General features: G+C 40.1%; 1 protein-coding gene across 1 annotated transcript; it reads right to left on the bottom strand.

Annotated features, from left to right (window-relative positions):
• Nucleotides 1–39,365: 39,365 nt before the first annotated feature.
• DCHS2 (dachsous cadherin-related 2) lies at nucleotides 39,366–143,262 on the bottom strand (the record flags this gene model as incomplete). Its single annotated transcript, XM_082281631.1, has 20 exons — nucleotides 39,366–41,992; nucleotides 43,382–43,520; nucleotides 45,484–45,770; nucleotides 47,246–47,376; nucleotides 50,221–50,372; nucleotides 51,846–52,057; nucleotides 54,846–54,953; nucleotides 59,674–60,531; nucleotides 61,767–61,976; nucleotides 62,221–62,355; nucleotides 66,326–66,565; nucleotides 67,475–68,312; nucleotides 69,470–69,627; nucleotides 75,090–75,189; nucleotides 75,634–75,809; nucleotides 77,185–78,204; nucleotides 79,532–79,768; nucleotides 93,819–94,050; nucleotides 100,239–100,430; nucleotides 141,442–143,262. The coding sequence occupies 20 exons, from the start codon at nucleotides 143,260–143,262 to the stop codon at nucleotides 39,366–39,368; spliced, it is 9,873 nt and encodes a 3,290-aa protein (XP_082137757.1).
• Nucleotides 143,263–144,179: the final 917 nt, after the last annotated feature.

Raw genomic sequence — 144,179 nt, 5'->3', positions numbered from 1 at the left:
CTGAAAAGACTTGTTGACTAGACTGGATCACTATATAGACATATTGGATGTGACTTTGGTTTTCAAAGCTTTTTCAAAAAACCCAACCACTAGGCAATTACTGATATACTTATGATTAAAATAAAAAACAAACCAGCATTGCTCAATTTTTTGATGAGAAATGGAGTTCAACTTGCAGTTTCTTTTTGTTTTCTGTACTTACACCACTAAAAATGGAGTACTGTAAAACAGCCACTGGAAGCTATTGGATCAATACATAGGTGGATTTGCCTAACAGTTACTGCACTCTTGCCACAAGGCTAACATCAAGCTATGTTAGACATAAACCAAGGGAGGTAAGATGACTTTGTTAACTTACTCTGTGTGTTTTGTTATTGTACAACTCCTCTGTTGTGGGGAACATTTTTAATCTCAGCTTCTATCAGCTGTTCCAGCTTAAAGGCAGAAGAAGAAATATATGGGACTTCCTGAGGACTCCTTTGAGCTAGGAAAATAAATCAGGGTATGTTTATTTTTTAAGAATTAATTTTGTTTCTTGTCTGCCCTCAGCATTGCCACAAGAACATTGTGATTTCTTCATATTGTTGCTTTGTCCTTCACATTTATCACAGTCCTTTATAGGCCTGCTTCTATTCTATACAGGTTGTTAACCATTGACAGCATTTGATAGCTGGTATCCAAAATTCAGCCTGTGCTCACCAATTGACTCCATCCTTTTAATCATGTAGTGTAAATAACTCCACACTTCAAACTAGGGGACAGAGGAAGTAAGCTGTTCCTCCAAACAAGATGATAACTTCCAGTAATAACCTTCACAAGCCGAAGAGTGAGGCAGCATGGGCTGGAGCACCATCTGCTGGCATCCTCTCTGCTGGCTGCTTTTGCTTTTGGTTGCTCCCAGACCTTCCTGAACAGCACAGCTTATTGCACCCAGAGGACACGATGGCACCCCATGGGGGATGCAGAAAAGGGCAGGAGAGTGGGTTTTCTCCTCACTGAAGAGTGGCAGGAGCCCAGAGGGCTGTGATAATGGGGTCCAGCCTTGCTGGCCACACCTGCTGGGACAGCCCTGGGAGCATGGTCGGGGTCCCCCATGTTCCCACTTCCTTACAGCTGAGCATGGGGGAATTTCACTGCCACTGCTGGAGAGGCAAACACCTCTGCAAAAACAGCTGCAAACTACAGTGTGATCAACTCTCAAACACATAATTTTTGTCTTTCTGGGTACCTCTGACCTTGCCTGAGGCCTTCCCTGAGCAGAGTGGAATAGATTTTTGCAAGGGTGATTGACTACCAGGAGAATTAAATATGGTTTTTTTGCCTTTTTTTGTCCCCCCCAGTACATCACCATAACTTTTCCCTGTAAAACATCCTTTCAGTGTCTGGTTTTGTAACTGTCAGAGAACATTCACAGATTTTCCCTTTCCCCACATTAGCTGCTGCAAGCTCCGTTCATGCATGGATTTCTTGCCACAGGCATTCCATAGAGGACTGAAGGGCCCAGGCAGCTGTGGAGAAATGCTGGCTCATGGGGAGGTCTCCACAACCTGGAGCATCCACAGGTGCCAAAAGAAACTTTTTACATGGCCACATTTTCTATTTAATTGTCACTGAATAAAATACACACACACAAGAAAAGCTGCAAAGGAGAGATCAGCAAGAATGATCTCAAAAAGTGACCTAGGAGGTCACTCAGAGCACCTTTAAGATACAAAAACCAAGAAAGGGGAAAGTAACTATCCTGTCATGCAGCAAGGAGAAACAACACATTGTTCTCTGTGTCTCTGGGAACAGAACAAAGTGTAGAGAGTCAGCTTGCCCAGAAAAAGTTCAGACTGGACATTTTGAAGACCTTCCAATAGGACAGATACTACTGCACAACAACAAGCTGCATGTGGGGTCTCTATGGCCAGGACCAAGTGAGGCTTTTCTCAAGAATGAGGGAAGTGTAAGTGACCTTGTCCCAGTGCACAGGGGTGGATCTTGAAATCCTCTTCCAGATGTGTAAGCCTCATTGTCCTGAGAGCAAACTCATGCATCCCTGGTGCAGACTTCTCAGAAGGAAACACATTTGTCCTCTTAGAGGCACAGCTTGGGTGTCTGGAGAATAGAAGGGAAGATACAGATGAGGCTAGGAAGCAGATGAAAAGTGGATTTTCAGAGTCACATGTTTAAATTTAGACAGAAATTGGGATCAAATTCTACTGTGGCATCTTAAACATTTTTTCTCCCACTTTGGAACTTTTGGGAACCTAGAATGCAGAGAAATACTCTCTGCATTCTTGGTTCCCACAGGAACTGAAGTTTGGTCCTCTCTACCGCAGTCTCATGAGTAATATTTATGAAGACTAGGCCAATGTCTAAGTATGCTCAATGTCCTAACATTTTAGGGCCCAGTTGTATTATTATGCATTATTATTCCTCTAGACATTCTCAACCTTATAAGCAAAGTGTGGCTCAAAAAAATCAGGTGCCATTTTAGACTCCAACAGGCAGACAGAAAATTTGCCATGTTAGAATGGACAATAAGGACCCTTGTCTGCATAATACTGAGAATTCCCATGATGAACAACTAGATGTGGGAGGAGGGAGAAAACAAGGAAATTTTTAAGGAAAGATAGTAGACTGAATTAAAGACTAAGTTTCTAATGTTTCCAAGCCCCTGTCACTAGCATCAGTGCACTTAATAGAAATCATGCTAATATGTGAATGTTTTCAATTCAGCGATTATCTTTTCATATTTTATTTGTTTCTTTAGTCATGGTGTTAACAGTAAAAATATCTTTTCAGCACAGGGCCTTTGGGGATATTAAAGAAAGTTCCTTTATTATTTCAGGCGGATCCTGAGAATAGCATATATGTTTTATGTAGATGTGGCAGATCAGCGAAAGCATTTCCTCACAAGACACACAAATCCAACATTTTGTATTTTGTTCTCATACAAAGGAATAGCAGAAAAAAAGAGTTATGAAAGACACGGAACAGCAAGCTAGGAAAAATCCTGTAGTCCAGCAGCACAAAGAGCCAAATACTCAAGCCTCTTTAAATCAAGTCTTCCTAACTTGCCTTCTAGATCCCAGTATGTAACTGACACCATCTCACACTCTCACCTGTTTGGGTATAAGTCTGGAAGAGAAATGCATACTTCATCTTTGGATTTTACCCTGCATGCAGAACCACATGTGCACCTCAAATGTGTCCCCGGTTGAGGATTAAATTTTAATCTGCATTTTAGAGCACATGTGGTGGTGATTGAAAAAAATTGGGAAGAAACATTTCTGTAACCACAAGCTTTTTAAAATGTTGATTCTTTGAAACTGTCCTGAATACTACAGAGCTGGATTAACCCAGCTGGTGAGGTAGATTAATGTTGCATGTGGCTGATGTGCTCTTACACCTGGTGCAATTCCACACATATATACACAGTACACAATGCTAGTGACATATTTAAGAAAAAGAAATGGTAGGAATTTTCTCCAAAGTACAAAAGCTTCTCCAAATTTCTCTATTATGTGCAGATGTATACAAGCAAAATGACTTTGAACTCAGTGATTGTCAAGATGGCAGCATGAGAAAGCTTCTTTGTTGTGACGGTGCATAACTCAGGGTCATGTTTTTCTGAATAAGGAAAGTCTCTGGTGATTAATAATTTCTTGAAAGCATACCAGGCTGCTAGCTACACATTTCAATACTGTGAAAGAAGACAAACTTGTGTAAAACAATCACCCTGTATCATCTGTATCCTGCCCATATACAGGCTACACAGCTGACCCCTGAGTATGAAAAAGCACTGAGTGTAAAATTTGTTACATAAGCCTATGCCTTGAGATAGAGCTAGTTTCCTGTTTCTCTGGACTGCATCAACACTGTAATGAAAACAAGCCAAAGCCTAAGGAGGCCACAAATGCCACATTCTGTCTGCTGTGCTGATGAAACTTTTAATTACAAAAAGGAGTGAAGCTAGTTAAACTCCATAAAACTATTGATTGAGTTGGCCTAACAAAATTACAGTTCTTGCAGAAACATACCTTTCTCTAGCTCTTTCTCCTTTCTCTTAGGCATATTGCTCAAAAAACATAGAAGCATAGAATTTTTGAACTCCACAAAACACGATTTGCATCACTGGATTTGTGATGCTGTTGTTAATGGCCAAGATCAATAAACTATTTAAGTGTGTCAGTATGCTTTGCTGGCTGCCCATAGGTATGAAATAAACCCAGTTTCTACTGTAGCTTTGTGAACTGGAGAAACTGAGTGTGTTGGAATAAATCCATCTATGCTGAATGGAGAAGTGTGGAGTTAATCTCTGAAAGCACACTTTCAAATTTGCTATCTGTTGAATGAGAGCAGCGCATAAAATGGATAGCATTAATTTTTGGTGATACTATGTCATCCTCAAAAATGGGTTGAGCTCTACATGTCTCAAATTCCTGATCATATACTTGGTCCTGTAAGTTTTCTGCATGATTTTGTAATAGCAGTGTCCATCAGTGAACTCAGCTTCAAGTATGCTAAAATTGTGAGCCTTAAATTCATAATTCATGAAAATAGAACACTGCAGGAGCTTGAAATAAATACGAGTGAATAAAAATATTCCCTAACAGGAGCTGCATGGATTTTAAGGAAGTTACAATGAGCACATTTCTGGCCAATTATTTTGTGCTAAGCTATTAGATGCTAAGGAAAGTAACTCATTAAAAACTTCTACGTGAGTTCTCACATGAATATCTGTTATATTTCTTTGCTGCACAGTTGAATAAAGAGGGATATCGTAGTATACTGGAGCACGTTAGCAAAGCGAGGCATTGGCTGCAGGAGGCATGGGGAAAGCAAAGCCACTATTAATTTCGAGTCAGCTAAATATGTTTTGATGTTGCTCAAACCAGATAGTAAGGCAGATCCTGAGAAAGCCAGGCACCTGATAAAAAATGATGACTAGACTATAATCCAACAAAAATGGCCAAATTTCTGCAGGGATAACAAACCAGGCTCCCACAGGTTACATCTACAGCAGTAAATCAAGCAGTGTCAGGGAACATACTGTTGTAACAGTCCCTACCTGCTGTCTCAAACAGCTCCTGGGCATGGGGGGAGAGAGGTGTCTATCTCCACATTGCCTTGGTGCACCCACACTTAGCAGTGAGCATCTTCCCAAGGTGTGCTTCTTGCTCTAACTGCTCCCATAAGGACTTTCTCTGCAAATTGCATTGATTGGTTGCATTGATTGATACATTGCAGGAAATTGGTTGATGAAAAAGATGAAAAAGAACCTGAGATCAGAAGAAGAGGATCTTTTTAGGGGTTCCTCCCATGTTTGCTGTGGTTTCATCTCATGGATACTCTTGGAGAAGTGAACTTCTCTGAAACAGAGGGCAGAGAGCTGGCTTTTGTCAATGCACCCAGCGCTCCTATCCTTTTGCCCCACTGTGCTTGTCAGCTTCCTTCAACGGGTTTTATAGGTGCTGAGGAGTGACAGCTCCATGTTTCAGTGCAAAAGGAGCATTATGCACTGAGGTTGTGTCCACTTCCCCCGAAGCACCTGGTGGCCTTGTATGAGGTGCTGAGAGTAGGCAGAAATGCTGCAGTGATGAGTGGATGGTGCCTATTTCCATTGCCCTGTGTTTCTGGGATGGGTTGACAAGCTGTATGACACCTGAGGATTGCACTCCCCTCAGAGCTCCCAGGCAGGGGTAGTGCTGGTGTCACCCCCACCAGGCACTTGGAGGATACCTAAGGGAGGCACAGCTGCTACCATCAGTGCAAGGCCAAGGACTGCAGGGACGTGATGAAACCACCTCTGACTGCTGTGTCTGGTTCCCCACTTGCTCGCATAAACACTGAGCCACAAATCATTCCAAGATAGCACCATAAACAGAATCAAGAATCAGATGATGAATCAGAGCATGGAGATCTCTAAAAGCCTTAGTATTTTGAGCAGCTCACAAGAGAGTTTCTTTCCATTCCAGCCTTGTTCCTTCAGGTTCTTTTGTTTTGCTCCACCATATGTGTAGGTGTTGAGTGGCTTTTTATTGCCCTTAAAAACAATCAGCACAAATTGAAGGCATCTCAGGTGCTTGTCGAAGTACAAACAGCCATTTAAATTACATGTGGAGGGCCTAGCTACCTCCACACCCCAGCTGTTCAGTTCTGACACACTTGCAAGTGCAGAAACACCAGGCAGAGCTGAAATGCTGAAAACCAGCTAAACCCACTTTGTCTTGGGAACACAGATAATTATTTTCAAGGTCTGTCTTTCTGTGTCATCTGAAATCCATAACTGTCTTCATATCTAATATACCATTTGAATCTGCAGTTTATTTCTACTAAATATCAGTTTGCCACAGCTGAAGGCCCTGTTAGATCGTGGCTTACCTGAATTCTGTTTTTCCAATGGTACTACACAGAAAAGAAATATGTATGGCAAAGTACACACTGCAGCTGGCAGCTAAATGAGGCTTGCTACAGTATTTGGTGGTGAATCTTGGGGCCAGCCCATCATCATGTAAATCCACACTCCTTTGTTGGTGTGGTTTTGTAGGAACCTGGTACCATTAATGTCTCCCCAAGTCAACAAAACAGTTCATCAGTGGGGAACCCACCAGTCCTGCTTTGCAAGTGAAAGGCTCATCATGAAGTCTTTCAATATCAGCAGGCTATTTAAAAATGGAATTTGTGGCAGTCTGCAAGAGACTTCTGTAATTTCAATTAGGCTTTCTTTGGAATGGGTTATCTGAGAAAAGTATGGTTTTGGAAAATAAAGGCTTTATCTACCTATTAGCAAGTCAATAAAAGCCATGAAGACTCCAAACTTCTGCTTTGGCTTTGTGTGCCTTAACAGACCAAACAACCTAGCTTCATTTGAAACTGGTTTCAAATTACTTGCAGATGGCTGGATGCAGATGAAAGACTGCATAAAGGTGTTCCTTATTCTATTCTCTACTCCCTAGACTATTGGGCTATGTGCTGACACTTGGATGCTTGTTTTACAATATCATTTGACATGTGGGATTTATGTGTCAAAATTTCATTTAAAGCCAAGAAAATGTCAACTAGCAACTACAGAGAAGCAGCAAAAGACTGTGCTTTTCAAGACAGAAGTCAGTGAGTTGGACACTGCCAAGTCTTAACCCTGTACCAAGCACACACAGACAAAAAATTCGACCCAACTGCCAGCAAACTAAGATTCCTTTGGTGTGTTCTGCTGAGATTCCATTACTGCCTTTATCATTAAGAAAATAATGTAATAAAATGAGACCTTTTCCCTGAATGCATTAATAAAGATAACTTGTTGGTCAAGCTCCAAAACCACTGGAGCCACATTTAATTTACTGCCTTTATGGATTTAGGATTTGGTTTGCTGCTATGTTCAGCCCACTGCAACAATATAATGGGAAATTGTAATGGCATGTTTAAAAGAAAGGGTTTCTAATTTATCACTGAAGCTTTAAAATGTCTTGTGAAGGCATCCACAATTAAATGCTACCAAAAATGGGCTTTTCACATCGTTTCACCACAGCTCACCAAAGGGGAAAGTGGGGAAGAGCCAAATAATTATCAATGTAATTTTTAATGCCAGTTACCTTAAACCAGTTTGGTGCAAAGAACGATTAAAATAGCTTTTAAGGGCTTTGCAACCCCATTTTGCTATTTCTTATGTCAAGGGTGACTGTGTATTAGTTCATAAAATATAAGATGCCATACTACTTTATTCCAAATCGATAATAATAATAATGAGTTATGTAAAGGTCCTTCTGATATCTTATGTGTAGCTGCTCAGAAAGGCACTAGTACTTTGTCCATGCCTACTTTAGACAGTGGAGACTTTGCCATCACCTACACATGAAGCACTGAGAAAACCAGAGCACCTGTGAGATGGAGTACCATGGGCATCACATCATGACAGAGATAAAGGTGGCATAAAAGACCTGTCTCCCAAAAATATCTGCACAGGAAGAGCATTGCTTGTTAAGGGTCTGACTCTGCAGCCTCCCACACTGAGCAGAAAGTGCTCCAACAGCTGCATTCTCATGGGTTTGCTGCTGCCTTGTGATACAGGAAAAAGGGGAAATTAGTTTGAAATGTCCCTTACCTCTAAAGGAAAACATTCTTCAGAGTGACATTTTAAGGTGAAATGCCAGCCATGCCAGACATAAACTGGCATGGCTTCAGCTCACGGGCAAAAGATGGGCTCGAGGTCCTTTCCAAAAGCTATGTGCATTCCTCTCCTCCTCCTGGGACAGCAGGATCCTCCTCTTTCTCCTGCTCAGGCTTTAGGAGATGACAGCAGGAGCTCAGTCTTATGTGGCTGAGCAGTCTCTCATGACATCATGACATGATCCAACCCCTGGCTGAGAACAAATAAAAGCCCCTGACAGAGGGTGATCACCAAACCCACAGAGTTAATTTGGATTAATTTTAAGATTGCAGAATATGGTAAAGAATATCTGAAAAATTCTTTCAGATTGCCCTAGAAAATGCACCCAGCTCTTTGCTTTTGGGCAAGGTAGAAGGAATTTGCCATTTTAAATTTACCATCAGGACTGGTTAAATGCTTGGTAGGTTGTGTTGAATAAGGCATTCTTCAACTCAGGTGACAAAAAAAGCCTTACTTAGAAAATGCAGCTTGTCCAGAGACTTGCTCTAACTGCAGAATTAAACAAACACATTTTTTATTTGTGTTTAAGAGTTTCCATTTCTGCAGCTTTTGCCAGAAGACTGAAGAGGTCTGTGATGTGTAATTTACTGTTCAGTGATTTTAAAGATGAATATTTGGATTCTCATTGATACTTGGTTTTTATTAGCTCATTTTGTTACCAGGGAGGTTTCCACATGCAGCTTTATATAAACTCAATCTATTTTCTTGTTCTGTCCTCGGGATACAGTGTGTCTTGCTTCAGGAAGAATTTGGAAACAAATGCTCTGGGGTTTTTTGGTTTCCTTTGCTTTTCTTCCTCTCCACAGCTCATGCTTATACTTTCTATTAATTCCTTGCTGAAGGTAAATTATTTATTGCTGGGATTTCTGACAGTGGTTTTGGGATTCCTCCTCCTCCTTGTAGACCTGGTGAGCCAGGCTCCCCAGAGCAATGGGGGGCACTGCCTACATACTCACTTTTGCACATCCCAAAACCTACCTGAAGCCTACGGGCTTGTGTCTCCAATAGGGGCCCACCATGGCTAGTGAGAAATAGTTGAGGCCCTGAACAGCCAGATCACACCAGAGCTCCTTTGACCAGCTCAGCTTTACCATCATACAGGTGCTATAAAATCCACCATGCCAAAGCAGCTTTTAGGAACCTCTAAGAAGTGAAAGTCCACAAAAAGTCCTGAGAGCCATAAAATCAAGCTCAGATCAAGTTTAGAAGTTTAAATCCAAAATATGAATCCTGACAGCCCATGCTCAGCAGGCAGCTGACCCTTCTGGGAGCACCAGGACCTGGGTGGCCCCTTGATAAGGGCTGAGCATGGTCCTCCTGCCCACACCAGGTGCTGCCCAAGCCTTGGCAGCTTGTCAAGCATAAACCAAGTCAAGGCCCACAGACAAGACCCACCTTGATGGTCACTCCAGTGGATGGCCAAGGACACGCCTCATAGGAGTTTTCAGAAGAGGACTGTTCATAAAATACAGCAGCAATGCTATAGAAAGGTGGACAGAGGGAGGTGATACGCCTTTACACAACAGCCGAATGAACAGCTGGAATGCTCTGCCAAGGAGCAAGCAAATCCACTTCATTTCCTCCTCCCTGTGGAAGGCTTACAGCTCACCAGGTTCCCCGATTGTGTTTCACCTGGGCACCTAATCAAACAAACTGTTCATGAAGTAAGAGCTGACTGAGCAATATTTCAAACCCTGCAACTCTATGTACAATAGAAGTTGTTTTAAAATTACTTGCCAAATTAGCTCAAGCGAGCCAGAAGCACGAACTCCTAGCCAAAGCCCTTGGTGCAAGTCTGAAAGTTGAAATAAAACTTTTAGGGCTCTTGAAAGAACAGGAGATGAGGGAAATGGCATTCACATTTATTACAAAAATGTAATTCATAATCCCAGTGGTGGGAAGGTTAATGCCTTATGATTAATGACTGATTTCTTTGTGAAAGCAAAAAGATCTCTGGATCTGAGGACACTACAAAGAGCAAATATAACGCCCTGTAATAATGGCAATGATTCAGAAAAATAGATAGGTATGTGCCCTACCTTAAGTACCTGCTTAAGTGCTTTGATGCCTAGGGCTGTGCTTAATCAACGTGGTTTTTTCCTGTACTAACGTTTGTCTTGCCTTTTTCTTAGTAAAAGTTTCTGCTTAATTTAATTTTTAAGAAAAATTGATCTCCAGAAATGGCTAAAAATATTTCAAATATTTATTCACTAATGTTTCTTATCTGCTATTAATAATGCATACAAGAACTGACTCTACAAATTAGCACTGACTTCAGCATGTCTACCATCCCAAAGAGAAAGCATGTGTATTCCAACAAAATACCTCTGAACTCCTCTCTTGACATCAGATATTTTCACCCAATAATTAACTCACCTCTAATTAATTTCTCATCCCCTTTTTCCTCACATTTTCCTGTAGTATAGAAAGGCTGTGGCAGGCAGAACAAGATAGGTACTATCTTATTCTGTGGGTATTCCACCATGGCGTATGAACCACCTCCTATCTGTTGCTCTGTTCATAGAAAGTGAGGTTAATAAACTGTCACAAACACACACAAAATTAACACTGTGGGAAGAAAAGACACCCAGCAAAGACTGAATTACAATGCAACTGCATTGCATCCTTCATAGATACCCCTCAGGAGTACCCAATGCAGCACACATGGTCTTTTAGGACATCATCCAGCAAAACATTTAAGTGCTTCTCTAATTTTAAGCATGTGATCAGTCCCATTGATGTCTATGACAAATATGTTTCCTCACACTCTCTCTGCATGGACAGAGGACAGGAGACATCAGATTTTACCACATCCCTGTATATTTGGAATAATAGATAGAATAGTACCTTATGTCCACATGTTGTGCAGTCCTTGGATTCTTATAAACAGGTAACTTGGCACTGAGCATATCCCTGTCTGAGAACCAGATGCTCTCTAGGCCTGAGGTTCTAAACCTATGCCATCTTTCAGTCAATCTTGTACAAGAAATACAGTGATTTTTATTTGAATGGGAAAACTACTAGGTGGATTTTCCACAAAATTTCAAATGTGAGAAGTATGTGTTATTGCTCATTTGGCGAGAAGGACTTCTAAACACCTGCAACTAAAGTCTTCAAATGAAAGTGCAATGCAGAAATATAAGCAGAGTGATGTCAGTGTCATCTCTGGGACATCAGCAGTGAAGCAAACTGAGACAATTCAGGTAACTAAAAGGTTTGCATTAACGTGCATTCCTGTAAATTTCCCCTATGAATAAGAATGCTTTCAGATTAAGAACTGGTAATTTATTTCTCTTTGCTGTTCCACTGTGGTTACTTCAGCTACACTCCCACCCTCGGAATCACAACAGGGGGTGACTGCTGGCAACTGACAGGCCCCCCCACCCCCCAAAATAAAGGTTTTTATTTACAGCAGGGAGTGGGCAGAGAAGAGAGGAAGGAATATAATTGTTAAAACATAGGCTGTACTCAGAAACTGGACTTTTTTTTCCCCAAGTAATATACATTGGAATCTCAAGTAAATGGAGTGTGTAATTCTTTGTGAAATGGACACAGAGTTGACACAGAGACAAATACTCTGAAACACAAACCAGCACATGCACAGAAACGCACATATGTCTGTGTTGTACTCGGACACACGCAGAAACTCTGATTCCTTTTATCTGGTTAACTGTATGTTTTCCTCTAACATCTTACCTACTATACTTTCAAATGCTTATTTTTTAATTAAGAACATTTTAAATTTTTTTTTTTTTTTTTTTTTTTTTTTTTTTTTTAATTAGTGACAAAGCCGCAGCAGACTTGTGGTAGGCTTCTGGAGTGCAATTATCCAATTCCACAGCACCAGTCCCTTTTCTTTTTGGATGGCAGTCACAGATTCCAGATGCCAATGTACTGAGGCTAATTTTTTCCATCAGCAACATCTAGCTATTTGGCAGGCAGCTCTAGAATTTTTGCTGGCTGCCTCAGAGCAGTTAAATGGCAGCACTCTCCATATATTGCCTGGGAAACTGATTTACCTGGGTGGTATTTTAACCAATGTTTTGCCTTCCCCGTACATTTTATGCAATGGTTTCCTACCAACAAACATGCCTGTGAATTATCTTCACATTAAATTTCCACAAAGATGTATTTTTATTTGTAGTCGGAGTCCTGTGCTTAAGTGTTCTTTCACGATTTGCAGGCTCCTGTGGTCACAACTCCATGGTACCAGGATTCCTGAGCTCCTGTGTTGAGGGACAGTGGAAGCCATGCAATTAATCTCCTCAATTTGCCAGCCAACCTGAGAGAGACAAAAGAGAAATGGTTTCAGCCCCTGATCCCAATTTCAAATTGCATTTGTTTGCAAAATATTTCCCTTCTCAGTGTTACTTCCGTGGACTAAAACATTCTACATTATTAAAAACTCCTAGAACACACTAACTTCCAAGTGAAAAGCTATCAAAAATCCATTTATTTTTTAAATTTGCTTAATAAATGTTGAAAAAGGTGCTCTTTTTTTGTTTGTTTTTCTGGGTTTTTTTTCTGATCAAAAGCATCCATGAATTCACAAAAAAAATTATATGCCTGGTATCTTAATTTCTTTTCCATAACACGTCATGACCTTAATATTATACCATACAGATCATATACAAATAAACATTGGTGCTAAGTTCACATACATTTCCAAAAGCACATAAATATATAAATATGTATCTATATATATAAACATAATGCCTGCTATCAGGCATTGAAAATACAGTTTACTTGAAAATATACAATGTCTAAGCTGAGTAACTGGACCACAGTAAAGGCGAGTAGAGGGTACAGTTCCAGTTGGCAGAAGGGCAAGACTGGAAGGAGGACCAAGGCTCTTGGTGCCCATGTGGTACTGGATCACTGGGACAGACCTGCACCTGAGGATGCTCAGGCTAAGCCCCAAGAAGAAAATTCTTAAGACACAGCTAGTCAAATGTCATCCAGACTTGTCTGTGGAGGATGGAGATACTCAAGGTCAGACCCAGGAAGAGCCTGTTGGAAAAGGTTTGGGTTTAGCTAATGTTCCAATATGAAAGGGAAGAGCATCTGGGTGGTCTGTGAGCCCACGCCTCCACCACAGCTCTGTGAGCCCGTGCTTGCAGGCTTGCTCTCCTGACTGTCCTCACCTCTTTCTTTCCCCAGAATTTGGCTCCCTTGCAAATGAGAGATGGCAGACATTGCTCACATCCCCTGCAATCAAACCATCAGGCACTTTCCAGGGAATGATGAACGGTAGTCTCTCCTCAAAGGAAGCCAACAATCTGCTGCTGTTCAGCTGAATGCTGGACGTCTTTCCATGACCTGAGTCACAATGATTAGGCCTTCTGCTGGTTTGTCTATTAAACCTTCACATTTTAATTAGGGGTCTGGGAGGAGGGCTGTTTTCTTTGGAAGGGGAAGGATGTCATTTTCATTTTTTCCCTCTGGTGTTCCTTCCTCTTGGGAAAGTTCCCCTGTGGAGCTTAAGTGTGGATAATTTGCTTTCTGCATCAGGAAAAGCACCATGTGCGGAGCGCATATGCCAGTGGACAGAGCGTCCTTTGGCTGCAGGACACATGCCTCAGAGCAGGCAGGTATCCAGGGAGTGGTGGGCAGCTCTCCCCACTGCCCAGGATGGGAAGTGCTTCCCCTTTTAACTGCTTGTGCCCTGCTCCAAGCAAAAAGGAGGTCTCCTACTTGTCCCTATAGAAACAGGTACCTTTGTGCATCTGTGCTGTGTGGTTGCAGAAAATGTCACATTACAGCACCAGTGACCTGATGTTCACGTGCACTCAGAACCCTCCACAACCTTCTGTCACTGCAGGGTTGGCTTTACAGTTTGTGATGGGCTTTCTCCACGTGAGAAGCAGGTTCTTCATCACAGGACTGTTTCTTCTGTGCATCTCTTTCTGCAATCCCAGCTGGTTTCAGTGCTGTCAGAGCCGTCACAAGAGCTGTGCCTGCCTCCACTGGAGCTGATGACAAGCCACGTGAATGACCACAAGAACATTTTGTCTCATTCCTCTGCCTGGAGCCTTTCTCCTCTCCACCCCAAACCACAGACTTACCCAGAGCTGGGGAACAGAGCTGAAGAATTAAACCACATTTTGCTCTGTGTCTGAAAAAACATAGCAAGCAGTCACATTTTGTAGAAAGTAGTAAACAATCAATTTTTTGTAGGACTGAATGCATCAGAATGATCAGAAATACCTCTTGAGCTTTCTCTGAAGTTAGATTTCATTTCCATTACTGACATGGTAGTGTACTATGTCCGTCTTTTCACCAACATACCATACTAGGAAATAAGATGATGACTGGAACTGTAATTTCTACTTTAAATTTATGGAGGTCAGGTCCTCTTTAGGATGAATTGAAAAATCTTCCTCTTGCCTTCACCAGTGATTCAGTTTTAGTGTGCTGGACTGTGCCCAAGGGCTGGCAAACCACCTGCAGGTTGATGTCTCCTTGCTGCAGCTGGAGCCCCTGGGAAGAGCTGGCAGTGGAAATCCAGAACAGCTGCTCCATCCATTTATCAGTTTCACAAGGAGCCTGCCACTAGCTCCTACATGCTCCTGCAAAGCTGGCTCCACTATCAAATATGACTTCTCCTTATGGGGTGAAAAATGCATGATTTTCTTCCTTAACAACAGAATTTAAGAATCCTGATCCCCACACCAAATGTGATATTGCAAATTCTGAGGAACTATATAAAACTTGCATCCTGACCTCCTGAGCTACTTTGCAATCTCAATTTCCATGTCAGTCAGCTGGGTCACCTCATTCTCCAGTGTCCTTGGCTAGGTTATATTGTCTTACGAAAGATAAATTTACAGATGGAGACCCAAGGGTTAAATTGCGTAGGGTATAAGATAAAGATAAACCTATGGATGCCTAAAGAAGTTGTGGTTAGATGTCAGCTGTTACCTCGTGCTGGCATTCTTGGGTTATGCAGAAACTAAGTTCCACACACATGCTTTGTTGACACTGCTGTTTGTCCCATGAAGTGTTTCTTCTTGGGCACTGAGAAGTTGGATCCTGGGACATAAATCCCACTGCTGTTTTATCACTGACTGCTGCCACGTGGAAGATAAAACCTGTTACTCCCGCTGCCTTGCTGTCAGCCCTTTCTCCCCCAGCAGCTTGTCAAATGCTGTTTGCAGATGACACAGCTTTCATCTACCCGCTGGAGGACGCCTGCCTGCCGTGATTCCACATGCTCACAACTGCAGGGCATGGGAAAACTCAGCGCCATTCACCCCCTGATGCAGCTGATGACTGTCCCATTGTGAAGCCCATTGCTGGGCCACTGGGAATAGGAGTATCCAGTGTTGACGGTGAGCAGCAACATTGGCATTGCAATGTTGTTGAGCAATTTTCAAACTTGAGACTCCAGCTTCTCATGTCCTTAGCCAGGAGCAATTTCACAGCTGCCTTTGTACCAGCTGGGCTCCAACTCTGCAAGGCTCCACCCTTCCAAGAGCAGCAGCAATGGAAAGGAAATAGGAAGAAATCAAAGAGAACGGTGTGAGAGGTGGAGGGCTGTGTTCAAGTGTGGCAGTGCCTCATCCTTCATTTTTACTGCATCATCTCTTAGAGATGTCTGTAGCCTGTGGCTTCCCAGTCTCCCGTAAGATCAGGCTCTGAACAGGAGAGACCAGATGAAGGTCTTTGGCTGACAAAGAGAAATCAATTACCATGACAGATGGATTGTAGCAGTTGGAGGTGAATAAAAGAAAAACAGCCATGAGCTCTCCTACAGCACACAGCGAGAGTCCACGTAAAGCTGCTGTAGTTCCCATTCAGGAGGTGTTTCCAGCCACATGAAACAGCCATGGCCAGCAAAGTAAATGCCCACCACCAGCCAAGTGTGCTACCAGGAGCAGCTCCTGTCTGACTCAGAAACTTCTGAAAATACAGCCTTGAAGAGATCCTACTGGTGTTTGTGTACTTGCATGGCTTGGTGCTTAGACAGTAGTCATCCTTCAGCAAGAAAAAGCAGTGGTGAACAAAAGATTTGGTTTTTTCCCTGCTAAATCCATTGATTTACAGAATGTTTTTTTCTTTTTTTTTTTTTTTTTAATATATATGGGTAAAATTCAAAAAATAATGGCACTGAGTGCATCACATCTCAAGTGTTCACATGAGAGGCTCTGACAATGTCAGGTCTTCAGAAGGCATCAAGAACTATCCTTCTGAAAATGAATCCTTTCTAAAGTTATTTTGCATAGGTACCCAAGAAATATGACCCCTAAAATAACAGTTGCCTTTAAAAACTGTTTCCATAAACCAGAAATCATTTCACTATAATTAATTAATAATTATTAATCAAATTCTACTGGGATATTTGTACATATAGTCGTATATGAGATCATTGTTTTATTATTATGCTAATATTAATAGCCAATTGATTGCATAGAAAAAATTTAGTTACTATTTTAGGCATAGAATGGCTTGGTTTTATACTAAATCCCCAGCTTATCTCCTGTACTTTCTGCCCAACAGAAGATCTGAAACACATCACTTTTTTAATATCAAGAAAAATACTGTATCTGAGGTGCTTTTTCAATGATGCTTTTCCAATGAGAAAAGCAGGCCTTGCCAGATATGAATAGTAGCCATGTGTTAGACAATGGAGCTTCAATGTGCTTGTTTAATTTGCAATCATACACAAACTGAGCAGTAAACAACCTCAGCAAATAATGAGCAATTGATGGAGAGCATTTTTTACTAGGGACAACAAACATGAAAGTCAAGATTAATCCATTGCTTCAATTTCACTGACAATGTGAATTAGAAACAGGCTGCATACATTCTGTTTTAACTTAGACAATAAAAGGTTCTCATTGTCTAAAAAAACTAGATCAATTTTCAATAAAATTCAAAACTTATTTTACTTCCTCCTAGTGGTTTTTCCAAAAATTTCATAAGTAGGCATGGCTGTAGTAAATATGGCAAATTAATTTTGTTACTTAGATAGATGTGAGACAGCAAACACCTTTCTTGCTATTAATTGATAGCTACAGAAAAGGTGCAATGGATCACCCCAGACAGCTGTGATAAATCTTTTTCTGTTTAACATCTGTTTTGAAAACACAATTTTGCAAGTGATTGATGTGAAGAAAATTGGCTACAGTCTCCTTCTGCCATATTAGCTAGAAATGTCTATATTTAACACCTAACACACTGATGTTTGGTGGCTTCCTCAAGCAGGTCTCTCCTATGTAACAGCCCCATCTCTGAAGGCGCCTTCAGGATGTTACAGTGAGAGTTCGTGGTATTTTCATGGTGAGAAAGCAGTAGGTGGAAGCCCCGTTTCCATTCCTGCTGTCACATTTGGCAGTTGAGTAGCTTCAAGCCACTGCTTCTTGTGTCCCTGCCCTTCCCTGTCCTGCAGGAGAGAGCAAGGAGCAGCACTGCCCTCTGTGCTCGATGGCTGCCCAGTGCCAGCCCAAGGAGCCTCTCTCGGTCCCTCTGCCCTGCACCAAATTACACCAACAGACTGCAAGAGAATGCAAAACAGAGATGTGAAATCCACTGAGATGAGCTGAATCAGCTCAATCATGCGGAGTAACAACTACATTCATAGAGTAAGGAAGAAAAGGCTGCAGCAGAAGTACCCCCACAGATATAAAATGTGCATGAGCAAGAACACCACTGCTCAGCAAATCATGGGGAGAAGAGCCCACTGGGAAGAGCACAGAAGCAGCAAGAATGGGATGCCCCAAAATATAAACAAGCAGGAGGATAGTAAGCAAGCCCCAGAAAAAGTGAAAGGAGACAAAGAACAGATGGCAGTGAATAAATAAAGCCAGAAGCATAGCAATGATTATAAAGAATTTTTATAGTAGAGGAAAAAGCCCTTAAGAATGATAAAATATTATTTATTAACTCCCAGTCTCTGCACTTTATGGTGCCCCCCTGATTGGCAGGTGTATGAGCTCAGTTCCCACAAAGAAAACTCACTTTTCAGGTGCATTGCTGTATCTGAAGGGAGGTGTTCTGTATTTGTTTTGATGTGGATTTTTGCCTGTCCACAGGCTATCATTTTGCTGAGAATACCCCCAAATGCTGCAGAGAAAAAACCTGCCACAGGCAGTTCAATTTGCAGCTAAGGACCAGGGAACTCTCTGCCATGCCTCTCTAAAAAATGATGCTTTCTCAGTTCCTCAGAGAGGATGACTGTAGATGTCACACATGGGACATTCAAGTTGGAAGACTGAATTGCATGGAGAAAACAAACATTTGGGGAAAGTTTGAGCTCCCTGAAACTGGAGAATATTCTTGGTCTGGATAAAAAGAGGGGAAACAGTCTATATTTGGTATGCCATGTATTTGTACAACAGAGAAGATGAGCTAATAACTACCTCACCTGATAGCTATTTATGAAACTGCAAAAATGTGTTATTTTTACCAAAGCAACAACAGTGAGACACATGGAAGGACAATACACTGTGGTGACTCCATACAAGGACATTGAGAAAGACACCCACCCTGCAGTTCTGTGTTCTGTGTTAGGTCCTGACTTTTCTGTATGGATTAGATGTGGATGGATGGATGGATGGATGGATGGATGGATGGATGGATGGATGGATGGATGGATGTGCAGTTCTCTTCAGGAGCCATTATATTATTTACTAACATTTTTCTGTGTGCAGTGGATTGAGCACAGAATAGGCTAGTAGTTACCTATCCAAAACTGCACCTTGTGACAGACTGACTAGGATCATGCCTCCTGCCTGAAAAGTGACAAGTAAAGGATTGTAAGAGCACAATGAAACCCCAAAGGCTAGGTATAAAATGGATAATATTTAATGATAAAAGACAAGTTGTTGAGTCATGTCTGACTAAAATAGATGCAGACTATTTCTGTTTAGCAATATTCCCCTCTAGCAGGGGGGCTATAGCAGTGGATTGACAATACCTATTTAAAATGAGAACAAAGTTTTTGCAGTAAATGTAAACTGAGAGAAACTTCATTCACCTCTGCCCCCTCTGAGGGGGCAGGGATTTTTGTTGGCCATCAGTATTAACTCTTTCATTTGCCAGGGTTCGTATCCTTGGCATGTGTGATCAGCTTTATTGGTTTCTCTGTCCTTTTAAGGAAAGAATGAAATGTCTTTCTTTGATTTTACGCTTTCGAATATGGCCCAGACTTACGATTTTGAATATGCTTCCCTCCATGCCCATCAAGAATCCTAAGGAAATCCAAGTGGGCTAGTGGGAGGTGTAGTCCCAGCTGGCCTATCAGCCTCAGCAACTTTCTAAAGCATCTCAACCCCAAGGCATGACTGCCCACCACAGCCTCTACTCTCTCAGAGCCTGGATACTTTTGCAAGCTTTCTTACATTCAGATGATGTGTACAATTTCTAGTTATTTTTCTCAAATGTTGTAGAAAATCCATCTGCAGATACCAAAAATCTTCCAGGCCTGTATTCAGTTTCTAGACATCTGTGTGTTTGTCACCTGGAGGTGACTGGAAGGCATTGTAAAGGTCCCTTTTGGCAATGTCAGGATGTTATTTGTGCCAGTTAACACGGGCTTCCCACAAATAAAGACACTAAACCTTTAGCTCCAGAGCCACAGCTGTCTGCTTTCTTTAAAAGTTTTTTACTACAGAACACTCTAAAGCGTTTGTTGGTGTCTGCAGTGCATAATCTACTGATCTAATGCTTTAAGTTTTAAATAAGTTGATGCTCGCATCGGTCTTAATAATTCATTTGCGGTCACAGAGAAATATTCCCGAACATACACATCACCCAAAACAACTCATTTTGGATGCCATGAAGATAAAGGAAGGCCTTTTCCCACACAGTGCATGATGATATGGTGAAACACATTGTCCTTACCATATGAAAAGCAAAAGTTTAAAGGAGCTAAAGAAGAGATTAGGGCAGCTGACAGGAAACAGGGGAGTGCAGTGGTTCTTGAAGACAGTTTTGCCCCTACACCTTGTTGCTTACCTCGTGTCATGGTGGATGCCCAGCCCCCAGTGAACAATACTGTTCTGGTTTTGGTACTTTTTGTTAGTCTTCTCCCAGACATCTCTTGTTGCCTGTGGCTGGGGCAGGGCATGGGATGGTTCCTATGATCTTCGCTGCCTTCCCTTAGGAGCTGTGGATACAGCAAGCCTTCCCACAGCTGCCTCTGGAGCAAAGTTATGACACTCTGAGAAGAGGTCACCAAGGCATTTGAGCTGTGTCCTTGGCAAGAGATGCCCTTTGCTCTTTCTTCTCATAGTACACACTCCACCTCCAGAAACATCACGGGGTATGACTGGGCTAAATATGCACATGGGTGTAAAGAAAGGAGAGGTTTTGCAAAGCCAGATACTACCACAGTCCTTCCACTCTGGGACTATGATGAATGTTTATGCTCACAGCACTGACTGTTCATTAGCAGAAGCTGTCATATTTTCATCTGAGATCATTTAGCTGGAGTGTTTTGGCAGTAAATTTCTGGCCCCTCTCTTTGTGAGGAATGCCAGACAGCAAACTGCTCACCAGCTGCTACATCTACATTTTTAAATAATTGACAGTTCCATTTTGTTAATTTTTACAGACATTGATGTAAGTGACAGTTCCTTAAAAAATACCTCTGTGCTCAAACTGAAGGCACATCTGAAGAATGGAAATGCAATACTTCTTTTTCTTTTTCCTCCTTAATGTAAATACCTTCAGCTTGAAATGTCAAATATTGGACTCTGCCATATTCTTTATCTCCCTATGTATTATCAAAAGGAAATGTATTTCCAAAGATGACATTTTTATAGTGAAATAACCTGTTGCTTTTTAAAATGCTGTTTTAATTGTGGTTGTCAGGAGGTTTGGAGACAAGTTTTATGAATGGCAGCTCTGAAGGCAGGAAAGAGGGAGGTTTCACTGTATCTCCTCACACGAGCCACTCTATGCTCACCTGATCTCTTCCAGGCTCTTGTGACTGAGACATCACACGGCATAGTTGGGCATGCTGATCTGCAATGCTGCAGCTCTGCTGGTGACACACAAACTGGAATTCAACCTTCTAATGTAGCTAGGACTTGACTGATCAGGATGGTGGAAGACGGGCCCACGCCCTAAGCCAGAATCCAGAGCTAAGAGACAGCTGAAAGGCTGGAGCACAGGCCCAGCCTCCTCTCCACATGGAGAAGGCAAGCAGCCACATACTGTAATCACAAACATCCTGTCCAATGGTCACACATCTAAATATTCTACTAGACTCCATGGCAACAAACAAAACTAGAACAAAAACGTAGAAATCTTGCGGATCAGTAGATCTGCTCTGAGCTCTTGGAAACTAGACGACTTGGATTAAACTGCCTAGCTTCATAATTGTTTGGCAGGGAGGGAAGGGAACTTTGACCTTAGACTCTTCAGTTTATCATCATATCTAACCTCTTGCTCTCATTTTTGGTCAGATGGAGCAGATATACTCAAAGGGAGTATCATTCTCTGATGGGGTCTTTACATAGTTTTGCGTAACAGATTTATGATTTTACATGGCTTGTTTATAGTGCTCTGTTGACTAGAGAGGGTGACTTTTTTTTGAAGAAATGCTTTTCTCTAAAAAATGTTTGTTTAAATCAATCAAAATTCTTTGTGATTTGACTGATATTTTTCTGCCAAAAATAATTGGACCTTCAAACAATTCAGAAGTTCAAATGTTTTGATTTATCGTTAACTTGAACTGTTTTGCCTCCTGCTTTACTAAGGACTTTAAAAAATATAAATGCTTTTATTAAGCTTTCAACTAAATCCATTTTTGGTGGTGGTCCTGATATTTTACAAGGACATAATTCATTGAACCTTCTTCACTACTTCCTGCAGTTTTGGGGGTTGTCTACCAAACCCAAAAGCTTATTGTCTTAGCACCTCTCCCATGCAGGCAGCCAGGGATAACCATTTGTTCTGCTTACTGAAATTTAGAAATGCCTTCCTAGTGAGACTTGCTGCTGGATAGCATTAACACTCCCTAATCCATCTGATCCATAAGGAGAGAGTTCATAGGCAAACCAGCAATGCTCAAAATGCTCAAGGGAGCTTATGATCACTGCATGGGCAGTGTGCTCCAAACCTTGGTGCACAATCACAGTTTCCCTAAAGTTGGGTCTATTTTTACCTACATGAGACTGTTTTGTCCAGAGATTCTTTTATTTCATTAAATATATCACACAGGAAGTTATTCCTCTTAAAGCCCTCTTGGCTCTCCTTTCCATGCCAGTAGAGGCAGCCTCTCCCTTGTGAAAAGTGCTCGTGCTACTGCCTCCTCCTAAAGCTTCAGTGTTTTACAAGCAGCAGTTTCCTGGAAGGTAAAGGCACTAATCAGCAGTTTAGAGGCCTTTCTCACTTGACTGGATCTGGATTTATTTGGTGCTCAGCAGGACAAGTTCAGCAGAGGGAAATTGAGTGTCACTTATCAATGCTGTTATCACTGTCATGGCTTAACTCTAAACCCAACCTATATTCAACATATTCTTGAATAAGAAGTGCTAGAAAAGGACGGTGTTTGCACAGCAGTCACTCTGCAAAGCACAAACGTGAGAAAGTCTCCACACCATGTATGATCTCCTCGGTCACAGATGCAAGGCTGAAGGCTCAGCTCACATTTTCTTAGACAAAGAATTGTACAGGCAGCCTGAGTTAACCCATTAGCCACCATGATTCCCAGCTCTCTCCTTGGACTGCAGAGTACTATGACAAATGTGGCCAACATCGCGCCAGGACAGAGTGCCATAGCAAAGTATCTGATTGACCCCTTTTTGCCATAGCACATCCTTTGGCTGCTCTTCATTTACTGGTCTCTTGGTTAACTGCAATTTACTCTTCAGGCCATTGATAAAAGGTAAGAAACTGCACAGATCCAAGATCTGATCCTGTTCATTTCACTGACTAGAGATCATAGGGATTTTGCACTCCTATTATGTCAAAACTAAAACAGCCATGTAAAACAAGTAAAATACCAGACATCTTGTATCACTACAGCAATCATTAGCAAGTAAATTCACAACCTCATCACAGGTTTTGATGAGGTTCTGAATTTACTTCATCATATTATATTGTAAATTATACAATATATGCAAGAGCACTAATTTTCTACTGAATTATATTGCAAATTATCTTTTCCCTTACCTCAAGTCTCATCTTTGTGAACTGGTATTAGGTATTTTATTGCTGTTTAATTCCCTCTTGAGTCACACTTCAGCCTTTCCAACATTTTTTTTCAGCCAGGCTGACAAGTCCACAGTAGTGACTCCAGTCGTCTCCATTTCAACATTGACAACATTTACGAGTTTCCCATGCTGTGGGGGACTGCCACATTTAAAAACCAGCCCCTTCTCATGTAGCTCTTTACAAACTCTTACAAACTAATGATTGAGACCTGTGGGTTAACCTATTTGTCTGTGTCAGTGGAAAGCATTGCACAATCAGCCAGCATAAAAGCATCACTTGCTTGCCTCTTCTATCTGTCACCTCCGGTATTTCCCTGACGGGAACTTCAGTGCTAAGTCTTTCTGCTTAGCTTCATCCACTGTGGCTGACCCAGCTGCATTAACAGCTTGAATCACTTAACAGCAAATCCAGCTGCAAACCCAAGAAAGAACTCCCAGCTCCTCGTCTTCACAAAGCCACAAGAAGGCAAGACCTTTCTCCAGCCATCCTGTGCAGGAGCTCACTGAGAACAGACTCGGCGTGTCTGTCTAACTCCAAAGTGGGGTGCTAAAAGCTCTCAGGATATTTACAATGACAGCAGCCACAGCAGGAGGGCAAAGCCTGGAGTTCTTTCCGTGGAAATTAGGACAAAGCAGTAAACATTAAATCTTCTCACAGGAAGCTTCTCTTCACGCTGCTGTTGTTTTGTTCACCCAAGTTTGAGCAAACTGGATCAAAGGTCCATCTAACCCAGAAAATCTAGTTTTTTCAGAATATGTTCCTAAGTTCCAGCCACTTGTGGCTGGACGATTTCCTGAGCCAGAACAATGTCTTTCTATAAAGATCTCTGGGCAGGGTTTTCTTCCACAAGTTTTTGCAGGACATTTTTAAACTTTACATACGAACACAGGCATATATATGTGGCACATTTTTGTTGCTATAGATACATTAGTTCCGAAGAGACTATGTATCATTGATAAGCAAAATTATTGTTAGAATAGCTTCTTAGTAGGGACCAAACAGTTACATAAGCAAAATGAATCCAATTAAAAGTCCATTTTTCTCACAACCACAGTCTTCTGAATCACTCATTGTTCAAGCCGAAGTTTTCCATGCCTAAAGAGAGCGGTTTTCTTATCCTCTTACAAGTCAAAGCAAAATCCCTGCAACCATTTTTAGGTTATGGGAGAGTGATTCTAACCAAATTTTTTCCAGGAGAACTGCAATAAAAACAGATGAAATTTGAAACTTGGCCATGACTGAGTAATCAATGAAAATTAGTGCTCTTGCATGCTTTGAAAGTAATTTGCTTTAATTTAGCAAAGTTGCGGCTTTTCACAAACAGCATGCTGTGTACTCATGGCTGAGATGTTGTCTACAGCTGGACATAGTGCAGGGGTCAATGAGCACATGCACTGATTCCAGAAAGATCTCTGTGTTGCTGCAGAGCCTGCCATTCACTGAAGTCACCCTGTGGAAGAAATAATTCTCTTTTATGGGTATGGAGATCTGAGTTAACCCAGCTCGTGAATTTCTTCCAGGTGTGATTTCTTCCATGAGGTGTGAGGGGCCTGTGCTCAGAATGCAAAAATAGGATAAGCACAGGTGAAAGGGAAGAATCAATAAACCAACCATCTTTTCTAAGAGCTCTACTGAGTTTGAAAAAATCTGCTTCTTACTCTTTCCCCATTGGAAGAAAATCCTTGCAGCAGCTCAGCTTTGGAGAAGGGAAAGTCCTCCCTCAGAAAAACCAGTGGTCCCCAGGTGGTGAGGGATGCCCCTGAGATAAAAACGTTGGTGATTAGGACTCCTTAACATAGGTCTTACCTCATAACTCTTAGTTCTTGGATGAGTGCTTCTGCTCCTTCGCAGCCAGGGAATAGTAGGAGCTCTGGGTGAACAGAGGCAATTGGAGATTGGTGCTATATTCTGTGCATTCCCTGGGACACTGATGGTGGCCAGGGCATCTTCTGAGTATGACTCTTTAGGGAGTCAACAAAGTTAACAGCTCACTTCCAGAGGCAACTGTTGCCTCAGTAAGGAGTTCACTGACTGAGTAAATAATTCAGGCTAGGCAAGAACCTTGGCAAGGCCAAATGCTTAAAAAATCGATAAGCCAGTGACTAGGCTACTTGGCCTCCCACCATGCTTTTGGAGGGAATATTTCTTTTAATGGTGGCCACATCTGATTGTTTTGAAGCCTTCATTGTGCTTGAAACATTATAAGAAATCACATAAGACAACAACCAGCAAAGGAACAAACAAAAATCAGCCTCAGCTTCACCCAGTGGCATTTTCTGAGAGTTCTTCTGAAATATCTCGATATCCCTACACACCACTCATCTGTGCACCTTTGTTTACATGAATAAATGGCTCCCACAGTGGCTGAAAGGTTTCAATTCTGGCATTGATCTTCAAAGAAATTCTTATTAAGCAATTTTCTCTATGTCAATTTTTAGCTCTTTAAAATAAGATTCCTCCTCTGGGAATCATTTCCTTGGACAACTAATTCCAAGGGAAGCTCTTTCTTGACAGAATTTATAAATGCAAGCATAAAGAAAATAACACCATTCTGATTAATCTGAAAATCACTGTTGTGTCTTTTACCTATTTTTAAAGTCTTTAAAGTGTTTGGATGATACATGACAGATTAATACCTTGAATTTATGCACCAGAGGGAAATGCCATTATCCACCAGGCAATACTGAAACACAGGACTCTAGAAGTTAGTTATATGATTTACACCTTTTGTACATTCTCTTTTTTTTTTTTTTTTAATCAAGAGCTCATCAGTTTAATATATTTATCTATCTTGTCCTTCATCAAAGCACACAATGCCAAGTTCTGAGCCCTTTGAGAAAATGAAGTGAACATACAAGGTTGGCCAGGTAAAATCACATAGAAAATTATGCAGAAACATGATGCTAGAATCACTTTTAATATTGAAAATACTATCATGTATGACCAGGGAAGCGCTAGATATGAAGAAAAAAATTTCTTCAATTCTCTAAGGTTTTATGAGTTTCAATCCACTTGCAAAGTTGCAGCTATAACCGAATAAAACCTGCTACATAAAACCAAAGAGAAATAATCCATGACAATTCCTATTTCTTTGAAAACGCGGAATTCTTTTCAGTACTAATTTTAGCAGTACTCAAGGTTGAAGTGTAAAAGGTATCTAATACAACATAAGCTACTTATATGTTCTTTCCTAAATATCAAAGATATTTTACTGCTGGGTTAATCAACCTCTAATCACCAGTGAAGGAAGGACTGGAATACTCTGAAGCATCTCAGCACAGGCAAGCAAGAACCAAGTCAGACCCAAGAAAAGAGTTGGTTTTTAAATTCTTTGGCAACAATAAAGTTGTTTCTGTTAGAAACCCTAAATTACCTTTTCTTTTATAGGCTCTCAATCCCAATACTTGATTTTCAAATTTTTGTCACTTGCCATGGAAAGACTTTGATCGTGTGGTAAATGGTTTTACAGTAAGTGGGCAGGACTGCAAGTAGCAAGATGCAGAACAAGGAACTTATTCTCAAGAGTTTCATTTTGATGGGTTGCCTTTGATCCCACAAAGACCGGATTACAACTTTAAAGTCCATCCTAGCAGTGGGTGGATCACCTCCGGAACCGACCAGAGAACAAAGCACATTCCAAAGACAGAAATTGCAGGACCTGGCTTAAAACTCTTGAGCTGCAATTCAGGGACTTCACCAAAAACAGAAACTTGATACTTGTGCCAAGCCATCTAACAACCACAGAATTTGGGAGAGCGTTCAGTTCACTTCTTTTTTTATCTGTCAGGTCTCCAGCTTTTCCCTTTAAGATCACCAGGTTTGTTCTTCAGCAGCCACTGTCAAATAAAGAGTTTTTTCTTGAATATCGTATTGACTTGTATTCTCTTTTGCCTATACCTTGTGCAAATGACAGGAATTGTTTAACATTTATGGGAATGCAACAGAGAAAAGAATTTGAAATGCTTCAAAACTGAGGAATTAGAAGACAAAAAAAAGTAAGAAAAGCATTCAGAATGTCTACAATAAAAGAAAGAGAAGGGAATAAAAGAAGTCAAAGATTTGTTTTTCCTTTGGTGAAGGCCAGCCAGGAATTCTTGAAATTCTTCAAGCTACACTGAGCTACATCTTCTAGATCGAAACGTGAAGCTGCACAGGATTTAAGCACATGCTTCCATAGATTTTTCAACCACTGGCAATTTCTGCTCTGACAGAAAGACTATCTCTTATCTTATTGGGTCTCTACATCTTTTACAGCATATTCATTAAAGTTGTTTCTGACTCTTAAATTTGGTTTCTGAGTAGTGAGTTTTGTGAAAGGCATAAAGTGTTAGATTTAATGCAGACGAAGGCATAAAATTTTTCATGCTGTGAGCACTCTTCCACATATCTAAGAGATCTGTCCTGGGTGAGAATTCCCCCTGAAGCCCTGGGGGAGAACTATATTCAAATGAATCATTCCCAAATGGCTAAGTTACAGTCTTATACTTACAGGTACTGAAAAGAGGGAAACCTTGTGGCTGATGTCAAGAAGAGAAAAAGACATTAGAGAGAAGAAAAGGAGTGGGACTTCTCTCTTCGGTGTCCCCTGACAGAAACAGGCTCCTGGCTTGAAGTCCATTTGAGGAAGGACATTGTTTGTACTGTGTTTGAATTGTTGTTTGAATTGACCAGGAGGAACATCCATAGGAAAAAAGAATTAATTAGACCACCAGCAATGCATTTGAAACAACAACAAAGCCTTTTGGAAAGTTCCTGGGGAGGAGGTACTACTGATGAACTTGGGGTATTTCCTCCAAGATTTCCACAGAAAATGATACAATTTTAGGCTGTAATACATAAAACCCAGTGATTGATTCAGCCTTTGAGCTGCAGATGACGCTTTGCAGAGTATCAGCAGATAGGATCTTGGGATCCAGCTGTGGTAGTTTCATATGCACAGAGGACTCAGACCCCAGTCCTTTGAGAAGGGTGATGCTTTCCCCAAGTTGACTCCTTTCCCCCCCAAAATAAACTATGACTCTCACCCATGGAATTAGCCCGCTCAGAGTAAAACCTACTGATAAGCCTAATGACCCTCCTAGGCTGCAGACAAAATATTAATATTTAGTTTAGTTAAAAAAACCAGGAAGCTCTTTCTACCTAAGTGTCTATGGTGAAAAAAAAAAAATCAATGTCTGTCACTGATCATGAGATATTCTGCTTTAAAAAGTGCCAAAAGTTCTGAAGATCATTTTTAGAGGCTTCTAAATGCATTATTTATAAGTTCCCTTACTCTCACAGAATTCTTTATAGCTGGAATTGTAGTAGTAATGGAGCTTGGCTTTACAGGCAGAGACAGAAATAGAAACAATAAAACTTTAAAACTTACTAAAATATTTTACGAATAGGCTGCTGTAAAATATCAGGCATCTACAGAGCATGCTGTGGTGCAAAATGCTCTGAAGGCCTTATTGTGGCTTCTTGGAGATGACCTATATAACTCACAGCATCTTCTCTCAGAAATACTGAATCTTTCCAAATGTGCACCGTGAAACTTTCTCAGACCACATTCCAAAAATGTTATAATATCTATCCCAAACACATATCTTCTGTACTTTCACATCTCTAAAATGGAGTGAGACAGTTCAGTAATGCAACATTTAATAGCAAAATATGCTTTCAGCAGTCTGACTACAGCTCTCCGGTTTGAGTTCAATTCCCAAAATAATTTTTGGCAGGAAGAAGTATTGGGGGGTGGGGAGAAAGAGAGGCAAGAAAACAGAAAAAGAAGAAAAAGAAGTAGATTTGTGAAACCGGAAGGTTAGGTAAAATGTTCCTGCCTTTGAATTTTCATGCATTATTTATTAAATGTGAACACCTCCATTATATTTCGAAATGCCTTGATGAGAATTCAAACAAAATATTTTAAAATATTTGAATCCCTGGGCAAATTTTGAAGAAACTCAGTTGGTCCCAAACTCTCATCAAGAAATAGCAGTTCTAGATAGCCTAATGGATAAAACAGAGCTCTCTGAGTTATGGTACCTTGAAGAGTACTGAAGCCCATGCCAATACACATGCTCCTGGACGCCACCATCACATTCTCTTTTGTACTTGCATTCATGTTTTAGACAACCTTTTCAAATGACAGTATTTTCTTTCTCAGCGCAAATAAAGGTAAATTCTTTCTTCAGATACCAGTGTGTGTGAAGCACTGTTAACTCAGAAGTGTTCAATACTTCTTTCTGGTTTGTTCTTCTGAAGATACAGGAAGAAGCTCCAACATTCTTTATGGATAATAAGCATTGTCCAGTCCATTATTAAGTGAAGAAATGGTGATGTTACAAAGGTCAGAGAACACATAACGGGATGAATATGGCTGAGTCAAAAGCTGGGGTACTTTGCATACAACAATCAAATAAAAATGGGCTACAAATACTTCAGGTCTACAAATGTTAAGCTGCAATTATTTTTGGTATTTAAGAATACTGGAATAACAACTGAGTGAAATGTATTTCAAGGCGCTGAACATGTAGATTCTGATGACAACCACAAAAATGCTCAAGGACTAGAGAAAATGATGTATGGTGTGACAGTAGAAAAGGTTAAAGAGATTAAAATAGATAGGGTTACAATGAGCAATCATATCAGGTGCTCCTTAACCTAAAGCAGAAAAAGGTATTATAAGATCCAATAGTTGGTGGATAAAGTTTGGACAATTCACATATGAAATTAATCCAAATTCCCTTTTTTAAACTGACCAAGCTCTGTTTCAATCAGGCTTGTTTCTGTCACTTGCTCTATTGGAAAATATTAAGTAGTCCAGAAAAATCTGTCTGTCTCTACCAATGACCTCGCTCCAACTCTATTTTTCCCTGCCAATATACTCTGCAATAAATGTATCATGTTACAGTTCTAGAATTAACTCTTACTTGGCACTGCGTCAAATGCCTTTCTGAAATACAAATACATGAATTCCACTGAATTTACGCATTGAGCTGTCTTCTCAAAGACTGCAGTGTTTGGCCACATGACCTATCCTGAAACTCATGCACAATACTATTGCATCTGTGTGTCCTGATTTTTCGCCAAAGCTGATTCCGTTCCAGTGGAGGGAACTGTTGGAGGGCTGGGTGAATCCTTTTATTTTCCCCTTCTTTGCTAGAGGGGCTCCATCACGACTTCCGGTTGCATACTTCTATCCTTTCCTTCATTAAAAGCCACACTGTTTCATGCCATACCATACCATGCTGTTGGGCAGGCTAAATCCACACCCACGTACTCTTTCTCAGTCTTAGGACATGGACTATTATTTCCCCTCTATTTGAGCACATCGTCTTCACCTTAGGCATGGTCTCTTTTCCTTCCCTGCCCTTACTATTACCTTTGTCCTGTCATTAATCCCATGATCATCATTATCAGCAGCTTTACTGCAAATTAAGGTTAAAAATGCCTTCACTTTAGCTAGAAGAGACTATTTTTAGCCTCTACCTCAATTTTCAGGGTTCCTACTTCTTTTCTTTCTTCTTATGAGCAAAGAGCCTTTGGCAGTTTGCAGTAATGTTCTAAAGTCTATTCACTGACTTTTTTCAATCATCACACTATGTCCCCTTTTAAACATAAGCACTTCTTACTGGACAGTCCATACCCCATGGGGTTCTTTTCCCCTGAATAATCTTTGCTATCCAGACAGTTCCAGCTAATGTTCACATCTTTGACTTAATACAATTCTAAACCTCTCTGGCATTCAGACTGCTGTGTCCCAATGCCTTCACCTTGCTATTTATGAAAGTTTGTTCTTTGAAGTCAGTAATCCTAGAATTTAGATTATACGACACAGTAGGGAATAAGATCAAAGCTTTCTTGGGTAGTGTAGCTATGTCAGTGTGATGTTCCACTTGAGCTAGTAAACTTTGAGTCCATTAGCTGGAGCAAAGAATGGCAGTACAGCTTCAAATCAGCTCATTCAGAAGTAGTTTGGTTCTCTTTGCTGGGTAGATAACGTCATGTAGACATAATTCTTAGTTACAGACCTATTTCTTTCTTTCTTTGGAACAGGCTTTTTATTTTTTAATTAATTTAATTAATTTAACTTTTGGGTACCGATGCGAGCTTGTTTTCTCCAGCAAAATTTTCTATAGCATGCTAATTTTTTATGAAAATAAAAATTAATATAGACCACATTTTGTCAATAACTTCGTGAGTTAGCCCTGTATGTCCTAGCATGATTAGCAGTATCTGTTTACCAGCTATATATATATATTATTACAGAAAACACCCCAGCAGTACAGTTACAGAAAATCCTATGTGTACATATATACCTGTGCCTAACCCAGATATATATATATGTCTAATCAATGTATCTATACCTTAGAGGCTACAGCAAGCTCTCTAACCAGCCAAAACCTGCTCTCCCTGAACAGCACATATTTTTTTGTATTGAAATAATTACAATTGGAACTCATCTCACCTCCTCACCTGATTTTTCTCTTCCACGTAACTCAACCAGGCTTGAGAAATCATGTGTGTCCTCCTTGACCTTCTCCACACTGTCTTCCCCTATTCTTTCCCTCCTCTTGGCTGACCAGCAGAACTCTGCTGAAGGTATTGTCATTGTTTAGGAATGGTATTCTCCAATTTAGTGCTCCCATGCTGCCACTTGCTCCCCCTCTCCACCCTCACTCGTGTGGTGTGTTGGAGAGGAGAACTGGAGGAACTAAAGGCGAAAATCACAGGTTGAGATAAGAACAATTTACTGGAATGACCAATAAGACAAGAAAATGAACAGTAATAGTAACAATACTAATGACAGAAGGTATAAGAAAAGAAATGATTCACACGGAAAAAAACCACCTGACAATAGACAATACTGGATGGCTCCCCTTGACTGGAAGGAACCCCTTTTCCCCAGAAGAGAGTCCCCTTTCCCTGCCCCCAGGAATGATATCAGGTGGTATAGAATAACCTCCATACCCCAGCTGTGGCCTCTCCTGGCTACTGCCAAAGTTAACCTTGTCCTGGCTGGAACCAGGACAATCATCTAGACTGCAAGGTCCTGAAGCCTCAGTTTTCATCACCATCCTTGACAGACTCCAGCAGATAGTTTCTTTTGTCATGAGACTGCAGATGAGCAAAGAAGTTGTTCCTCAGAGATTATTTCTCAGTGTTGGGTCTTTAACATGTAATTCTATCCCTGGCAGGCAGCACAACATTATTTTCTGAAACAGCTGAGCTGTCAAGTACTCAGCTCTTTTTAACAGGGAGTCCTCACTAACAGAGATCTGCTCTATGTCTGTTATATATCTTTGCTCTTCCATTCAGCTCCAGTTTATCCCATCTTCTCTATCATAAACCTTCATCTCTCCATTGCTGAGACTCACAACATCTCTGCTTAGGAGAGTCACCCAATAAACAAATGTACACACATTTCAGAAGAATGTAATCAGCAGTCACTTATAAGATTTTTCTCAGATTCAAAATTAATTTCTCTCTTAGGAAGAATACCCCCAAATTTGTCTTTTTATTATTTATTTTAGGCAGGTTTTTTGTAAATTAAGAATCTCAGTGGGTTTAATGGTGTATTTTTCAGTCCCCACTATTGCCATAAGGCATCACTAACTCTGCCATGGGATACAATAACAGGCACTGTTGTTCATACATGTGAGAATTATCATTGCTACAAAACAAAAGGGCTGTAACAAAGGACTGGCAGGCCTGCACTCCCCAGAGTATTCCCTCACAGTATTGACTGACACAAGATCTTCCCAAGGAGTCAATGTCTCAAGCATGTGGGCGAACTGGATGCACCTTTTACTCAGTCTCATGTTTTAAAATTCAGTTATCAAGATGTCCTCCTTGCTTCATCATTTCACCTTTGCACTAGTTGCAGTAATCAAATTTCCTTGTTGCTTTCTGTCTTTGTGCTATAAACATCACTACTTAACTCTCTGTAAATCACAGAAGACCTCATTAAACCCCCACACAAAAACTACTGGTAAGAGGAGGCTCGTGTTACTAAACCCTCACTTACCTCTGTTATAGTGATAGAACACACCACATTCTTTTAATAGGAAATATTCACAGCTTGGCTTCACACCTTAAGTGTGTAGGGATCAGAATGCCCAATTTTCAGTTATTAAAACTAAGTTAAAAGAAGTATATGAGGGATGAAAATGGTGAACACTGAAACATATTAGCTACATATGGAAAAAATCTGAAGGAAAAATGAGGAGTTCAAACATATCAGTGATCAAGCCTAGAGTTTACGACATTCAGCAACAAAATTAAATATAGTTTACTGCAATTCTATTGCCAGAGAAAAGAGCAGGCTGCTAAAACTTATCCATCTCTACCCAGTGAATATGTGATCAGCCAATGGCACAAGATGCTCCATTAGTGTGACAGAAGACAGAATTCAAAGTTCAAAAGCTATATGACTGTGGATTTCAGCCTAAAACTGAAAACCATGTGCATCTCTCAAAAAAAAAAAAAAAAACCCCAACCAAAAAACCAGCACCACTAAATCTCCCAAAGCCCAAATAAACCCCAAATCCCAACAACCACTCAACAACTCCCAAATCCTTTCTGGTTACCTTAACAGTTACTAGGATAATTTTCAAACTAATTCTACCCTTGACCCTCAGTTAGAGAAGTAGAGAAGACAAGTAGAGAAATCCTTGTCTGAAGGTATAAATATTCTCTGCATTCAGTAAAAGCAGCAGCAAATAAGGCAGCCAACTGTAGTTTACATAAAAGAAGAATAATGAAAACAGTAAGAGACCTTTCCCTTACAGACCTTCCCAGACTTCTCTGAAAGTCACTCCAAATAAGCATATAAAGCAAGGTTTGCATCAATCACCTGGAAGCATAGAGGAACTTCCACTCCAAATCCCAGCCCCCTGCCCCATGCTGGTTCTACTCTTCTCTAGGCTCTCGATTTCTCTTCTCCTAATGCTCCCTCCTGCTGGTTTACAGCCCTGTACACTGGGGAGCCAGCTCTCCACTGCCACTGACTCTTGCGGGAGCATCAGCAACACATATGTTGCCCGTTTCTTCCAGGTGCATTTTTTATTCAAGCCCCACTGAAATCAGTGGAAGAAGTCTTGGGATGTTGGATCAGAACTCAGAATTTTAAAAAACTCTGACATTAAATGAACCCTACAGCTTGTTAAAAGGGAGATGCTGGAAATGAGTTTGCTCCCAGCAAGATGGGGTTTGAGACAGAGCTGTTGGAAGTCAACACAAACAAGTTTGACTTGCTACTTATTTCTCTCTGTTATGGCACCAGTAACACCATTTTAGAAACTCTTTTGAATTTCCCATTTGAAAGTTTCCAGCAAAATGGTGGATGCATAATACAGGCAACAGCAAGGTAATCCCCCAGGCTGAGCTAGTGAGTAGGCACCATCTAGCCACAACCATTCTGAAATGTCACTTCTATTCAACAGCCACTGGTAGCCGAACAGCTCTCACAATCAACAGCTTAACTTCCATTTTCTGACTTTTCTAAGTGCTTTTCATAGGCAATTAACATGCAGTTGTAGGGAAGGTGACCAGTCTTATGTAAATAGTAACTTTCAAAAAAAGTTTCAAACATAAGGCTGTTTTCAAAAGGGTAAGGTTACGCAGATATGACTGACAGTTTTCAGTGTAGTTTGCAGGGCAGAAATACCTTGTTTTAAACATGATAGTCAAGAAAACTGAGTTTTCTAATTGTAATGATATTTTCATTTGAAGTTTTGAAAACCATGATAGATTCCTTTAGTCCTTTTGTGTGACATCTGCATTTTCAGGCATATGGTTTGGCTCCTAATGCTTCATCCAGTACAGGACTTATTTCGGTCAGTCATTTATATATATATATATATATATATATATATATATATATATATATATACACTCATATAGCAACAAGGCAGCAATTGTGATTTTTGTGACTATCATCAGCTAAAGGATTTGGTATTTTCTTCGTTGCTCAAGCAACTCATAGGTGTCAAGAAACAGAATCATTTTGCAATTCTAGCCTACCCTGCTGCCTCTTGGTATTCCTTACAGATGCTCTTCCATTACTTTCTACACATTTTAGAAGAAAAGTATCTGATGTTTTATGAGGAATAGCCCTAGAAGCAATGTAAAGTGCAAGTCTTAACCAGAAAGTTTTAGGTCTTTTCCCTTCTATAAGGCCCCTTCTCTTTTGCTTAGACAGCCACATTTTTCCCAATGTTTTTTAAATGTTGTATATATTTATGGAGGAATTTTCAAAGCCACCAAGAGGATTTTGATGTCAGACTACAGCTTTTTGAATGAGTTCTGAACATACAAATCCATGCACAGACTGAATATACATTAGGCTTTCCATATGTGCTAGCAAACAGCTAACAGAGCTAGCAACTATGAGGCACCCAAAACTATACTCAATTTGATTCTGCAACACTTTAGTTATTGCAACCAGATCATCTACGGGCAGCTAAGCCGCATATTGCCATGGTGAGTTTGTTCTGTTGTGAGAGACATTAAGAGCAAGAGGCTGCAAAGCCATTTGACTTGCCAAGCAAACCAAATCCTAAATATAAACCTCCCACCACAGTATATTCAATTACAAAGTCGCAACTGCCTCCTATTCCAATTAGTGTTTTTACAGGATTTTAGGGAACACCCCCTTCCATCTGCAGCCAACCAGTGCAATTCCTTTCCTGCAAATGATTCAATTCCTCTGTGTTCTTCATCCCCAGAGGGCTGGTTTTCAAGGAGAAATGTAGGCAGCACCATTGAGAGGAGGTCTAATCCCAATGGCCTCACACATGCCTATGGTGGCCAACTGGATTGCCAATTGGTCTTTGAGCTGGAGAATTATAAAGCCATATGGGCACAATTGTCAGCCTAGCTGATGTTCTAGTAACATTGGTTTTTTTTGTCAGGGCAGCATGTTTGCAGTTTATAGGTCTCCCAAAAAGAACAGTTAAATAGAGTTTTCAGGAAGCTACATGTCAGTTATAGAGAACAAGTGACATACAGCACAGAGGATGGATGGCAACCAAATGTAAATGATATTGTCAATGCAATAGACTTAGCAACAAGGGTTCATTTTTATCACAACTATTTTTACCTGAAACTGCTTTAGGAATAATATTTATCTTCAGCTGAAGATAAAACACAAACTAAATATAGACTTGTGTAGGTAACTAGTGGTCTTAGTATCATTTTAGAAAACATGCATATGATTTTATAATCTGTAATGATGGGTTCCCCGAAAATATGAAGGTTTTTTCCTTTTGTGCAGAAATCTGCTTGAACGTCAATATAACAATTACTACCGGTAGATGGAATTTTTATATCCATTTGGTAGTGATTTACACCAGTGTTTTCAAGGCTGCCAACAAGCAAATCCAGAAGGCAGGCAGCCAAAATTCCAGAAGAGACAACTGTCTTTTATTTTATAGCTTATGCTTTTTGAGCTTAATATGATTTTCCACTAACAAGTTCTGTACCTTCTCCAAAGTGCTAAAACTGGTGTGCAGAATTGCAAAGTAACACAGCCTCTTCAAGGCAAGATAATATTAAAGTCATGGTAAGTTATAAAAGTTATACTGTTTACTTAGGGGAAAAACCAGTAAGGTTAAAAGAACTGTACATGATTTATTTTTAGACACTTGTTTCAATGGTTACGTTTTTGAGCTTGACTATAAATGACACAACGATAAATCAGCTAAGTGTTGATTCCCATTTGATTAAAAAAAAAATCAATAAATACATAAGAGACATGGGAAAGATTGCTATAACACTTAATAGGAGCACAAAGTATGCATTGGTTATATCATGTGCTTGATAAATAGGATGCAAATCACATCTAATCTTCTTAGAAAGGCATTGAAAACAAGCTGAATTTGAAGGAGCAAAAAATGCACAAACAGAAACAGTTTTCTTGTTTTCCAAGAACTCTAGGAGGTGGGTACCCATTAGCACGGTGAGGTCCAAATATTGTCCTAAATATGATTACTGATGCTTTTGAATGATTTCTAATGCTAATAGCATTAGAACATTTGCAAGAGCCATATTAGCAAAGAAAAAACTACTCATCCATTAGCCTAGACTCTATACACAAAATGAAGGCCTAGTTACCTGCTTCGTATCTATCAATGTGAGGGATGAAAGAGTCTGTGTAAAGTATTCATTCTTCCACTGATCCCATGTTGGAAAGGTGACCCGTCTAAGCATAGCACGTGCTCACTGCTCACCAGAGCAATAGCTGCCACTTGTCCGTGACCATCTGAAGCTAAAATCAAATTAGCAAAGTGGACTTCGTAGAGAAGGTTAGCCTGGGTGCCTCCTGATAACTGCACAGAAGTGAACACCCAAAGAACACCTTTCACTGTATCAGAAATTACTTTATAACTAAGGATATATAAGTCAAAACCAAAAAGGCTATATATAACATAATGCTAACAGGCAGAGAACAACATTCTTTCTGAAATAATGTCCTTACACTGAATCTCTGTGTTCAGATATGAACTGTGAACGACTCCTCTTTTTTGCTTTCTTCTCCCTGGCACAGTTTTTTCTCTGACTACAAAACTTAACATCCCATCTTCTTTCTTAGTAAAATTTGTCTGTCCCAATGAATTCCTAAGCTACGTCTCATTTCCGACTCCATGGCAGTAAAAAGAACAAATGCCAGCTTTAAAAGAAGCACTCTTGCATAGCAGTATGGATCCTGTTGCATGTGCAGGGTGTACAGTGTTGGTGTAGCCTCAGAAACAAGATCTTACTCAAAGACAGGTTACGACCCCACAGCCTGCAAACCTTGACATGCATGACTGGGGAAAAGCAGCCACTGCACACGTGATACTGATCCCACAAAATCACTCAGCCTAACCACACTGTGTGCCTTCCCCCCACCTGTTATGACCTGTACAATACATACCTCCGTACACATCCAACTTGTAGCAGATTCCCATGCACCAAATAGACACTTCCCTACAGCCCAGTTTTAATACATGTGATGCAAAGGACTTTTAAACATACTTTGAAGAAGAAACAGAGTTACTCTAGATGTATCTTCTGTGTATTTTATTGATCAATATACAATATACAAGCATATACAGCACGTGTATGTGTCTGGATATACACACATACACAAAAGCCATGTGTATGATACATACAACAAACAAGGCCAGATATCTGGTCTTGCAGAGACCTTTGGTCCAGCACAGAACCAACGACCAGGGTGGAGGCATACAAGACCTTCAGAACTGTAACACTGTCTGTTCTTAGAGCTGCCTGGGCACCAGGGCAACCTCTGTAATAGGACAGAAAGACAATAGATATCTACTTGAGATCCAGTAACAGAGAAGATGGTTGCTTTTATCTTACCGCTGGTTATTGTTTTCCAAAGGTGATCCATTATTCAGATTATTGTGACCTGCTGCCTTTAAACCAGAAGATAAACAAAAGGTGCACAGAAACTGCTGAGTGGGTTCCACAGCACTAAGAGTAGCTAAGAAAGCCCACTGCAGAGCCATTGCAGATGATGAATCCACACCAGGCCCAACAGATTGTTGGGATCCAGAGGCTGAGATGTGGGAAAGCTGGGTAAACACTAGAGAAAGAGCTCGGAAGGAATCCTTGTTTTATCCTTCACCCACCCCCAGACCTGCTGTACTAACTCCAGTACCCTCCACTAATGCCACCACAGAATCAGTCAGAACCCACCAGAATGCTAAAGAATTTTTTCCACAATAAAGAATTACTTCAATTTTATTTGTTATTAATGTATTTTATAAGAAAAATGGTAAAATTGGTCGAATTGGTTATCAGGCACTTGGCTGTATGTTTTACATAGGAAACCACAGTTGTGAGCTGGAAGAGAAGCCTCATGCTCTCACAGTGGTTTCTGGGAAGAAGAGGTATAGTTACCAAGTTTGTGGCTATTTTATATTTTAACTTTTTAGGCTCATGAGAACAGAAGAATACTGGTGATACAGCTCTGAGAGGCATATTTTGCTGTTAATAAATGGCAAAACACATTTTAATCCATATTTTTTACCATAAAATACTGTCAGTTAATAACCTAGACCTGAATTTCTTCCTCTGTTGCAAGTTCATAGCTTGGATCAATAAGACATGTTCCTATCATTTTCCCATCAGACACTACTGGAGAAGCAGAAGGTGTCTGCATAGTAAGTAAAGAGAGAGTAGGAGAAAATCTGGGGGTCATGGTTGGTGGAGGGTATCCATGATTATGGATAAGGGGAGGATAAGGGCATTTATTAAAAGCTTGCCCTGATGCTATATTTGGCATTCTTGGTGGCACTGTCCTTATGCCAGGCTGTGCTACTGATGTTATCAAGGGAGGAGGGAAAACAAGAGATTTCTTATCCTTAGAGAAGTTGTGAATGTGAAAATTTTCATCTTTCAGTTCTGCAATATCATTAAACACTGAGGCAAGAGGTTGAAATCTGGGTTCGCAGCTGAGCACACAATCCCAGTTATAACTACCTCCAAGATCCTCATCAGAGGTGTCAACAGTTGCAAGCAAATCATACCCAGAGTCTTGCCTATCTGACATCAGGACATATTCTCTTGTGAGGTCTGTCATTATGCCTTTCTCTTTTATTCCAATTTTTGCAACTGTTTGAGACAAAATTTTGTGTGCATAGGCTGTGTCACAGGCTTCTTCTCTGCTTTCTCCTTTAATGGTCTGCATGTTCTCCATGCTTTGCATGGTAGCCGTGACATCCGTTTCTCCAGACTGACAGGAGAACTGATCAGGCTCTCCTGGGATCCCCGAATCTGGCATCTGTGAGCCATGCTCGCTCAGTGCTGAGCTAATGCTTTTTCTGCAAGGATACTCATAGATCCTTTTGATTTCCTCGTCCTCTGCAGTCTCTCCTTCAGCAGAACCGTGGCCACTGGAGTCTGAATGCCTGCAGGAGACATCGTCATCCTTCCCCTCTCCGATTCCTGCTAGGCTCAGCCATTTTGCTATAGTGCCCATGGGAAGCATACTGCTCTCAGTACTTTGGATTTTCTGGCAGTCCTCATCTTCTCTTACTGAATTCACATCAGTAGCTGAGGAGGATACTGCTTCTTTTTTCACACAAGCATTCATCAAATTTTTCTGTTTAAGTCTCAGGGTAAGTGTGATAAGACTGACAGCAAGCAGCAGGAACACCGTCAGTGAGGTAGAAACACTCACCGTCAGGCTGTGTGCTGACAGTGTGGGATCACTCTCAGGAGAACTGGAAACATTTACAAAAACAGTGCATACTGTGAACCTTGACTCAATTTTGGGGCTATGAGCTCTTACCAACAATTCCAGAATATCATAATTCCTTTTGATGCCATTTTTCTTTCTGTGAACAGTCTGAGTCAAATAAATATTACCACTGGTTTGATTCACAGAAAAGAATGGAGAAGGTTTTAGAAGGGAGTAATGAACAACTCCATCCAGTCCACCATCACTGTCAGATGCTGTTACTCTGCCAATCAACTGGCCTGCTTCGTTCTTCTCAGGGAGATTAAATAAATAATGTTCTTGTGTAAACACTGGGTCAAATTCATCTCTCCCCTCAATATCTACCTGAACTGTAGTGGTAGCCAGTGAATCACCTTTGTCTTTTGCTTGGATTATTAGACAGTACCTATTTTGACTTTCATAATCAAACATTTGCTTTGTATGAATATCTCCTGTTAAAGGATCAATAAAGAACATGTCATGGTCTCTAGGAGCTTCATGATGAGCCAAACATGAAGAGTGAATGGAGTAGGTAAGGCGTCCATAGGAGCCTTTGTCAAAATCCAGTGCACAAACAGCACACACAAAAGAAAAGGTAGGCAGATTTTCACTGACAATGCAGCTCAGACTGGGAAACAAAAAAAGTGGGGCATAATCATTGTCATCTAGGATGCTAACAAGAACAACAGCAAAAGCCATATTTTTTATATAATTTCCTCCATCTGTGGCTTGGATAATCAAAGTGAATTTCATGGTATCCTCATAATCCAGTGTTTTCGTCAAATTCACAGATCCTGTTCTACCATCCAAGCAAAAATGCCCTCTGTCATTTCCAGAGATGATAACATAAGTGATCTCTGCGTTAGTGCCGGCATCACAGTCTTTTGCTGAAACTTCAGTGATGTGACTGCCTATAGAGATGCTTTCTTTGACATGAACATGGTACTCTGGGCTGCTAAATACTGGAGGATTATCATTAACATCCAGCACAGTTATTAGTACTGTAGCAGTTGAATTCAAGGAGGGTGTTCCATGATCAGAGGCAAGGAGGACCAACTGGTGAGAAGAAGCTCTTTCCCTGTCAAGAGCACTGCTCAAAACAAGACTGCCGACAAGTTTGTAGGATGTTTCCAACCCCATGACACTTGTTTCTACGGAGAATAAATTCTCAGCATTGCCAGCAATAATAGAGTATTCGACATAGGTGTTTTCACGTGTCCAGTCACAGTCGATGGCTGAGAACAGGAGGATACTTTCTCCAACTGAGGCATCCTCGCTCACACTGAGATTGTACAGAACCTTTGTGAAGCGAGGGGCACAGTCATTTACATCTTCTACATGCACCTCCATGGAGGTAACTGCACTCAGAGGGGGACTGCCACCATCTGTGGCTTCTATCAGGAGATGAAAAATGGAAATATTTTTCAGCTGTGTAACTGGTTCCGTGGTGAACACTGTACCTGAAAATAAAACAGAATTAACAAAAGCCCACACTTCCCAGGCAAGTAAATGTGATTCCAAGAGCTGATTCTAAAGAGTCATATTTGAAAATGACTCAGCTGTACGCAACAAAATAACTCTCTCACATCTGGAGAGTAGTGGGTCAATGTCTGCATAGACATCAGTGACAAGTGGCGACCCTCGGGGTCTATACTGGGACCAGTACTGTTTAATACCTTCATCAGTGACATAGTGGGATAGAGTGCAAGTTTGCAGATGACAACAAGCTCAGTGCTGCAGGTGACATGCCTGAGGGATGGGATGCCATCCAGGAGGACCTGTACAAGCTCAAGAAGTGGGCCCATGGAAACCTCATGAAGTTTAACAAAGCTGAGTACAAGGTCCTGGCACAGGAGTCAGGGCAACCTTTGATACCAATATAGGCTGGGGGAGGAAGGGATTGAGAGCAGCCCTGTGTAGAAGGACTTGGGGGTACCAGCAGATGAAAAACCGGACATGACCCTTCAATGTGCGCTTACAGCCCAGAAAGCCAGTTGTATCCTGGGCTGCACCAAAAACAGTGTGGGCAGCAGGGAGAGGGATGTGATTCACTCCCTCTGCTCTTAGAGCCCACCTGGAGTGCTGCATCCAGCTCTGGAGTTCTCAGCAAAGAAAACACATGAACCTGTTGGAGCAAATCCAGAGGAGGGCCATAAAAACAATCAGAGGGCTGGAGCTCCTCTCCTATGAGAAAAGGCTGAGATAATTCAGCCCAGAAAAGGCTCCAGGGAGACCTTACTGTGGCCCTAAAGGGGGTTTATAAGGATGGGGACAGACATTTTAGTAAGGCTTTCAATTGAAAAGGGGTAAGGGATTTCAATTGAAAGAGGGTAAATTCAGAGCAGATATGAGTATTTTTTTTTCAGTGAGGGTGGTGAAACACTGGAACACATTGCCCAGAAAGCTGGTGGATGCCCCATCCCCAGAAACATTCAAGGTCAGGTTGGACAGGACACTGAACAACCTGACCTATTTGAAGATGTACCTGCTCATTGCAGGGGTTTGGACTAGATGACCATTAAAGATCACGTCCAAACTATTCCATGATTCTAAGAGGTCATAGCTGATGCTGTGAAGGCAAGACCTCCCCTCAGTGGTGCAGTGTCAAATACACATACTGCACTTAGACCAGAAAAAATATGCACATTTCAGGGACAAACTGAGAACTCCAGTCTTTGATACAATCAGTTCCCCACTGATAACGGCAGATTTAGCAAAAACACATGATGGAATTTGGCCACCACAGATTTCCAGAACTCAAGTAATCACTGGCAACACATGAGAAAGCAACAGGACTCTTCGATTTATACTTAAATAGCTGAAATAATAAACCATGCTTACAGACTCACCATTCTTATGATCAATGGAAAATCCCTCAGAGGAAGAGAGGATTTGGTAGGAAATCATTCCATTACGTTCAGAATCCCTGTCCATGGCAGAGAGTGTCAGAACAGTGGCATCCATAGAAATGAACTCTGGCAAGTTCACCTGACATACAAAGCAAAAATAGAGCTTTATAAAAGATTTTAGACATTAAAAAATACATTTGCCTTTATTTGATCTTATTAGAAAAACCCACACAGTTCCCAGCTTTGGAAAAAGTTTTACCCACCCATTTTCTTCTGGGACAAAACCAGAGAGAGTTGAGATATTGAAAACTATGCCTTCAATATGGCCAGAATTCATAGTAAGTTTTAAACAGTAGTAAAATCCATCTAGTTCATTATGACAGCAGCTTCAGAGAATAAATGAATCACTTTTTTCAAGAGTCACTTATGGACTGCAACTAAAGGCTTTTCCCCTTGCTTTCAAAAACCCCTTCATTTCCATACATGGAATACAGTCTGCAGTCTCTGCGGTGTAAGACTGACCACTAAAAAAGCCAACATATACACCCTGAAAATTCCAACACTAGGGCACTTAATCACCACTGGACTATTCCTAGAATTTAGCTTTTCAAAATACTCCTTTTTTTTTCTTCTAGGAAACCAAGAAAGTCCATTCCCTTTTTAAGAATTTTCATTGTTTCAAGTCCAGATACAGCACTTTAGTGACGAAAATTTCCTTCCACCTTATAAATCCAACTTCAAGTGAACAGTATGATACAGCAGCCACCTCTATCATAACTTGAAGTGTTAGTTGAAATAATTTAAACAGAGAGATTATATGTATATAATAATCACATACATATATTAAACTACATATCAGGAACATAAATATGAAAACACTTGAATGGACAATAAAAGCGTAAAAATACAGGATGATGAATAGGGAATTATACATATCATCAACCAAAAAGCAGCAGTGTATCTTACTTGCCAAGCAACACATCAACACATCAGGATTGTGGAAGGAGAAGCTCAGCTGTTTACATTAAAATAGCAAATAAGGCTATGCTGTTTTGCATCAATTAATAATGCTCCCTATAATGTCTACTCCAATCTACAAAAAAAGTTCCTAGCATTTGCACAAGCAAATACTTGCCTAAACTACTCTCCAAAATCAGACACATACGAGGGTTGAGGAAAACTAAGGTCTAAAAACCACTTGAGTATTAATAGTATGTTTTTTCCAGAATGTAAAGTTAAGATTTTAAGTGGAAAATTTACACAAATTCTGTCAACTCAGGCACCCAAAAGTTTCACAGGTGCCTACAGTTTGTCCCAGAGGCATCTAAGTGACTAAACTCCTGTGCCTGCACATGCTCAGAGGTTGAAAATTCTTTACTAAGCCAAATGTTTAGACTTCTTTCTTTACTAAAACTGTCTGAGACTTATAAATGAAGCATTATTAAGTCCAAGTCTTCTGTGGTGCCTCATATTTTTGGCTCTGGGGTATCTACCACACACAAAAAGCACCAAATCAAACAGCTCAGTTCACAGAATTGCAGAATGGCTGGGGCTGTTGGGCACCTCCAGGGAGGTCACCTTGTGCAATCCTTGATCGGAGTAGGGTCACCTAAAACAGGGTGCCCATGCCTGCATACTGCTGAGTTTTGAACATCTCCAGAGACACAGATTCCACAACCTCTCTGGACAACCTGTGCCAATACTTAGTCAATGTTAAAGGGTTTTTTTAAAAGAACATGTTTCCTGACGTTTACATAGAATTTCTTGTATGTCCATTTGTGCCCACTGCCTCCTGTACTGTCACTGGACACAACAGAGAAGACTTTGGTTTGCCCATCTTTATTTGCCCACACTAGTATTTACACACAGAGGAGACAGAAACCACAAAGATTGAAACGGAATAGTTTCCTCAGCCCTTTCAGCAGAATTCTTAGGAAGGGGCTGGGGTTTCCTAGAAGAGGTCTGCTCTGTTTCTCCTCAATAATAGTTCGCAGACACCTTTCTTTCTAAGTGCTCAAGACAAATATAAACAAGCACTCCTACTATTTGTCATCATTACGGAAAGATGCCACGTGCTGCTTGTCCATTTGCCTTGTTCCCACCTGATAAAAGTCTTGAGTAAACACCGGAGGGTTATCATTGATGTCCAAGACAAGAATGGTGAGTTCTGCTGCTGTTTGATGCACAGAGTCTGAAACTATGATATGCAGTGTATATACAGCAGTTTCTTCAAAATCTAATGGTTCCACCACCAAGATTACACCAGTGTATTGATCGATGGCAAATTTCATTCCAGGACTATTATCAGAAATAAAACCAAACTGAAGTGCTGGTCTGGAGTCTGCATCACTTGCTGACACTCGAGTCACTATAAAACCAGGCAGGGCATCTGAAACAATAATTTCGAGAATAAGTCAGAGTTAAAAGATAGTGTTACAATTTCTAAAGATTTTGCCTATTTTGTAATATTGGATCTTGGATATTTGTGATCTTTCCATATAGCTTTTGATATATTTAAACCTTGTGCTTTACAATAATCGCAATATCCAGAAAAGCTATGGGAAAAATAGTGGATTTCTTCAAAGGTATGTGCTGTATCCCAATTTTAATTTGGGTTTTCTTTAGACTTTCCCAGATCCAGTGTAGTCATAACAGTTTCTTCACCAGTAACAGGAACTTACATAGTTTTCCACAAGCATTTAGGTGATGTGAATTTACTGAACAATGCCACAAGAATATTTAACTGAGGCAGAGACCCCTGATCTGGGTAGGACCAGCAAATGCAATTCTGAAGCTGTTCCAAAGGAGGAGAAGGCCACTAGAGAAAAACAAGGCCTTCAGACAGACCTACATGGCACAAAAATATTAAGAGATCAAGGTATAATCCCATGAGATTGAGAAACTGGATACAGACAGCTTTTGTCATGGGCCAAACAGACAGTACCAGAGACTGCAGACTGAACCTTTTAGTGATCATTTTACAAAGCCTGGAACTAACAGGAGCTAAACCATTTCTCATTTGCATGCCTGGGGCACAAAGCCTCAACAATGCTGTGCCATTTCCTAAAGCAAGTGGTCTTAAATGGAATACAGAAAAACTAATTAAGTAACCGGTAGTTAAGAGCTGCTGTGTATCTATGAATTCTGTACTTGTCACTACCGGTGGGAGAGAAATTTAGGAAAGACTAAAACATATCAGAAAATACAGACTTGATATCTTCTCTTAACCAGAATACTGCTGTTTATAAATTTTCTGCTGTGTATCTTAATGCATTCACATGATGCCTGTATTTGAAAATTACAACTTTAGGACTCAGGGTGTGCAGATGTTGAGCTAATGTCACACAACACACAAGATGTATGCTGGGATTAGAACTCAGGAGGTCCTGGGTCCTTCTCTTCATGATCATCAACTGGATCAAGCTATAGAGCATTTTAACACTTCATTCAAATTCATAGAAAGCATTTCTTTCATCACAATGAAGTTCAAAATGTCTCATTTCTAGCAATGCTGGTTTTAACACCAAACATTTTTATTGGAGAAGAGCAGAAATTGAAGACATATGAAGGATACGATACTGGAGTCCAAAATGAACAGATTAAAGTTGTATTTCTGCAGATTTTTTTCTCTCTTTCTGAATTGCCTATGGTTTTGTTCCAAGCTATTCTTAAACACAATGTCTAAGGATTAAAAATAATGCCTCTGAGAAGAAAAGCAGATCACAATTTGCTTTGATATTTCAGTTTTAATAATATCCACTCTAATTTTTACTACAGTTGTTTGATTACACAAATCACCAAAAGCACTATCATCATCTGACAATTCCTAGCCTTAACAAAATGTAACTGTACTTTCACACTTACTTTCTGGGACCTCCACTTTACCTAGTGGTTGGACAACTGGAGCATTGTCATTAATATCTAACACTTGTATCTTCACAATACTTGTAGCAGAGAATCTGGGGTTTCCTTTATCAGCAGCTTGTACAACCAACCTACAATTAAAGGAAGCACTAATTGTCACTTCTGATCAGAAATCACTGAATTATGCACCACTATTATAAGCATGGGAAGTTTTAAACCCAAATGATTAGTCATTGCTGTTCCTCATTGCAACTCTTTAAATTCCATCTTTTTTTCTGTAAGGTTGACTGTGCACAGTTTTATTTTTTGGTTTTGCAGGAAAAAAAGTCCAGGAGATTCTACATGGCAAAAAAATGATAAAGTCATACCAAGAAAAGGGAAGTGTTCCTCTGTATTCATTTCACTCATTTTCATACCAAATATAAGTGGCTAAACAACTCTTTCAAATAAGACACAGGTCTCCCATTGGTAATTCAGAGCAGGAATTAAAACCTAAGTACTAAATTATCATTTGGAGGAACCTGACTCTCTTCATTGTTTATAAAGGGACAAAAGGGTTGTGGAAATGGGAGAATACAAAAACATCCAAAATAGTATTCAGCCAGAATGCCTGCAGACACAGAGTAGCCCTACTACTACATTATAAATGCAAGTGATAAAGTGAAAACTCTGAATACATGCACCATTTGACAATGGCAAAGTTCCCACTGATTTTAGTGGGACCAGAATCTTACTGTCAGATTAGAAGAGTTTTAACTGCCCACTTCCATTTCACACCTGCATAAGGATGGGTAGTAAATTCTGTAAACAACTTTTCGATTTCCACAAACAATGTAGCAAAGAAAACAGTAAGCAGCAACATGATAAACATGGAAAAAAGGAGGTTTGCTCTTTGTGGGAAGAGCCTTCTGAACAATAAAAAGCAAATGTAAGCAAAGATTATTTGGAAGACTTCACCACTTCCCAGTAGGGAAGATTCCAGAAGGGAATTCAAAATTAAATCTAACTCAACAGGTGCTCTTAAAATTAAAAAGGCAAAAAAAAGAAACATTGAGCTATGGTAAAGGATATACAGATCAAAGCTGAGCATCTCAATTAAATGTTTTAAGTACTAACAACTGTTTTCATGTTGCACCATGTTTTTTGGCCTCCCTGAAGGTCTTCTAAACACTTTATTTCTTCCTCTTTCTTCTAAGTAACAGTTAAAAAGTGTCAAATCGATGTCACTTCCTAAATGTTCACATGACAGAACGGAATACCAAGGCTGTAACTCAAGCTGTGCCCTGCAGCATTTCCATTCCTTAACCACACCAGCTCTGCTCTGGGTATCCTTGTGGTTTCTGATCCGACAGAATACATAACTTGAATTGCAGGCTAGTATTCAATCAGTGACCATGCATAATTCCATATAGAAAGTGTATTTTTTCTAGAATGAATATTGGTAAGGTATACATATGGAAATATTTTACTAAAAATAATCACTTTCTAAGGTTTCAGGAAAAAAAACCCTCTCATGAAAACATCTTAGCCAATGCATTAAAATTAAGGTTCTGTCAACACTTCCATTATAAGTCCTGTTATAAGGGACTTAGATCTTCTGGGGATGAAAATGTTCAATTTATATATATAAACAACTCCTAGCAAATTGGAAAGAACCAACAGTAACATTTTGACACCAAATAGGAAAATAGTTTTGAAAGCTTCTTTTGCTATTCACTTTTCACGTAACAATGTACAGATTAATAACTTATTTTAGAGAGAAGGAATATGAAGCTACAGATTCCTTGAACAAACTGTCAATATGAAAGTCTAGAATTTGAACATAAATACTGAAATAAAGCAGTTAAAGAGAGATGTGAGAATCATTATGCTCCCGTGTTCAACATTTCACCAACAGTAAACATCCTTCTTTTGAAGGGTTTATTCCAGGTGTTCTTTTGAAGTACTAGTTACAAATAAAATGTATTATGCTACTTAAAGTACTGAAAATCAGAACTGATGTTTTCAATTCAGTGAAAAACGGAAGAAAATCCCTCCAAATTAAGTGTCCCCTGTATTAAGGTAAAACAAAGTATTTTGAGGACACTATTATCAAATCAGCTTGATACCAAAAAAAACCCACATACTCTGTCAGTCTTTTTGGATGGGGTTTTCTACAAGTTATTCTCATTCATAAGAATTCTTATTGGATGTTTAAAACTTTGAGGTCCCACAGGACAGGAAAACTTGCAAATATTTTAACTGATACCGCAACCAAATGAAAAAAAAAAAACCAGTAATTTCTATTGACACATACACAGAAATATACTTTTTGTGGAGATTTCAGTACTTAAAATGGGTCTGTTACTGAATCTGCATAGTAATATTTTCTCTTCAAGGCATGATTTATTTGCTTTCTAATTCCAACTATGGCATGACCCATAAAGAAAAATTGTCATGTCCACTTGACCATATTTATTCAGAGTTTTTGAAAAACGGGAAAATACTAATACTTAGTGCAAGACACATTCTAGATGGAAACAGTTTGGAAAGCATCTTTATCACACTATTGAGTAGAAAATTTGAACTATCTGCCAATTAAAAATGAGAACATGTGCCTATTTCTTGGAATTGATTTGGGTGTTTTCACTGTGCCTTTACAAATTTATATAGAATGTTTCCAGAGCGGGAATAGCTGCACAGTTATTAATAAACTAAAATCCAGGAACTGTCATTGTTCTTATAGTGAATAATCACACTTCTATCAATAAGTGTTGTCATTGATTAAACAAGACTATATTTCTATCTCTAAATTTGGTAAGTATGCAAGAATCTATAGGACAAATGGGCAGCTTTAGTGCTGTTCTCAGTGCTGTCTGGCTTGCACTCAGGTTCTGTGCGTAATGGATATCAACAGGAAATTATGAAATATGTAACATGAATATTCTCAAGCTGAACAAAAAGAATACATTTTTATGAGAACCTTCCATACAAACCTGTAAGACGAAGTGTTTTCATAATCTAGGCCTGTATTAGTTGCTAGAATTCCTCGCGTTGAATCAATTAGAAATGCTCCATTTTCATTACCAGATAAAATTGAGTATTCAGTTTCTCCATTCAGCCCACTGTCAAGGTCAGTTGCAAATACCTGTTTGCAAGCAAAACTGATGCTTAATTAAAACCAGTGGAATGTGATTTCAGAAAGAAAACGCTTTTACTACAGTCAGGTATTTCTGATTACTTTCCTTTCGACTGCACACATTTAAGTAAATCATCATCTTCGTCCCCAGCTTAAGTGTCATGCATGGTCACAAAATCTGCTAACGAACTGCAATGGGCTGCACATGAATGAGTAATTTGAAATTCAGCTACATAAAACATTAGGGCTGAATGTAATCATTTTACTATTAGGTTGCTGTTAGAATGCTCTCCCTGTTGAGCACATAAAAATGCACTTACTCAGTAGTACAGGACTGACCTTTAAATATCGCTGCTATACAGACAAAGGACAAAATAATTGAACTATTAAGCTTTCAGAGCTTTCATGGAATAGTTCATTAATTACCTTTTTAAAATACCAACCAGAAAATGTAAAAAGGGCAGAGGCAATCTGTAAAGATTTGCCAACAGAATAAATAATATTCGTCAGCAGTGAACAGGTTTCTCAAAAACTCCTCTTACTCTTTGAAGAGTTGTCTTTGTATTTTTTTGGTTGCTGAACAAGCATTATAATGAGTCCAGGATCCAAAACATAGCAGAGGCAACCAGTCAGATTGAATAAAGGAAACCTAATATAATGTATTCGGTCATAAAATTTTGCTTGACTGCCTTTTGATTTTTCTCTATTCCTGGACATATGTTTCTCTAAATACAATGTCCATCAGTTTCTAATCACTTTGCCCTGGAGGCATTTGTAGCTTTTCATTTATTTATTCTCTAGAGAAGGAATATCTTTAGTACCTAACATGACCCTCACCGTGACCTGACTTGCAATGCAAGAACATGTACTGAGGAAATTATGTGTTCTTCTAGTCCAACTGATGTCTTCTTTTGCTCTAGCATGGCCAGCTGGAAACATTTTGGGAGAATAGATCCATTCAGAGGAAGAAGTGTTTGCACATTTAAATTAAGACAAGCTGTTCTTCAGGCATCAGATTTTAAATTGAACACTTGGGTTTGACTCCACCAGTCTGATGAGTAGAAAGTATTCTTTTTATTGCTTCAGTCCTTTCAGCAGAGGCATTAATACGAGACCCAGCCTATATTGTAACCAGAACCACAGACTTGAATGGTATTTTTCAATTACTTGAAGGTAAAAATGGAATGTTTTTTAAAAAGATAATTTAAATTCTAGGCGCACAATTATCAAGAAGATACAGAATTCTCTTTCAACTTAACAGACCTAAATGAATGACCCGATCTGAAATGTGGCCTAGAAAAAAAAAAAATCATTTAATATTTTAGATATCCAAGCAAAGTAGTAGCAACACCGAGAACCCCACTGTCAGTTTCTAAGACAGAGAGGTCCAGAACAGACCTAACCAGATTAGAGTGATGAACAGATCAGCCAAACTTCTTCTTAACTACAGCGCTGTGCTTGGGAAGATATACTTCCACTTACCTGTATGATGTCTGTTTTAGGACTCTGGCCTTCCCATACCGATGCTTTGTAATAGCTTTGCTCAAATTTAGGTACATTGTCATTCATATCTTGAATCAAAACTGTCACCCCACAGAACGCTGAATTGAAGCTATTTTCAGCCACAACTGTAAGATGTATTTTACACTTAACTTCATAATCAAGGTACTTTGGCTCTTTTATTGTGATTGTACCTGGTTTATTACAAGGAAAAAAAAAAATCTCAAGATGTGACACACTCATTCAGGAAAAAATGTGTACAAATGGAGTTATGAAACTCCTAACATATATGGTCACTTCCATTGAACACATGACAGAATTCCAGCAAGCTCTCCATTGTGTCCTTTTTTTTACTTACCATCACCTGAACATGCTAGTTACTGAACAAATCTTGGATAGCTAAATTTTCAGCAACCACCATGCTGACAATTTCCTAAAACAAAGCCAATTTACTAGCAGAGGGATAAAGACAAAGTGTCTGCATGAGGTGTCCTCCTTGGCACAACAGTGAGACAGCCATGTCAGAAGAGACTCTCGTCCCTCAACTGAGAGGGGCTGTATCTTCCCCTCCATCAAAATCCACATCAGGCAACAGCTGTATCAATTTCTGTATCTGACTGAGAGGTGAAACACTGACTCCTTCTGATGCAGTGAGCCCCCTTCCCCTGAGCTTTTATTCTACCAAAAATAAATAAGGAATGAGACTTATTGAGACAACAAGCACAACTGGACATCTCCACATGAAAAGCGAAATGTCCTTGGAAATCCGTAGTCATTGTTTCAATGTTCTAGGAACATACTCATAATCCTCCATTACAACTAAGCATAAGACATACTAATTTGTATATTAATTTTCATTAGAATTCAAATTCAGTTTTGCATGGACTTTTCAGTAATGATGTCATAAATACTGTTACCCCAAACTTGGGATAGCATAAGAACGCATCAACTGTGGCACTCCAAACTAGTGCTTTTTATTTTTTATTTTCTAGGATAAGCAAACATTAACTATTGTCTATGGGCCTGTGTCTTGAACATAAAGATTTCAAAGGTGTTTTATTTTCAGCACAACACTTAAAAATTATCGCATTCTGTTTACAGAGAAAAGAAAGCAGACAGTGGCTGAAGGAATACACTTCCAGATGACAGAGAGCAAACTGAAAGACTGTAGTGTAGAGTGAAACAAATAATCAAGTTTGAGGTACACCACCAAGCAGTAACAGTCTTCAAATATGTAAATAATGGGGGGGGGGGGGGGGAAGAGGGGGGGCTGCCTTTGTCTTATGCCTACTCTTACTAGATTAAGAAGTAATAAGTTTAAAACATTTCAGCAAACATTCAGATAAATAGGAATAAAAAACTTTCCAACTGCCAAAACTTTTGCAGACTTTTGAGAGGGTTTGCAGAATCACTGTCCCTGGTGGTTTTTAAGAGCAGTACAAATTTCTGTCAGATTTCAGCACAACTGATTCCCCTTCTGCATCAGAGCATAGACTAGTTTATGTCTTTGAGTCACCTCCTACTCTACTTTCCATGATTCTACAGTATAATAAAAAATTAAAGTGGTAGAAAGTCTACAAAGTGTGGTTAATTAACATCAGTTCTTGAAAAGACAAGGAGAGCAGATCTTTGGCTGTTCAGAACATGTATTACAGGCAGGACATTGGTACAGCTCAAAATACTTCTGCTGTAGAAGCAATAGGTAGAGAATTACTGGTATCAAAATTATGCTAATGTAAGAGCTGCTTTTAAAAGTCCTTAAAGACTGAACTTCAATTAATGTTTTCTAAGAAAGAAGAAAGGCTGCAGAGGAAAGGAAACAGAAGAAACCACAATGGATCAAATGTCTTGAAAGAAGACTTGTGACATATTCACTGCTACAGAAATTCCAGTCCTGTTTGTGAAGAGAGTGATTATGAGACTCTTCAAAGCATCATGTAACCATTTTTCAGCCTAGCTTGATAAAAAAAACGAAAATACCACTTGATTTTTCTTTTTTTTTTTTTTTTGTTCTGAAAGTGATATTGGGGAAGATTCACTTCCTCAGCAAAAACTTGTCTCGGTCTAAGGTGTTTTTTAAGACTAATCTCTCTTGTTTTATTTCAGTGAAATAAGAAGTACTTGAAAATCAAAAGTATGCAACTTCAAGTGCCCCTCATCTAAAAAAATTATTCTAATTGTCCATCAGCATCAACCATGATAGCTTTACAGTGGTGTGCCTTTTTATGCCTGGAGACATCAGGATAATCAGAGGTTAAAGCCTTCAGAAACTCAGGGAGAAATCTATTTGTCGAGGGTACAAACTATTTATGCTGTTTCTGAGGAAAACTGCTTACACTGTCTGTATGCCATCCCAGAAACAGAGACTACAGCTATTCAGATGACAAACTTATTGCAGACATTTAGGAACTAAGAGGTAATCAGAGTAGCTGTGCTCTCTTATGTGCCTTAGAGGAGAACATGGGGAACATGCCACACTCCTGGCACCTGGAATTCCTGACTGAAGAGCAGGTGAAAGCAGACCTGCTGCAGAACAGAAATACAATCACAAAAAAATAACCAGACTTCATTTAAAAACACGTCAAGGTTTGCCTGAAACAAAGAGCATTAAAATAAACACGAGTCTAATGCTTCTACATTAGAAGTGTTTTGAGGATTTTGTTTACTGAGTTTTTGGGAAACTTTACAATGAGAAACAAGATGGCATCTCAGCTTGGATCACAAAGCAGTAGTTTATTAACTCCCAGTACCTGGTGACCAATAGTAACTCAGGACTGAGTGTTTTAAACAGGTATGCTGGTGTCCAATTTCTTTTTACATCAAGTTTACAACAGTGCCTAGATTTACTAATGACCTGTTCAATGTAACAGAATTATTACTAGGGAGTACTCTTAAGATATCTAGCCCCTTGTTCTTGTGATAGGAAATTGCTAATGCTCTAAAGTACACCCAGACACTTGAAAAAAAATTATAAAAATGTACCTGTAATAGGGTGTATGGAGAACATTTCCTGGCCACTGAAGATGCTGTATTTTATGTCTTCTCCTGTAAGTTTGTGTTCATAAGCTTCTACTGTTAGAAGTGGTGTACCTATAGAAGCAATAAGACATTTTCATCGTGTCCACCCTAGAAGGTTTTGTTCTAATTTTATAGCACTGGTATTAACAGCAGATGCACAACTATGTTCTAGGTTAGGTGCTTAATCATTAGTTTAGTAGACAATAAAAATAATTTTCCATTATTTTTCTTGTATTACAAATTCATAGGCAAAGCACTGTCTATCCCTCTTTGCTCAGTAAACTACACATCTGATTACAACTTTACCTGACTAAATAAAATTATGACATTTAACTTTTCCTAATTGCAAACTGACATGAATCAATGGATCTCTCTCTTACCTGAAGTCATATCTAATTTTTTTTTTTTTTGGTGCATCATGTTACCCATGAATGACCAGAAACAGTTTGTTTTTTCTCAGTTTATCAGGAGTCAATTTGGGGTTTTGAGCAATACCTTAAATGAAATATCCTTCAGAATTTTAATTAGCCACCTTTTGACAAAGAGAATGAAAAGATGAAACTGTGTGCGTAGCTATGTGTCAATTCATATAGAATCCAGATTCCATGAAAAGACCAATAATTTAATATAGAATGCAAGTGATATGAAATAAAAATCCTGTTTGGAATACAATAAGAGGAAAAATGTGGAACTCAATAAATTATCCTGCTCAGAATCATCACATTCAACAAAGGTGTAGCAAGTTTAAAAGGCATTATCAAAACATCCAAATAATTGTTCTTTTCAAGTGACTTAGGAAATTGTCTAGCATACATGGCAATTGATTTTAATAGTTTTAATTATTTAATTAAATTGTAATTGATTCCATGCAGCTGTGGTGGAATGAGGCAACCTGAGCTCTTACAAACAGCATTAGCGACAACTAGCTGTTTTATTGTATCACAAAGGTTATACTGCTCATACTCAGTGCCCTGGATGTCAGAGGAAAATATTTTAGTATAAAAAATGAGAGGAAACACTGCTATTACCATGATCTGATACCTTTTTTATTTTATCAGTTACATATTACTTTTTAAAAACCAGAATTTTTCTGTTATGGGTTTACTATTTGCTCTCAAAATCTGTCAAAAACAAAAGGTGCCAATTTTGACATGCAATTTTCTGTCCTTGACAATATACTCGTAAGATATTTACTAGAAAAGCTCTGGAATCAACATCCATCTGTCTAATATGTAAAGACAGATACATGAATGCTGACCTGGGGTTTTTTAGGAACAAAAATAAGGGGCTGCATGTTGAATTTTCTTTGTCAAGCAACTTTGATTTGCTACAGAAAACTGCAAGGGCAACCATCCACAGCATCCTCAGAGGAGAGTTAAAGATAAAAAAAGGTCTGAAGAATATCCCGATTTATCTTTAACGCTGTCTGCAGTCTTTTTGTTTATTTGCTTGTGTCTTTAAGAAGAAAAACTACCAGAAATAAAGGAAGCAGCAGCAGTTCTACTTGAATCCTTATTTTTTAGAGGCTGATTAATAAACTGTTGTTCTGGGTCCTCATATCCCAATCCTTTAAACTCCACATTTTTCACACAGATAGAATTGTTTACAACTTCTTTTTTGGCAGAGATCAAATCTCTTGTGTTCTGATACCTTTCATGGAAAACTATTCCTCCAAACAGTGAATTTTACAGTTCATTTTCAAAAAAATATGACCAAACTCTGAGGTCTGTTGTGACATAAACTGGCCCTACACAGATAAAGAGCAACAGAAAATATCCATGTGCTGGAACTCGCCATTTCAATCATTTGTGGTTCAGACATTGCCTCAAGCAGAGGTCACGTTGTGTAGCTATTAACAGAGGGAAAAATCAGGGAAAGGGAGCTTTCTGCCTGCAAAGCACATTGAGGCTGAGATCAGCACTGACAATAGAGCAAGGCAGCAGGGAGATCAGGTTCCGAGCAGAAAGCAGTCAGATTTCCTTGAAATGCTAGGCAATTGACCTCTGAATTAGTTAAAAATATTGAAAGACATGAAGAGTGATGTAATATGTGTAAATTTAGGGGTGTTTTCAGTTTAATCACAGACTGTCCAATTGCGATTGGAAGTATCTCAAACTGTTTTATGCAGCCTAGATCCCAACATTATGCCTGCAGACATACCAAAACATGGCAGTGTGAACAGCATTTGCTACCTGGACAAATCAGCTCCAAAACATTTGCTGAATTCTGTGTTAGGACATACATGTTTTATATATGGGGTTTTTTATACAGATGTCCTAACACCAGCACCACACTGAGCTACTGTATCACTGTATCGTTGTTTTTCTTCTCTCTTCAGTACTCATTATAATAGTCTCTTTTCCCCATCCTTTGCCATCTAACCTGTGTTCATCCCTTCCATTATTTCTTCAGACCTCTTAACTGCCACGAAAGGAAAAGCTGAACATGGAGATAATGGTTCAAGAACTGCCTGGACACAATCCTGTGCCATGTGCTCTGGGATGACTCTGCTTGAGCAGGGAGGTGGGACCAGATGACCCATTGTGGTCACTTCCAATCTGACCCATTCCCTGATTCTGTGACTTAAAGACTAAGGGGTTACATATTTGATATCTAATAGGAAAAAACCACAGAGGAGTCAAGAAGTTACACTGATGAATCTGTCTCCATGGAACTGCTATGCAAACAACCATTCAGCTGGAAGTTTGGTGAATAATAAAGGTTTCTTACCCTCTGAAAGGCACAGTCACTTGATTATTTATTGACCAGCTTCTACTGCCTGTTGTAATACAGTTTATAATATTTAAAGACACTAAATATTCAATATTAAACAAAAAAAGAATAGAAAAATGGGGTTTTCTGAAGGTTATTAAACTTGGAGGTCAAACACTTAAAGAAAATGTGACCACAAGGACCAGTTCCCGAGGCACTTATCCATTTGATGGGTTTAGACTAAATTAAAACTAAGGACCCTTGGCTTTGGTTTTTGTAGTTTATATTATTCACATTTTTTATTCTTTTTAAAATAAACGTAGCATTTTTCTCCTCCATCAGTTGAGGCAGAAATAAAATTATGAAGAAAAGCCACATTTATTAATACCAGTTCTACAAATAATCAGTATGTAATGTAAATCTTCCCTGGGCTGAATACACTGGAACCATTCACATTTGTAGGGGTCCCAGGATCACATCTATCCTGAAAGCTAACTTCTATGAGAGTTTTAATTACAATCATGCTTTTCTTCCCCACTGAAATGTAAAATATTTGGTATTTATGTATGCTCATGAAAAAAGGAAAATAGTATAAGCAGAGATAAACAGTATTAGTATTTTAGTAAAATCTCTTATATTCTGAAAAGAATTTGATCTTCTTAGCAAATAGAAGTATTATTAAACACAAACTAACATTTTGTGATCAAACCCTCCTGTTTATCCTGAAGCTTTGCTAAATTTCCTTTAATCAAAACAACTTAAATTGAATCTTAATTATATTTCCATAGATTGAACAGGAGAACACAATGGCATTCTGATACCATGGTTCCTTGGGGCATTTCTGTAATTTCTGGCTGGCTTTTATAGCCTGACCCAGGAACATATCTACACTTTAAAAAAATCTTGGATCAGAGAAGTTTACCTATTGCCATAAAGCTCTGATCTTTATTTTCTTTCGTTAAATATAACAATTTGAAAATTTGGCTTGTAGTCCCAAACAAGCACAGAGGAAGGAATGGCTGAATAACCACAGCAGTAATTACTGCAACAGCCATCTTCACCCTTCATTCTCTCTTCTGTTTGCAATCATCCAAGAATATTGATTGGTTTTCCAAAATTACGAACACATTTCTTATTTAACTGATTCATAATCCAATATACAGGCTGTTACTCAAGATCTATGAATTCACTAGTCTCACAAAACCCTTAGGATATAAAGAATGCTCCTTTTGTTTTACTGAGAGAAACTGGAATTATAAAGAGGATAAACTACTTGTTCAAGGTGAACCTCATGAGCTGTTTGAATTGAGAATATAGTGCAGTTCAGATTTTTAAATAATCTGGCTGACTGTATGGTGAGATTTGTGGACAGAAACATGTGAAAGGCACTCCTTTCTGCCTGTCATTAGGACAAAACCAATCCCTGATGCAGGAGAATATACCACATCTAACTGGCTGGAGGGATAACTACTAATGTTCTTCGAATGATAAAAAGTAGAGCAGTAATTTTCGTCAATATCCAGAACAAATCCAAACAAATCTGTATGTGCCTGGAGCTGGTTTGTCTGTAGGTAGCATTCCACAGTGCAGGCTCTACCTAGAGAGACTCTGTAGAAGCCTGTCCGAGTGGCAATGTACCAACAGCCTCTGAACTTCTCTACCCTATTCTACCCCCCTTTCTCCTTCTTCTGAAGAGTCCAAAACTTCACTAAGGTATTCCTGAAAGCTGCTACAGTTTGTGAAGGGAACTGTGAAAACAAGAAATACCAATTTGCACCTGGTTCCCAACACTCACCTCATCTGAGCTTGTGTGCACTGCACAGTGAAACAACAAGTCCACCCATCATTAAAGCCATTTGGCTAAATGAATGAACCCACTGATGATCAGACAATGCCTCCTCCATTGCATCTTTTTTCATGCTGGTACACTGGAAATGGGCAAATGGGTATTGGCTACATCCACATTAGCTTTTCCCTGCTGCTGCACAGAACAGAAAGGTTTCCCTATACTGTTCATTACAATTACCATTCCAAAATGAGGGGAGATTGGCAACTCCAAGAAGAGGGATTTCATGCCCACCTGCTGCACTGTTCTCAGGCACACTTGCTTCATACAGGCTGTGGCTGAATGAGATGGCCTCCTCTTGTTCTTCTGTAAAGATAATGACCACAGCTGTGGCTGTTCGAGGTGAGATGCCTTGATCCGAAGCTGTCACTAGCAGCTGGGTACTGAAGTCCTTGGAAGCCAAGGGCTCCCGGAGAATGATGTCACCTGTCTTCACATCAATCTGAAATACAGGTTCTGCCATCATCAAATTAAAAACAATAGCTCCATTTGATCCCAGATCCACATCCTCTGCTCTCACCGTGGCTACTGTCTCATTCACAGCAGTTTCAGCAGGCACAAAGGCCTTGATAGGACTCTGCAAAAAAACAGGATCGTTGTCATTGACATCATCAATGTTCACCACAACACTGACAGTGGTGCTCCTTGGAAAATGGGTGCTACAGTCACTTGCTACAGCCCTAAATGTGTACTGGGACTTGGTTTCCTGGTCCAGTGCCTTTGTAGAAACGATGGATCCTGTGACACTGTCGATAGCAAATGCTCCGTAGGTGTCGTCAATGAGGGAGTACATAACTTCACCATTCAGGCCATCGTCTTCGTCAGAAGCAGAGAGGTCCAGGATGGCTGAGCCTTCCTCCAGGTCTTCTGTCACAGAGATTTGGTACTGGGTCTTTGCAAACAACGGGCTGTGGTCATTTTCATCCAAGACTCTTAGATAGATCTGTGCAGTGGAGCTTCTCGAGGGACTGCCTAGGTCATGGCACTCAATTACAAGAGTGAAATTGCTGATGTCTTCTCTGTCTAAGCTACGAGTGACCAGCAATTTGCCTGATGTGTTATTTAGTGTGAAGTATTCTCCAACATTTCCACCTTTCAAACACATAAGAAATGAAATGATCACAAACAAGTACTCTTAAAAAAAGAAGCCCTTGTGAATGCTCTGTGCTACTTGCAATAACAAGGTCCATTTGCTCATACAGCTGGTGTGCTCATGTGCCTTTCACATATTTTATTTCTCACACAAATTAAAACCTGTATTTCATTTAAATCGGTGGGTGGCAATGAAAGCAAATGCAGAATGTCATATCAATTTACAGACTGGCTATTTGGCCACATGCATATCTTTTTTCCCAAACCAGCCCATCTTATAAAAGCTCATGCAGCTATGCTGCTGCATGAAGTGACATCTTCCCAACCTTAGTTACAAATTCCAGAAATCCATAAAGCATTGCTGACAATTGTAATTGCTTGCTCCCTGTTCTAAGAACCTCTCTCTTGGAATTCAAGAGTTGTGCAAGGTCTTGATTTGGGGGCAGTGGGAAAAAATATGAAGCAGTCAACTGAAAAGTCATCATTTGCAGTAACAGTGAATGGCATACATACTTTATAGCATGTATAAAGACCAAAGGTAATTAAATTGTATGTCATAGAAGACAATGACATTAAAACCAAGAAAACAAAGAAATTTGTAACTGTTACTTCAAAGAAAAATGTGTTGGCTTTTACCACAGTAGCTCTCTGCCTATGTTTGAGCTATTGCTGAGAGCCACAAACCAAACTAAGCCCAGCAAACTTGTATTTTTCCAAAGACATTACAGGAGGCTTTGAACAGCTGTGGAGTGTACATTGGCATAGTGGACACAGGGAGAGTTTGACAAGACAGAAGCTAAGTATGACATTACTAATTGCTGGGTGAAAGAAGCTCTCATGAAATAAAATTTAATAAATGGCATTAAATAAATAACATTCAATTAATTCTAGCACTTATTTTCGAGGGCATATTTACATTCAGACTTCTACAACTACAACAAAAAGGACAAAATTATGCCTTCGTGATTAATGGCTCCTTCCAGCATTTAATATTTTTTTGTTTTTCTCTTCTGTACTATTTCAAATCCAGAAAGCAGAATGAAAGTATGCCTGGGAAGTGCTTATTAGTGCTGACAAAAGGGTGAAAGATCTCTTTTCTTTTTCACATAAAAGAAGCATGTGGACAAGATGGGAGCTAGGGAGGCCTGGTAAAGTCAAGACTAGTCTAAAACTTGCATGCTGCTGTTTATTTACCCCCTGATTTATACCAACAAAAATGATGGAATGTAACTTACCAATTAATTTGTATCTTAGAGCTCCGTTATAGCCAGCATCCATATCTATAGCCCGGATAATGTAAACAACAGAAGGCTCTTGGTTCTCTGGAATGAAGATCTCAGAGGGAGGAAGAAGAAATGTGGGAGAGTGATCATTTTCATCCAGCACTGTGCAGATTACTGTCGCTGTGCTTGACAGTGACGGGGTTCCACTGTCCCGAACCAAAACTAAGATCAATAAAAAGAAAGCAAATTTCATTCAATGGTTGCGGGTGCAACAACGTGTGTTCCTTAATAATATCAGAGTAGGAGATTTATTCGTGCTATGCAAAAAGCATATGCCCTTCTGTACTGGAAAATCTTACCACTTGCATCTAATTCAGAAGGCATGAAAAAAGTAACTCTGATAGTAACACCACACTCATTCTCACTTCCCGCTCTAGGGGCATTCATAGATATTTCACACTGCTACCTTTAATACTGAAAACCTCCTGGGTTTCCCTGTCCAGTGATGCAGCTGTTATGAGTTCTCCACTGTTCGAGTTCATCTTGAATTTCTCATAACCAGCTCCTGGTAAGATTTCATACTGAAGCACGGAATTCAGTCCTTTAAAACAGAATGGAAGCCTTAGTAAAACACAGCAAGTCTCCTCACATTCAGGTCTACTTATTTGTCTCTTTCCTCTCCCTCCAAGTTTTTCTGAATTACAATTCCATACAGCTCCTGATCAGACCTACCATTTGTATGTAGTACAGGGATATTAGCCTTCCCATCTTTCTCTAGGAAACAGGCTAAAACCACACAGGCTTTTAGAAGCCTTTCTTTCAAAGTTTCCCACCTTAGCTGAACAGGCAACGAGACTCAACTTTCTCACCTATTATGGTTATAAGAGAATTTCTTTCATATTTCTCCTAGTTTCAACATCCTCCCAAGGAAAGTATAATGTCATCTCCATCACAGTTCTATTATTACCTTCAAGGAGTTTAATCCTACATTATACCTGCAGGGTTGGCCTATTTTGCCCTTTTATTTTTTTGAAAATTTTCATAAGTTTCATTCAACCATTCAGTGTTTTTCCCACCAAGAAATTAGTCCTTTAATAGGGTAGGGACAGTTGGCACACCTGAAAAATTACGTGACACTTCTAGTCATACAAAAACTTCTATTCAATGTCAAACACTGCCTGCCTGTTCTCATCTGCTGCAGTCAAGCACAGGACAATCTGCACTGGAATTGATGGAGAAACACCCATGTGAGAGCAGAAACAGAGCCAACAGTTTTTAACATCCTTGACTTCATTTGCCTTTGAATAGCTTTGTTAAGTGGTTGATAGTGCTACTGAAATTTGATTAAGATAATTACTACTGTAAAAGTATTTGCACCTAACTAAGTCAAGGGAGGGACATATTCATACAATACTCAGCAGGAGGAAAAATGAGTTACAGAAATCCTTTCAGCTTTACAGAGGAAGGAAGAAAAACCACATCAGTGAGGACAATCAAGGTGAGTCTTCAAAGTCTCAGGTTACTAACATATATTTATCTGATCTGCCCATATTAGGTACCATTCAACTAAATTTTAAAAGACATTCACAGTTCTGCCTGCATTTATCTAGCCTTAATCACCAAAATGCTCCAGATGGAAAATAAGAGACATGAAGCTGCAAGTCTGATACTAACTATTAGCTCCTCGCCTCCTGCAACTGAACTGCTTCAACCCAGTTCCTTCTCTGGCAGATTCCACAATGGACATTACACACAGCCAGTGCTGAATAACCAAGGATGCCATCCAAGTTAGCTATTCACACAATGCTGAAGTTAAAACTTTTAACTCTTAAAGGACACAGATACATGAGAGCTTAATTACATTTATTTACCAAGCATTGTCTGCCTCCTTTCCCATATTCAGCTGCTAGGAGTGTAAAGAAGCATTAGGAAAAAGCTGCACACCCTGCCCAGGAGAGGAGCGTGATGACTACACATTTACACATCACAGCACAGCAGCTAGCTAGCACATTTGCACTCAATCCAGCCTGCTGGTTAATTATTCAGTAGCACTGGTCACATTTTAGGGGCTGAAATTACAAACTGAAATAAAAAATGTCCCCCCTGCCCCAAATCCAGACTCAAGTCCCATCTTCATAGGACTTTACAATAATGTCTAATGAATGGCAGTAAGCCCTGTCTCATAACTAAGTCAATGGTTCCTATTAACCTTTTAAGATTTTTCTCCTAAGGCTCCAGACATGACTATTGAACCACAGAGGTGCACATCAGCTTAAAAGCAGACCTTGTCAAATGCTAATTCAGTTCTGCAAAGACCTACCTCAAGAAAAAACCCTGACCTATCTTAAATATGCTGCTGGTATCTTTGCTTTCCCATGTGTATTTTTCCAACACACATATTTTCCAACATTAACAGTTTTTACACTTGCATTTACTGATGTTGAGCTGTCAGATGTCAGCTGGGTGGGGAGGTGAGGGCATGGAGGGCTACCAAAAGGCCCCCAAAGTCAGGCAACATAGAGATGCAGAAGGTGCAGGTCTCATAATGTGCAGGAGGGAGGTAGCTGAACAAGATGTTTCAGGGATATTCATGTGAAAGAAAACCATTCCAAAGTCAGAAATGTTACTTGTGACTTCCCTGCAAAAAGATCCCCTTCCAGTCACAGAGAATGAAGCAGAAAGGAAAATAAAAGGTTGATAATGACTGGTTCCTCCCAGTGGTCACTCAGGGAACATATGAAGTGAACAAAAAAATGTGATTGGAGAAAGCCCTCCTCTGAGACTATGCAAATATTACTGGGATGTGAACTGCAATTTAAAGAGTGTGTAAAAATAAATATATGATGTAAAAAAAAAAAAAAAAAAAAGAACACCATGACAGGAGTCATCTTATTTAAAAATTGTGTTCCAAAAATGTAAGAAAAGTGAGTAGAATTGTATTTATATGACTCCTATATAAATCAGATTTTTCTTACATAATGAACATCACTTCAATATTAATTTGAAACAATACAGTTACACATCCATGACATGGGGCCAAATCATGCAAATGCAAGAAAAAGACCCAACAGAAGGACTGTGGTTACTGGAAAATGCGCTTTAAAAAAATGGCAGGAAGGAGCCATCAGCCACAACAGTGCTCCAGCCCAAAGTGTCTGAACAGGCAGGCGCACACTGTGCCACCCAGTACACTTGGAATGCCCTTCCTCTCCACCCTGCCAAGCCACCCCAACTTCCTCCCACTAACTGCTCTGGAAATTTCCTTTCTGCTGTATTTCCCACAAGATGTGAAAAATTACAAGGGATGGAAAAGAAGGGAGAAGAATTCAAGCAAATTCTCACTGTTTTCTCCTCTATCTTGCAAACCTTTCTTCAAATATCACCTTTTTTAAGTATTGTGATCCACAAAAGAAAGAAAATACTTGGAAGAGTGGGATACAGAGGCAGACTGCAGTGCAGCTCAGCTGTTCTGAAGATCGTAACAGACAGAGATACCTACCCATTCCTAATTTCTAATACTTTACATACTTTTGGGGAAATGCCTTTTCTGTGTAACACCTCTACTGAGCTCACAACAGCCTTTTGTAATCAGTATGTGCTCTACATTAAAATTACAAATCTTACCAAATACAAAAGATTATTTTGCTAACAAGCTCCATTATCTACTTTTAGGATAGCACAGTCTTACACAATTTTAAAGGAAGTACAGAAAGTGAACCCACATTAAAAAGGAAGTCATTCACAGAGCTGAGACTACCTTTGGGCCAAACACAGCAGTATTGTAATATTTACCTCTCTTTCCAGGTTTTATTATTTATCACACAGACCCTATATAACTGCTCCAGCACATGGACTACCTGTAACATCGTATGCTATACATTTTAGACAGTTCAAAAGAGCAGGTAGTTGAAGAACTGGAGGGAAGTTTCTGTTGCTTAGCAGACTCAGGTTTAGTCCTCACATGTGATTCACTGAGGAGATGAACCATACCCACATCCTATTCATGCATTCTGTGTATTTTTGAAAAGCAATGCATTAGCATTCTTTAGCATGTAAAGTCCTATTTAAAATGAGGAGCAGCTTTCACAATCCCTTCACAGCTCAACCAGCTGGAAAATCTTGGATGACAGTGCCCCTCTCTGGTCAGAAAAGATGAGTACATATTTGCCAGTTCTGTTACAAAACCAGGACTCTTGACTAGTTAACTGCTTTATCCAAAACACTCTGATTGAGAGCAAGAAAGTGTTCAGATATTGAGTTGAATACTGTTTGCTGATTTATAACCGGAACACATTGGCTTTCTTCACATGAAGGCTACAATATGCTGTGTCACACAAGCACACATTTTACATTTAATATACCCGTCAGAGCTGAAGCTACCCAAGAGTGCAAGTCAGAATACCTCCAAGCCCCGATTGAAGATTGAGAGTCTAAATCAAAACCCATATTTTGAAACTCAAAAGTCAGACATTACCTTGGGAAAAGCACAAGAGCTGTACATGCAAGGCAGCAAGATCGGATTGGTCTATTATGGTCCAGAAGTAAATTACTAGGAAAAGGACACAAATTACCTGCATCTCGGTCCACAGCCTCCACTTTTATGACAAACTCCCCTGGATCTTGGTTTTCATGAACTGCAGTCTTGTAAAGTTGCTTCAGAAATACTGGGGTCTCATCATTCACATCAAGAACAATGATGGTTAGAACTTGTGTGGCAGAGAGAGCTGGGCTGCCGTCATCAAGAGCCATGACTGTCAAACTGTAGCGCTCCTGAACCTCATGGTCTAGAAGGTGGGCTGTAGTTAAGAGTCCTAATTTAAAGAAAAAGGGTCTTAAAAAAGTATTCTGGTCCAGGTTAGGATCCTAGTTGTTCCAGCACTCACAGCTTCAGTGTAGCATCACTGTGCCACTGATCCAAGGCTTCTGGACTTTGCAGTCCTGCAATTCCCTGGCCCAGAAATACTGCCTTTGGCATCCAGGGAAATTGGGATTCATAGAAAATTCAAGTGAAGTTCAGTGATTTCTTTTTATTTAACTTTGGGCTTAACATTTTAACTTTATTTAACTTAAATATTTGTCTTCTTTTGCACTTAAGTTATGCAGTTAGGAGCTCTACAAACCACTGTCAGCTGCATCACCTAATGGATTCAAAAATCAGAATAAGAACCAGAAGATACTACAACTACTAGGGTGATATTTGCATTTGTGTGAATACAGTATAATAGTTAGAAACCAGAGAATTTCAGAGGGCTGAAGAATGAAATTCATCAGCAGTTTGAGCCTCCACAGAACACGTTCCACCCGCAGTGTAACGCAGACTCCTCAACCTTGACTTTGCCTTTCCTCATGTGTACATAACATGACATACATGTGTGCACATGCTTTAAGTATGCATCATGCCAAAATCAGAATGAGGTATTTCACTGCACGCATTTTCTTCCCACCTTCCTTAATGCGCTATTGGAAGATGCTCCTACACAACACAGTAAAAGTGTCATGCCAAAATTTTTGGGCTGAGTCTCACAAAGCTTGACCACCATGTGCAGTACTGCCCCACTTGTGTGGTGCTCTGCCCAAGGCAATCACCCCTGAAGACACAATAAGTCACCTGGGCAGAGTGCCACACTAATGTGGTATTTCAGTATTGGATGGTATGCACTCCCAAGTGTTACTGTGAGAAGCACAACACAAGAAACCCCAGAGAAGAGAAGTTACAGTACCTGTGATTTTATCCAGTACAAATGCTTTGTTTTCATTGCCTGAAAGAATGTGATACGTAACTTGTCCATTTCTTCCCTCATCAGGATCCTTTGCAACTATGTGGTGTACAAGGAAGCCTACCTCCACATCCTCCATGACATAGGAAAGGGGCGAAGACATAAAACTGGGACTGTTGTCATTGATATCTAAAATAACAATTTTCACAGCCAGGGAATCCAGTCTCCGCTCAGTCAGATTTATTGCCTGGTCTTCTGCAAACACTGTCAAGATCACAGAATGAGTAATCTCCCTGTCTAGTGGAGAAGCTGTGGTCAAGGAGCCATACAAAGGGTGAATAAGAAATGGATTTTTACTCGTGTTACTCATTTCTAAGGAATACTCTATTTTGCTGTTCAGAAAACCGCCATCTCCATCTTTTGCATTGAATGTGTAAACCAGAGTCCCAACAGGTACATTTTCTTCTACGCCAATCACTACAAAGTCATCTTGAAAATATGGAGAATGATCATTCTTATCTTCTACATCAATACTTAGGAAGACAGTGCTATTTTGTGGGGGATTATTGTAATCCTTTATAATAACTTGCAAAAGAAAGTGCGAATCCGTTTCATAGTCAAGCTCCTTGGAAAGATAAAGGTCTCCTGTCAAGCTGTCAATTTCAAAATGAACATTATCGTCATCTTTAGCAATACTGAAATGCAGTTTCCTGTTAGGTGCTAGATGGTTATCAGGCACCTTCAGAGAGTCCAACACTTGTGCAGGCTTAAAATTTTCAGGTACAACAAAGTGCTTGAAGTCTTGTGAGAAGCCAGATCTCCTATTGGGAAGTGGGATCACCTGTAACCAAAACACAAAGACTGCAATATTTTCCCACTGTTATTATGAATACTGCAATGTGTAGTGGGTTGACCCTGGCTGGATGTCAGGCGCCCAGCAAAGCTGCTCTCTCACTCCCCTCCACCGCTGAACAGAGGAGAGAAAATACAATGAAGGTTCATGAGTTGAGATAAGGACCAGGAGAGATCACTCAACAAATACCATCACAACCAAAACAGACTAGAATAAGAGATATTAAATGAACTCATTGCTAAAAAAATCAGAGCAGGATAAGGAGAAGTAAAATAAGGCCTTAAAAACACGCCTTCCCCCCAGCCCTCTGTCCTTCCCAGCTCTACCTCCTCCCCTCCAGTGGCACAGGAAGACAGGGAGTGGGGGTCATGGTCAGTTCACCACCTGCTGTTTCTCCCGTTGCTCAGGGAGATGAGTCCTTTAACCCTCTTTAACTGTGGGAATGGCATTTGCCTTGTCTAGATTGAAGCATGTTATTACAAGCTATCCAAAATTAACCATCTTTAGGGTGACTTGAAAACAGCAGCCTCAGTGACATTCAGCCTCTGATAGAGGCGTGCACAGGAGGCCTGGACAAAGCAGCCCCACTGTGGCTTGATGAACAGCAGGTGGCTGCCTGTGCAGTGAGCACACACTGCATTTCACTGCCATGCAGAGTAGCCTGGTATAAACCAGCACAAAGAAACGAGATATCCTTATACGAGGTTATAGAGACAGACTTTAGAAAAGACAGCAACTTAGTGGAGAAAAAAAAGTCTACTCTCTCTTTCAGTCTCTCTTTTCAGTACTCTTTCAGTCCCTCTTGATATTTGCTTTTCTTCCTGCCCACCTGGATATTTTCCTCCTATTTTCCAGTGTTCCCAATGATCTCCTACTAAAGCACAAACATCATCTATTTGCAAGATGATCCAGAACTCTGTTGTGCATTCTTAACAAATCAAAATGAGTCTGCTCTCATTTCCTCAGAATGAGGAAAAATGAGAAACAGAAAAATGTCCAAAACAAATTACCACAAGACAAGGTGCTTACAATTTTTAACTTCTTCCTTCCTTCAGTTAATTTCCCTACGTTCTTCCAAAATTTTTTTTTTCAAAAAAACTAAGCATCTAACATAATTGTTCTATCTCTACAATGTAAATAAGTACCTGGATGTAAACTGTAGCATGTCCTTGAAGCGAAGGCATCCCCTGGTCCTTGGCTGTGACCCTCATTCTGTAGTCTGATCTCTCAGCATGTGACAGAGGCCGGGTTGTTCTTAACTCTCCACTGACAGCATCAATCTGGAAGTACCCTATATCCTCTTCTGTGGGGTAAAAATGGATACATGTTATTGCAAATCAGTAACAGCTTGCCTCCATCGAACTAAACATGGTAACGAACAGTGAAAATGAGCAGGACCCAGAGGAAAGGAACCTGCTGCACTCACTTGGATCTCTCTAGCTTGTTTGGTTCACCTCTTCTTTCACTGAGTACACAGTGACTATAAACCACTTAATGTGGATTCAGAGAAGTACAGAGAGAAACACCAGAGAGCACTAAAGCAGCTGCCCAGTTTTGTACCAACATTACTCACACCAATGGTGTGTGCATCAGGAGGGCAACAGATACTCCAGGGCTGTTCCTTCTATTTCTGACCTTGGCAGACAGGGCCAGAGAAAGAACTAAGTCTTAGTCTCCAAACTGGCATGAAGGGTCGAGTATCTCCTGCCAGCTACCCAGGTGGCTCTTGTGACTCACAGATTATGGGGGCCAGCAAAGAGCACTGCTGACCCCTATGATACACTGTGACTGCAGTGATGCCACCTGCCCTGCTTGTGCTCTGTACACACAGCCAGCTGGGGGCACCTAAAATCTTACAGTAAGCTGCTGCATAGCAACATGTGAATATTGGAAATTATGGTTATATCTTTCCTCAAGGACTGGTGGCACTCCAATAACAAGTGACTTTTAATTAAAGTTATTACTTGCAGCTACATCAAATAACATTTATTGGAGAGTTGCAAAGAATAATTCTACCACAGATGAGTAAACAGCTCTTTATCACTAAGAATTATAGAATCATTTGAGTTGAAAAAGATCATTACGATCATCAAGTGGAACCCTTAACCCAACACTGCCAAATTCACTGAACCATGTCCCTAAGTACCACGTCTACATGTCTTTTAAATACCGCAGGGGATGGTGACTCCACCACCTCCCTGGGCAGCCTGCTCCAATGCTTGACAAACCACTACGTGAAGAAATTTTCCCTAATATCCAATCTAAACCTCTCCTGGGAAAAGAGACTGACACATACCTCCCCCATTTTCAAGAAATGGCATAAAAATTCCTCAAAAATTTTAGTAAAATGGGAAAGTAGCTATTACTTTGTATACATCACCAGAAACTGAGAAAATCACAGTTGTTATAAGTACTTCTCTGCTAAAATACTATGCAAACAGCTTTCTGTTATGTGAATTTTTAATAAGGTGCACTAGTGGGTTAAATAAAGTCATGCAGCACAACAGCTGCTATTATAGTAAGCAACTATGGTAAAAATAAATTCAGTGCAGATGTAGTACACAAAACACCCATAAAGAACTATATTTCTATAGGCACCTAAGTGAGCATGAAGCTGTTTATGTTCTCCAAATGTGCACATTCAAATTAGTTAACTGCACATGTAGATGTTCACTTTTGTATCCAATCACATCATCTGCAACTGCAAAATAGTTGCACCTGTAACATTTGAAGAAAAAAGCACTTCGCAGACTAGATAGAAAATTGGGTTTTCACAACCAACAAATAGAAGTTTTTTTCAATATTGTTCTGCTATTTTTTGAGTGACTATAGCTTTCTAATTCCCCACAAGTCCCTCCTGGGTTCAGTCTTGCTGTCTGGAACATTAACAACAAAAAGAAGGTTTGCCAACAAAAGGAACCCATATATAGAGACAATTATATTGAATGAGACAGTCTTGAATTTTGCATTTTTCATGGTAATTTTGAAACATTGCTGCTGCTATATTACTATTTTCATAAATAGTTTTGGTTTACTTTCCTGGTGTAGGTCCCAACAATATGTCTACATTCACAAAGCTGCTATTTTGTTCCATATAATGTTTCATGAACCAAAATCCCAGCTAAGCAAAAGTCACAGGAGATATGAGAAACAGAACACATAATGTGAAATGCATGCATATATTTTCAGTATTTTGCTAAAACCTACACTTACACTAAAATCCAAATATTACATGAAATAGTTTTGTGCGTATTTTGGTGGCAATAAAAGTAACAAAAAAGTCTGAAAATATTGGAAAGAGACACTGTATAGAGCAAAACCCCTTGGGACTTTCATTTTGTGTTTCGCATTATCATTTTTTATCTGTCTTTATAAAGACATTCAAAACTGAAATGCCCCATGTCTATTTTTCTAGTATTTTTATCAATCTATTTTTTAAATGGATTCCAAGTGTAGCCATTTGATTGGAAATCAGAAAAGACTTTTACACTGAGAAAAATGTTTATGCAGCTCTATATGCTATAGAGCATGCCAGTCATTGCTCTAAGAGCTCATGCTTGCTGCATTTCCAGAAACATTTCCTTAGCTATCATCTCCATAAGTCACCTGAATTAGGCAGCTGCTGCTTATGTTATACACCCTAAATATGTCCTTTTGTATCTGAGGAGAAAAGGAAGAAAGTATAGTAGAAATGGATAAGGAATAAGGAAGCTGGAAAGAGCAGATAAAGCGTGGAACAGAAAAAAATTGAATCTCTCAATAACTAGACTCTAATGGCTCCAGTCTCTTCTTGAGCTTGCAAAAGTAAGCTGCCAATAAATACATATGCTTTTACAATTAAATTTTTCACCTCTGCCTTGTCCAGTGACTGGACAAGGACTGGACTGCCTTGGCCAGACTTTCATTTACATGAGGTTCTCCAAAACTCAGACACTCTCCCAGCTCTGTGCTCTCAAAGATGATCAGAGAAACTGTAGTTTAGAACCAAAAAACCCGGTGGCCTGAGAAACACCAAGCAATGTGTTACTGTGAACTTTGGCTGAACATTCAGGCCTTACAGAGACTGGCATTTAGGCAAAATGGCACAGAAAGCAGACACAAAGGAACATTAGAGATTTCTCAGAGAGTAGTGACCTCAGCATGCAGTGATAGCTAGCTATGTATTTTTACCTAATTTCCTGAAGAACTGTTTCTTTCCTAGGTGTTAAAATACTTAGTACCCTGACCATGTCCTCCTCCTTTGAGATGATGGAAAAGTTGTTTCCCTTAACAGAAAAGAGGAAGGCAATGCCATGGCTCCTGAAGAACCTGAACATGATGGGGGCTTCTGCAGAAATGTAGCCCTCTGCAAGTCTAGGAACGCTCCTTGCACGCTGCTTGCTGCTCATTCTGGAGAACAAGACACATGTACAGCACTTGCCAATTCATGTGCATTAGCAGTGTAACTAGGCTTCTCTTGGCACTTGTGAGGTCAAGTGCTAATGTTACATTCACATAATTGCTCCAAATATAACTGTAACAGCCTCTGTCAATGCTAGTCTTAACACACAAAGCAGTAGTTCCAGATGCACTATAAATACACACTAATTTCTGTTGTAAATGCTATACTACATCCTACTGACAGTCATAAAGAAGACCAGGCAAATCACTTTCTGACTGCCAGCATCACTAAGGAATAAATAGTACACACAGCTGGGATTCACCTCCCTGTGGATCAGGTTACTCTCTCAGTGATAACACACAAGTGGAGGTAGGGTCCTGTGACCACCCACTTCCATCCACATACATTTTTAAAGGATGATTTGCTTTGATTTTCTAGGAAGAGGGAGGGGCATTTTGACAGAAACACTTCCCTGTAACCTAAAAAATTCATCTGGTGTGTAAACCTCACAGATTTTTACAGATTTTTCCTTATGTAATTTGTTGGCATTAGTCAATAACATTACTGCATAGCTTAATATATTCCTGATATCTTGACATTTCCTTAAGATCTCAAGAACATTAAAAATTACCCAGCAACATTTACAAGCTTAAGAGCTGACACTGACACTTGCAGCTCTTCATCTTGTGGCAGACCCATGACTGCAGAACAGAGCACTGCTCTGCATGCAGTTTTCCAATTAACCTGCTGTCTCTCTGTTTAACAAACATGGCTGTAAATCAGATCATATTTCTTCTTCATATTTAAGCACTGAACAATGTCCTAGAACTAGAAAATACTATTTTAAATATAAACCAGGCAAAAACTTCACCATGAAACAGAAGACCAGATGTTAAAGGCTATGAGCCAACTAACAACAACGAAAATTAGTATCAGAGAAGCTCAGCTGTTTCTGGATTTGTTTATCAGGAAAATATCTAGTTCCAAGGCTGGGAGGGATTTTTTAGTGGTTTTTGCGTTTGAAGGGTGGAGGGGGGGAGTGTTTGCTGCTGTTTTTATCCTTTTGTTCTTTCCAGAGACAGCTTTTGCAAGACCAGTCATATTTTGTGTTTCTAGTAATTTTTATAATTTGAACTCTTACTTACTCCCCTCTGGGGCTCTACAGGGAAGCCAGTAAGAAAATCCAATGTGCTGTTTGAAGGAAGGGGATATTGTAAGATATCTGAACAGGCAGAGACCCCCGAAAAACACTTCCTGTATTGCCTGGCCATCACCCTTCAGACAAAGGGTTGCACACTACTCATTCCCTTTTTCACAAGGGGGATCTTTCCTGTGCAAAATACTCTTACTCATAATGCAGAAGTCTAAGACACTGTCCAATTCCCTCTGGAATATGCAATCATTTATATCCAAATTAAGGGAATAATGTTTTCTTGCTCTGAGGAAACAGTAAGCTCTACATGCAAATACCATAGATTACAAATCCCAAGCTTAAAAAATACTGATTACATTAAACTGGTAGAATGGAACAGAAACCAAACAAAAAAGAAATAGTTCTGTTCCTGGTAGCTCTTACTGTTTTGAACCAATAGTGAAGGAAAGCAGGAGGAACAGACTTGTTTCCCTTCCTGGTTACAGATCGAGTTCTCACTTTTATGAATGTGTAGCAAGTGCTATGCAGCAAAACCAGACATCACATCTATGTCTCTTACCAGTATTAATGCCCCCGTCCCACTCATGTTCTGATTTAGGACTGCTTGGTTATTAATTTCACTGCAAACAAAACTGGATCCTACAGCTTACCCCAGAAGTGAACTACTACATGCAGGAATTATGGGGAAAACTAAAGAGAAGTGTTTTTAAGTGGCTAGGCTATGTCAGGTTAACACAGTGCTAAACAAAGGGTGAAACCTGAACTAAAAACCACAGACCTCATTGTTTGCCCAGATTATCTGCTGATCCCTCTAATCCCTGTCTCAGACTGTCACAAACTGTTATTTTAGCAGGAAAATTTTCAATTGGTTATGGGAAAAGGGAAATAATTTTTCCTTTAGAATGTTAAACAACTGACTGAAATACTAAACTGCGCAGAACAAGACCATGGTCCTAATCTTTTCTGAGTGCTGTTTGAACACTTTCTGGCCAGCCACAGAAGCAACTAAATCCCTTGAAAGATGAGGCAGAGAGTGAAGGGAAGAAAGGAAGCTGCTTGCACCTCCTTAGATACTTCATAAGACACATGATGGTTCTGATTCCTATTTACAAAAGCACTTTTACTCTACCAGACACAAAATAAACACAAAGCCTTGTATGATATATGGCTTTTCTGAAATTCCAGTTATTTTAATGTCTACTTTCATATTAATAACACTTTAAATTCTTACCTGGTTCTATTGAATATAATACGATGCCGTTGTTTCCAGAATCAAAGTCTTTCGCAAAGACGGTAGTAACAAGTGTCCCTGATGGCTGCCCTTCCAAAACCTGTCACCAAGCAGTTTACTAATTATTTGCCATTACACAATTGCATGGATATATGGATAAAGTCAGTCTTAAAACAAATCCCTCGCCATAACACAAAAGTTTAGCTGCTGCTCTACTTTCCATTTCAGTAATATTTACAGCGAGTGCAACGAGCATTTCAGGAGATGGTTAAATAACCGAGTTCTAGCAACCCTGTGTCGCGGTCTGCATAGAGCGCTACCTCACACATCTTTAGGATGGCAGACTCGCAGGTCGGAGACCAAAAGAGAGCCATCCCACTGCGTGCACAAACACAGCCACGCGCGCGTTATCCTTTCCCGCGGGCAGCGCACGGGGCGGCGGGAGCGGCCCGCTGCGGTGGGATCGGCGGGAGCTGCAGTTCCCGCCGCGGCCGCGGGGCGGCGCTGCGCGCTGCGCGGAGCCCGCTCCCCCCTCCCCGCGCACCTGGCGGCGCAGCGCCCCCTGCGGGAAGCGCGGCGCGTGGTCGTTGCGGTCGCGCACGGAGACGCGCACGGCGGCCGTGGCGCTGCGCCGGGGCCAGCCCGCGTCCGTCGCCAGCACCCGCAGCTCGTGGTGCGCCCGCTCCTCGCGGTCCAGCGCCGCCCAGTTTATGATTTCACCTGACGGCCAAGGAAAAGGGGGGGAGAAATGGAGTTAGGCGTTTACTGTGTGCTAGCACTCATTTTACCGCGTGCAATTATGCATTTAATTTGATGTGAAATAATGATACGTGCCGTCGAACACCTGACCACTGACATTAAAATACCAGCTTTACAAGCCCCATTCCGTAGAAACATTCTGTCAATCACAGTTTTGCACATGTACTTTAGTACCGTATTACATCTTTTACTGTACACTGGGTGCCCCAGAGCAAAGATAAAACAGTATGAACCGAAGTGCTGACCTTCCAAAGAAATCCATCTGGCCCTTACCACCCTTCAGGACACATAATACATGAGCACAGGGGTTTAACTGCTGACAAGTGGCTTTTATTAATTATGCACATTAATCAGAAACCCTTATGTCTCCCATATATTCTACTAAACGCAGCAAATAAATCTGACCGATCTTCTCCCTATCTGCTTAGCAACACCCAATGTAGCCGGAGATTTGCGGTTGACCAAAGCCCATCACACAGATAACCACATGGTTTTTTTTAAGATCTTCTTGGTTAACTCCTAGTATTCTGTTTGCCTGTAAACTTCCATAAGTGTACTCAAAAGGAACCTGCTTTTATTTTGAGATTCATACAGAGAAATTCTGGGAAAGCCTGTTCACTCCCCATGGGGACTGGACATCTGGAAATAGGAATTTTAAACAGCAGATCTTTGTTTGCTATGTATAATTTTGCTAAACTGGATTATTTACAGTGCCTGTGTCCCTTGAAGGATTCCCTTCCTTCAGGCTCTCCATGCTCTGGCCTGTGGTGTTATACTCTGTAGCCATAACCCCAATTACTCAAGGCATTTGGGATTCACTGCAGAGTACACCCGGTGCTGTGAAAAATTTGTCTCAGCCAATTTGACTTCTGGGATGCCATGTACAACATGAACTCAGTTTTGATGTCAGCTACAGAAGCATTCACAAGTATTTTAAATCACTTTGTCTAACTTCGTAAGTACCTTTATAGTTATGGCTGATCTGTACTTTTCAACTCTACTTGATCACAGGCAAAGGAATTCTTCATATGAACTATTGAAGCTATAACTTAAAACTTCTCCTTTTAATTTGTTGCAGTCAAACACCAAAACTTATGACCAAGTGACCTGAACAAAGTCATGAAAAAATAAATTCCTAAGCGCTAGTTCATTCTTGATGAAAATGTATTGGGTTTATTTCATTCCCCAAATTGTGAAGCTCTGACTTAAAATATTCATATATCAACCCAAAAGATTCACGGCAGTTCCTGAAAGCTTTATACTTTACTTCCATACCCTTAGGGAAGGCTGCTTTCCAAAAGCAATATTAGGCAGATTACAAATCATACAATGCTACCTGTGTTGGAATTCATCTTGAAATACTTTCCATCAGACAAGAGGAAATAGGAAAGCTGTCCATTTCTTCCGGAGTCTTTGTCAACAGCTGTAATAGTGCCAACCACACCACTGGGAATTGGATTTTCCTCAACTTCAAAGAAGTAGCTCTCACGCATAAACATGGGAGAATGATCATTTTCATCCAGGACATTGACTATTATAGATGCGCTTGCATTTTGCCTAAGGTTTTCATCCTCAGAGGCACTGACCAAGGCTCTAAAACTTAGCATCTGTGCACATTCGTAGTTCAAATGTTTCCGAAGATAAATCCAGCCAGTATCAGAGCTGATTCCAAATGCAACAGAATCAGTGCTAGGCTCTAAGGAATATGTCAGACTGGAGGTAACGCTGTGTGGATCAAGCGAGTGGGCTTGAACCTGAAGGATCTGGGCACCTGGAGAGGTAGCTTCACTGATTTCTACTTGATACACCAAGCTTTGAAAAACCAAAGTAGGGCCCATCATCTGCTCTTCAACAAACACTGTCAAGACCAGCAAAGAAGTCAGAGGAGGACTTCCACAGTCCTCGGCTGCTATGTGTAGAGTATATTCCTGCTGCTTTTCCCCAAACACTGTCCTGGTAAGGTTTACCACTCCGAGACTTGGATCAATGCTAAAAGCATTTGACTGCTTGCTTGCAATACTGTATTTGACTGCCCCATTTAGGCCACTGTCTTTGTCTTCTGCATGAGCAATGTAGACAGCAGTGCCAGGAGGCTGGGTATGTGAGATGGTTACCTTATCAGATTTGGTAAGAAATACTGGAGGGTTGTCATTAATGTCTGTCACAGATATGTTGACTTGAGTGCTGCTGTAGACGGGGGAGTTACCCAGCTGTGACTGAACAGTGAGCACCACCACAGACTGAGCCTCGTGGTCAAGCTGTTTCTTGGTGCGGATAATGCCAAACTGGGGGTCGATGGAGAACTTTCCATGTGGATCACCAGAGCAGATTCGGTAAGAAACCACTTCTAACGAATCTAGAAATGGAAAAAAACAACAAAAAATGTAAAAAAATAAAATATGGAAGCGATAACATAAACGTTGGCAAGAACATCTGGGGAGAATGCATGCTGTTCAATTCAATGGAATAAATGTAAGCTACACAGATGTTTGACATTCTTGGGCTTTTTACGCTTCCTTCTTCCCGTCCCTGGATCCCTTCAGTAAAATATGAATGTATACAGTTTGTCCACTTTTGCACAGTTTGATTTTCATCACACTGGTATTATGAACCTCTATAGAGAAAATCATATAATAGCCTCTTGTTTTTCCCTGATCTAAAATATAGAAAAAACACTCCTGTAAATTAGTCTTGTGGGAGCAATTTCACTACACACAGGCATTCACTATAGCAAGGAATGAAACAGGTGGCAGTTCTCTGAAAAAAAAGTATTTTAATAAACTTACTGTTCATGGGTGACCATTGTAGTAACATTTATACGTTAGATGCTACCTAAAGCACAAGCTGTCTAAAGATTCAGGGTTACTACCAAGGCCACCCTGCAGGTGCTGTCTCCACCCTGAGGACAGTCCTTCCCAAAAGAAGGGAATGGGAGGACCTGACTAATCAAGCTTGTATGAAATCATGGCATCTACCACTTTACATTTACACATCTATCATCAGGCTGGTACGTTGACTCACAGGTGCCACTGCTCTGCATATGGACAAAATAGGTACGGCTCTCAGCAGGGCCTTTTATGACCAAGGACTGTCAGGAGCTAAGCCATTTCCCTTTACAAATGATAACAAAACCAGATGGATTAAATATATTTTCAAAAGGTCCCACAAACATTCATCTGGACTTCTCCATTTAATTTGAGACAATGTGGGGTTTTGTTTGGTTGGTTGGTTTGGTTTTTTGATGGGTGGCCAGGAGCACTTCTCACAGATCCTCTGAAACTTCTGAATACTCTCTGATTATAAGTATTGCTCTGAGATTTGCCTTGCATGGCTAATACTTAAACATGAGCCAGCCCGTCACACTTACTTAAACTTTCACAACATGCTTCCTATCTCCCCATTTACAATTATAGAAATCCACCAGGGAGAAAATGGAGGCCACTGCCAATCTCTATGGACCACCAAGGAGAGTACCATGAATCTCCGGCTGTTCTTAAGAGCATCCTGATTAACCAGCCATTACACCAGTTGCTGTAAGTACCAACAGTAAATTCTATTTAATACTTGACAGACTGAATGAATAACATTGAAGTTTACAGGAAAAAAAAAATCATCTACAGCTATCTCCAGTTAATGGTCACAACAAAAATACAACATAATCTCTGACTGAGAATGCAATTTACTTGGAGACTCTCTGGCCTTTACGGTGCCAATCACGCTGTCTTCAGGTGCATCTTCTGGAACAGAAAAGGTATACCGGGATCTCTCAAATATGGCAGGGACCAAAACAGTCTGAAGGATGTTTACTGTGACAGCTGCATTGCTGGCAGAGGGAAGGCCACCCCCATCCCGTGCAGAAACAGTCAGGAAGAGTGCAGAATGTGCCAGCTGGCCAAGAGCTGAGGTCAGGTAAATAATTCCTGAAAGTACACAGAAATAAAATAACACTTAAGAGAGATGTACGATAAAATTCAGCAGGCTGTCAAAATAACTTCAACATGTATTGCTACTCTAAGAGGAGGTCAGACAAGATGGACAAAAATCAGCACTCCCAATTCAATTTTTGAGAGACAAGTTCTTTTCAAATTATATGGTCTTTACCATTCACAAAGCCACTGAAACACAGCAAATTCTGTTTCAAAACATGGTTTCCATAATTCTGATTTTGGAAAAACAGATTCAGCTAAATCATTAACAATGTTAAATTTTACTAGGACTACTAGTCTCTAGCAATTTGGAGGTGCATTGGGGGTGGGAAAAAAGTATTATAACAAAAGATTTATTTATCTCTACAAATGGTAAAGTTATTTCAAACAGGCTGTGGAGACATTCTGCTTAAGTAACTCCTGAAATAAAACATCCACACAAATGGAATCAAAGCCCCAAAATATAAATCATAGGAGTAGGGGACTCTATGGAAAGTATCTGGGAAGCAATCACCTGCTGTCTGATCACAAGTTTCTGTCAAAACACCCTTTAATAGTGAATTCTAAGGTCCATTGAATTTGCAAGCCACTAACAACTGCATTTTATATAAACTGTATGAATTAATTCTTTGAAAAGAAAATACAGTGTTCAGTCCCAAAATACAGCACTTTGGATGTACATTCCTCAAGATAAGCTATTTGTGAAGTAAGTTTTTCAACATGAAAGTGAAGATGAAAGGTGACCAAATGCAGGAAAATTTTTCTTAGCAATGAGCGTGTTTAACTAAATATACACTAAATGCTAAAATCACGGTGTATTAAGTAGCAAAGTTGCAGTAAACTCAAGTGATTCAACTAATACGGACAACCTTTCACATACCTACAGATATTTTTAAGAAATCACCCAGCTTTTTGTAGAGGCTGGTGAAGACACAGAACATCTGGCAGTTTAGTAAAAGCAAACCTTTAAACTTTAAGCTACCTTTTTAATTTCCTGGCTCTCAAGTTTATTAGGGATGATGTTTGCCATTCAAGTCGGACATTTTAGTGGCTAGACAGGGTAAAACTAGAGTTAGCTCAAAGTGTCTTAGGAGAATCAATGCATGATTCAATGAATATATCTTCTCAAAATTTAGGGTGAAGCCACAACATTAATTTTCTATAATCCATTTTTAAGCAGAAACATGGAAAAATGCATAAAATCCTTATAAATATTCAAATGTTCATGCAGTATACTTTCCAAATATACTGCCAGGACACTAATAAACTGTGTATTGACATGCTTAAAATGCATTAAAAGGGTCTTCAGGATCAAGGAAAAATGCTCTCCACTAACAAAAAAGGGACACTTATTCCAGTGTGATAAACTACACTAAGAGCACAACTGTGATACAGACGGATTTAGGGTTCACTACTGATCCAGCTCCTGTGCTAACAATCGATGCAGTTCTAAGAAACAACCTTATTTTGGCTTAAGGTTTTTTTTGGGGTTTTTTTTTTTTTTCTGATGGTTGAGTTTTATGGTTACTTAAGCAGCTCAACAAAGTAGTCCTTCAAGGACATAAACTTTTGGCATTTTTTGAGGTAATCTGAGCAAGTGCAGCTTGATGGAAAAAGGGGTTTAACCTTTTTTCCCCAGAGGATAAACATATACACATGGATTTTTAACAACATTTCTGTCAAATTAATTTAAATAAATCAAATGGACTGTATGTTATTAACTTGACCAATTGGATATTTTTCTGTTGACAATGATCTTTTTCTCATTTCAGATACTTCAAGAGGTATGTGGAGAACTGAAAAACTTCACAGAAAAGCATCAAACTGAAAATCTTACTCCAGAGCAGTAACTAAAGACTTCAGAACATCCTTTAGCAAAGGATGGAGCAAACAGTGCTCCACTCCAGGAGCTCTGAAGACCTGGTGGAACAGAAATATTCCAGAACCAAAGCTCCTTTCTCTGCTGACCTAGACACATTGCAGCACACTCCATGCAGTTCAGCTACAGAAAGCAAAAAGAAAATTAATAAAAGATTTTGTTTTCTTTCTTCATTCTTTCTCTGTGTCATAGGGAAAAAGGGCAATAGGCAAGTACATCTTGCCAATTCAGCTCTCTTTTGCAGGACCAGGGACACCATAAGAACAATGGCAGATTCCAAGTAAAAAGTATGTGATTTCCATATGGCTCCCTGCATCCTCAAAAACTGTAGTATGCAGAAATTTAATAGCCCATTTTGACTTTTAACTGTATACAGTCTGTTTCCATCAGCATTTGTAGGACTGGGCATTAGCTTTTCATCTGATATATGATCTACACAGACATTTGAGATGGCTCTGCCGTATGTTGGTGAACATGCCTCATTAGGCTCTATTATGGCAGTACATGATGGGACAGAAGCCGGAGAAGAAAGCAGCATCTGGGATTTCACTTTCTATATGATTAGGTAAAACAGCAGACTGTGACAAAATGGACAGTCTGGACCACCTGGATCAAAAGCAGCTACCAGCACACCTCAGAGCAGGCTGGCTGGGCACATTTCATCTGCTGCAGCAGAGTGCAGGAGATGCCCGAGCACTACACTACAAAGGCAAAAACACAGAGGAAATTGCAAGGAGCAGGAACTGTCAAAGGCACAGGTTCAGTGTGTGAAACTCAACAGAGGCATGTCTCACTAAGTAACAGGCCAAAGATGAATCATGGTTTTCCTTTCCTCCCCATTCCATAATTAAGATTGGGGCTTATTATTGTTATCACCACAATCATTTGCAGTCTGTTATTCATGGCTTCAGAGAACTTAAAAGAAAATCAGGTTGCTGTGGTACAGAACATATTCGTCCATTATGAAAACCGGTTTCTATAGCACTGAAAATGAAAAGGGAATAACGAGACAGCTCCTCTGCAAGGAACATTTTACCAAAGCTCCCAGCAGGAGATCACACAGACACAAGTGTGGGTCCACTTTAAGAAAAGTGCCACCTTTCTTACAGCTTGACTCGCCATATAAATGAGTAGTCTTATCTGCTGCCTTTAAAAACATTTAATTCCCATTTTTCAAATTAATATTTATATCACTGCAGTGCTTTGAAGACTTTACCCTCTGGTTAATTCCTTATTCTGCATGAGAGAGAGCTGGAATCAATTCTGCTTCACAGGTGAACAATCCTATAATTACACACCAGATGAAGCATTAACATCCAGCCTTATTCACACCTTGGCAACCTCATTTTCTTGACTAGATCGCATGGCCTAACTTAATGATTGCAGATTCCAACCCTTATAAATCAAAAGCATGGCATACAGACTGCCTGCTGCCTGGATACGATCTGGATACAGATTTCAGGCAGATCCTGCAATGCTGGATGCATGTGAGCAGCTGCCATTGCAGGCTGTGGTTTGGAAACAGCTCTGCTCCAAGGCAGGTTAGCTCAGCACAGCCATGCTGGAATTTACAGGTGTTTTGCTGCAGAGCAATATGTGCTTATGGGCTGGCAGAAATTGTTACAATGGTTTGGAGGACTGAATGCACAGGGAAAACTATAGAAGGGCAAAGTCATGACTGCCAGCTCTTTCATCTGCTTTAGATTTCCTCGCTCACTGTACATGGTAGGGCACAAACTTCCGAGAAGCCTTGCTCTTCACTTTGTGCCTATTTGCCCAGAAAGTGCAAATGCACTAACGAAGGACAGGACTCTGACACCCACCATCCTCTGGCAATGATGACATTTCTCATGGGATTTTGCTGTTCTTATTTTTGTGGAGGTGCACCCTATTCCACAAATGGGTTAACTGCTGTTTCTCAACAGTTAAAGGAAGAAGACAGGAATCCACATACAATGATTCTTTTAAAATGCATTTTTAATTATATTCATGATCCTGTATTCAGTCCCAATCTTACAAGAGCATACAGCACCAAAGTAGATTCACCCACCAAAAGAACTTTTTGTATGGAAAAAATATCATGCTTGTTAACTCAATAGGATTTCCATACACATCTCCAGCTGAACACTTTGAAAAATCTGTTTTTGCACAGGGTTCTCCCCTAAGCAACACCAAAATCAGCCCTACATTTTTAGCCATTTGTAGGCAAACAAAATGTTTTCCACAAGTCAAGTGCTGCACAGATAAAAATCAGGATTCACTAACTTCAGTAACAAAGTCTGGATTGCAGAGGTATGCGTACTTAAATGGCTTCTAATATTATATCATTGTTCATAAAATAAAAAAAGCAACTTTAGAACATGGCAAGAGGAATAAAATCAACAGTTATCAATGGTGTTACCTAAGTCCTTGAAACCAAACACCCTAACAAACGTTAAGTGATGGCAGTATTCCTTCAGCAAATGCCATAGGATGGGCCAGCTGGTGTGATCTCAGCTCAGACAACAAGCAGATGGCCAAAAGGTCCATATGGTTCATCACCCCAGTTCACCTTCAAAGCTGGCCACTGGACCTGCTGTTCACTACTGTGCAGGTCAGAGCTGACCCACTGATGTGCCCAGAGCACCCACACTAGCACAGCAGCCTCCCAGGGATGTATGGACAGCTTTGCTTTTTATGTCAGAAAAAACTTCAAGATGAGCATAGACAGGGTGATCCTTCAGAAGCTGGTTGCAGTTAGGAGGTTGACATTTTGCATCAACATTAAATTAGCATTGTTTTAAGGAAGAATGGTAGTGTTTCTACTTGACATTTCTGTTGAAGTTTTTCCAACTCCCTGCCTATGCTCAAATCTTAGCACTGCATACAGATTCCAGCTTTAGCTTTTTACCTGTACTTAAAATGCACCTTTTATAGTGAAGCTGCATTCTTGATGGTAACCATAGCAACACTGCCAAATACACTGTTTGAATAGCTGGTTTAATAACTGCCAGGGGAAGGAAGGAATTAATAAGGAATGACATTGTTATTTACAGTCTACTTGCTGTAATACACACAGCTTCAGCTCGTATGAAAAGTCTTTAAAAACCTTAGTTTTGATGGCACAAATGCTGGTTTGCATTTCAGTAAAGAAGAGGACTTCTTCAAGTTTGAAAATATTCCGTGTTTGAATGTTTTTGTAGTAAATAACTGATGGAACTCATATCAATCTTCTAGCTACGTTTGTACTTTATGGAAGTCTCACACCCCTGCACTGGAGATGCTTTCAACACTGGCCCCTCTGTAGCAAATTCTTGTGCTAAATTCACAGCTTTCCTCTTAGAAATAGGTATAAAATGGCTTAGTGTCTACAACCAATACTATATAAACACACTGTGTTTAATCACAAGATTTTCTTAGCACATGAAAGTCTGTTCCAGGGCACTTCATTAGACCCTGACCATGCTGGGAGTCTGCACATAACAAACCAATACCTGTAAGCTAATGTAAGCAGTTTTAACACTGCAGCTGCCCCAGAAGCATGACACTACCATTTCAAATACAACACGTTACAGAGGCTTTTAATGAGCTAAGAAATATTCCTCAGCACACAAAATATGAATTTCTAATTACAGCAGCTCCATTATTCACAAACAGAATATCCACCTGAGCATCAGCCACTAATGTTGAGCAAGAGAGTGCATGAGTTTAGTACTGGAATGGTTTTGTATCATCTAGGCTCAGTTTTTTCTTACACAAGTGCTTTTTAGACAGAATCTTGCAATTTGGGATGCAAATTTTTGTGTTCTTGAAGACTACAGTTTGCCAGTTTAGAAGGTCAGGTGCCTCCTAATGCTCAGGGCAGGTAAAAGAACATGTAAAGCTCATCTCTTTCAGCCTTCCCACGTGTCATCTAACCATGAAAAAACCACAAGTCTGCAAGTCGAAGATGTGAGCTGGAGAATAGACTTAAAAATATAAGGTGGTATTTATATTTACACTACTGGCTTTTTGAATCAAGTGCTTGGCCTAACTGCTTTCTGAACACTACCAAAATTTTAAATTCTCTATCTAAAATTTCTACAGCAACTTAAATTACAGGTAATATTATTATATGCAATATTAATATTTAAAGGGTGTTGTCAATGCATGATTCAAAGTTTGCTACAAACAAAGTTAGCATGATGGTTGTTTATTTTGTAGGGAAAAGTTTAAACATATAGCACCTTCTGTAAAAAGTCCTCAGGTGCTGGACAATCCTAAAAAAAGCTCACAAAATCCAGGGAAAGGTGCGGACAAACAAAATTCACAATGCATTTTTCTAGTGATTTTGAGAAGCTGAGAGTCTAAAGAAGGCAATTTTTTAGAGCAATGCTTCTACATATAAGTACTATTTTATTAAAAAGTTTGTTTGCCATCATGAAGGATGACAAATCCCTAAGAACTATGAGACAGTAAGAGTCCATCAAAGAAAGGTCTCAGAGGACAGGACCAGGATTTGAAGGGGGGGAAGTGGGGGGTGCTTAGTAGAATTCTAATATTAATACAACAAAGGTATAATGACTCACCATAGGACATAAAAACTAAATTTAATACAGGAAAAAAAGCATTACTTTGATGTAGCTTTCCCTATAATTACTGCCTAAAAACACCACAAACAAGCAAACAAACCACAAAAGCCCCAACAAAATGGTACTTTTTCAGTAAAACAGATAACTGAAAAGATGTAATTTGCTGTTACAAGATTTCCTTTGTTTCACCTTGGTTTATTTCTGTTAATCTGACCTAATAGTAACTCAGTGTGTTTGCTGTCTGGTTTCAAAAAATGTGAACACTCCTACACAAACATGAGTCCACCCAGAAACCAAAGCTTACACCAGTAAGCAGGCAGGACTCTGGCCTGCTGAATTGCTGTATTTTCAAAGACAAAGGCAGGGACTTCCCCTCACAATCTGTACACCTCAGCCCTACCACACCTTCTCAACAGGTCGCCTTTGCTTGCTTAGCTTATCAAAGTTTTCCAAACACATCTTTTAAATCAAGGAGCTTTTCAATCAAACTGACAGCCTCTAGATCCAAAAAAAGCTCAGTGCACAACCTGGTAACAAAACTCGACTGCCATGGTAACCAGGGATGATATTTCTTTGAAAACACTGAACACAAAGACGTATCAGGGCAGTTCCAGAATGAAGCCTGCTATACACCCAAGAAGATGTATTTGCCGTTCTTAAGTTAAGAGCATTACAAAACATTCCAGATGCTCCCCTTCATTTACATGAACTGATTTTCTGCTACACACACTCCCCTGCTCCACTGAAACATTGTACTAGGGCTGTCTGCTCATTTGGTGTGAGCTGTGACTTTCTTATTTTCTTCAGGTTAACTGAGAACACAAAGTACAGTAAATACATCCTGTACTCTGAGACCCATACAGTGTCTAGCAAAGAAGAGGGTTGCTTGTCTGAATTTTATTGTATAAATATCACACTATCCACCTCTAAAATGGGATGTTTGGGCATAACATTTTCCTTTTCACCATTTTTTTTTTTTTTTATCAGCCCACCTCATCTGTGCAATACCAAGGAAGTTTGCTCTTTGTCTCTTCTGGTGGATTCCTCTGTTTCTGAGATCTGACCTTGACTTATCTAGGAGAAAGAAGGGTGGACTAGAGTATTTTTATTAATACTTTGCGTTCTTTCATTCTCAAAAGTCTCATGTACACATGAGTGACCCCACTATTGCATGGTTGAGTTTTTGACACATAGCTTGTAGGAATATTTCTCTCTGTAGATGGTTGATTCAATTGGATTTTATACATAAAAGAAAAAAGAGATGCATACATTAAGAGCTAGCAGTATGGATATTTTCTCACGTTGTTCTGCTACACAACTTTCTTTCGTGCCAAAATCTGCACCCTTACAATTACTACAGCAAATTTGTGTGCTTCTAGGACAATATACTATTTTCTGTACTCTTTATGGTAAACTTCTCATTAGAAGAGATCCCAGTGAAGGTAAATGGCCACAAATTACTCAGCTGAGATCATTAATTTTTCCTTTTTGATTTAACTCAAACAAAATTCTTTGAAGGTGAAAACTTGCTGTGCTAAACCCACGTCTCAGATGTATTCCTCTGATTTGCAGCATTCTGAATACACTATCAATATCATATGACAGATCAGAAAGACAGTAATTGAAGAAACTGCAGTTTAAAAACAGAAGTGGCCTCAAAATGTTCCAAAATAAAACACTCATAATTTTAAATGTTATTTATGTCAAGCTCTTCATATGTTTAGCAAATGTACTACATGCTGTAGGAAAATGCCAAAAGTAGTTTAAAAATAAACTATTTTTTCCTCCAATACTATACGAAAACATCATCAATCATCATAAATATGGCCTTGTTTTCTTTAGAAAGAGTGCATCCCCATTTTACTTTGATGCCTATTACAATCTGCTATATATTAAACACTGTATAATAAATACATGGAGTTAAGCAAAGTTTCAATTTGTTTTCCCCCATAAAAAGAAATGTTGGTATTTCAACATTACTTTTCAACCTGTATTGCAGTAAAAATAAAGCAAAACTTTTTCACTCAATTGAAATTTCCTAAGATACATCCGTTAAAAAACAGTTCCATTTTTTAATAAAACAAAATTTGTCAGCATCCTTAACTGGAATTAATCTATTCTGAACCAAATCAAAGTTTACTGTAAGTCAGTTTGACATTAAATTGCATTTACATATGGTTCCATAGCACAGTAATGAGAGTAGTACAGCACTAAAATACACACTGCCAAAACAAGAAACATATAACAGTGAGGGACTGTTCTGTACAAGCTCTGCACTTAACTCCTTTTCTTGAATCCATTATCAGGCAAAAGTGATAATATGCTGGACTTAAAACTGGCTTTTGGTTAACTTACTTCTTATATTCTTAAATTTGCATGACCTTTAGGTGTATTCCTCCCTTTATTCTTCTGCAACAGACTAAGCTCCTGGACTGCTCTACATCTTTTACAGGACATTTTAGTCACATGATGCCCTTTGCTCTTCTGTTAAAAAGAAATCAGAGTGCATCTTAAAGGGAGCAGGTTTTTTAGCAAGTCAAAATTTCCTCAGAAAAATGTTCATTTTTCAGGAGCTGTACTTCTGTGCTGAAATTTTTTTTAAATGTTCAACTACTGACCAGCTCTTGCAACAAGGCTTGTCTGTTCTGCTCGACATGTATTTTTCGGTGTAAATAAGTAACAGAAGGCATTATAATGAAAGGTTGATCCAAGTATCTTCAAGCCAGTGGAGAGATCTCCAAATATCTCAGTGTGTTTATGTGGCAAGGGTTTGGCAATGTTGGGACTACAGGAGTGGCTTCTGTGGTGCAGACCATGGTGAGGCAGCTGCCCCCCTGCAGCCCATGGAGGTCCACAGTGGAGCAGAGATCCACCCCCAGCCCATGGAAGACCCCACACTGGAGCAAACAGATGCCCAAAGAAGGCTGTGACCCCATGGGAAGCCCATACTGGTGCGGGTTTGCTGGCAGGACTTGTGACCCCACAGGAAAACCCCCAGGATCATTTTGTTCCTGAAGGACTGGACCCTGTTGAAATGAGCTATGCTGGAACAGAGAAAGTGTGTGAGGAGGAAGGAGCAGCAGAAGCAACCTGTGATGAACTGCACAGTTCCCATTCCCCATCTTCCTGCTCTGCCAGGACCAGAGATTGAGAAAACTGGGAGTGAAGTTAGAAAGGAAAATGGAGAGGTGGGGGGGGAACGTCTTTTATGATACAGTTTTTATTTCTCATTACCCTCCTCTGATTTGATTGGCAATAAATTAAAGTCATTTCCTCAAATTGAGTCTCTTTTGCCCATGACAGTAATTGCTGAGAGATTTCTCCCTGCCCTTTTCTTGACCCACAAGCCTTCTGTCATCATTTCCTTCCCCCGCCCAAATGAGAAGGGGAGTAGTAGAGTGACTGGTGGGCATCTGGCATCCAGCCAAGGTCTATCCACCATGTTCACAGAAACATTCTCAAAAAAATGCACAAAAGGAAGGTCATAGACTTTGTTTTAGGCATCTAATTTAGGTAGGAAACATGGAAACACAAACCTAAATATCTTATAGAGTTGAAAGAAATGGAAGCTAAATTAAATGCTTATACTGCTGTAACATACACTGAGCAAATGATACTTTCTCTACATCATTTTCATACTAGGTTAAAATAACAAATACCTTCACATGAAGATAAACTACTGGCTGCTGCCTTTTTCTTAGTCTTCATGGAAGTCACACACTGATTAGCTAGGGGATTTGTTCTATAAACTGACAATTTACCTGAAGACTGACACATGAAGTCACACTGGTCCAGAATAATTTTCAAGGACTATTATTAATTTTGTTGTTTTGAAACAAATTTGCTGAACCAGAGCTATAGTAAGATGATAACCATCTTTTTATCCATCTCTCAAAAAGGGCATCACTATCATCAACGGAAAATTAATTACACACCTTTGGGTGAAGAAAAGTATTAATGCTGGTAACATAATGAAAGTTTACAAATTCAGCTGTTAATCCTAAAGTTTTAAAGCTAAGCACTGCATAGGTTTTCTGCCACACTTATGATTGCATCCTGTGACTTACATGTTTAATTACCAGCTCAGCCATAACTATAAATACACTGTCTTTCAGATAGCCTGTTAGGTAACAATGGGAAAATAAACAAACATAGCACGAACAGTTCCTTAGCCAGAAGAGCTCTTCAACTTGCCCTGTTCTAATCAATTCAGAAGTACTGTTCAGAGATCATGCATGGATCAGATATCTACAAAAGGCAACATAATGAAGCCAAGATGTTGTTTACACCAACACTAGAAACAAATGATAGCAAGAGTCACGAACTAGCAGAGGAGCTGGTTTACAGTTTCCTATCCATACATTTTTCTAGTTACACAGTTCTTAAAGTGGTTTTTCTTGTGGAAAGTCTATCATCAATCAAATGAAAAACACTTCAACTTTTTCACAAATGGAAACACAATAAATGTTATTTATTAGTACAACAGCATATCACAAACAATAAATGCAGTGTCTAAAAGCCAAAATAGCAAATGAATGTAACTAATAAAATCTTGTTTAGAATTAAAAAAAAAATTCACTGGAATGTCTATTTGGTCAATGAAAGGATGTTCCTTCCCACTCCCACTGGATTTATCTGTTTATAACATCCACATGTCCCAGTGCTTGAAACCAAAAGGTGGAGCCCCTTCAAAGAGCCTGGATGTGCCTCAACCTCATAATATCTACGAGTCAAAAGCAGTATTGTTATATTCTATAAAGTCAGGAGTTAACCAGCTGGTAAGGTATTGTGAACACAGATCACTGAAAAACTAAGCTTTAACAAAGCAAGGGCCAGAAGCAAGCCATAGCAGTGAGAATTTGGGTTTCAATGGTTATTTTACTGTTTTATCATTTCTCTTCCAAAAATTCACTTTTAAATTTTTGGTGAGTATTCTAAGTGCAGCACTCAAGAAATACCCCTGAAAAAAATTACAGTGAGATAAATTTGCAAATCCAGATGCCATGAAACAGAAATTACATGTGTCATGGAGAACAGCATCATCTTGCATATGATTTTAATGTATCAAAGTGTAATGTGACAAACTGTTAGCTACTAATTATTTTAAATCACATAATGCTGAAAATATCTCTGTTCACATATAGTATTAAGGGCTACAATAACACAGTAGGTCAAAATTACTAATGCACTGAATTCCATTTCTCCTTTTTAAATGCTCAATCAGTGAGAAAAAAAATAATTATTTTTAAAAAAAACCAACTTATCAGGAAGACAAATCCACAAAATACTCCAACACCATCATGGTCCCACTGTTTAGATCCTCTAATAATGAGAAGAGCAGATAAAACAGAATATGCTATACTGTAAATTGGAAAAACTGCAGAACACTTCAGTAACATACTGCCCATCCACAAGATCAGAAAAACAGAGACCAAACTATAATATCATCTCATTTGGCTTTCTGGTTCGAGCATCCATCTCCTGCAGAATGCCTATTCCTTCACATACTTGTCCATTGCCCTCTGTTCACAAAATGCAGCTCAGATAACTAGATGAACTCTCTCACATAACCTTCAGAGAGGCACAGCTAAATTAGGCCATATATCAGAGCATATGAAGACAGCTTTAGCACAATGAATGCTGGAAAATGTCTCTGTTATAACAAGAGGTAAGGAGGAAGAGCTCAAAATCTCTGTGCCCTAACAGTGAGCCACTTGTTTCATCTCTAGCTGAATACTGAACAGGTTTTGGAGCTCTAAGATTGCAAAACCTCTGTGTGATAAATCGGCAATTTCAATGGTGGTCTTTTTGTTTAAAATGTTTATTTTTTCAAATAGTTTAAAAATCATTCTCCTCACCAGTGACTGAGCCTAAGCCCTATTATACGTAGATGTGGAAGAATATAAAAGGAAAAAGTGTATTCAGAAAAAACCCCCAACCCATAGCATTAATATTAATAAGTTAAAATTAGACACAGTCTGACCTTGTGAATTACCCAGGAGATCTGATTAAGTGCAATCAGATTCCAAGCACTATAATGCTGGGAATACTGTCTGACCTAAGAGCTTTTCGCATCATGAAATGTCAGCAATAATGACCTCAAGCAACTTCACCCTGAATTTGGTCTGCCTTTGATAAAATACCATGATAGATCCACGAGGTAATAGTAACTTACAAGCTTATAGAGTCTTCATCATTAAGCATGACATTTTTTCTATACAAAGTGCCAAACTGGGAAAAGAGGCCAAAAGGTCACAATCCAAGGAAGATGCCTTTCAAAAGGCTTTCTTTCAGCAGAGGGCTGCTGCAAAGTCAGTGCTGCTAACGCGATCCACAGGGGCTCTTTTCAACAAGCCTGATGGGACTGTTTTAAAATGACCACTTAAATGCCTGTGGAGATCCAGCTCCCTAATTATTGACTGACCTATGTATTTTTGACATCAGTTATGCCCCTGAGAACCTGATTTGACAGGCAGTTAAAAGCCCACAGTTAAATAAATTCTGAAATAGCCAAGACAAGCAGATTGACTTACTAAGAAGATTAGTTTCTTCTGTTCTTTGGAATATTTTGGGAACTGTGTAAAAACAAACACCATTTTGAAAGAATAGAACCTTGCAAGATTTTGTATGCCAAAGAGCTAATATATACACACACGTGTACCACAGTCCAAAAAGATCTTAAAACATAAAATAATCTGTGCCATGACCATCTGTTGATCAGGATACCTTCATATACAAGGGCTGGCCCTCAAGAAAAATGGCAATTTCAGTTTAGTCAACCACTCACTGAAAGGCACCATGGAGTGTTGAAGATGCGGTGCTCATGTTCTCTTCAGCTGATGCTGGCAACTATTTTAAGGTTAGAAAGCTAACTACAGAGGCTGCTTTTCCTGCTTTTTGCTCTTCCCTAGCCATGGGAAGAGTAATTCAGTCTGTGAGATTCAACCTGTCTTTGAAAAAAATTCACACAGATTTGCTCTTGCCATAATTGTTTTTCTGCTCTTGTTATCACTCCTTCATTGAACCTCTCTCCAGAAGCCAGAAGGATGAGGTGTCACATCAGAAAGTAAAAGGCAGAAAAAGACGCTTACAAAGTTAAACATTGAGTCAAACAGGGAGGCAAACCTGTCTTGTAAGACAGAGCAGAACAGGGACTTATCCTAGCACAGTACAGAGGAAGATTAGAACAGACACAGAGAAGAAATGAAAGGATGAGCATCTTGAAGGATCTTTTATGGCTCTTTGAGAGTAAACCCTAAGCATTTTCAGAAATACAGATATTTTTGTAAAAAAGTAGTGGTTTTATTATTTCTTATAATGATTAATAGATTTAGGGCTGAAAATAGTAGGTAAGCATCATGCTGCTTGTTCTTCATTGTACTGGCATGTAACGATGTTGTCTGTTCTTCTGCTTATTCCAGTGAATGTAAAGGTTTTGTGTTAAACCTAAATCCTTCATCTTCCTCTAGAATTACTTCCCATCAGAATCTAAGTTTCACCTGTGTGACATGACTCCAAACGTAAAAATATATATATAATATATATTCCTGATATATACCAGGAAAAGACATCTTGCATCATTATCACCTTTCTGAATCATAGACTCATACAGTACCTGTGGATGTATCCACTGTGAAAAAAGAAGAAAATTCTCCTGCGACCAGTTCATATGTGACAACGCCAAATATTCCTGAATCTCTGTCTGTGGCAACAACATTGATGATTTCTGTTCCCAGCTGTGTGTGACTGCTGATACTTGTCACATAGATGTCTTGTTCAAAAACAGGTTGATTGTCATTAATATCTTCTATCTCGATGCGAACAAAAGCTTGGGCACTCAGACCACCCTGTTGGACAAATAAGAAAAAAACCTCAAAAAACAAGATCAATTTTAAAAATAGGATGGTGCACAACTGGCTTCAGTCCATCATTTGGAAATGGAACATGCTGCAACAGTATTGATCAATGAAAATGTGCATTAAAAGCAACTTACAGTATGTGCAATACCCCAAAAGATTGCACATAAGCAAGCTACGTGTTCAGCACAACACCAAGGGGCTGATCGAGTACATAAAGAAATCCAGCTTCTCTACAATGGTGAGGCTTGAACACAAAGCCAGTTTTGTTAATGCTAATGAGCACCACACATGTCAAAAACATTGCTAGTCTAACCCCACATGCTTCTGCTGACATCACCAAAACCCCACTCACTCCTTCACAGGTAAAAGTCAGGGCTTTATGCCCCAGAAAGACATGCCCCTCAGGTGACTGTGGTGCTCCAGGAAAGCAGGAATAACTTCTCTCTATGAGTCTTTCAGATGTAAAAGCAGGACCATCATAACAGTGAATATGAGGCTTTTTCAACCAGGGATGACACAGACTAAAAGCTGTGCAGGACAGTCACCTAGCCTCAATTTACTGACACACGCCCAACAAAAGCCACTAAAATACCACACAGGCAGTCATAGCACCACATTTAGCCTTGCTCTGGAGTGAAACTGGAGAAGAAAGGAGTAACTGCAAGCTGGCTTATCAGACTATGCTACAGAAAAATACTGATTTGCTATGACAAAGCACTGGATTTTGTGACAATCTGCAAAAAAGACAGTTCTGTGGGTGCTTAAGTGTAGACCAGCCCCACAAGCATCTGAGTGAAACTAATGGCAGTTTACTTCTCAGAGGGACTACCTTGTACCCCCTGTGGACTCCCTCCCTGAGTTTGGAGAGGTTCATATTTCCAAGATAATTTTACAGCCATAGGAAGTACAAGCATTTTTAAAAGAAAGCAGGTCCACTGTGGCAGAGATAACAGTGAATGCTGAGGCACTGGCATGTTCAGAGGCTCAAGGCAGCACAGGCATGGATAGTCTGCATGTGCTTTATGCAGTACATTAAGACACAGATGGAGGAAGAATCCTGAGCTCTTCAAAGTCACACTGAGCGTGCTGTGCTTGTAGCAGTCACTTACAGAAACTGCTGACACAGATCAGATGTTCATGCATACACATGACAGACTATGCTGAGCTAGTGCAAACTGAATTTTGCAGTCACAGTGGCTATGATACAAAGAAAACCAAGCCAACCCAAAACCAACTATGTTGCACATTTCTGCAATCTAATTCTTCAAGGCAATTAGTTTTTTAAACCTGACCTTCATGAAACTGTCCAATGATTCAGACTGGATATGTCTCCTTTAGACTTGCTCTGCTGCGTAACAATTACCCACAAAACTATTTTTGAGGGTTTCCTTAGTATGACCACAGATTTAGACTTATTTTTGGAAAAAAGAAATACTATCAGTATTTGCTTCCACATTTCCATAGTGATTTTTGCTTTGTCCTGGTCTTGCTTTTTTCTTCTGTGTTGTAATATTACCTCTGTTGGGTGGCAGTGATGTTCCCATAAAGGCTCATCTACATGGAAAACTAAGATGACCTTGTGCATAATGTATCTGTGTTTTCTCCCACAAAGGAGGAGATCCATCCCACATCCTCCTGGTGTGCTTCTGAAGAAAATAAGGCATGGCATGCTTCCAGGACTCATGCTGCTGCACAGGCAGCCAGCAGCCAGGATACTTGCCTGGGGACCAGGACTCTAGAGGACTAGCATCAGCCTACAAATTACTGGGACTGCCAAGAAACCCCATGCCAATATGGAGAAATGGAGATGGCAGTGAGCCCACTGCCAACACCCCCACTTCAGGGCAAGCCCCTTCCCCAGTACCTTGATATCCATGGTAAGGAAATCTCTGCATGGGAGCTAAAAGGGCAGGCAGGGGAAGGGGAAGGATGTGCTCTGATCACTGCCAAAAGATGCTCTGTGTCTCCATAGCTTTTAGATACTTCTGATTTTGTTCTAAAGTATTTTTAAGGGAAGATGGCCAGGGAAGAAGTGAGGTCAAGAATAAAAAGTATCTGAGAAAAGTTGGTTGGAACAGCATGAAACCAAACTCACAAGAATTTGTGTTAAACTGTTTCTTTCAAGCTTCACTATTGCTAAACAGACATGAAAAAACTCCAAACCCCACTCTTCAGCCAATTTGTATTTATGCTACAGAGTTATGTGAAGACTGCAAAGTTTTTTGAAACTGATCAACTCTAAGTATATGGGGAAATCTAATCTCTCAGAGGATAGACCAAATTTTATGATGGAGACAGAACCTTCTTTTCCTGAAGGAGCAGTGCATACCTTCACATGTCAAGTATGAGATTTACTTAATAGCTTATGATATTAACTACTTATGGCCCAATTCTTGCTCTGACAACTGAAAGTAAGTATCATCCCAACTGAGAAGGAACAAAAAGTCCTATTTCTAACAATGTGGATATACTTCATCTACTCAGAGCAAGCAAAACACAGATCTTCCAAAATATGAAGTCTACTGCTGACAGAACATTACACTTGTCAAACCATGTTAACAAGCAACAGAAAGCCACAGCTGTTCATTTTAAAATCCCTTATCTCAAATGTTCAAGTATTTTGAACTACTGCTGTACTCTCTGATGCAACAAAAAGTCACAATTACAATGACTTCTCTATCAGAGTCCTGACAGTTGTGTCCCTCATGGAAGAAAAAGGGGGCATAAACTACCATCAAGTCAAAATAATAACAATTAATGTTTTCTTTACTTCAGGAGGATCAAATTTGTGTGAATATCTAAAGCAATTAGAACACCTCTTTATCAAGTCTTAAAAAAAGAAAAATAAATTATCCTGTCTTTGGCAGGGGAAACTCTTTGTCTTAATAAATAGAAATGATGCTCTGCATAGCTGTATTTCTTCATTTCGGTGCTGTAAAATGCTTAAAAATCCATCAAGATTTTAATCACAGCCTCCAAAGTTTTTGTCAGTGAACCATGCTGTCAAATTTTTGTTCCAAACTGAACTTTATGTCAGATACAGAATCTCTGACATAAAGGGGTTTTTTTGTAAACCTAAAGGATATGTTGTCTTGAAATTGTAATGCTGTCAAAGTGGAGAGATATCTACAATTATTTCAAAAGCCTTAAGTTCTTCAGAAGCTTTCCTGTGAGTGCCAAGTGTTTATATCTAGATTTCAATTGCTCCAGTGTAAAAGACAAAGAAAATTGGATAGGCAGGGTGGATTACCAAAAAGCAAGAGTCAAAGTATCTCTCTATGCAGAAAGGCAGTAAGAGAGTCACTAACACACCTGCTGCTGGTGTACTGAACCTTTTGCAGCGATGATGTGGCAGCTGAAAAACTCCAGGCCTAACATTCCATAGAGAAGATACAAGGATACTTCTTTTCATCTTTGGTTAATCAGAGAGAGTGCTCCTGCAAGCTCTCACAGGATGTTTATTTAACACCAATTTAACAGAAGCTGTTTTCCACCTGCCTCTCCCACGGGCTCTTGTGTGCCATTTAAATTCACTCCTTACATTTTCTACACAATGCATAAAAGACATGACTGACAAGCTCTAAAGCCATGTAATGGAGTAGCCAGGAACAGGTGGAGGAAACTGATAGTTTTGCTGTAAGATAAACTGCACACCACCTGGAAAATACTTTCTTTTCCTCCTCATTTCTAATTAACTGTGTTATTTTCTTTCCTTTTCATCTCTCTACCCTCCTTTGCCATAAGTGACCCTTCATTCTTCTCCTTTCTTTTCTGTACACATTTCTCCCCTGATCACAGTCTCTGCTTTGAACCCCACACCTAACATCCCTAATCCATCAAAATCAGTAGCAGAATGTCAGGAAATAAATATCCTATTACAATTCTGCTTTAAAGGTGGAGAGTTGGTCAACACAAGTTCAGGTGCACTGAAAAATTTGAAAAGCTGATATTGAATTTAGGTGCTTTAGTATTTAGGTCTCAGATGGGCAAACTTCTAGAAGATAAATCAGTGGGATCTACAAAGTGCTGACTTCCAGTAAAAAGATCAAGCCTTGCCTGTCACAAACAAGGCAATCAAAAACTGAACCTTTCTCCCCATTACTGAGCTCCTGAAAACACGAGATCCCTAAATGAAGATAAATGACAGAGCAATTTAAAAAGTAAATACCCTATAGTTTCTGCTATTTTCCTTTAACTTGAGGTAAAAAATTAAGGCATCAAGCTTTCTGCATGCAAACATGTTTTCTTTCAGATTTTCAAAATAATCTTCTGTACCAGACTGAGTATCTTAGAAAATTAGAAACTTTTCAGAATTTTACTGCTATTGTCCAATTGTCCAGCTCTCACATAACCTTTATTAAGGATTAATCTTGATATTATGTGTTCTTTACATTTATACAGCTTCAAAACCTGTGACTGAGAGGAAAAATGAAATTATGAAGTACAGCAGAATACATAATTTTCTGCTGTTATACAATGCAATATAGACTGCTTTCCTCTTCAAAGTTTGGATTTCTGTACTCAAGTATAAATTTTGAAAGCAGAAATCACATACCAGTGAAATTCCAAACTGGTCACACAGACCTACCTCTGCTATGAAAATTACATGCACTGTCCAGGAAAAACCCACACTTATATTCTTATATTAAAATCATAGAATGGTTTGAGTGGGAAGAGACCTTTCAAAGGTTGCCCAGTCCAAGCCCCCTTCAATGAGCAGAGTCAAGTTATCAGACATTCAAGTAAGATGAGCATGGAAGCAAACATACAAATATATTTCTGTAATTTTTTCTCCTCTAAAGAAATCTGTGAGGAAGAAAAGGCACACTGTTAAATGCAATATTAATATAAGAGAATATTTCTGCAGCCTGTGAAACAAACACTGAATTTTGACAGCTGAAGAAAAAAAAAAAATGTTTAACTATTACACATATATCTGAATTCAACAGAACAGAGAGATACCCTCAACTGCTACATTCTCAAAATAGAATAATTAATACCAACCATCAACTGCAGCTATTTAAGTTCAGGTACTCATGAATATGGAAATCATAGGTCACTAAGCTTCTTCAGTGTACTATAAATTACAGGCATTTTAATGAAAAATACAGTATTTATAGCACAGTTGCATTTTTAAAAAGTTATATTAGATACACTTAGGACATTATCTTAAATGCAAGTTCAATATTCAAGATAAGAAATAAAGACTACATAGCCTGAAATAAATGAATTTCAATGTTTTTCAGGACAAATTGCACTGCAAAATGTGACCTCAATAACATTTTGAAAAGTTTCCTTATGTTAATTTTAACATTTGTAGGCAACCGATAACCTTTTTCTTCAGCTTCTTCATAATTCATTATTAAGCTGAAGAAAGTAAAGACAAGTACAGAATTAGCCCCACATTGCAAATCACCTCAGATTGCAAATCACCATGCAAATCATAAAATTAATATTTTGTAATTAAAATAATGAATAATTTTCTTCCATTATTTTTCTGGAGCTTACTAGCAAAATTTTTTGTTACATGGCATCAGGTAGGCAAGGTGTCCATTCCCAGACATCCTAAAGCGTTCCTACCACAGCAAATGTCTCCTCACCATCTTTGCCAGACCTGCAAAGGACTATTTCAGGCACGTACAACTACCCTGCCCTTGCTGTACCATGAATATCCACTTCCAAACACCAGAGCTTGTAAAGTGGGAAAATTTTCAGACACTCAGCTGCAGGGAGGCTGCACCCAGCCACAGCAGCAGCTGCGGCATCAGCCAGCTAGAAAGGACAGAAAAGCCACTGTCACCCACAGTAGCCATAAGGTTCTAACCCATGGTACTGTCTTATTACTGTTGCACTAATCTTGAAAACAGGGAGCAGAAATAACTCAGAGTCCATTGGTTCCAACAGTAGGAGGAAAATCAGCAAGGACTAACACATCCTAAAAACATTTTTCCAAACATTTTTTAGGAGTCATTGGATATTTTACAGCCAATTTGACTAATGTCAGTAAAAATGTACAGTTCATGAGTATGATTTTCTGCTCTCTTTAAGGATAAGACATTTTATTCAAATGCATGCAATTTTTACATAGTCACTACATTCTCATTTAAAAGTATACCCAGGCATGCAAATTTGCAAATCCATTCACAAATCTGGCAGTGTGGAAAGGCGAAACTTACCCCATCTGTAGCTTTTACTAAGAGATCATAAGTGGTTGGATCTCCTTCTCTGTCAATGTCTTGAGACACAAAGATCTCACCAGTGTGTGGGTCAATCTGGAAAGCTTTGGATTTTTCATAAAAATTAAATCCATCGTAAAGAGAATACTCAATTTCTCCAAACTGGTCACCATCTGCATCTGTTGCTTTGACCTGCAGGGAGACAACAGAGATAAAAATGAAGCCAGTGAAACTCTTGCTCATTAAAACAAAGTGTTAGTGATTTTTGAACCCGTGTCGTAAAAGCAAATGTATATACACACAATAAATACAAACATGTTCTGCTGCCTAAGCTGGCTGCCTGCAGTTTGTAAAATATCTCAGCTACCTACAGTGTAATTATTGCATGAAAGTTCCATTAGACCTGTCAGTAACATTACTTGTGTACCTGTCAATAATCTTGTCATTCTTCCTTTCCCATGACTGGAAAAGCCATGCTCATTAAGCCATGACAGTAGGCGACACCTTAAGCTACTTTCCCTTCATGTTCTTTTTACCAGTGGAGGCAGCTCTTATGAAAACCATGTCACATGTAGATCAGAAAGGTGCTGCAGGACATCCTTACCTAATGTATTTGATAAAAGACTCCCCAGATCTTCATTTAGTTTTCACTTGAAAGAGGGCTTGGTGGCACTCATGCTTTTAGACCCACAGGTGGATTGATTTAAAATGTATTTGATAAACACAAAAGTTTTGTACGTTGCACCTTCGTTTTTATTCCCCTAAGATCTTTGGTAACAAGTGTTTTGTGTTGAGTTTGGCTCTTCTCTGGCATGTTCCATTGTGAAAGTTTTCACTTAAATTTAAAAACATTTTGGTAGAAAATAATTTATAAAAATAGGTATGCATTAAGAAAGCCAGTGTTTTCAGTTCTGTAATCTATCATTATTGGAGATACATAAAGAATTTCTCCTTTGCAACTGGTTTCCTTTTCTACTATTTCTTTGAAAATGATAAATTCTGTGAGTTTTCCATCAGCCTGTCTGTACAAGCACAATGCCCGAAGACCTTAACAGAGCTTTGGAAACTCTAGTATCACAAAGCCCAAGAGTTAGAATTGGTGGAAGCTCCCAGAGATGACCTGTGCCAGCCACTGCCTGCACCTGATACAGGCAGTGTATACAAGGTGAGACCCACAGCCATCCACCACAGATAGGGGAAAGGTGGAGGTCTGCACATGCCTGCCTGTACAGAAAACCATCTGGCACAGTTTTAGGTAAAGTTTCAAAAGAAACAGTCCAGGCCAGGGAGTACTCCTAGAAGTAAGCTTTGATTAGGTCATCCTGGTTTGGGTGATATAAATTAATTTAGTTGCATGGACACAAACTGTGCCAGGTCATTTGGGCTTGGGACCCAGAACAGCCTTTGGCTGCTGCTCCTACCAGAACAAATGTGGCCATAAAGACCAGTGAGTGCCTGCATCACAAGCTGCCTTCTTTGCCCACACAGGAATTGTTTTGGCGCTAAGATACTTAACTGGGACTGAATTAAAACCAAATGAACAAAACATGTCTTGGGAAGGCTGAAAAACATGGAAGTGGGGAAAGGGAAACCACATAAACGTGCCAATTCAAATTATAAAGCTAAAACTTACTCTAGACAAGTTATATCAATCAGAATTTTACAATGAGAGCCCAAAAGATACACGTGCTATTTCAATTATTATTTTTTTCCTTGTTGTGGTTTGGTTTTTGCTTGTTTTTCAGACTTTTCCACTTCTTCACAGAAAGCTCAAGATATTTTGTATTTCAGAAGTATCACTGTGACTGCACCACGTACTCCAGAGCATTTTTCCTCCCACAAGACAGTTTTTCACAATGCCAAAGGCCATTATACCAGAGTTTCCACAAAAACAAAGCTCCTTTAGGGGAGCCTTGTGCTCGCAGAGCCCTTCATGCCCTTTCCACACCCTTGCAGTTCGCATCCCACAGCTGCAGCACAGAGTGCAACGTGTGGCTACTCCTGACCTTGGTCCAACCACTCGTTCTGGGCAATTTGAAGGCAAAACTCACAATCATGCACAGCTAAACAAAGATCCAGTCCTAAAAATGCTTTACAGCTGTATGTAAATCAAGTCTACAACATGCATATTTCTCCAGCCTCGTGCTTTGTTATTCCTGTCGTAAAAACAAGAACAGAACATACATCTAGCGTGCTCTCAGCAATCTACCACCCCAGTGTTATGGAACAATAATTCACTTGGCCCTTATAAGAAAAGTATTTCAATTTGTGTCTCTTGCCTGAAATCCAAAAGGGGTGACAGTACTGAAAGGTTCTGTCTGCCTGTGCCTACATGCACATGTGCCTACATGTGTAAATGCTAACATTTTTGTCTGCAGTTGAGCATGAGTGATGAATTACGGGTGAAATTCGAGGGTATTGTTAGAAGTTTAGCTCATTATGCTCGGTGACTTGTTTTCTTTGTTGTAAATTATGCAGTCCTCAGACTTTGAATAGTACATGCAAAGGCATAATAGGTGATGAATTTAAATAAAAACGCTTCAGTTCAAGGCAATGCAAATTTAAAGGTCTAATTGTGATCAACTTCAATTACTATAATCATCTCTTAGGCAGCAGAACTAAGTGGCATCCATTTTTGCAGAAAAATATGATCCTTCTCCCCGTTCAAGTACCTCACATCCATTCAATTTCTACCCACTTAGTAGTGCTTTTTTTAATCACTCACCATGGAACCTTTGATCTGAGGAGGGAAGATCTGGAATTAAAAGCAAATGAAAGATTTCCTGTAGCAGACAGATCTGACTTTGAATGGCCCTACACTTGAGGTCAGGGAAGCTATTAACTATGATCATAGAATCACTTAGGTTGAAAAAAGACCCTTAAGATTATCAACTAAATGCGAGCTGATTTAGAAGGAGGAATTCAGTGAAAACATGCTAACGAATTCACATTTTCTGACACAATTAAAAGACCAAGTTACTGAAGATTTTAGAAGTTAAAGCACACAGTAATCACTGTCCACAGCATGTTGGGTTGGGATAGCATACTGTGAGTACCAATCCTACAGAGGATTGCAGCTGTTAACTGCCCAAGAGCTGTGAGTTACAGCAGTCCAAACAGGAGGAAATGAAGGCAGCAGCAGGAATTTTCACAGCAGACTGATCAAGAGTGTTGTATGTTGGCAATATCACAAGGGTGATAGAGTTGAATGGATTTATGTGCCTTAAAGAAGTAGGAAGAGAGAGAGTCCCATATATGTAACACCTCTGACAAGCCTAAAACAAGATTGAAATATGAGAGAAAAAGAAAGGGGAAGAAAAGGAAAGGCTATGTCCCCAGGGCCTTTCTCCTTTCAGTAAATATGTTTTCAGTACAGTAAATTGAACATCCAATTTTTTAAGGAGTGTAAACTTGGGAATAAGTTCAGGACAAAGTATTTCCCCAAGAAACAGTTTTTAAAGCCAACAAAAGTCATGGTATGGATAGCTCCTGGCTGGACTTCTCCTGTCAGTCATGCTTCCTGTAGGCTACATCCTTTGGTCAGCTTGTACAATGTCTAGACTGCAAATCTGTCAGAGAAAAAGAAAGTTTCTTCTGTCCTGTTGATACTACCAGTAAAGTGGTCAGACTACAGATATCCTCTCAGGAATAAAAAGGGGGACCTAGATAAATGTGTAAAAAACACTGACCCATCTGTGTGACATTCAGACACAGTGTTCAGTGCTGGAAATGCAGAAACAATCTCTTTGTATATGGAAAGAGGGGATAATCTCAAAATAATCTGTGAAGTTAGGGGTAATTAAACTCACCCAGATATACACTTCAACCCTATAACACATGTCCAGGTTGGAATGGAGAAATGGTTAACTACTGTGGAAGCATCTGTTCTGCCAGACCTTCATGCCAGGTCCATGGCCAGAGAAGGAGGAGCAGCCTGAGTTGGTGGCATGCTGTCAGCAAAATGTGACTGTAGAAATATGGGCAGTGAAATTACTGGTAGTTGACATTCTTCAAGTCACTTGGGTGCAATTACACATCATCAAATGTCTTGAAGTCAGTGCTCTGACTTACAACCCTGGTTAGCAAGAAAATAGCATATAAAATACAAACCAATGATCTCTACCTTCACAGCTGCCTGAGGCAGTGCAGACAATAATGCTGACACCAAACCTGAAGAGTGTAATAAATATATTACTTTGGAATTTTATCTATCTGCCTCAATACTCACGATTAACCCTCATCTCCCTAGTGCATCAGGTTTAACACATGGAAATGGGAATAAAGCTGCAGATCCACTTGAAGTCCTAAAAGCATGAGACTTGACTTTGAGAACAAGAACTGTTTGCCTGAGGACTTATCAGCTGGTCCTTGAACAACAATTACACTGACAACAGAAAAAGCCCCGCTCTTCATCCTCAAACTGGGCTGCATCTGGAAAGCCATAAATCAAAATAACAGCTGGAATTTAAGCTGATCATTCAACTGGCATTGATGCTTACTTTGTCAACCACCACAGGTACCAGATAATCAAAAAAATCCCAATGAATAAGAAAATCCTTAGTCCTCATCCTTGCTCTGATGCAAAAATATCTCCACTGTGCTGGTCAGGTCAATGGACTTGACTGATGTCAATCTTTCTGCATTCTTTTGATCTGCTATAGGATGGAGACTACCACAGCTGAACAACTGACAATAAGCACTGCACAGACACAACCTTCCTAGCCTGTCCTGCAGATGATGCTGATTCCCCCAGGTTACTCCAGAAATTGCCATCAGTTTTATTAAGGTTTTAAGAAGCAAGTCCCATCAAAAAATTCAACAATTAATTCTCAACAACCTTCAAGGTGAAAATAGAAAAGCCTAAATGCAAGAAAAGAAAGAGGGTAGACACCTTCTCTGCTCAATGACAGCATGCAAAAAGTGGTATTCACTGTAACCTCAACTAAACATTACATTTCTTAATTATGATAAGGCTTTCAGTTTTGGCCTTTCAAACAACTACATCTGTCTGGTTCTTTTTTTTTTCTTTGCTTGTGCTCCCATGAGTTGTACAGAAATTCCAATGAACTACATGGTTTTAAAATAAGGTAAAAATAACCCAATTCACATATGAATCTCATAAAAGACGGCACTGATTTTTATCTTCTTTATAATACACTGATTTTTACAACATTCTCTATCTCCCCCACAACAAATAAATGAAAGGAAACTTAATTTACATGATGAATGATTATGAGATCTTAGCTTTTTGCCTTCTCTGCTCTTCTGTGTATCTAACAGATGACTGTGAACAAACCTGCCAATAAAAAATATTGACAGATCTTTGATTTACTGCTTTCAGTTAGTCTATAGAAAGCAAGAAAAATGAAAATCACTAGAGGAGAAAACAGCCTAAGTACACTACAGCATCACGTTTTCATTCTGAACACCAGACACCATTCAGCAAGCCAAGTGCAGATCCGGGAAGAACTAGGCATTTCAGTCTGTATTGTAACCTGCAATTCCTGCTCTGATGCTAGCCAGAGCCTGAATTCATTCCAATTTAAACCAGATATTCCTGACATGCCTTAAGTTTTGCTACGATGCCTCCTGCAAAGCAGTGTAAGCAGCTAGATCCCATTGAGGCTAGCCAGGATCCAGGGGTGTGGGAGGCAGGTCCAGCCTGGAATGCCTGACCTTATCACTTTTATTACACTGGTAGGATCTGGACCACTGCAAAATACATTTGTTAATGCCTGAATTCATAGCAAACAGCTGTGCTGCTAATGCCTACTTAGCACATGGTAGGGTAGGGGTCATAAAATGTCTTTTTGGGAGAAACAAAGCTTGAGTTCCAGCACTGAAAATGTCTGCTAAAAGGACCATCTACTCTGTCAGTCTATTTAATCTACATTGCCTTCCTTCTTATTGTGCAAATATAATCAAATAGAAAATAATTTAATTTTATCGTCTATGTAACCTGAAAGAACAGAAATGAAAAGAGAACGTATTTCTGAGGAAAAAGGATTTAACAGCAACTAGCAAATATTTGCATGACTAAAGTCTTATTTGGTCATCAAAGTCAACCACTCTACTTTTCAGTGAAAGCAGCTCCATCCATTTGTTAATGATGCTCATGTACTCTGCTATAATTTTAGATTTTATAGCATGCTAAAACCTTGCTATATACAGTTAAGAGTTTAAGTACAAATCCATTTTTATTCATTAGCAAGCTACAGAGCCCCAAGACTGAATACCTCTGCCAAGCAACAGCAGAGCACAAAAATTTCCCTATTCTGTGCTAATTACGTAAATCAAGGAGTGATGGGTTTAATAATTGAGCATATCTATCTCGCAAATAAATAAATATTTGCGCTGAATATGTTATTTTAATGATCTTGCACTGGAGCATGTTTTACCTTTTGGTGGCAGGATTAATTTTAGAATTGTATTTAGTAAGTTGTTTTAGAAAGCACAACTCAAGGTACTAGCTGTCTTGTTTAGGGCAACTCACTATGAAAAACAAATCAGAAATGTAACTTTTATTAGTCGCATGTATTATAGCATTAATAAAAAAATAGAATAATTCCATTTTTTTGCTTAGATCAATTAACATCATTACTATATTTATAAAGATGTAATGTGATGTGTTATTTAACTGAGCCTAAATGATCAAAGTACGTATCCTGGAGTACGTGTGTGACCTTAAACAGGATACTACTGACAAAATCTTCTGATTATACTCATGTCTCACGATAGACAAATTGTAGGAGGATGCTACAAAGGAGAGAAAGAACTGTGTAAGTAGAAAAGCAGCCTTGCCCCCAGCTGCCCCTTCCTTTGGGCACAGTTTTGTGCAAATGGATTTTGAGTCAGATCAAAGAGATGATCTAATAAAAACTCACCATAAAAACTGTTATTAGTGCAACACTGGATTTCAGCCAAGTCAGTTCCTGATGCAGCTGATCTAAGGCAAATGGTAAGAAGGTGGCAGGAAAAGTGCAGTCCAGGTAGAGCCTAAATCCTCTCTAAGCAGTGGCAGGGTTTTAAGATAGGCTAAATCTGAACACTTACATCCATTTGCGCAAAAATTATCCAAGTCCCAAAACCAGTCTGAGCTGCTAATTCCTGCCCTCAAACCACAATGCTCCAACCAATATTCCTGAGTAGACTGCTACAACTATTTAATGGAGCTTTGTTCTGAACAAGATCACTAAGAGTAGAGAACCATTTAAAGAAACAGAAGACAAAATGAAACCCAAGAAGCTTCATTTGTGTATAGTCAGATTACTGAAAAAATTTGTTTCCTTGTTCATTTCAGTCCCACTAGCAAGTGTCAGTGAGCAGCCAAGACTGAAAGCTCAAACTTATTTTGCTGTCAGATTAAAAGGATTTGTTGCTGGGCCTTTACAATAAGCAAAGATTATGTGTGGGCTACCTATATTGCCTCTTACAAATACACTTGTAAATTGCTGCACTCCTTGGGTGAATATGGTGGTTTAACACCAGGGAAAGGGAAAGGCCAGCTGGAGGCCTGCTGTCACTGGAGAAGAAACCTGTGAGATATCATTACTTGTCCAAAAAGCCCTAGCAGACAGTTAACTCCGAAAATGTACAGTTTTGCTCAAGTCCAGAGATGTCAGAAAGGGTCAACCCAGAGCCCAGCCCCTCCCACACATGTATTACAGCTGTGGGTAATACCCATGCATTGCACGTGGGTGCTTGCCAGAGCAGTGAGACTGGTCACCACCTTTCCATAAATCAGGAAGGAGTCCTCATCCAAAAAAACCCCCAAAACAAAGCAGAACAAGCAAGTTGATCAACGTTAGACTGATTCTTTTGCATTCCTCATGTCATCAGCTATTTCAGTTTATTCATTTCTTCAAATAGTGGTGGGCTTCCTACTCCCTATAGTCTTTTTTTACAGATATTTACCTTTCAGACTGCTACCTGAGTCAATGAGTTAAATGGCAATGGACCTGTTTAATTTACCTAGTCATCCACACAACCTTGAAAAACAGGTATTTCTATTTCATCCATTAAAAATCGTTTTTTTAATGACTGTAGCAAATGTACTAATATAAGTTAGATAAACAGCAATATCATTATCATCATCATTTGTCCCATTTTGTTTTGATCAGCGTGGTGAGGTTCAATAGCACCACTTCAAGACAGGCTTTGCAGAACACATAAGCAAAGGAAGGCAAAGGCTTCTATCACTTTGTGTGTCTAGTGTTCTGAATATGAATGCTCATTTAAACAGACTGCCAAATATTAGCAAATATGAAATGCCCTCCAAAATCTCTTCAGAAAGCTGGCCTCTTCTGTCCTGTCTCCTTCTGAATATCTGTTAACATGCTTATGTCCAAAATCACAGTAATAATAGCATTTTCTAGCTTGGCTCTCAGAAATATGGCCTGCACTACTTTCAGTTATTGCCCATAAAATGCTGTGTCCCTAAGTGTTAAAAAGAAGAATAAACTTTCTCCTAAGGAAAGCATATATTTTCTGTAACTGGAGTCTTATAAATCATGTCCAATTTATATTTGGAAGTAAGCAGATGAGGGCTCTCTTAGTTCATTTCTGCTTTTATGGAAAATTTAAAACATGGCCAAACTCACAGCTTGAATATTGTGTTCACAGCACTTTAGAAAAAATATTTTCATATTTTGTTCACTGTAGACTGAAAATTAGCAAGGGATCTTATATATCTCTAATAACTGGTACAGAAATGAAGCCTGACACAAAGTATTGAGACATTTCCCCTCTCCTTCCTTCTAAATTAATTTTTCATATACACACCAATGTTGTTTTTTCTCTCTCCAACACTGCCTGTCTACATCTCTACCTATTTTTTGCTCTTCACAAGCCTCACACTCACAGAATGTAGGGGCTAGCAGAGGGCAATGTGCAACAATAAGCAATCCTCAGAAAGAACAAAAGTTACAAACCATGCAAATCTTAACCTCAATTGCATGATATGAGGCAAAATCTGGGATAATGTCTAATAAAAAAAATCCTTTAGTAATTTATTTGGTTTGAAATACAAAACCCACTGAGTGCACAATAAATGTAACTAAACCAGCAAGTTCCTCAATTTAAGTTAGCTGTATATTTTACAAATATGATTCAGATGGCCCAGAATACGTGAAGGTGGCAGAGCCATTCCCTAAGAGTTAAAGGGCATCACCTATGATCCATGATGTTTGAACAATGATATGCAGAAGCATGACAAAGTCACCACCACTCCAAATTTAACACAAGACAGAGCTTTTAAACACTCTCAATACCTAAAACTGAGCTTACCATAAAATAGTTCCCGATCCCAAACTAAAACTCCTGATTAGTATTATGAGAATTACACTTATTCATACAAGAAAAATTCTGTTTGGTGAAAGGCTAGTAAAATTTACCTGAAACACATTATCATGCCAACTAAGCCACACACATCAATAGAGAAAATCATTGTGTATATGCACTCTTTCACAAGCTACAGATCTTCAAATGAATGCAGTAACATCTATGTCATTCAGTACACCATCTCAGAATTATGGGGCCAGCAGTAGTCTGTGCCCTTTTCAGACCAGGCTACATGTCTGAATGAAACCATGAGATGCACCTTCCCTTCTACACTCAGTCGCTGTTCATACAGCCTCCATGCACAAACCCACCTGCATGGTGGCCACGAGACCAGCATGCTACACATGCACAAGTCAGGATACACAGCCAGATTGTGCATTGAGTGACAAATGTTTCATTTGTCAACGTGAGGGATGCACCTCCATCAGATGGGAACCCAGGAGCAGACTGTCCTGCTGAGCTGCACACACCACACAGAAATGCCATGTTACAAAAGCTTCCAGGCCAGAACAGTCCAGAGCAAACTAACAGGGCCAAAGGGAAAGGGTCACGAACCTGCAGCACAAGTGGATTCCTCCCCATTATAGCAGATGCATTAAAAACTCCAATTTCTACACTCATCCTTTGTTCATGAGTTCAGAGCATTTAAAAAGTGCAACCCAGTATCTGACAAACCTTAAGTCCTTTGCAAAATATACCACATAACTAAAGAAACATATGAGGGAATAGCTCAAGCCCATATACAAGCACAGCAAGTAGCCAAGTTTCATAGTGTAACATTTAAGGAAAGCACACTGTGTACTAGCAGCAATTTTTAATTAGTAAAACTAATGGATTAAGTTCTGGGAAGGAAATGAGAGGGGCTGATGGTGTTAATTGGACACATCAGTGATACAGACACAAGCATCCCTTTCATTTGATAAGGAATTCTCCTCCAAACAGGACACTGGAGTCCTATATTGTTCCTGTACTTCTTGCACAGCATAAGTCAGCTGTTTTGAAGTGGGAGATGAGGAAAATCAGATGGCTAGGTCCATTTTCTCAGCTCCAAAATTCTCCAAAGTCTTTTGTTTTCTCTTAGGAAAAGGAAATACTCTATTCTGGGAACTGGTTCTGAACATTTTGGATTTAGCCTCTTCAGTGATCAAAACAGTTAACTGGAATGAATTTCAGCTTCAGTGATCAGAAGAATGGGATGGTGCTGGCAAGTAGAGGAATTCTTCAGCATCTGCTCTTTGGAAACAAAAATTAGAAACATAGCAACTCCAAAAAGAAGTGTATGTCCAACTTGGTATGTACAGAATTTATACATCCACAGTTTTCAGGAGGGTTGAGGCCTCCCTGAATATTCAGACAGTATATCTCTAATACTAAATCAATTTATCACATGTGCTGCTTTTAGACAACCCATTCCCTATTTCCTCATTACTTTTTTCTCAAACTAATGGATGAGACTATTTGAACCATAGTATTTAAACTATAAACAGACCAGATATTCTGATTAAACCAAAAGGATTCCTGCAGTTTTGTCACATCTATGTGCTAAATTTGTAGCCCTTTAATTTCCATTGTCGTGTAATGCTCCTTCATTTTCTGGAGAAGTTAAAAAGACACATTAGAATAGAAAACCGAGGAATAATGAGATTCTTCTCTCAACTGCTTCCATCTTTCATGTATATTATTGGTACCTGTCCATGTTATTTAGTGTCAGCTGCCTTTATTGGAACTTTTCACCATATGGCCAAAAAAGTGGCTTATTTTTCCCCAACCTCTGCCATGACATTTCATCCCTAGCCCTGGTCCTATCCCTTTCCATACCTCCTCAGAGAGTGGCAGCGCTCCCTCACCAGCAGCTATACAGCAGACACATAGAAACAGTCTTTCAATTTAACTTTTTAAAAAGTTTCTTGCTGAGACCTGGCTCCTGCTAAAGAACAGAAATGGGAATCACAGCAACTAAAGTTTCACAACAGAGCTATTGTATTTCATCCACACAAGGGACCCTGGAGAGAACACAGTAAGAGAGATGGGGATATCTGGGCTGCAGAGTGTGCTCTTTCCACTTTGCACCACTGCTTTCCACTTTGCTTGTAAATACGCCAGCATATTTTATTCTCAAGATCTCATTCCACTACAGAGAATCAGAGCTTGTTTCCTAGTTTGTCTCGCCACATTACAATCTCATTTTTTTCCCCTTCCTTCCCAAGTGAAGCTGTAGCTTTTGAAGGAACATTATAAAGATATAAAACTTCCAGCCTGGAGCAGAGCGACTGCATCTTTAGTGCAGGACCTGGTTACTGGACAGTGGTCACTGCCAGAATCTGAAGACCTGAAGAGCAGGATGCAAGAACTGCACAGCTGACAGAACTACTCCCTTCCTCTCTCCCTTCTCCTCTACCATGAAGGGCTCAACATAACAGTTAAACAGGCTAATAACCAACGGTCATGGTTTTATTATTTCTTTAAACTCTTCTAAATGAACTGTCTTTACTTGTGTTAAATCCATAAATGTCCAACTTTTCTCCAAAGAAAACCCCTTGCCAAGAAAAGCCATTGCTACAAATTTTCTTACCAAGAAGAATGTTCTCATAATTTTTTAATTTATTCCTTTTCAATTTAATGAAGTATTTTATGTTGTTAGACAAGGAGCAAAAAGCTCCTAATATCTACACTGAACTATTCAATTATTTAATAATTCCTTTACTTAGTATCCTTTTGTTCATTCTCTGGCCAAGAAAAACAATACCAGTCTTTCTTTTCTTTTTCCCATTTCCGAAACAGGAAACACTTGACATCAGTCACAGCTTGTGTTGGGAAGTTGGGCTAATGTATCTACAGAGTCCCAACATACAGCACTAAAAGAATCCATCTCCTTGAGAGTATGAAGCCAGCATTGGTCAGCACTGTAGAAAAGGGAAAGCTCATCCTCTGTCCTAGAAAATGATGGAGCAGTACCAGTAAAGATCCTTTTCCACAGATAATGATCTGCTAATCCTTGATATCCATTAATGATTTTGTCCTCACAGATTGCAGTAAGGTCCCTTCTGCCTGTGGGAACACTGGTAATAACTAAAAACTAACTGCTGCTAATGATCACTTAGTCATGAAAGTTGAAAACTCATGAAGCGATCTCTTAAAGAAGTGACGTCAACCAATCACAAAATATTTTGAGCTGGAAGGAACCCACAAGAATCGAGTCCAACTCTTAAATGAATAGACCATACAGGGATCAAACCCATGATCTTGGTGTCATCAGCACCATGCTGTGACCAGCTGAGCTAATCTCAGTTAACCCTGAATAATGCAGCAGAGTCCTCCATCAAGAAGGAAGAGGGAATTGGTTGATTTGTCTTTACCACTGTTGGATCTGGCATCAACAGATACCACCGTGGCATACTTCCACAACATCTGACATCTAGATTCACTTCACCACAAAGGACAGAACCCTAATTGGCAGATGTTTCAAACTTGAAAATACACCGTTTACTGTAGCACTTGAAGCCTTCAGTGTGCTAAGTGAAAGGTAGAATGCAGCAATGGTGCATGGAGCAGGATGGCAATCAACTCATAGAAAGTCTAAAGAATAAAAACTGACATTAAGGAATAATGGAACAACTCATGTGGCCTAAAGCAAGCACAGCACCCATGCAGCTCAAATTAACTCCAGCAGAAAAGTGATGGCAGGGAGGACACCCACTGTCTTAAATGAAAAAGCTGAAATTAAAACTTGACACTTTGAAAAAGTCAGTTCCACAGGGGAAGAAAAAACAATCAAAACAAATCATCATGAATGTACACATGGGCTACTACCAAAGAACTACTTTCCAAAAAGAGGTGAAACCTAAAAGTGAAAAAATAAAGCAATCTTCACAGAAAAACCAAAAGCAGGAAAATAGTATTTTAAAATGTGATTCTTTCTACAATATGTTACAAAGTACAATTCAGATATTTATGAAAGAATTAATTATGATGAGAGCAATGGGCCTTGGTGGTAAAGCAACGGCTCTTTTATAAAGTTAAGTGTACTCCATCTGGCCCACCAGTTCCACCCATGCACACTTGGAGAATTAAAGAAGCCTGAGCACTTTAGCGGTCAGGTACCGTAAATGCAGATGCAGTTTTTTGGGACAGGAAACAGAAACATGATCTCCTCATAGCCACCATGCTCTGTGCTCCATTACAATTCCCAGCTCTGTCATTTGAGCTGCTTTCACATCAGTAACCCAATGCCTGAGCCTGAACACACATCTGGTAATGTCATGCACGTCGCAGGCACTGGGAGCGCAGGTGGGGTGATACAAAATGAGTGTGTTTTGAAGCGAATGCAGAATGGATTGGAAGTACATCTAGAAATAATTGAGCACAGTGACCGTAACAGTAGCAGCCAAAGCTCATGAACAGTGAGCTGTTAAATAATTCTTGGTAGAGCTACTTTACCATTAACACACACTCATAAATAGCCTACACCAAAGAAAGAAACTGCTTCTCCTTGACAGCAGCTGAGCTAAACACAACTACAAAGCAGAGGATTCTTGCCAACTACTTGATTATAATAATTAACTGCTAGGCTGTGCAACATGCTCAATAACAAGCATGTAAAAGTAAGCAAGGTAAAGAGGTTCACAGAAAAAATAAACAACAAAAATTATACTTTGTGTTCTCATTATGGGGCAAAACTTGCTTTGAAGTTACAATGAATTCTGTCTGCCAGAGAGGCAATTTCCAAAGGCACCATAAGATGGAAGAGTGAGATTTACATTTGTTTTCTCTCACTTATGGCAATTGAAAATGGTTTTGTTGTCTCTGATAACTGTTCATAAGTACTGTAGTATTCTTTACTCACAAAAGATTGTCATTATCAGGACAAAATATCAGGCAAATAAAAGCACTGCTTCACACATGCACTACTACTACCTCTCTATTATATAAAATCCAAGCTATTAAATTTAGGCAAGGAAGTGCCTTTTGTGTGTTGTTGTGCTAGGAACACACAGTGAATGGAAGTTGACTATATATATATATATATATTTCAGTAAAGTCAAAGGAGATAGATTTGTGAGTTATGCATAATTTAATCCTTAAAAGACCCTTCCCATCATCCTCTGATTCTTCCATCACTTGTCCAATGCCAACATCATGGTGTCATTTCCTGCAGCCTTCTCCCCTGCACGATTCAGTCTACTTCTCCAGTAAGTTCAAAGAGCAGGAACTGCAAACTGATCCTCAAATAAATCCTGTGGCCATTCACCATTTTGTTCTGTGAAGAAGTACTTACTTAATTTCCACTTATTTCTATAGGCATCTTCTATAAGTACTACTGAAGAAGCTAAGGAGTGCTTCAAAACCAGGAGCTGCTTAGCCATACTTTGCACTACAGTCCAAGATTTGGATTACTATGATTATTGATAATGAATACAAGCTATGGGTATATAAACCCATGGGCTGAGTACTATGAAACAGTGCTGTGAAATTTAATTACAGAAATAGAAAAGGAGCAAAGGGAAACTCAGCACAAAACTCCAGGAAAACAAGATGATGAGAGAAATCCAGGTTTCCAGCTTTCAGAGAAAGAAGCAGGTACATACCATGGGTACCAAGTGATACAGTCATTTGTGCTAAAGCTTCCCTTGACAATAACACCATAGTGGCTACAGCATCTGGCTTTTCACAGCCCACAGTGCAAAAGTGTCTTTTCTAATTCCTTGAAGATCCACTTCCAGAAAATTAGAGTAATTCACCCATTCATAGCAAAGAACAACAATTGTTAAGATAATTTCAGAGCCAAAAAATACTTGCTCTGGTTCTTCCACTTCAGTCCCCCAGCAGGAAAAAATAAAAGTTCAAGAGAAAAAGTAAGTTCAGGAACCTAAATTAATTAGAAAGGCAACTTCTAAGAAAAAGAATAGAGTAAATTAAACAAATGTAAGGACAAATTCCATTCAAATTTTGTTGGTGTGTAAAGAAATGAAACAACTGAAGGGAAGAATGAGCTTTCATGTGAAGACACTGATACCAGTGTTATGCATTGATCTTGCTTGCCACAGCTTTTCCAGGAAGATGTGCAGCTTCCCACACAGCAAATTTAAAATCCCAAGAGAAAATTCGAGTTCATACTTGTTTTGTAAATATATGGCCACATGCCAATATCTTTTAAAGTACATAACATAAAGAAGGAAAAGGAAGGATAGGATGAGACCAACTAAAGTACAGAAAGAAAACTGTAGAAACTATCTGACGAAAAAAAGTAAAAACATGTTGTAAAACCATCAGACAGGATAGGAGAGAAATGCAGTTACAGGTGGGGTTTTTCCCTCAATTCTAAGAAAAGGCAGGAAAATAGTTCTGAGATTCCATTATGAAATTAATATAAGATTATACTACAGAAATAAAAAATAGAGATTCTATAAAAAAGATTTAAAAAACCATGGCAACATTTCTGTGAATTCCAACTCTTCACAAGGAATTCAGGATTTTAACAACACTATCACAGTGGCATGCAAAGGCATTTGCAAAATGTATGTCAAAATCAATTTCCCAGCACAGGCAGTATTCTCTATTACTGCATGAAATCCTGAGGGACTGGTTTGAACTGACCATAACCGCACTCAACACATTTTGAAACTAACCCCACTGTCACCACCTGTGGGTTCCAGACAAAAGAAAAGCACTTTATGAAGGCCAGCATGCAGAAAATGGTTTCTTTCTCAGCATTCTTTTCTTCCCTGCCAGTATCTCCTTTCTGTACTGCCATATAATCTATAATTTGATGAAAAATAACTATTTACTCTAGCTTCCCTCCAGTCTAAATTACTCCTTTAGTTACAGAAATATATCTTCAGTGCTTGGTTCAAAATTCTTAAACTAAGAATTTTCACAAATAAAAAAATCTCATGCGATTTCTTCTTTATTATGGAATTAATAAAAATAGATTTAATACAAAATTCCAAGCAAATTGTGTCACGGCATATTTGCCCTCCTTTAATAATGTTTCTCCTTGCAAAGAACTCCACTATTTTTTAATATGCTAGCCATGGACTGGGAAATTTCAGAAAAATTACCTTTAGGTTTATAATGTCGTCACCTTGGCATTGAAAGGCAAAGGAATGCAGACTTTGTGCCTTTATTAAGGCTTATTTTAGACCTAGTATAGAAAATAACATCACCCTGTGGCAAGTAGTGTCAGTGATAAAAACGTGAGCAAAGTCATGCTGGCATGTATTTATCTGCTACTTGTGCACTGAGATAGCTTACCCAGAGGCAGTAAAAATAAATTACTACTATATATTGACAATGTTTTGCAATATAAATAAAGGGGTAAAGACAAATTGAATGATCAGGTGTTTTGGACTACAGCTTCATGACAACCCATGATGACTGCTTCTATGGATGATAACACTACAAAGAGCCCTGCCCACAGCTCAGGCTACCAATGCCAAAATATTGAATGCCACAAAGAGAAAATAGATACACTTCAGGAATTAAACAGGCTGTACTATTCATGCAATTAATGCACTATTAAATGTAAAAACTCCCACTATAAAACTCAGTTCTGTGGCTATTTCCAGACTTCCAGCAGTAAAAGCAAAGATGGCATGTCAATAGTGAATGGGATAATTCCAGGATAGAAGTGAGAAATGTCTCTTGCTGCAAAATACAGAGAAACAAAGTCTGTTCAAGCAAGTAAAATTACACAGACCTTAAAAAAATAAATCCTTAAATGAATACCTGCTTATCATATAAGCAGGTCTGTCAGAGAGTTCTCACCTTGAAATCAAACTCATTAATTCAAAAATCAATGATTACATAACAGCAAATGACATAACTCAAAAGATATGTGCAGAAAGTCACAGCCTTTAGTTAGCAAAACCTGTGGTGAGCAGGCATGCAGTCTGTCTGCTTAATTTATATGCAGCTCCTCTGCATTCTTTGAGGAATTATGCTAACTCCAAAGACCATCTGGCTTCACCCATGGGCCTATTGGTCACTGATAGACACACTGACAATCTTTAAAAGCTTCTCATCTTCACATGTGTTACCAACAACAGCTGGGAAAGTAAGCTGTTTCTGCTGGTTTGGAGATAACAAGTATTTACAGTTTTGAACTTTGAATCAGTGGAAATTGGAAAAACCTGCTTGTTTAGTGCCGAGACAAAGTTCTGAGGGGAAACAGCTTTTTTCTACAACATTTTAAAGTATGAATAGTACTAGATCCTCTGTTGCATGCAAAAGCAGCATCATGTGGACATAGTCACTGTATGAAGCTGTAGCAGCTGTCTCACATTAACATGCTTAACAACACAAATACAGTTACAATATAGATACAAAATTACAAATGTTGAATTAATTTTAAGCTAGTATATAGTTGATATTAGCCATTTTTTCAGTGAGTGTCAGAATCCCATAAATCTCAGCTACTGTTGAGGTCTTGGTCCCTATTTTCTTTGGCTGGGTTATAGCTAAACATACCTACTTTTCCTTCTTTTTGAGCTTTATTCATTCAGTAAAGTAACTATTATTATTTTGTCTATTGGGTTAACCTGTCCACAATCACATACTACTTCTATCAAATTTGAAGGGTCACACAGCAGTCATTTTGTGTGCAACCAGATAATGTCATGTGAACAACTGCATTTGGATGTTTTAATGTAAACAAGTGTAATGAGACTTTATTAATTTTGTGGGAAACTCTCACATATTTCCTTAGCATACATTTGGTTCCCATAAAAGCCCCAAAGAGCCAGCCCTGGCTAAACCAAACCCCTTCTGTCCTCTGACAGGAGAAGTTCCTGTTGGAGTGTACCAGCACCAGCCACAAAGGAACCCACTTTTAGTACAGAGGTTTCACTATTGGTACAGTTTTGGGCTGTTTTGTTTTGGTTTTCACTTAGCTACCAAAAGGGCTAGTTTCTTACACAGTCTGTTCTGTGACAGAGAGGAAAAAAGCAGCAATAACAAGTCCAAGACACCCAGTCCCATTCATGAAGGCTAAGAAGGTATTCATTAGTAATATGCTACAAAGCTGTTCCTAAGAATCTGGGTTTGTAAGATAAGGGTAAATTTAACTTTTTCCCCTTGTTTTTCAGTTATGTCATATACCCTTTTGAAAATCCTTTGAGAAGGGTCTCCTTTGAGGCACACCATATTTGGCTATCCATTCATTCAACTCCCCTATTTACTAACTGTCTGTAAACTCCCAGTTCCTGAGGAAGCCAAATTAGACACTTGACAAGAATTGCCTCCAAGTCTGTTCAAGAGCTGCCAAGAAGCAGGATCCCTCCCAGCTGAGGATGTTACTGCCATAAACACCTCACAGGGGTTACAGGGCTTATGGTGAGCTGGTTTTAGAGCTCTTTTCAGAAAATTGAAGTGTTCCTGCTCTTCCTCTCCCCAAAACCCCTGGGGGAAAAAAAATATAATGGATTATGTACTGCCAACATCCCTCTCTACTATAATATATAAGAGCATGATTTCACAGGTATCCAAGATGTAGGATATGTAGAGGATAGCTGATTGAACCCTAGCAATCCTAAGATTGTGCTAGTGGAAAAGAAAAGTTGTTATAAAACCCTAACCCTTTCAAGTATCATTCATGCCAAATGTAATCTCCCTACAGAACATTAGGCTACCTGTTTTGATATTCATCTGAATTGATCATCCTTTCCAAACACTCAGAAAGCCAAAACAGCTGGTGGGGGGGGCACGGAGGGGGCACGGGGTGGGGTGGTGTCCGTTCCTGCCACAGCTGGACTTAATCACAATGCTCACAAGTTCTTCCACCTTCAGGCCTCACAAGTTTGACTGCAACGGAGCAGACAACTGAACACACCACAGCCTCAAATCCTGGGAAGGCTTGCAGACTGAAAGGCAGCAGAGCAGTTGCTCAGCAGCCACAGGCACTCAGCACATCTCCTCTCAGTTTATTCTCCTTTGACTGACTCCCCATTAAATAGCAGGTCAAATTCAAGAACCATGGCTAAAAGCACCACTAGTTTCTGAATGAGAAAGATGTGTCCTTGAACAAAATTAATTTTTTTCCAGATGATTACAGAACTTCCCTTCTCAACAAGACAATGAACACTGAAGCAGCTGTTCAGTGGGAAGAATGTTCAGCTGTGGTTCTTTCAGGTCCCACAGTGCAAGAATGAAGGCTCTCAGAAGCAGCAGCAGATTCTGGAGAGCCAGAGGGCCACTTGATACATAAACAAGGAGAGGCAAAGGAAATAACAGAACCACTGGAGGGAAACTACAGCAAAAGAATTTCTATCATTTGGGGCTGAAAGCAAATACGTTGCTGACATCTGTTACGGGAAGGAGATCTGACAAAATGTTGAGGAGGTAGGGGAGCATTCTCACGTTTTCAACATTATTTCTACAGTTCTATCTGTTAAGTTCAAGCATTCTTGTTGACAAACATAATAATCCCTTCACTTTCAAAACCATATTGAATATAGTTGATGAGGATATCTTAAAGCTTATTAAGGTAATACTTCACCACACATTTTCAATATGGCCATTTCAACAGGCTAAGAAGTTATGTAACTGCTAAATGAAAATCTCCCAAGCAGGGTACATGAAAACAGTATTTTTATAGTGTCATTCAATGTGCTTAAGATAAACAGAAATTTTTTCTTACACTAACAAACCCCAGTACATTAACAAGTTTTATAAATTAGACTTAATGTGCTCCTTTTCCAGTCATTAATGTCCCACAGTAGTGCCTCATTTTACAGTTTAATTACTTCTTTGTATACATCATCTGGCAATGCCAAGCATCCTGTCCAAGGGCCTCAATAAGGAGGTGGCACCAGAGCTCTGCTCCATAAAGACTCAACTCCCAAGAAGCAGCAGCTACCCTCCCTGCTTTTGTCCCAGAAGATAATGCATACACAACTCCTTCTTTACTGTAACTGCATCTGCCATATATGAAAAAAAAGTACTTTTTACTGTTCATTTCAAACAGTGGAGTTTTCTTCATGTGTTTGTTATGTAGCCTTCGGAACAAAGGTGCTTGTGAGAACAAGTCTACTCACACCTACTCTAGATGGACAGTCAGAGTTGAGGACAACAGCCATGGAAAGAGTCACCACCCCAGCACACAGAATAACATCCATGCAAGTGGAAGGAATGAGAGAGTATTTTCAAGCAGTCGTGATTCTTGCTGCCTAAAAACAATGAACACAAGTCTCATGGAGGCATGTGAGCCTTCTCACAAGAAATTAAAAGCAGCTGTTAAATTTTTCAGTCTCCTTTGAGCCCTGATTTCACAGCAAGGAGCCAGTATCCTATTTTACAAAGAAAAGTGGGCGGCTGGCTTCATTTTTCACAATAGGACCTGATCTGTTGGTTCTGGAGCTCCTCAGATGAAGGCGCTTGGACACACTACAGCTGCTCAGCTCCGGAAGAAAGCAAATTTCATTCTGTAATAAAATACTGCCCACAGTCATCCTGAAGGTATAAAATGTGTGGCTTTAAGTTTGTCTCAGGACCCTTGTTGATGAACTGTATCTGTGAGATACATAAGCTATCTACACAGCTGGGGTGGAATTTTTCTGCAATAAAGACACCTGGAAATTTGACAATTACTGCCAACTAAAATAATCTCACAAAGTTTTTTAATTCCTGCTGATACACTGCTATCAAAAAATTCAATCCTTGATTCTTATCTTGAGCATCCTTGGACTCAGACAGTGAAATCAAGCAGCTCTTCATTTATAGATGCATCTAAAGACAGACTGCAGAGGATCAGAAAGTTTGTTTGAAGTTGTGATAATCTTCACTGTACCACAGAAACACAGATAAAAACTCACAACACAAAAAATTATTATGTAGAAAACCCCAATGACAGAATTAAAATTCATCTTCCTCTTTTGTATTTACAAGCCAGGTGACCACATAATTAAAAGTACTTAAATGTCTCAGTAAAGTCCTAGCTACTGGACACATTCAAGGGCTTAAGACAGGAATAGACTTGAAGATAGATTCCTTCCCCCCCCCCCCCCCCATCATGTCCAGAAATACAGGAGAAAAATGTACCTTTTGTTAGAAAAAAATAATAACACTGACAGAACCAGAGAAGCATAATAGTTAATAGACTAATCTTTGAAGCTTGGAGAAGTTTGCCAGTGCGTGTCAGCAGTTCTCCACAGGAATGAAACAGACTGACCACTGTCTCGGGTAGGACTGTTAGAGATTCAGCAACCACAATGCAGACAGATAAGAAAGAAACCAAAACTGGGTCTTTTGTTGACTTAATTAGAAAAAGAGAAACACTGCCAAACACAAAAAATGCATCATGACAGGATTAAGTGTTCTGCATTTGTCACATGGATGTTACTAAAGCGTTCCTGACTGCTCAAACACGGAAATCCAAGTATTGCTGACAAACATAAAAGCCAGCTGTATTATTAAAAGCATACTTTTTATAGGAGCAAGTTTTTAGCAGCACACAGAATAACTCATCACCCTGGTTCATGCTATAAAAAATCCTAACAATTCTATTGTGCTGATGAATATTATAATACAGAAGTTTAACATGAGCAATTAGAAACTCCATGTAGTAACTAAAGGTTCTCTGTATACTTGGAAACATTTTTCTACCACAATCAGTCTTCAGAGTCTGTTATCTGTCAGTTTACTATGCTACAGCTCACAACACGAAGAGTTTCATAGGCTGCAATGCACAGTGCAGCAAATTCATGTGTTTTGTACAAGTGACTTTGGGAGGAAAGTATCTGTCCAGACAGATTGAACAAGAGAGATGTAAAAAGTTGAAACAGCTTCAGTTACAAATCAAATAAGAAAAATAAACTAGTCACGTGGTCTAGGCAAGAAATACTAGACACCTTGATAAAAAAATTTAAAAAACAGAAGACACAAGACTAAGTTCCATAGTTTAAGCAGAGGACTGGGAGAGAGGAACCCTCCCTCCCATTCTGATTTAACCACTATCAATCAAGCTACTCACTGCTCATTAATACAGCCTTACCTGAAAGTACAACTGCAGAAGAACCTCAGTAAGCTGAGGCTTTAGAGAACAAAAGCTTTACATGAGGCTAAATATGGTTTAGAGCTGGACACTGCAGAAGTAGGCGAGGAAAAGGTAACCAATTATTTTTAATTCCCCTTATTACAAACATTAGCATCACCAAGAAAATTCAGTGCATCTTTTTGCACAACTCCTATGGAAAATACTGATATCTAAAACTCACCAAAGATCTTCTTTAAGCATCTGCTGGACTTCTAAAAAGTAGTATAGTTACTACCTCTATTAGGATGTTAAAAAAACCCCCAACTTTTGCTGTGGAGGCTCACCACAGCCTGGTATTTATATGTAAAGGGGACTTTCCAATCAAATAATAAAGCTTGTGAGTGGCAGAATAGTTGATTACTTTCATCTGGTAGCAGGATAACTGTAACACATTGTCCTAATGATCTTCAACCTAGCAATTTTATGTTGGGCATGCACTTACCACATCTCAGTATCTTAACAACACCTTTCAGATACTAGCAAAATGGATAAAGACTAAAAGATAACAAAGACATTTAATGTTAACTTCCTAAACCCATTCATTTCAAATTGGAGGGAACAACAGGGTAAACTAAGCAGAGTTCACAAAAACGCTGTATTTGTCACAGGAAAGCACAGTCTGTGAGACTTTCAAACACTGACACTAACAAAGACTTTCCCCCACATACAACTACCAAAATGGAAAACTTTGTGATCAATGGACGTTCAGGATGCTGTCTAAATTTACAGAGGTTTCAATTGCAACACACAGGTTTAAGTTTCCAGTAAACCATTTTTCCTGCTCACAGCACATACTAACCAGGGACAGACTGACACGCAGTAAACGGGTCAGCGATAGAATAGTCTACTAAGTAGCACGTGACAGCAAGGGGAACACTGAATGCTGAACAGGTGAAATTTCTAGGGAATGGGAATGACTACATGAATAATCTCTCCTGCAGAAATCAAATCTGTTAGGCAATTAACTGCCTGAAGTGTTATATCCGACTACAGGGATTGCAGCTGAAACTGTCCCCCTTTTGATTGTTAACACCTGGAGAAAGCCATCAGGCTTGGAAGTAAATCATCACCTTTCCTGGCAGCTGGTCCTGCAGAAGCATTCCTGAAGACTTTCACGTTTTTATACCCATTTCTACAACTTCAAAGCAGGTCCCTCACAAGTCAATCACTGATATTCAGTGTTGTCCACTTCATACTGAACTAATTAATTCAAGATAATTAAGTCAGGCTTTCAGTAGTAAAGAGGCCTCTGGGGGAAATAAACCAACAGCACTGACAGGGCGGGAGCACAAAGAAAACTGAAATTTCACAGTAAACTCTCCTTTATGAAAGAAAACATTGCTTTACTGTCCAAGACTTCTCTTTCTCTTTCAACTTTCCTCTCTCAAGTCTTATTCACACAAGATGAATTTCAAGTTCCAGATTTATTGTCATCAGTTTCCTGGAAAACATCCTGGCATGCTACACCATCTCACCAGATTAATATCTCAATGATTAAGAACACCTTCAAGACTAGAAATGTTTTCCGAGCACAGGTCTACAGCTGTGATTGTGGAAAACATTTATGGAATTGTGTCTGGTTTTAATGTACAAGAAAAGCCTTCACCTACAGATATCACACACCCCTTTTCACAAAAAGGAAGATGGGAGCTTGATTTCTGCCTCAGTCCCTTTATGAGTAAATTAACAGCTGAGATATCAGGGGGGAAAAAAAGAAAAGAAAAAAAAAAAAAGAGAACATTTACTTTATTAACCTCTTTGCTTTCCTTAAGGATCAAAAAATGTGCTTTTTTTCTAAAGGCTATCAATTTTTCATTCAGCCTGCAGCACCTTGTTAACTTAATATTTAATAGGAAATAGAAAAAAAAAGCAATGAAACACGTTTTGGGTTCATTCTAAGTGAAAGCTTGTATTAATTTTTCAGCTCAGAAAAGGCAGGATAAGATCTAAAGCACTATACCAGAATAAGTTTGATAAAAGAGCCAATAGAAGTTACATCTGTAGGGATTTGAACCAGAGAAGATATCAACAACAGCCTAATCCTGCTACTACTTATTTTTTGCTGCTGGTCTAAATGCCAAAACCATATTGACAATCAAAAAAATATGCCGAAAAGAACTTCTAACTAATGGTACTGGAGTAACTGAAAATTGATAAATTACCCCAGAACACACAGATTGAAAGAACAAACCAAATATGACTCTACCAAATTAATGTTAGTATTTTAAGGTTTGGAACAATGTATTACATAAAGAGCATCCATATCACTGATGCTGAAGCTGGAGTGATCAAGATACTTACAGCTTATTAACTCTGTGAAGGTATAAAATCCCCCTGGAATTGTCACAAATACACACAATGTTCCCAGTATCTCAATCTGTGTACACATTACGGTTTCCAAGGCCTGCAATGACTGTACATATGAAGAGAATGTGAACTAATCCAGTGAGATGAATAATTATAGAGGACTCCTATGCAAAAAACCCCAACTTTTTCTTGAAGTTCACATTTTAAACAAGAGTAGCCAAAGAACAAGTTCTCAACTTATGGCTCTGTATGAGACTGAATCCCATTTTTATTACATTTTAAAGGAGAAGAAGTAACACCACCACTTTTTTGCTGCAAAAGAATATGACAAGAATATTGAATGGCTAGGTAAAAAGCATTCAGATATCCAAAGAGAAAAAATTATTCTAGATTTATATGGTACTAAAGTGCCTATCAGTGAGCAAGAAACAAAAATAAGCCAGACTGCCTATCACTTTATCAGCATGTCCCCTTCTATGCTTTGAAACAAAAATATTTACTACTGTCATGGTTTAGACAAAAATCTCCCCCTTGAAATTTTATCTCCTTTTTACCCACCCACTCACTGCAAAAACTGGTTTTAGATCACAGTTTGATACACAATGAAAATCTGTATCTGATGCCTCATACACCTCCACTCTTACATAATTTTGTTTTAAATAACCAGAACAAGCACACAAACTGCCTGAAACTTCAACTCTCTCCAAAAAATACTGCTGCAACTGATGGTCAGTTCATGTCTCACAGCTAGGAGAGTTTTTCTGTAGATCTGTCTGGAGAGCAGTATATCTAATGCTAAGCATAAGTAGCCTCACGCCATTGTAAAACCATTTGCATAAATCCTCAGCTTTGTAACACAGCTGTTCTGGGTGAGTGTCTTTCACCCTGACAGTGCTCAATTCAATTCAAAAAGACAACTGATACATCCTTCTATTTTTGAAAGGCTAACTGAATGTCTGGCAGTTTGTAGAACCATGCCTCAGCCCTAACAACCAGGTGAAACTCTCACAACAGCATTCATTCCAAAACCAAAATTCCTTCTTTTTACCTTTCAAGTATTTTAAGGACAGTAATTTCAATATGCATGCAACACAACTCACACAAACCTAAACACTCTGCAGGACTCTTTCCAGACACAATCCATCATGTCCTCTTTGGTTCTGCTCATCTTTCTCTTCTGACCACCAAGCCATGATAATGACAAAATACCTTTTATTCCTGGCCACTACAGATGGCAGCTTAATATTCCAGTCTCATCTCTGTATTTGTTAGTCTGCCTCCTTCTTATTATCTTGCAACTGTTTTTACCTTCCATCAGGACTTTAATTACTTGTGTAATCTTTTCTCCCATTTCATACATGCAACAGCAAAGTTATAAACAAAAGTAGGCTGAATTATTACCATAATTACACTCATGCTTAAGAACATCACAGATTCAAGAGGAATAGGACTGGGATTTTTATCCTCCAGAGTCAGAGATCCTATCTCCTGCTTATAGTGATGGATCTTATTTAATTCAGTGAATACTGGTTCTAAAAGGGATTACTGATATTCTAAATATTCAGAGGTTCTGAATTTTCTAGAGGATTTTTAAAAGCAGGGTGGGGAATATGACAGATGACTGTCTGCCTCTTGAGGCTCTCTGAAGGCTTCATTAACAGTTCCACTCAAGAAAAGCAGTTTTAGTACTGCCCAATGAGAATATCCACACTCACTGCGACAGTCCAGGAATCTTCCCTGTAAACAACCCATGAACTTTGTCTGACACTGAAAAATTGTTTGATAAATACTGTTTTTTTAATTGACTAACTCTCATACACACTATTTCCAACCATACCACTCCAACCAGACAGAATGACTGGCCAATAAGAGTATCAATTGCTTCATTGAGTGAAGCTGACTAAAGTCAGGGAAGAGTTTTCTCCTGCTTGTCCACAAGGAGGAAGCGGAGAGAGCAGAGAACCCCCAAGCAAGAAAAATTCATTGAGTGGATAAAACATAAGCTTAAAAAGATTTGAAAGAAAAGCCTGTGTGGGGAGAAATCTCAGTAATTTTCAGAGAGGAGAAAGAAGGTGGTCTTATTTAGTTGGAGACACATAAGATTCATGTGAGAACAAAATGTCAGAAAAGCTTTGTTATGAAGAAAAGCCGGAAAGTGCAGAAGCCAAGAGGAGCTGGGCTGAATCCCAACAGCCACTTGAAAGATTTATGGTATCTCCAGAAGGTGCTTAGGGACCCCACAGAGGTTCAGATTCCAGGGGCTTAAAGAATGAATGGCCTAACGAAATAAATCCCTAACACATAAGCCAGTGAAATGTCCCACCAGAGGAGGAACTCTACCAGCAACCCCAGTTAACCTGTAAGTTATTAAAAAAAAAAAAATAGAAACAGAATGAATTCATGTGTAAGTCTATGAGCCAAGAGAAACATAGATGGTTAGTCCTCAGAGCAAGAAGATGAGATTTTAACAGCTGCAAAGTGTTGGGCTAATGCTCGGAGGATATGCTGTTCAGTGGATTTTTTTTCCCCAGCATCACATGGAATAAAGCTGAGTATCTGCTCTAGGTCTCCTTGGCCCCAGGGCTAGACTTGAAGATATACAGAGGGAATTAAAATACTCTTGGAGAAAGAGTATCACCAAGAATCATTTCTTTGTAAGAAGCTTTGACTTCTCAGAGACTCATAAACCAATGAAAATAGTAAAGCCATTGGACTTGAATGTTTCAGACCATGTAATTATCACTTAAGTTTAAATTAAATGGAGGAATGACCAACAGTTAGCCTGTATCTCAAAGTTTGTGTGATAAATACGTAATGCTCAAATGAGCAGTTAACAAAGGCCAAAAAACATGGAGCTCTGGATATGAGAAAAGTCTAGGACTTCATTCAATCCCCATAAAAAAATGTAGGTATTCCTGGACAGAAGAAAATAAACAGAAATGTGTGTACTAAGATGAAATGAGAGCACACTGTTTAAACTGTACTAGAACTGAAGGAGTATCTTCTTCATTTCTGCTATCAGCAGTGATTGTGTCTAGCATAGCTAGAGTGAGGACACAACAGGTCCTTACAGGTAAAATTCAAACAGCGTTCAAAGTGGGAGGACCCAACATAGAATTATTATAAAACTGACAAACCAAATTACAAGCTTGCAGCCATCAGCATTCTAGATCTTAACAAACAATCTCTCTTAAAAATATCAAATGGAGGGACTGCAGAAAAGGAGAAAAACTGAATGTGGCAACTACAATCCTACAGCCTGACCTAAACAGATTACTAGAACACCTTTCAAAGAATAAGGACAGCAAAGAAGATAAAACATTTGCCAAGTCCTTCAGTATCCTTCCAATAAGAGATTTTTCTAGGCACACAATCTGGATTTAGTAAAGCAACCAACAGAAATCACATTTCTTTACATATTACTTAGTACAGGCAACACAGCTTTTAGTCAAAGAACCATATTGTAGAAAACCAGGTAAACAAGGAATCAAAACAAGTTGTCTTGAAAAAGGGAATTAATGAATATGCTGGTTGTATTGATAAACAGCTTGTTTAATCTATTAATTAACCAGAAAAAACCCAGAACATAAGCAATTCAATAACATTCATTAATTCTTGAAACTAGAAGGCACTATCAGTGGAGGAGATCAAGACGATCTTTATACAGAGGAACAAGAAGTCTGAAGTAATAAATATAGAATGACAAAATATGAAATTACAGACCAACAAACTAATATTTTTTGCTGTGAGCTGGGAATTTATTCATTGGAAACTGAAGAAAAAAACTACGAACATGGATGACTATAAGTCAAAGTGATCCAGCATAAAAAAAGAATAAATGCAAACTGATTTAGGTGAGATGTTACCAGTTAAGTACTAACATTCCTCTGCAAATAACTTGTCCTTTTCCACTTGGAAAATATTGAGTATAGATGATGGGAGCAGAGAGATCCAGTGGTCCAGCTAGAGCCAGAGACTTGATGAAAACACCTGCCTGACCATGCATTTCAGAAGGCACAGCAGTTCTGATATGTTTCCCAGAAATATGGGGTGGGCAAGGGGAGGTGTAGTCACTGGGAGACTTTGAGAATGGTGGGTACTGAGATTTGCACCTGATAATCCCTACCAATGTTTCTAACTTTCATCCACACTTTCTAGGAAAAACTACCATGATTTAGGGCATGCTCATAGGCCTAAAACATGGTTTCCATTAGAAGCTATTAGCAAGAATAATGGCATACCATAAAATCAAAGTCTCAAAAAATACACTATAAAAGGCCTCCAATAAGATGTAATAGACATGGAAAACATTTGTGTTTCCTGGCGATTTCTGAACACTGCCTTTCAACAACAAAGTTTTAGAAACTGAGAGATAACTTGTATCCCACAACCACAGGGTTCTGGAAATGTAATACATGGTCTAGTCTAACTCCCAAATATTGGCTAGGGTCCTCCCTTCAGAGGAGGGAATTTCTGAAAATTAAAAGCAGTCAGTCTTTCAAAAAGGCTGTTTCAGCTGCCAGGTCTTTCCCCCCTCCTCAGATACAGGCACAAGTGGATATTAAAATAAAATAAACAAACAAACAAAACCAACCAAAAAATACTGATTAGTTTTGAGAAAATGTAAACATTCCTTCTTTAATTGAATATTACAAACCTAAGAGACTTGGGGCTTGTTTTTTATCAATGGAAAGAGAACACAAAGGCAGCCTGGTATCATAGCAAAATCATTATAAGACTGTACCACTGCCAAAATTATTGCTACAGACACCAACTTCAAAGACAGCTAAAAAAAAGAAAAGAAACAAATTCCAGGATATGGAATATTACTTTAATAGTAACAAAAGGGAGTAAACAAACAAACAAGGGCCAAATATACGGGAGGTTGCCATTCTTCTTTCTTTTTTGAATCCAGAATGAAATGCTCTTAGATCCTTTAAAAGTTATACAAATCTAAAAGTAAAGGAAAAAGAATTTTCTAATTTGTGACTTCACTTTCAAATTAAACTTTTGGGGAAACTATTCCTGGTGACAGCAGCACACATTGTTTTAAAATGTGTTACACCAAGAAGGGGTTCTGTGCCCTGGGAAAGCAGGTCACATTTGGTTGGTTAGTATTTGTTTGTTTCATCCCCTTGCTCCTACAGTGTCATGCACACAGCACTCTCTCCCCCTCAGAAATCCACAGACACACATTAAATTAGCTGGCATTCTCAAAATGCAGGGAACCTGAAATCCCCCCCAAAGAACAAGCTGTGGCTTTCATTGCAGCTTGTGTTCCTAAGCTTCCTGTATGTTTGAACAACAACAGCTTTTTGAAAAGACCCTCCCAGTTCTCCCCACTGTCTCTCAACTTGTGCAGCCACCAACTGGCCTGACATTATCATATAGTATTACTATAGATCTACACAAAGCAGAAGGCAGAGGCAGGAAATACCAGATTTTGTCTATTATAAACCCCATCATTACTGAATCTTGTGCTCTGAGTTAAATAGACAATGTACAACTTGAGCAAATTTTGCCCTGTCTTAATTTTGCACCGTGAGCTGGAGACTAGATCCTGATGGGGCTCCAAACACCAAGAGAGCCTTGGTAGTAATGGTGCTGAACAGCTACCCCAGAGCCTCACTAGAATAACTACAAGGGTAAGCACAGCATGCCCCAAAACATCTGAAGTGCTTTCAGTGATTTAATTTCTCAAACTGCTGTAAAACGGGTTCTGTTGGATGTCTTCACGAGCAGCAGTAGCAGTACAGTACACAAAACACTCAAAACAGGAACCAGCCTGTTGAGAACTGAGCAAGTGCTGGGTTGGTACTTTAAGGTTCCAACTTCCCTTCCCCTGAATGTAACTGTAACTTCTAAACTCTGAGTCGATAAATTTTTGAGATGAATGCATTTTCTAATAGTACACCAAAAATCCTATCTACACAACACATACTTACGGTCCCATGTATGGCATAAGCATTAACAGAGGGATAATCCTGCTCTCAAAGAGATTATTCTCCTCCATTTGGGAGCATCTTAAGACAATTTTTTCAGAAGAGAATAACAGACAGGCTTTATTGAGTCCAGGTCCATGTAAACGCACATTGGTCCTGCAGAATATCATTATATCTTAAAATGTCTATTAAGCATCATAGTGATGAAAGTACCAAACTGAAATGTATCCATAAAATTAGCTAATTAATAAGAAATGTAATAGCCTATCCAATGATTAATGAAATAACCTTAAGTAAGAATAATTAGGTGTCCATGTATCTATGCAGAGTGTTTAATATGTGACCGTATTTGTGTAAAGAAGCAAAGATAAGGTTATCAATATATCTGTGACTGATAACAGCCTATGAGAAAACAGTTTCATACAAATGGCAGGTCCAATATTAATGCCACATACAGAAGGACACATGGAAGAAAAGGCTTTGGTAAATCATTACTCTGGTATGTCTGGACAGGAGTTTGAAATTCAAAGCAGGAAAAACTGAACGTGTAGTATAAAATTGTATTTATTGGGGTTTTATGCAATTGAAAACAAAAGGCCATGTAGAAGGTAATGCACCAGAAGCAGAGTGCAGTCATCTCCAGCAGTTTCTTTGATTGGCAAGATATATCCAGTTCCTTGGACACTGCATTAAAGCATACGTGTTTGTTTATAACTGTTAAAAAAAAGAGCATACACAAGTTGTTTGTCTCACATATGTTTAGCCAGACATTAGCTAAAAACTGCCCTTCCTGTTGCCCCTTTCCCAGTACCAGATGCAGGGACGAGTCAGTGGAAGTGGAGCAGACATAGGCACAACAACCTAATTCCCTCCACGAGGGAAGTAGCCGGGGACAAGGAGGGGGAAGGGGAGACAAAAACATTTTACACAAGAAGATTGAGTGCACGAGATTGAGACATCTGTCAGGGCTGGAAGTTAGTACATTTGCTTTTATTACAGCAAATAATGTTGGTACTGCAACAGTTTATGCTTAAAGCAGTGCAGCCTGTGAGCACAAGTAAGTAGGCATGACAGTATCCTGATTTTTAGGTCATATTCCACAGGAAATAGAACTGGTAAAGTCTGGCATAAATGTAATGCTTGTTTTCATTTAGTACAGAGAACAGGAAGAGAGAGAACCTAGAGCTGCACCTCTAATGTACTTTCAGTTATAGAATGAAAACCCACTTCTAAATAAAGCACTTCAAAGCATTTCAAATTCCATAGATTTGACCCATCTAGAGTAACCCAAATTATCAGTGGGAAGCTTTTGGAAGTGAGGAAATAGGCACAAAAAAGGATTGCAACATAAGTATCGTCCCTGAAAATATGTTCTGCTAACTCTCCCTGTCAGATGCTACAATGAAGCTTGGGTTGTACTGTCAAAGAAAGCCCAGTTAAAACTTTCTTTACCCTATTTCATTTAAATGGGACTGACTGAAGAATATAAATTGACTCCATACACAACACAACTTAACCAGTAATCCACCTACTTTGGTACATATTTCCTGCATTTACCCTAAAAACCCTTAACAAGTAATTATCAAGAGGAGTCAGCAGAGATTTTATATCCAAGCATAGCCAGCCATCACACAGGTCCTTACAAACATCCCTTCTGCATTAGAGTGCACTAGTAGTTACTGTAAATGCTCACAGTTACTACATTTGGTCATGTATGGGTTAGATAGGATACAGCTGTTTAATCAGCTGCACATTTATTTACATATAATATAAAATTATATACACAAATTTATATAGGGGATTAGTTCAGTACAAAGAGGTGAGAAGTATCTGCACATCTTCTGTTGCAATGCTAAATACACCACCACTGGACATGCTCTCTCTTCAGGATGGAAATCCCTTGCAGTTCAATATTCAGAAATGAATTATTTCACCTAAGTGCCAATGAAATTAATGATTTTGTACAGCTTCTTACAGAGTTGTCGCAAAGAGCTTAGCACTGATTGAATGCACTGTGATTTATAAGCATCATTTGAAAAATCCATTACTCCTCCTGAAAGAAGTGCCTCTTCACACAGATTAGTACGCTTTTCTCATAGACTGAGAGCAAGGGCACTATCTTCTATCAATTCTATAAAATGTCAACTTTCTTCTGCTACATTTCCTTCGTAAACAAGGCTTAATTTTATATTTTCACCAGTGGCAAATTTCAGCATTTGGCGTTAAAGAATAGCTGTTGGCCAAATGCTTTTTTTTTTTTTTTTTTTTTTTTTTTCAGCTAACAAGCAATGAGTATTGGAAATGAGATGGAGAGGTGATACAGCAGATGTGTGGAATCATAAGGCATTGGGACCAATCATTCTCTTTGTGTCCAGGCTGAAAGCAAAAGGTGCTTTCTCCTGGAATAGGCAGCTGACTAACACACCCACTACCACAGCATATTAGGGCCGATGATACTTGGGAAAAGCTGAGGTGAGGGCTAGGTCATTTTCACAGAAAGAAAATTCCATTCAGGTTTACAAATGTGCAGAAACTACCTTGGTTGGGATGTCTCAAGCTGAAAATAGTCAAACACCAAGAATCCATGAGGGAAAATTTCTCGTATGTTTGCCCTGCTCTTACACTCATCCAGGGTGTATGCTTTTAGCTTCTGTGAGAAGGATATGGGGCTAGATGGGACATTGGTCTGCTGCAATACCTACTCTGGCTCTTACAGATAACACCTGTGCCAAGTGAGCTGTGTGATATTTTCCCCCAAGTGTTTTGTTAGCTGATATCTCTGCTTCCATGCTGTTCAGACCTGCAGCAGGATTTTGAACAATCAGCTGGACAGAGAGCCCCACTCCTCACTACAGCAGTATTCCCATTATTTACAGTTCAACACTCAGTGTGGAGCAGGGATTGCTCAGACAAATTCTTATCATTAAAGCACTGCAGAGCAAGTTTCTCCAAGCTATCTACATGGACACTGAAGCCCATAAGGTTCTAAATCAAACTCATGCACTTTAAAAGAAAAATGCAGACTCTGGAAATCATTGATTTTTTCTTTTTCAGCATGCAGCTAGAAGTTTGTTTTCAAGAATGAACTGAGCCATGAAGTAAAATAAAAAGGCTCATTCTGCTGCGTGTCAATCTGCTGGCATAGTTAAGATGGAATTTAAGAGATTCCTAACTCATCTGTTTCCCAATACTTTAAAGCCTTCCAGGAAAGCCTAAGCCTTCTGCTGACCCAGCAACTCATGAAAATCTGTAAGGATGATAAACTGTCATTAATATTTGATAAATGGACAGACCCAACCATAGCCAGCCATTTACAGCTTATTAATAATTTGCTCTAGTGTACTGTAAGACAACTGCTGATACCAATTCTTTGTATAAAAGTGAACACCAACAAAACTCATCCATTTCTAAATTGGAATGACTTTCATTTGAAAAAGTAGTTCATGACCATTAATCCAGAAGGTCAGTGGTTATAAATGAACTCTTGCTGGACACTTAACTGAAATGCAATTCATTATGCTGCATAAAAATCTAAAAATTTAGCAGCCAAAGATATTCAAGGACTCTATCTTTGCCACTGGTGCTCTGAGTAGTCTAATAGCTAATATTTTAATACTCAGCTCTCTGCAATAGAAAGTCTATGATTAAGATTATTCAATATCACTATTCCTCTTCAATAGGTAGGGACACATCTAATTTCTCTGACAAGAATACCTTTATCACATATGCTTCTTTTCTTTTACATCACAGCTATAGACTGAAGTATGCAGAAAATTTTGGACTTAGCCATACACAAGCCTTCAAAATTTCCCTCTTTCCAGACCCAGTTTGCTGACATCAGTTAAAAGATCTTCCTGTGAACTGCGAAAAAATGGTCATTTACTGCAGCAATTTTTTAAAATGTTTTTGTTCTTAAACTTTAACATGATTTTTAATTCTTAAATAAAAGCCAAACGTTTCCATGTCAATGTTTTTGATGTTTCCATATTTCATATGTTCTCTAAATCATGGATTAAGTTAGCAAACAACTGTAGGTTTATGACACAGGTGGGGGGGGATTACCTTTGGAGATCTGGGGTTTTTGCAGGTGTTAGACACTGAAAATTTAACACTTGCCACATCTAAGAGTAACCACAAACTAAGAGACGCAGAAGTGAAAGGCTTCCAATTCCCATTTCCCAGGATCAGAGCTTCCTATATCTACAAAGCACCCACTCAGTGCTGGATGCTGGACTGAAAGGACTGCATCAAGGAACAGAGTCCCATTCTTACAAATGCTTTAATTACTAAATGGAATGGTTTTTCTATTTTTAAAATGCAAGAGCGGCACCATAAGAGAATTCTTAAGCAAAAGCATATGTAGAATTCCCATTCACCTGAAGTTACTTAATAATTAAAATAATATATTTTGGGCGTTGATTTTTCTTTTACTTTTCTTCCTTCCTACAATCAGCTCAGATTTGCCATCTACCACTCCTACACAGATTCAAATAAACATTTATTTATCTTTGACCCCAGACAACCCACACTTCTAAAGCTACATATTAATAGATCACAAAAAGTTGTGCATAGCTATGAAAAGTGATTTTATACCCACAATGCTATTATACTGAGAATCTACTGAACAGCTCCTGGAGTGCAAAGGGATACTTACTGTGAATTTAGAAAGAAATAATTGCTACAAAATCACACATCTAACAGATAAATGATGACATGCTAACTGCTTTCAGACTCAGTATAAGAATAGAAATTGGATGAAGAAATAAATAGTTTTGCATTATAGTTACAGATTAGATGACAAATTTCTTTGCTGATACTGTGGTTTAGTCTGGGGTTTGGTCTCTCTATTGTCAACTCTACTAGTTTCAAAACACAGTAGCATTTCAAGTCAACAAACAAAATGTGTATTTTCTGCAGCTGACTTTAAATTGAATGCAGTGAAAATTAGACCTGGAAAGCACAAGAAGCAAACAGAGGAATGCATGGTGTGATGTCTTCAGCTTCTTTCTGGTTTACCTCTAACAGGGATGAGTTGGATTTTATAACTCTTCAGAATTTACATGAACCTTGTTTGCAGGTTTCATTTCTGCTTTCAGTAACTGCAGTGTGGCTTAAATGATCCAGAGCCAAAACCATGAGGGAAAGGACTGTCCTTTCAGCTCCTTGTTTCAACATTCAGGGAAAGAAAAGGTGGTCTGCAGCCAATGCTGCTGCTACCTGCTTAGTGTCTCAATGACAGATTACAGTCTCTAAGTCTCCATCCCTCAAAGCAGGGATGTATCCTCTACCCTTTTTCTTAGTTTTCTTCTTAATTTTGCAGAAGGCAGAGAAAAATTAGAGAAGATGCATGTTATAATGTCTTTTTTAGAACTCTCTCATTCTGCAAACAGTTCTTGGAAATGTGTTTTTCAAGCAAGCACAAACAACAACTCTCAAATATACTAAGCACTTAAAAATCCTCAAATCCTATGCATCCTTCTTACATATATTATACCTTTAAATAGTATTTTCTAAAATCTCATAGATTTATTATTCCATAATTCCTGGCATACCTAGATTAGCTTTAAGAACTTTAAACAAAATCTTTCTTTGCTGTCATTGCATTTACAAACCTCCCACAATCTCAGCATCAGAAAGTCTGTTATTTTTAAATAAAAGGAACAGAGGAGCTCTACCCAGTAAGTTGAAATAGCCTCCTTAATGGACCACAAAAGTGCAAGTTGTCATAACACTGGAATGCATATGGGTCTCTATCATTTGCCAGATAACATATGTTCTTTCTCTTCCTCTGCTCTTTCAGAGATGACTCTAAAGCAAATAAACATGAATTTTCTAATAAGCCATAAGAGAAAAAAAATTTACTAAAAAGCTACTGACATGACTAAGTCATGACAATGTTCTCTTCAAGATGCAATTACAGGTACATAACTGGTTAGACTTCTCATAAGAATGCATGTGCAGTATAAGAGAATGACATTTACATCACACATTTATACCCTACAAGCTACAGCACACCCCGTCGGGGAAGCAAGTTTAACCTACATATAGCCCCACACATACACAGAATGTACTGTGCTGTAGAACACAAAATAAACACCTTCATTAAGTTCAAAATATGAGTTGAACTGAGAGCTGTCACCATCAACAAATCTTTGCAGAGGCCAGTAAGGGAAATACTCTTTTATGCAGGAGTCTATGGAGGATAAGAAAGAGAATGTGGTGTTTCCACCCCATCTAGGTAAAAAAACACAGTGCAAACTGATGCCAACATGATGTGCTGATTTCTCCTAGTTCAGATAAAGTTTTAGCCTGCTCGGAGACAGAGAGAAAGAGAGAGGAAGAATATTGTCACTTCAGCTAGAAGACAGGAAATCTTGGCAATAGTGTAATTTGGAGATATACTAAAGAGAACCATAACAATGAGTATTGAGAAGCATTACAATCACCAAAACCAGCCTGAAAATAAAACTTATAATCAGAATTAAACCTCTGTTATCAAGGCAGGTCTACAACAAAGCTTTATTTCTTAATTCATTCCTAGGATAAGTGAGTGGCTCAGAAGAGAGACACTTTGTCACCCCTTATCCTTAGGCCCCAGAGGTGCAGTTATCAAAGAGTTGTACATCATCAGATGCTACATCTACCTAAAATTGCCAAGCTCACACCAAAGAGTGCAGAAACAGGACATAATCACCACCATCACTCAACAGTTGATGGACATTTGTAATCACATTGGTCCTTGAGAAAGTATAGTAAGAAAAATAGGAGAGCACCCAATGTGTTCTCACTCATTCCTCTGTCTTTTTCCGTCCCTAGGCCATGCTGAAGATCTTCAGGAAAACAGATTCATATTACGCTGAAAGTTCACCATAGTAACTGATGTCATCCTTAAGGCCAGTGACCATACATGAAGAAACCAGGATGTTGATACATCTGCAAAAATCAAAGCATTACTAAAATGTCTTCAGACATCACATCACACCAAGAGTGCTTCTGCTGCTTCACGTTTAGTTACTGCAAATTACCTTGGTCTACAATTTATCTCTGTTTGTGTTCACTTTTACCTCCCTGTACCTTTTTTTTTAAGCATGCCACCAGTAATGCTTAAATTTTAACAAAGATGTATCTATAACAACTGGTAACAAACCAGAAGTTCAGTATCAAAAACTTGGCAAAAATGTGATAAAGGCTGTTAATGACTTCAAAATTCTACTTACATCTTTCACTGCATACCTTTGCTCTACTTTCTAATGTCTGATAACCCCCTACTTTCCCATTGATTTTCCTTTTCTTCATTTAACTTCCTCCCATTTGTCTGTTCAGATTTCTGATTTCCACCTGTGTTATCTACCCTGAGGATGCAATCATTACATTACCACATTTCTTTTTTATATTAGCTAATGCAAACAAATTCCACTTATTTTTCAGGATGCAGATTCTCCCTTACTGGTCAATCTGCACTGGAAGGAAGAACCTTTTGTCCACAAGGAAAAGCCCAAACACGTGCCTGGAATAAAGCAGTAATTCCAGAAGTGGCTGAAAACTGTATCTTTTAATGCACTGTTAATTCTTCTAATTGGTGAATTCCTATGGACTAGGAGAAACCACTAACACACAGACTCACATGCAAGTTGATCCGTTTCATAAGACTAGCCCATATTATGGGCTACATCTGGGGAGAGTAGGGGGGAAATGAAGATAACTTGAATTATCACAGGAGGAGTTAAAGATTTCCCAGAAGGAAAGAAATCCCCCATTATCAACATGCAGGGAACAAATTGTCTAGTTATTTAGTGGCTGGGCAGAGGCACAGCAAAGCACTAAGGCAGATGGCTCTTGACACACTATGTATGAGGCAATGGTTTGTCACCAGCTGGCCCCCAAGGAAAGGTTACTGATGAACAAGACTACTTCAGGAATGCCCTACTGCAAGAGCCCCTCTGCTTACAGGGGGAAAAGACTAGAGGGTTTAGAAGACTTCCAGGTATCATGATGGTGATGAAAATACAAGACAAATGTTTATCACCACCTCCCAGGTTGTGGAGTAGAGGAAGATGCCTCCTTCAGTATCTTGGTTTGTTTCCAGTTCTCCAGGAGCACCAATAACAGAGTGCATGGTTACCCCCTTTTCATGCCAGCTCTGAAGTACAAGAGCTCACCTGGAGCCAAGATTCATACCACAGACCCTGAAAAAGAGCTTGGCCAAACCAAGAACTATTTTCTACATTTTTATCACTCACTGCAACTCCTAGAGCAACATAAACAAAGCTGCTCTCTTCATGATAGCCCTTCCTGCTCACAGTCTTTGAGTAGAAGGTTTCCTTTTGTGGGGGAAAAGATAAGGGGATAATTGTAAAAGGTGGATATGTTTAAAGTTTAAGCCTGCTACACAATGTAGTATGAAACTTGGACATCACTACGATGATCCTGGATTAACCTGCAAGTAGAACCAGCTTCCTTTCCTGGCAGTCCATAGGATGCTCGTCTGTTGTTCCTCCTGTGTCTGTCTCTCATGCCTCCTTCTCATTCACGTTTGGCTTTATTATCCCAGGTTCATTCATTACCAGGACGTAACTATTTCTTTCTACTCTCTAAACAGGATTATGGCAGCATGGGGACACTTTCAAAATTCAGTGCAGCGTGAGTGATGTACACATACACGACATCACAGTGCATGACACCTGCAGCCCTAGAAAGTCTGTGCTATTAATGCATCAAAACCTACAAGAAAAAAAGAAATTAGCAAAACCACAATCACAGGTTATCTTCTTCAACTTCTTCAAAACGCTCAGGAACCCTTCAGGAGGCGTCTGGCCGCTTAAATCAAAAGCACACGATTGCTATCCATCAGCCCCGCCGTGGAGTCAGGCAGCGGAACGCTCCCCGACGGCGCCTGCCCCGCTGCCTTTCAGCACCACGGACGCCCGCGCCCAGCGCCAGAGGCCGGGGCCGCCCCTCTCTCCTCCCCAGGAGATGGCGAATTCCTAAAATCGCATTATTAATTTTCTTCTAGGCATTCCTGGGGCCACCGGTGCACGACTTTCCCCCTCCCCCCCCCCCCCCCCCCCATGGTGTTGGAGGAAAAAGAAAGCACGGTGATGGGATTTTCTTTTTGGCTTGGGATACTAAATGAAAAGCACCATGAGCTCAACCTTCACAGAGTTTTTATGGATTAAATTGTATTAGAGCTGTACAAATGGTGTACTTCTTGAGCTCAGAGTGAATTTAGACAAAAGAGAAAAAATGATAGAGAAGAAAATGCCTTTTGTTCCAATAAACTACTGTCAGACCCAAAATATCATCAATGACACCTGGTTTGAAAAAAAAAAAAATTAATTCATTAAGTAGGCCACCTGAAGATAAAGACAGTTTGGTTTTTCATCAAATGTACTGAGGAAACACATTGTGGTTCTCCCTAGGTCTCCTCTTTAAGTGCTGGTTTTCCCCAAATTCATCTAAGTTCTGCACAAACTCAGAAACATGTCTACGTTCACCCAGGACCAACTGCTGTGAATTTTCTTCTGATGGAAAAGGCTTTGTTCCGTTCAAAGGTATACATTCTGCAATGCTTTCCCAAGCTGAAAGCAAAAGGGCTCTCGGTCAACCCCTGGCCCTCCAAAACCTCCATTCAACCTCACCGGCAAAGAATAAAGGGAGTTTTATAGATGAGTTGAACATTTTTCTCTATTAGGATTAAGCAGTTTCTGCAAAGGCACGGTGAGTTGATTCACTTCGTTAGCAGAGACCTCGGGAACCATTACAAAGACCCTGAAGTGCACTTTAATTCCAGGACACTGTGGGTTACACTGTCTGCCCTTCCCCCAGGTTCAGTTTGGGTCGTGCTGCCCTCGGGGACGGGTCCTACTGGATCTCCTCTGAGGACCATCTCAAGTCCTCAGAAGTATCACAGCTGGTTTAACTCCGAGATTTAACCAGAGCTGATACTTGATTCCCACTGAGGACCTGAGCTTCTGCGCTCATTACCCACGCTACAAGTGTTACGGGACAAGGGGGACATTTCTAAGGGCACTGGTGAGGATGGCGGTATGAGGGCTGCGCTGATTAACGGAGCTCCCCCGGCCGCGCTCCCCGGCAGTGCTGGGCCGTGCCGGGCAGTGCCGGGCAGTGCTGGGCCGTGCCGGGCAGTGCCGGGCAGTGCTGGGCCGTGCCGGGCAGTGCCGGGCCGTGCTGGGCAGTGCCGGGCCGTGCCGGGCAGTGCCGGGCCGTGATGGGCAGTGCCGGGCCGTGATGGACAGTGCCGGGCTGTGCCGGGCAGTGCCGGGCCGTGATGGACAGTGCCGGGCCGTGCCGGGCCGTGCTGGGCAGTGCCGGGCCGTGCTGGGCAGTGCCGGGCAGTGCCGGGCCGTGCCGGGCCGTGATGGGCAGTGCCGGGCCGTGATGGGCAGTGCCGGGCAGTGCCGGGCCGTGATGGGCAGTGCCGGGCCGTGCCGGGCCGTGCCGGGCCGTGCCGGGCAGTGCCGGGCAGTGCCGGGCCGTGATGGGCAGTGCCGGGCCGTGCCGGGCAGTGCCGGGCAGTGCCGGGCCGTGCCGGGCCGTGCCGGGCCGTGCCGGGCCGCGCGGGGCTCACCTGCAGGAGGCGGCGGCCGCGCGCGGTGTGCTCGGGCAGGCGCGCGCGGTACACGGCGCGCTCGAACCGCGGCTCGTTGTCGTTGGCGTCCTCCACGCGCACGCTGAGGCGGCACGCGGCGGCGCGCGGGGGCACCCCGCCGTCCCGCGCCACCACGCGCAGCTCCAGCGCCGCCTGCCGCTCCCGGTCCAGGCGCGCGCGCGTGCTGACGGCGCCGCTCCGCGCGTCGATGCGCAGCAGGGCCAGGGCGGCCGCGTCGCCCTCCAGCTCGTACCGCACCTCGGCGTTGGGCGAGCCCGGCTCGTCGGCGTCGGAGGCGGTGAGGCGGAGCACGGCGGTGCCGGGGGAGGCGGCCTCCGAGACGGCGGCGCGGTAGTGGGGCTGCGGGAACGCGGGCGCCTCGTCGTTGAGGTCGGCGATGCGCAGCAGCAGCGGCTCCTCGGCGGAGAGCGGCGGCGTGCCGCCGTCCGTGGCCACCAGCCGCAGCTCGTAGAGGTCGCGGCTCTCGCGGTCCAGTGGCCCCGCCACGCAGAGGAAGAAAACGCCGGCCCCGGCCGCCCGCAACGCGAAGGCGCCGTCTCCGCCCAGCAGGGCCAGCGCGATGCCCCCGCCGCCCTCGGCTCCCTCCGTGTCGCCGTCCTCGTCGGCGTCCGAGACGGAGACTCGGGCCACGTAGTCGCCGGGCCGAGCCCCTTCGGAGACCCGCGGACTGCCGGTCTCGGTGAGGTAGAGCAGACGGATGGAGGGCCGGTTGTCGTTCACGTCCAGCACGACCACGGAGACGAGGACGCTGGAGACTTCGGGCTGGGCGCCGCCGTCCCGCGCCTCCACGACCAGGCGGTGTAGGGCCCGCGCCTCGCGGTCCAGCGGGCGGCGGAGGCGCAGGACGCCGCTGCGCTCCTCCACCGCGAAGTAGCCGTCGGGGTCACTCTGCCGGCGATTGATGGCGTACCGCACCTCGCCGTTGGCACCCAGGTCGGGGTCAGTCGCCCGTAGGCGGCAGACGGCGGTGCCCGGCGGCGCGTCCTCCCGCAGCCGCGCCCTGTACTCGCCCCGGCTGAATGCGGGCGCGTTGTCGTTCTCGTCCAGCACCCGCACCAACACCCGCAGGCGGCCGCGTCGCCGCGGGCTGCCGCCGTCCCACGCCTCCACCACCAGCCGGTGGACCTCCGCCCGTTCGCGGTCCAGCCGCCGCAGCAGCACCAGCTCCAGCGGCTCCGGCCGCACATAGCGCAGCTGGAAGAGCGGCGGCTCCCCCGCCGCGCCGCCCTCCCCCAGCAGCGCGTAGCCCTGCGTGCCGAAGCGGCCGGCGTCGGGGTCGCGGGCAGCCGGCAGGCGGAAAGCGGTGCCGGGCGGGCTGAGCTCGGAGATGTTGAGCTGCAGACTGTCCTTCGGGAAGCGTGGCGGGTGGTCGTTCACGTCGGTGACAGCGATCTCCACCTGCACCACCTCGCCGAGCAGCGTGGCCGCCGCGAAGCTGTAGCGCGCCCGCCGCTCCCTGTCCAGCCGCCGCGCCGTGCGGATGATGCCCGTCTCCGGCTGGACGTGGAAGTCCGCCAGCACCGCCGACTCGCCGCTCCCCTCGGACAGCAGGAAGCCACCCGGCGGGTCCGCGCCCGCCGGCAGCCCCGCGCGGATATCGCCCACCAGCGTCTCGGCCGGCAGCCCCTCGTCCACTGCCAGGCTGAGGTTATACACCGGCGCCGCGCCGCCGCCCGCCGCGCACAGCCACAGCGGCACCAGCAGCGCCAGCGCCCATCCCGTCGGGGGAGCGCCGCCCTGCCCGCCCCGGCACCTGCCGGCTCGCAGCCGCCGCGCCATGCTTGGTCGCTAAGCCGGCATCGCGGGCAGCCTGCGCTCTGCTACTCGCCACCGCCAGGCAGGTGCCTCCGCCTCGCCGCCGCGGGAGCAACTCCCGAACGCCGCCGCCGGTGATGGGAAGGACGAGCGTGTGCGAGGGGGCGGGAGAGCGGCTCCCGCCGCCACCGCCCCGCGCAGCCCCCGCCCCGCCGCCCCCCCGCAGCTCTGGGGGCCACCGCCCGCCCACCCACCCGGCGCCCCGCGGCGTCCCCCGCGCACAGACGTGTTGCGCTGGGTCGGGGTGGCGCGGCGCTGCTCCAGTGCCGCTCAGACTCCGGAGAGAGGTCTTCGCCGAAATTGATTCCTCGGGGAATCAGCTGGCTTCCTGCTGATGGGGCAAAGTGTGACTAGCACACGGGCTGCCTCTCGATGCAGAGGCATGGCTTGTGAAAGAGGAGAATTTAAATGAAATAGAAATCTGCGAGGATAAACGAGTTTGCACAATTCAACAAGGATTTGTCTCGCCTTAGTATTCTGGTCCTCATTTTCCATTAAAAGGCTGGCTTGTTATCATAGCACTAGGTCAGTAAATAGCAACTCAGCATGGCAGGAAAGCATTTACCAGAAGTAACCTTTAAGTAGATGCTTTGATCAGCTTCAGCAAGACCAGAACTTCTTTCCTTTACCACTATTCCTAACTCCCATATCTATGTCAGAATGGTCTAAGAATGAATTAGTGCTTCTTCAGTGACACTGAGAATATACAGCATCATAAAAATGCTAAGTACCAACCATCCTTCTATCCATGAAAGCTAAGTACAATACTTCAGTGGTTACCAGTCTCTTACTGTTTCCACTGATACTTTACAAACATCACCTTTCTGACAAGAGTCGAGCAGCTGTTCAGAGAAAAGTAAATACATCGTAGAACAGCCAAG

This window comes from Coloeus monedula (assembly GCF_965178545.1).
Source record: "Coloeus monedula genome assembly, chromosome: 5".
Lineage (NCBI taxonomy): Eukaryota > Metazoa > Chordata > Aves > Passeriformes > Corvidae > Coloeus > Coloeus monedula.
This window is presented reverse-complemented; position numbering and strand designations above follow the sequence as displayed.